This window comes from Strix aluco, chromosome 1, assembly GCF_031877795.1.
Source record: "Strix aluco isolate bStrAlu1 chromosome 1, bStrAlu1.hap1, whole genome shotgun sequence".
Classification (NCBI taxonomy): domain Eukaryota; kingdom Metazoa; phylum Chordata; class Aves; order Strigiformes; family Strigidae; genus Strix; species Strix aluco.
In genome coordinates this window covers 43,406,850-43,533,623 of record NC_133931.1, presented here as the reverse complement: position 1 = coordinate 43,533,623, position 126,774 = coordinate 43,406,850, and the positions used below count along the sequence as shown (strand labels likewise).

Here is a 126,774-nt window from a genome sequence, read left to right as displayed (position 1 = left end):
CTGCGGTTCTGCGCAGTGCCCCGCCAGGGCGAGGGGCTGCCAAGCTGGGGAGGGAGCCCTGGGAGGGGAAAGGGCCAGGGAGATGGCGGACAATGGCCCTGGCGCTGAAATGCCTCCTTGGGCTCTGCAGGTTTTTTCCCAGTACCCAGCATTCTCTTGCTTTGTGCCTCTCAGGCTGCCACGGGGAGAGTTGGCACTTCCCTACAGCTGGAAAGCGGGCAGGCGTTCCTGGGCCCCCCATTTCTGGTAGGGAGCCTTGCCTGCCAGTGCTGTGTTGTGTTGCGCCGGGTCTCATGGCCTGCTGTGTCACAACACCTCTCCCTCGCCTCATGAACTGCACCAGGTTGTGCGGCAGGGGCATGCCATTTTGTTCTTCCCAAATTGTATCTCAGAGGGAGGTATACCCTGATCAACTTCTTCCTTTTTAAAAAAATGGCCTGTGTACGTTGGGCTTTTGTCTCTATAAGCGAAAGGGGCAGGAACCTTTTCAGACTGAGAACCCAAGTGTTTTGGAAGCCACAGGCTTAAATTTCCATGTTTCTGAAAAAAAACTTCTGTCTTTGGGTGCTGAGTGAAGCTTTCCAGTCATACTGTGATGAAGTGCATAGACGTATCACTCCTAGTCAGAAATGATCCTGAAGGGTAATTCTGCTAACATATAAGGAGGAAAGGCAGAGAAAAGAGAAATAGGTCAGAGAGTTTTGTGTTTGAGCAGATCAAGACAGACAACATAGAGCTGGCCTAGAGAAGTCTACAGTTAACTTTGCATTTTGCTAGGGTCTCTTATTTTCTGTTTGGAGGATACACTGTTCTTTAATTATACCTGGCCAGTACCTCTCTTAGTGGTTTTTTTAACTCAAGGAGGGTTTTCATTACTGTACCACTTATTAATTATACTTCCTTCATAAGAATTTTTCCTTTAGAGCAGATCTTTCATCATACCACAATAAAACTGTTGATTTCTTGATAACATGACCATTGAGCTTAAATCCCAGGCACAGTCCAAGTAACAGCATTTGCATTTCTTTATGCTTTAGCAGAAGAAAGCTCTCTAAGCCATGGGCAACTTCTGTCCCCTGGCATTCTGCATTTCCTGCTTCCAGTCTACCTTTTTATGGCATGTCTTGTTTTGAGTCCGGCATCAGACACCTGGAATAAACATAGTCACCTTTTCCAGAGTCATTTCGAACTACATTACCAATGATGATACATGTGACTCTACCCATTTTATAAAGAAACCAAAGCACGAAGGGCTTACAAGATAATCTAAACAAGGGTTGAAGCTTTTTAAACGGGATTTGCAGAATGAAGGCCTCAAAGGCCTGTAACAGGGATTCTACAAGCTACCATTCAGCCCTCATCTAAGCTGGAGGCACGTCAGGCTTTCCTTCCGTGAAACTTCCTCAGTTGTCCACAGTGATACTTCTGCCCAAACCCCAAACTGTCCAGCACTGAAAATACTGACGACTTAGTGCCTTCTCTTACCTAACCCAGGTATGGTATTCTTCCACCTTCACCCTTCCGTGCTCAGTCCAATAGTTGTTCTCAGAGTTTAAGTAAACCCGTGGAAACTGGATCAGCACCTCTGAACATGCAGTCCCAGCTGCCAGTTTTAAGACACAAATAGTGTTGCTCCCCATCACGTGTCCCTATGTCTAGTGGGGTAATGTCCCAAATACTTGCTTAGGCATGCAAAGCCATTTCTTTTGCTGGAGATCACCTATTTCAAGGAAATCATCCAAAACACTGGATTGTAGACTACTTTACACAGCATCATTCTCCCACCCCTTTAGCATACTTCTGGCTTAACCCAAGTACCAGTACCCGAGTACTCAGGCTGAACTCAAGTACTGGTATACACAGGATTGTTTTTCTCTCACTTCTAGTCGCTGCTTCCAGTATTGTTTCAGTACTTTACAGTAAGCAGAGAAAAATACATTCATGGTTTCAATTTGGTGCCCATTTGGGGCATGCATTAAGTCATCAGTGGTCCTTTTTTCTCACAGCAGACTATTTTTCTTGCCTAATTGCAACACCTGCAAGAGTAGCACCATCCATTCAGTCTGGATAAAAGAAGACAGAATGCAATTTGCCATTGAAATTTTGATACTACAGCATCATTTTTCTATAGAAAAGAACTTTGAAAAGCTGTGATTTGGCATGTTGACTTCATCATAGATGGCAGACTCTGGCTTTACTATTCATTTCACAGGCGGTTGAGAGGCTACAGTAAAAACATTTTCCTGTAACTTTTCTGTAACCTTGGAGGGAGGCATAATGGATCAAAGCATGCATCCACTGAATTAGCAGAAAGAGAAAAGCAAAGAGAGGAGAAATAATTGCAATAGTAATTACACTGTTTTTTTAACAGGAGTTCCAGGAGGCATTTAAGCAACTATCAAACAGTAAACATGCCATCTATGCCAGGCAAGTTAATAGAGTCTCTAGGAGAGGAATCAAATTAGTGAACACAATGTACCATATTAGAGAATGCAAACAACATGTTGTTCCTGAGTATACCTGTATAATAAAATACTTAATTTACACGTTCCTCTACACAGTGTAAGGGAATAAATGCAAAACATTAACAAAAAGTCACTACAGCTCTGCAAGGAACAGTCATGTCTCACACCTCTGCAGGAGTTCTTTGTGTGTGTGGACAAGGTGGTCGGGTAGACTCCATCCACTTGGATTTATGTCCAAGAGGCATTTGGTGAGATGCATCTGCCGATGCTCTTAAAACAAACAAACAGCTCTCCTGGGTTAAAAGGAAAGGTCTGTGCATTGATTCATAACTCTTGAATGATAGATATGCAGCAGAGGGTAGGAAGAAATGATCAGCTTTCACAATGCAGAAGGGTCTTCAACGGAGTGCAAAAAGCATCTGGCTGGAGTCTGTGCTGTTCAGCACACTCAGAAATGTTTGAGAAAGGAGGTGAATAGTGTAGGGAAGACTTTGCCAATGATAGTGCTACTGCTTTGACTAGCGCACAGTTAAACTGAACCACCTTGCCAGAGGATGGTGGGTATGCTGCAGATTGACTGCACTCTTATCCCCCATCTGTCAAACACTTGGGCACATCTGAAAATTTTCAGTCAGTGTGAGTCCCATGAGGCACCCTCTGTGCTAAGGAACTTCATTGCATTGAAAGGGTAGGCTTTGAGAAAGAAAAACATTATATAGTCATTGCAGGAAACTGTCTCGTGTCTGTCATCACTATGACAGCAAGAGGCGATCCTCAGCAACCAGTACAAACCCATCCTGTGTCATCAGCTCGCAGGGCAACTCGTGGTGCCTTATTCATACTGGCTGATTCTCTGAACTGAATCTTGCTAGAGGTTATGACTGGAAAAGTGCTATGCTCCTATTTTTTGGTAAGCATCTATCGTTTAGGATTCAGGTGCTGCAAAACAATTCTCATTTAGCTAAGTTTGGTCACGTCAGTGCTTGTCCATTAACTCCTGGCAATGCAGCTTCACTTGAAGTTGCTATATTTAGATGACTTTATCAAAGTGTGAAACAGAGAGAAAAACGAAAAGCATATCAGCATGCAGGATTAAAAGTCATGAATTGCCTGGATCACAAAGAACAAAAATGTTCAATAGTTTAATACTAGGAAAAGTAATGCAGATGAGTCATCCTCACAGTAAGACTGCAGATAGCTGGATTGTGAGACTATTTTACTATTCTCCTTTCCTTCTTCTAATAAGAGCAATGTGTCATTGTCTCTCACATATTCTGCAAATTACAGAAGTGGTTTGCACACCTGCCATTTAACATTTCAACATTCTGTACATCCCCTGGCTGTCTCCTGCACATCTGTACGAGTTTTTAACATGTATAGAAGAAATGGCTTGGAAAGTTTATCCAAGCAAAACATACTCAGAAAATCAGGAAAAGTGAACACACTTCTCTAATTCACAAAATATTAATGGCAAAATTTGTAAAGGAGGAGATTTTCAAAGTGTATACACTAGAAGCTAGCCTCAACTTTAAGAGCTATCATTCCTAAAACAAGTACTTTGTTTTACCCTAAGGTTATTCATCCAAGGATTCAGATCAGATCTTCTGAGCGCTCAAGCTTCTACTTTTCCAAGGCTTAAAACCCATTCTTCCAGGGCAATGTGGAAAGGAGCAGCATGTACACTGCATCACAAGGGATGGATGTGAGCCATAGGCATGGGCTTTTTAGCATGGCTTCTTTCAGCATGAAGTCCCCATGGGTGCATTGCAAGAGCAGGACATGTTTCTTCTATCACAGAACTAAGTGCCAGGTGCACTTGGTCAGCAGACCCTAAACTAAACCTGTCATTTTTTGGCAAAGGGGATTCTATAGCAGGAGAGAGGCAACAGCAGAGAAAAAGAAATAATTACAATTCAGGTCTACTTGTGGGTTGCAAGAGGGAAACATTAGAGGGAATCTGGCTGGTTTTGTAATGTATGAAACTTGAAGTTTTTTGAGCATTGGTGGCTAAGTTCATACAACACTAATGTAAAGTAAGAGGATCTTTGTTTTCTAGATAAACTTAGGCAGAGAAATACAAAGAAACTAGCTCAAGGTTACATGAATCAGGAAAACCAAAGAACATGTTGTTGTAAATCTAAAATACTCCTTTTCCCAAAGCACTGCCTCACAGTATGGAAGAAGACAATAGTGCAAAAAAGAAATGAACCTACACTAATCTATCTCTAATGCAAGGTGAGAAGAAATATGTCAGAATGTTTCCATCTTTGCGTCTTCCAGCACCTTATCTCATACACTATGTCTTAAAGCCTGAAGATGAAGACTGCTAGTTGTCTCCCAGAAGATATGATTTTCTCTTCCACTGGTGAAAATTGTGTGTGTTATCTCTAAATTTCAGAATAAAATAAATAGAGCTAATTATTTAAATACCTTAATATTTTGTATTCTATGTTTATTTATTTATAATTTTAAATGTCTTTCAACTGCAGATAAGAAAAAGACAGTCACTGACTTTCTTAGTCCTTTTGACACATTTTTGCTAAAAAACTTCACATCTGAGGTGCTCTTTTGGGCTTTTTCAAAAATCTCATTGGACATCTAGATATGTCTTTAGGTGCCCAAATGATCTGAAAAAAAATTATTTGATATTGTAAGGAAGTATAAAAATTACTCACATATTAGAGCAAATCCCAGTGATTTCTGATGACCCACTGATGCACAACTAACTTCTTATCCTGGAGAGAAAATGCTGTGACATTTGTAACTTTTAAATTTGTAACTTTTTTATTTTAGAATGCTGGTTTCTCCTTATTTTCATCTCCTGGGTTTCCCATTTAATCCATCTCCCCCAGCAGATTTCATGTTTGCCTCACAGGCATCAGTGAGGACCTGTGGGACAGAGGAATGGGGGACTTGAGATTCTTTTCTCTCCTGTCTTAAGAGTGGAGGGTTGTCACGGAAGAGGCTTCCTTTCACGGAAACAGAAGTGACTTTTCAATGTGAGGAGATACAGAGTGCTTCACTCGACATTTTTCCTGAGTAATTATAGCAAGATTGGCCCACTGTGAAAAGGATTTTTACTGCTTCGGCTGTCTTTGTTTTCTCCTCTTATTTTATCTTCATTTTAGTGTCTGTGTCATGGTAGAAGAACATTATTGTATGAGTATTTTTTTAAACAAGTAAATCCTGCTTCCTGCAACCAGTATAAACTTATCTGACTTCTAGGTCATAGAACTTGGATAATTTTTCTTTTAAATTAATCATAGTCTGGCCCAAAGGATCTGGTAAAGCTAATATACTACAAGTCTGCAAATGTTGTACCAGGCAATCTTCTCATTGCTCCACCACCTCTTTGAAATTAAGTTTTGCTTGCTCAGTTAAGGAACCACACATATCTTATCCTCAATAGGAGCAGTGTTTTTGAAGGAGAAATAAACCAACATTTTATTGTGATAAATACATCTTCAATTTTTTTCCCTGGAATAGAACAATGCTATATTGTCAGAAAATTGGAAGTGAAGTACTGTGCAGAAACAGGAACAGAAAGGTCAGTGCAAAACTTACTATTTATAGCTTTGAGAAATAAATGCAGCTGGGGTTAAAATAGTAGAGTACATTATTTTAGGGAGTAGGGACAAGTGTCTCTGTCTCATGAGCACGCATTTCTGTATTGAAAGCTGGAGGGTCTCAGTGTCTCCAGTCCCTCTTTGCAGCCTACAGCATCTCTCCTCTCACCGTCAGTCTCTGCTGCTTTGTGCCAACAGCTCTTGTCTGGACAAGGGGGTCTGCACCTGAGCATGTGGAAGGAGCACTCTTCTCTGAGAAATTGCTGCAGTACCAGGTGAAATAAAGCCCACCTCTGGGTTAAAATTTAAAAAAAAAAAAAAAAAAAAAAAAGCAATACATCCTCTAACTTCATCCTCTCTCACAAGAAAAAACTAGGTCAGAGCAGTAGCTTCTTGGGGGAAAAAGGAAATGCTGAACTACCCCATGATGCTGACAGTAAGCCTGGCTAGAGGACAGTAAAGAAGGCCATTGCCTAAACCTCAGCAGTAACTCTGCCAAAGTCAGATTTATTACCAGAGCTTATTCGACATCTTTCTTACTATACGATGACTTCTAGTGCAATTCAGCTTGTCAAGCCAAATGCTGGAAAAAATGTTCTCTCATTGTTCCTTGTTTTTATTCTCAGCACTTACTGGTTTTCTCTGAAAAAAGACAGAGATGTGACCAAAGCACCTCTTCTCACAAGAGATGCTATGGGGGCTGGTGGTATTATATCTGCCTTGTATCTACAGTGCTGAATTGTCAAAATTTTTGACTCTTGGCAGAAAAAAATATTGGTTTAGGCATACTTTTCAACTTGGAAAAAGATGTTGTCAACTTTCAAAATAGATAGAATATCCCATCAGACACTTTTAAAATGGAAGCTCTCTTGGCTCCTCATTTATAGTAACTTCTCATTTGGAAGTTTCAGCTAACTAATAAAAATACTAACTTAAAATATAAAAATATTAAAACTGGAAGTATTTTGAAGTGATGAATAAATTAACAGATTGATTCTTTTCAGTGCACACTAACATATGTATGAGTTTGACTTTCTGCTGTCTCCAGGATATGTTTTAAAAGGCTCCCAAATGCTTTCCCACAGAAGGAATATTATTATTCACTTAGCTCTTATTACAACAGCAATGCTAATGACCAGAACTATAAGCAATGTTTACATCATTTGAATGACAATTTCACAATAATTTAATATTCCTCCTAATTTTTCTGTGTCTCTCCCATCTGTATTTCAAAAAGCACAAAAAATAAATGCCAACTGGATGTTGACAAACAGAAGGCAAAAGCCTGGCAGCCCTCTATAAAGCTAAGAGAAATAGTCTATTAATAACCTACCTGGAGCCTTAGTCTTTATATTTAGTTTGTCTCTATCTGCAGACGTGGCTGCTGCTCGTGTGGTGTTTTCATTAGGGCTGGAAGGATTACCAGTAGACCATCTGTTCAGTCACAGAGAAAAAATGTGATTGACAGGTGCCACTGACCTAAGACAGACATCTCCATTTGGTGCAGCCTGCAGAGTATAACTATGTGCTGAGTTGCTTCTTCCTCCAAGGTGTAAATCAAATACATTCACTCTGAGGTGATAAAATGTGTTTCATGATTGTTACAGCGTGTTTCTCTGACATGTATTCAACTGCCATATGCTCGTTTTCCTCCTTTTCAACTTACGAAAACCTACGAAGTCATAAATCTAATCTCTAAGCTGGCACGATGCTGAGGGGATGAGGCACCACAGATATCTGAGGGCAGATAATCCTGTTTGTCTCCAGAACTGTGGAGGCTGCAGGAAGAACTGGCAAGCTGCAAGAGGCCCTGACTTTTGCCCATCGGTGTAAGGATGAGCCATCTCTATGTTGTTGTTATTCAGCCCAATGTCTGGGATTTGGTTTTGTTTCATCGTTAAATAAAAGTGGTGCTTTTCCAAGAAAGGTCATCGTAAAATTGGATTCGGGAATAGCTTTTTTATTTCTCGATGTGGAGGCAAGTTTTGCTCTACTTCAGGACTCACAGATACCATGCAGACAACTGTCAAGCAGAGGAGACCCTCCAAAGTGAAGATGAAGAGGATATTAAAGCAGCAGAGTGGATTTTTGAGGTAAGACAAAATCCAGGGTTATCCAAATGTCCTGAAGGAGTGGGAAAATGGTATCTGGAAAGAAGCAGCAATAAAGTGTTAATGTCATATATGACAGACATAGACTATTTGTCACTAAGACCTCAGTATTCCTGTAGTTTTCCTTTATTCCTCAGCCTCATCCTCTGCCCTCTGTTCCTCGGCATGTTGCAACCACAGTGACAAAGGAGGTGGTGATCCGCCTTCCTGTTAAGTGTCTGCTTTCAAACAGCATACTAAACACATCCATCTAACTCATAAAAATGATTCATACTTTGTGGAGCTAATCTGTGGTTAAAAGGGTGAGGGAAAATATGTTGCTTCATCATGTTTAGACACTGAAGAGGTCTGCATTTTTTACTGGTGCTACCTCAGGCGATTTTTATTGGTAGTTAACAAAAGATATCCCAAAGATGTCAAACACAGCATAATACTAAAATCTGTTAGGGTGTTACAGTAAATGCTCTTTAGTGAACCTGTAGAGCTGAACCATTTTCCTTAATTAAAAACAACAGTCATGTATCCTTTAGATTCTGTCAAAAGCCTGAAGGCTGCCTGAGGGGTGAACCAATGTTATTTATGGTGAGCAGCACACTCCTGTGCAGCTCAACAGAGCAAGACAAACAGGTGCAAGAAACCATATCTTGTTAAAACTTTGGTGCAGAAGTGGTGCACCCTGGTGCATGGTAGGGAAGAGAATGTAATAGCAAAGTCACACACTCTTGGAACCGCAAAATTTGTGTTTTTTTCAGACTTAGCACCAGAGTGGAGAGGGACTAAGGCAGCTAGTTGAGGTTGTTGGCAGGGTTGGTGAAAGGCAAGACATGGGAAGAAGCCATTCCACATCTGTCCTACAGATGTTCAAGTTTTAAAGCAAGACTTGGCTTCTCCAGCCCATCTCCTTAGCCAACACACATCCATTTCCAGGAGGCCATTTCACTTGAATTACAGGAATACACTTTTCAGAAATCCTAAATTACTTTCACTGCTTTTGCTGAGAGGAAATACTCAGCCTGCTTTACTACTATCAGGAAACTCTTTCTGATAATGAACCAAGTACACTCCTTTCAGAATTTCATGTCATTCTGTCTCATTATCTGTCCATTTGGCACAAGAGCCTGGGGACTTCTTGACTCTCTTGAAGGCAGAGGGGGTTTTGTGACAGGCACAGTGGTTCCTGAATTTAATCCTTGATAGTCATAGCTTCTGAAACCCATATACTGAGTTCTTCACAGCTCATGTCCCCAGTCATTTCTCATTTAGCCATCCTTTTATTCATCCCAGGTGAACAGTTGTTTGCAGCTTGGTGATCGCTTTTGTGGCTCTCACCTGAAACTAGTTTGTTGTCAACTCTCTGAGAACATGGTGCACAGGACTGAGTCAGGGACTTCACAGAGGACAGCTGATTATTTCTCTGCTCTGCAAAGGGATTTATCTCCCTACAGAAGGACCTAAATGTCACTGCAAGGTTTGGGACCACTTATTCTTCACAGTTCCTTAACACCGGTGCTGCCAACTTCCCTTCTTCCGCTGGCTATCTGTCCCATTTACTTTGTTCTGTGCTTATGTTTCTAAATGCTGCAGCTCTGCTGGTGTGGCTCTCATATCTGGTAGCAGGGACAGCCTGGGAGATGCTCTGTAACCACTTCATGAGCTCAGCTGAGGTGAAATTGCTGTCATGTAGAAACTCTTGTATGAGGCTACATGCTCTGGGGGAACATGTCTTCAGAACTTCATAAACCATATCAGCAAATGATTCTTTCCATATGTAACGTAAGCAATGTTACTCGTAGTTAATGAGTCTACAAGGACTGTGTTAGTAATAGGAGGTTAGAAAACTTACCCATCTAGAAATGGGTACAGCCCTTAGGCTGAGGCATTAGAATAAACTGCAAGCTTTACTTCACACAGGAAAGAAATAACTTTCTTTTTTACTGATAGGGAACCAAGGCACAGAGGGTTTACATGATTCCCTAGTACTTAGGAGATCAACTTGAAGTTTGTAAGGTTCAAGACCAGCTTGTCACTTACACTCCCAGAATAGACAAGATCACATTAAAACTTTCTTTATTTTTTTTTTTTTTCTGGTGGCATTGAAGCCTGCAGAAAGTTCAGATTCTTTCCAGTAAAATGTTTCTATATGTGACACTGGTCTCTATAGACATACTGTGTTCTTAGACCCATAATTTGTGTAACTGACAGGGTCTTTGATCAGACTGATTCCCCAGTTCTCATTAATTCCCATGTTCCCTTCCACCTTAGGTGAGCTTTTGATGCTTTTCGATGCTTCTGAATGTGAGCAGTGACTGCTTCTGAGAGCAAGCTGACATCTAACTGAACATGACAAATAGTAAAAAAAAATGAAATATTAAATAAATTGGGATTTCAAAAAAAACCACAACCCCAAATCTTTTAACAGAACACTTGAATTAAGTTTATTTATTCTTGAACATGCTTTCAAAGAAACACTGAATTACAAGAGAAATGTTTTCGAAAAGTGGTAGGCAGTTTAAAGGCCTTTTAAATTCTCTTCATGATATTTAAATTAACTTAGTGAGTTGTTTATTTCTAATCTCCATTTGCATTGCTTAAAAAGCCTTTCCCTCTGACATGTTTGCATCTTGATTTATAAAAGTGTTAAAAAGCAAAAGTGAATAAACTGCTTTTTACCAGTCTCAGCACCAAGATGCAAGGGCTTACTTAACCCAGAGTTAACACAGACATTCTTGTGTGCTCCCAATCACCTTTTTGCAAGTTAACAAAATAAACACACCAGAAACATCACACTGCACAGGGAGATAGTGAGAAGTTGCAAATATATCACAGTTTTTTCCTAATGATAAAATTTGGCCAAAGTCCTCTTACGCAGAACTCACTGCCATCACTTCCTCAGTAGAGGATGAGAACATTCTCCTCAGAGCAGCCACATTTCAGTTCATGTCCAGGTTACATCTGCACAGGACCTACTTCACTTCTATAACATAATTATGATTTCTAAGTATATAGGCTCCAGATTTGGTTGGGTTTACATGAATAATATGCCTACAGACAATAGGTGACTGGGCAAGCGCAGATAGGACAGCAGTGTCAGGGCTCTGAGGGCACTAGTAAGTGTTAATGGGCCCTCACCAGCCTCACCTGGGGCCTCCACCCTCACCCATGGATCCAGCAGCAATATTTAAGCTCAGCCCCGAGGGCCTCTTCCCTACCTGCTTGACTTGTGCTGAAGGAGTGCTGGTCTCCATCTGAGTGACAGCCATGCCCCATTTGGTGATGGAGCCACCTGACTGAAACCTTAACCCCCACCCTGGGCTGACTTCCTGGCTTGATCTTGGCTATCCCTTGTTAGTGAGGGGTTGCCTGATGATTGTGGGACCTGATCTGAGGAGTTGACTTCCACCTTGCTGTGATACTGCCTTATGATCTGGACCTTACTTGGGTCATCTTCACCTCTGCTCTCAAGGCATGGAGCACAGAGATGAAGAAAAGCATTGTGCTAAGTGAGGTGTGTGCCAAGGAAAGGCAGAGAGCAAGTATTAAGCCTCCTTAAACGTCAACCTGTAGGCTGAGGCCCAATGATGCCCCGGTTATACCAGTATTGTCTTTCTGCTTGCCAGTCCTACCCATTTGAGTGCTGTGTGGGAGACCAGGCAGAAATTGAAATAGCCACAAGCATGCTGTCCGGAGGAGCAGCCTAGGAGAAGTATGGCATCCTTTATCCTTCATCTACCTAATCCCTGCTCTGCAGAAATCCTTTGGGTTTGGAGATGTCAAATGTTATTCCATGACCTGCATGTAATGTGAAAGTCACTCATGACCATGCATAGCTCATCTAAATTATTTGGTGACTGCTATGAATTATGATTTCTTTGATAAAATAGAGATCCATTCACAAACAACTGCAGAAGGATCAAAAATCATAAAAGATATTATTTGCAAAGGACAACATGACAACTAAATGAATTGCACTGCTTTGCAAAGTATTCTAGTGTCTTTAGGTGATGAATGCTGTCAGTCATTAATTACTGTTAACAGTCCCTCTGAAGTCAGATATTGTCTTTATCTTTTATAAGAGTAGGAAAAGTCTTGATATTAGTAAATATACTCACCCTCTTCAGTCAGTATAATCTCTCCCTAAGTACATTTTCATATCAAGAGTGTTTATTTGGTGAAGTATGTTTTTCATACTTAGTCATGGTAGCATTTGTGTGTCTTAAAGCTTGTGATTGTGTCACAGGGTGTTAGGAACAAACCAAGCAGTAACTTATACCAAGAACACATTCTTTTTCTTCTTTTGAACAGGTGCTGTGCTTAATTAAATAGGCTGAAACCTATTTTAAAAGTCACATTTCATCTAATTCTTATGTTTGAGATGGGCAGGTGATGCAAACTGTATGGCTGTGGGTTGAATCACTTGGCAGCTAACATTCTTCATCTTTGTCAAAATAGTTATTCTTACACAGCAGATGTAAAATTTGAGACACGTTTGATGCTGTTTTTTTCAGGAGCAACGTTTCAAAGGGAGACAGAATTCTGGGAGAGAAATAGGAGTATTACAGAGTATTTAGGATCACCAAATTATAAACATCTAGTCTTATTGACAACTTTGATAATATAGTATACTTTTAGGTAGGGAAAAAAGTGTGTATTTTGCTGAATAAGTATAGATTAAGATAATGAGGTAAAATCATATGTGGTTGGTTTTAAAGATAAGCAAAATCATTTCTAGAACAAGCTGGAGAACATTATCTCTCTGTGGTCTTCTGTGCTGGTTGATTTTGCTTTCTTGACATGTATCCTTTATAACAAGGGTTTATCTTGTCCCTGAAGTGTTTTTACTAGTTAAAAAAGGGCTACTTCTGCATATTTTTACACACTGTATCAATTCTGAAGTATTGATCCTTTTGAGACGTGCAGTGTCCAGCAACATATTGGTGCATGTCTCATCAGCAGACCTATTAGGAGGATTAAGGCCTGTCAACCCCCAGCACTGCAAGAGGGGTCAGGCAGAAACTCAAAGTGGTTTCTCTTGTTTGCAAGAGAATTCCTCCAAGGAAAAACTTGTTTTATTAATTGCTGCTTTCAGAGGTCACAAAGTACTTTTGGGGCACAGGAGGCAGTATTTCAGGGTTACTCCATACCCAGGTCTTTAGCACTTATAAGGGTTGGGTCATCCATGCTGTGAAAAAGACTGTACTAGTCATTTGGGGGGTTAGAGTCCTCCCTTTCATCTGGTCATCTGAACTGGGAGATCTGTTAATTATAGTACTTGTAACTGTGGTAAAGACATTTCATCTTTGAACGATTTATGTTCATCAGGGTATGAATCTGCTGGTCAGGTAAAGCTCCTACAGTTTTCTGTATTGGGTGAGGGAAGTTAAACGAACCAATAAGGTGAAAGTAAAAATTACAGGACTGGAATCCAAAATAAGCATTAATAACCATTAAGTAATTACTCTCATAGCTAAAAACAGCACAATCCACAACAGGTTGTGGTCACTCCAGTGACCAGCATCACTGCGTGCTGCATTTACGTGGGTTGGTGTCCCCTAGAGCCCATGTGTCTGAGCTGGGGACTAGGTATCTGCATATGTATGAGCATATCTGAGTACATAGGGATAGGATTCAACAAGCCACCATTCTGGAGAGGTGGCCATCAGCAGAAACACCAAATGACATTAGAGATAGGCCTCTCTTTTCATTTGGGAATCATGGACCCAGACATGCTCCTGAAGTTAGGCCTCCATGTCCTGACACAGAATAGAGGAGTGCTTTCTCATTTGACAGCCCAGCATTTACTGCTGTTGCCCAGATTATGAGAAGTCCAGGTTCAAAACCTTCCCCTGAGGTGACTTGAAACCACACACACTAGAAGAATAAGCTAACTACTTACTGCAGCACGTCTGTGAGAAGAATAGTAGGGGTCCCTTCCTTCCCTTGTGTTGAAATCATTTTTTGCTGTATAATAATTTAATATTCCTTGTATAGAGGGGATATTTACTGTGTTTAAGGCACTTACCATGCAAGGGGCTGAGATTCAGTGAGAAATACTTCCATTTTCCTTTTTAATGGGTGTTCAGTGAGGCTCCGACAAAAATCCACAGGGAGGTCCCTTGCAGCTAGATTGGAAAGTCATTCTCTTTCCCCTCCATCTGGTTAGCTGAGACCAAGCGAGGGAGGGCACTTCTGAAAGCTGAGGCTGACAGACCGCCTCCAGCGGCTGGGCCACCACTCTGGGAGATCAACCCATGCACATTCAGAGTGGAAGAAGGATCTGAGCCTTTATCTCCAAATATGCTAACAGCAACATTCAGACATGTAGGTCTGGGGGTGGGAGCTGGGTGGTGTCTGGGGCTGTGGCTCCCAAATGAAGGGTGATGCACATACAGTGCCAAATCAGTCCAATAACTTCATTTGAAAGATGCAGTATATATGCTTTTTCCTGGGATTGGGAGTTTTCTCTGTCCTCGTGAGGCAGCTCCCTATGCAGTGTGTTGGCGCTTTTTGGATGGCATGTTTAGATACCAGCTCTGTCCACACAGGATGAGGGAATGGTTCTAGTGCCTAATTCAGCTCTGTGGGTCCTACTGGGAGCGGTGGAGGAGCACAATGTGCTGTGAATGAGGCCCCCCTTAGCAGGCCTAGCCCTGAAAGACATGCAGCAAGCCACTGGCTTAGCTAGAATCAGTGGATAGGACTCATTTTCACCACTTGCTTGTTACCCCTGGGCAGTCTTGCAGAGACCTTTCATGTTTGGTTTGGGGTTTTCTTCTCCCCATGTTTCCTCTGAATGTCCGTAGCATACTAGTCTGCTCCAGGCAGCTCAAACCATTAATTATAACTCCTTTAAAAAATAGTATTTTTTAATCTTTAGCATCATACATGAATATAAGAAAAGATGAATGTGGTTTATGCAGGAATTATTCTATCAGGCAGAAAAAAGTTGTTCTTTTACTGTGGGAGTGGTTGAATAGTGGGACAGGTTGCCCAGAGAGGTTCTGAAGTCTCCATCCTCAGAGATATTCAAACCCTTCTCGGCACAGTCCTAGGAAGCCTGAGAGCAGGAGGTTGGACTAGACGATCTGCGAAGGCCCCTTCCAATCTCAACTATTCTGTGAAACAAAGAGCTCTTCACAGTGTCTTTCCTTTTAAACTGTTCTGTAATTACATGGCATAATAATATTTTTTTAATTCATAAAAGATTTTTCTTTTGCATCTAGAAACACTGTTCTGAGAATAGCTAGCTGTATTGCTCAGCGTTGTCTACAAGCCAATAATAGCTGCGCAGACAGCAATCAGAGGGCATTCTATTGTAAAAGTTGTCAAAATAATAATGTACTACACATTAATAGGTGAATTACTTGCATATTAATGGTGTGCAAATTTTCTAGTGCTCAGAGATAATTTGTACTAATTTGCAATCATGTGTTTTTCCAACTTAGTGATTTACATATTTTACCTTTGAAATAGCCCTAAAACTTACTTTTTAGCATGGCGCTTTGCAATGGAAAAATGCAGAATCCTGGGCTGATGAGGATATTACTGTCAGAAAGTAAAAAATGTGAAAACCAAAAGATAAATTATTTTTACACTACTTCTGGAAATTTTTCAGCAGAACAATCCTAGACTGACCTGAATTACAGAGACTGTTTTCATTAATATAAGATGACCTTCTTTAACTGGAACAAAATGTCATGCTGGTTAATAAATAGCCCACTCAGCCTAAATCTAAATCAACTAATTTGAGGTATGGGTAACTTCAGATTTACAAATATATTAATTTAGGATATCCTTCCATGACCAAGAATCAACAGTTTAGATAAAGGATACTGGGGAAAAGCAACATTTCTCTAGAAGCACACGGAGGCCTTCTGAAAAAGATACCTGGTTTGGGTGTCTATGAGTCAGGAGGAATTGTCCTTTACTCCATATGTCTCTCACACCTAGACCAATGAAAGTAAATGATTTCCAGTAAAATACAAAACTAAAGCGAAGTACTTCTATGCATTACCACCCCCAGAGTGGTAAGATGTAATACAGTTGGTGTTGCTCTCATTTATGGTTTCTCCTGGAGGCCATCATGTGGTAGAGATCACCTGAGCACAGGGTTTCCATCATACCCTGCTTTATTTCCAGTACACCTCATGTCCAATTGAAAAGGAATTGTGATGTCGGTTTTTTCAGCTCAGATTTCTCAGGGATTTCTGAGTGCCAGAGGAGTCCCTAAGTGCCTGAATAAGTCATGCCCAGGTTGCAGGTATCAGCCAATCCACTCTAATTAGCAAATCCTTCCAGAGACCAGGAGAATGACGTTCAGCATCAAAGGCAGTTCTGGGTGGGAGCTTGAAAATGTCATCTGACCTTTGCTGCTAGGATCAACCATCCTCAAGCCCTTCCTGGCACAGGATTACCTCGCCTGCTCTTTAACCTCACTAACATAGACTCCACAGCCTAGGCAGCCTGCTCCAGTGCTTCACCATCCTACCACTAAAAACGCATATTTCACTTAAATATCCCTGCCTGCTGTTTAAATCCATTACTCCTTGCTGTATATGTAGTGAACATGAAGAGTAATTTACTCCTTCCCCTTGCCTGTTTGTATACAATGCATGCTACCCGATATGCATTTCCCATGAGTGGTGCAAAGACACAGAAGTCATGAATCACACGCTTTTTCACAGCAATTTCTTTCCACAAAAATTTTAAAGATTCTAGGGGAAAATAAATGTTTCTTTCAAGCCATTTAGAACTTAGTCCTACATTTTGCTGGCCCCTTCTGTGCAGTAACAGGACAGCTTTTTACTCCCATTTATTTGCACCTCTTTATAAACCAGCTTCATCCAGTCAAAAGAAAGATGCAAAAAGACATCAGAATATCCTGCCACAAATATCTTTGTTTCAAAGCCCAGCTCCCCGCTGCTAGGTGACAGCTAGATGCATCCTTCTGAGAGCAGGTCAAAGCCAAAGCCCCACCAAGCCAGGAAATGCAAGGGAGAGACCATCACTCTTCTCCCAGGGGCCAGACAGGGGATGAAAGCACCTTGGTTATGTACAATATAAGTAACTGTATCTTTCATCACAAGCATTAAAACTTAACACTGAGGCAGGCAGAATGTTATTTTTCATCAGCCACATGCAAAAGGTGTGCTGAAGGGTAACCCTTGGGAAATGGCAAGGATCTGTGAGCAGGTGAACTGGTGAAGCCTGGCTGGCACTGGGTCTGTGCCTACTTACTGACTGATTTTGATGTCTGAGAAGGCTTGGCCTTTCCCACAGCTTGACCTCAGTGCTGGGTGCTGATTCCAATGAAACTTTCAGGAACTTAAATGCTGAGATCTTTAACTTAACAGATCTTCAATCTACTGCCAGATGTGGCTGGAAACAGCTCAGGAGGCTAACTGTCCTCAATATTATACTTCTAGTGTTATTCTCAAAATAAAGCCAGTCTAAAATACTGTATCAACTGTTAAAGGTAAGAACAGACTGCCACAAACCAGGAGCTGCCCAGTGATGCCATCCAAATAACAGCTGATGATCTTACAAAATGCCACATCGGTTTTCCTGGTGCACTATTGCAGGTACTTAATTATGCTCACAAGAAGGGTGAAAATTATTCTCAGGAGTCTAGAGATGTCAGTTGTAGCCTGAGGAATTCATATAGAAAAAGGAGAAGGGCTCAACTTTGTTTTGTTATTTATTCAGTTCCGTTTCTGAACACAGCCCAATTTCAGGAAGTAGCTGTGATTTTTCCTGTGACATCTTGTGTGATTTACTTTAGGACTCAGTAAAGAAGAAAACACTTTTTACTGTTCTGTTGACTTCACCGTTTCCTTTGAGAGTAATCAAGTTAAGAGCAAAAACAGTGGATCAGACTTACACCAAGACAAGATAAAGTAGTTGTTCTTGAACTGCATAATGATTGGCATTTATTATGAGAGGTAGGAGGATTATAAAGTATTAATTTTCTTGCATTGTAGTGATTGATTTTGTAAAATCTGTTGTCTTCTCTTTTTATTACCAAACTGATTTGTTTAAACACAAGCATTCTTCTGGGAGGGATGTTTTTGGGGAAAGGAATCTCCTTTTAGGGATCCCTTGCCAATCCTGGAGTTTAGTATCCCAAATAAGCTTTTGCCTTTTGGTACTTGGAATTTCTGTTCAGATTTGCACAGGTGCTCAAACTGTACCAGAGAAGTGGCTGAGTTGCTCCTTTCTGTCCTTTTGTCCTGTTTTTTCATTTGCAAATTCTTGATCCATTTACTGATCCACATTACCCAGAATTCTGCATGTCAGTAAATGGAACATCTATATTTAATATGGGCTCTAAATAACAGAGTTAAAGGGTGTTTCTCAGTTTACATCCAGATCTTCTGGGTGGTTTGGCATGGAATAGTTGGATAGTTCTCAAATCAGAAGACTGATAAAGTGAGTCACAGCCTTAAATGCCAGGGACATTTCTTCAAACTAGCATTTCTTGATGTTCAGTGAAATTTTTGATTCTGAAAGATGGTTACTATTTTTATGACAGAGTAGCCTTCCTCACTGTACTGTTTATTCTGTTCATACAGACCCTGTGCAGATAAATACATGCGCTTCATTTAAGTACAAGAATAGCATCTGCTTGAGTGATTTACCTGACCAACAGTGGCATGCTCAGACTATAAAATTGTTTCAGACTCATAAAAAAGCTGTGCTCTCTCGAGCATCATACTGGGTTGTAAGCAGGCACAATTTAAACAGAAAGAAAAGCCAAACTCTACTGGTCTCTTACTGGCCTTTCCAAATAATCAAGAGAAATAAGTTAAAGGTGCTAGATCAAAGAAAGTATAGGCAATTGCAGACAGGACACTTTCAGTCCCACTTTGTCTTTTCTCTGTTCGGCCGGGAGGTAGGTTTGAAATGAACTGCAGAAAGGAGATTGGGAGGGAGGTTTCTTCTGCCCAGGAGGAGGACATGATCTTTCAAAACAGTAGTGTAATGGAGGGAAGCCGCCACAAGTGTAGTCTGTTAATGAGTTGTTTTGAACAATGATGCATAAAGATGGGGTATAAAAATAGGTTTGTCCAAATTTCTACCCATCTGGACTGCTGTTCTCCCTCTCTCAGGACACTTCTAGAACCACAGCAAAATGCAGTGTCTTTCAAATTGCAGGGAAACATGACAGACAGCCCTGGAGTGGCCAGAAGAGAAGATCCAGCCTGCAGAAAGTTGTGTCGGTCACTCTGAGCATCAGACAGGAGAAACATGGTTTCACAGGAACCCATCAAGTGCCTTCCCCAAAAGCTCAGTAGCTCTGGGCTTTTTAAAATTTTTTTTCTGCTTTTTTTCTTGAGGTCCTCTGTATCTATAACCTGTAACTCGGTATCTGTGGTGTCAAGGGAGACCTGGGAACTGATACCATTTGTAAGTCTGCTCCTAAGCCTAAAGCAAGCATGACATTTAGCCAGTAATTTGTGCTATCTGCAATCACAGTCTCTCTAATCCAGGCATGCACTCCTATATGGGTATGATCTCATAAGGCATCTCTGAAAGAAAGATTAGTAAGAGATTCTGCAAGGAAGCTCCAGGCCTTTTTGCTCACTTCCATAAGGGTATCTACATAACAAGGATAACCTGACGTCTCTAAATCAGTACTTGTTCAGTTCCATTGATAACTTGGTACACTGGGGTAGATATCACCTGAAGTTTTCCCATTTCCCAAACATGTTCACACCTTCTCCTCACCATCATTCTTATCAGATCAGGTCCTCTTCCTCCCATCATCATTCAAAGGTCTTTTTAAGATGCTAGAGAAATACTCCTGGTCAACACCTCCAACTAGTCTGCAATGAGACAAGTACAGTTTGCTCTTCATACCAGCATCTATCAGCCTAGAATATTCTTGTTTCTGATACTGTTCTTTTTAACCTCATACTTTTTAGCGGTTTCTCATTGTCTGGTCTTTATTCTTTTGATCTTCTTTTTCAAAGGAATTATAATGTAGCTCTGACGTCTTTCTGTGTTCTCCACCATATCCTATAAGTGAGTTATATTTTCTCCCATCAGCCTTTTGATGTGGCTGCCTAATTCCCCCAATTCCTCCAGATTTTCTAAGGTCCAAAATCTGATGAAAAGTCAATGGCAGAAGTCACAGTGGCTTCCTCAGGAATCTTGTCAAGCTCAAATATTACTGTGCAGCCATGTTGTGCAACCAGGCTTTCAGATTCACTGTAAACTACTCTGAAAACTCCAGCTGTTCAGGTACATTGGTTCCAAATTGCCCCATTAATCTTCCTTTCTGAATAAGCTCTGGAATGAAACTACAAACTACTTTCTAGACCTAAAAACTGCAGTCATGTCAGTTTTTGATTCTTCTTTAATTTAACTATATTTATTACTTGCACCTGTGTGGTAAGGATCCTGTGTAATAATTAGGTTATGTGTGACCCAAAATATCAGGAATATTCCTGCAGGTCATGGTTCGATAGGTACCTCTTGAGTGACATTAATACTATGAAGATATTTTTCCTTTGCTAATCATGAAAAGAGGAAAATATTTGTGTCTCCAGTTTCAGTTCATTTAATTTCCATTATGGGCAGAGAAGAGGACCCCTAATAGCACAAGGAGGAGTAGTGCTGTGGCACTAATCCTCAACTGTTGAGGTTCCCCATTCAACTTGTAGGTGCACAGTGACACCTGCTGGAACCTGGTAATGAGAGTTACTGAGCAGCTTCCCTCCATCGTCTGGAAAACTCACAGTTTTTCTAAGCAGATGCTAATCTTTTTCTGGTCAACATTTTGGTACAGGTTCTATGATGTCGTCGGGACATACAGTAACAGAATGCTGTTGTGATGGGATGTCGGGTTTTTTTTCAATCAACCCAAACCTGTAGGGTTTTTTAATGATGCCAAATAATTCCAGAAGAAAAATTCATGAATTAAAAAAAAAAAAAAGAGGATAGAATTAGAGATGTATGTTAACCTCGTGATTTTAAAAAAGGTGCTTGTACATTTTTCACTATTTATTGACATACATAAGGTGAGAAAGTCAGACAGAATATAGTGAGGCTTCAATTGCCAAACATGGCAAATGAATGACATAGTTTCTTAATGCAGTTGTACTTCAGCAAAGAGTTCATTTTTTGTATGTGTCATATTGCAATTTCTAATTAGACCTTCTTTGCCCAAGCTGCCAGCTTCCTGGATAGTCTGTCAATCTGCCAGAAACTCTGAGTCACCAAGGATTTTAAGCACACGAGTTGTGCCACAGAACTCTGTCTGAGGGCTCACGAACCCTGCGGTGCCTGCATGCATCAGCTGGATCAGGGCCAGAATGGCGAGCAGAGTCATCACTGAGCTGACTCTGATCCTCTAAAACCCGGCATTCAGTCCTGTTACTGGAAAACATCTCCTTATTTCTAATATTTAATTTCATCTCAAAGGTTATTTCTCTTTAAGCTTCCTCTTCCTTAGAAGTAACAAAGATGAGATATGTAGGAGTGGAAAAGAAGCAGCGTTGTGAGTGGAGACAGTGGAGGCTAATTTCCAGACTTCCTGAGACTTTGGAGTAGAGTCTGACTAATATAAACACTGGAGGTGAGAGTTTTGGCAGAACATACATCTGGGATTGGCCAACCCTGAGGAAGTACATCACCCTAGAAAATAACGTGATGGTGCTGAAATAATTAGCAAAGTACTAAGCAGAGCCATCAATAGCAAACAATTCTGTCTGCACTGAGATCTAAGCCAAGTCTAACCATTATAACTTTTCAAGCATTAGACCTAACGTAATGCAATCACAGGTTTTAGCATAAGACCTTGAGGAAACTTAATCCTCCAGCAAAAGGCTAAGAGAAACCCTGTGCTCTACATATGTGCTGCTGAACAGTTACATTTTGACTATATGAATGATGTGGCACTGGGAGGAACTTCCCAGTGGGACTTTCACACTTGGGCTTACACAAAAAAAAAATCTACTGGCAAATTAACACATTGCTATTAATGTTGATGAAATGTTGATGAAAAATCAAGTACTAACAGGCATCCCTCCATGTGGGACAATGCTTTGTGGGCCCATGCAGCTCTATGGTTAGTTCTACATGTTCAAAGACTCTGGGTTTATTCTGCCTCTCATCAACCCTGAACCTACATTTTCTATTTGAAATCAATTACTAATAGATCCATTAACAGAAGTTACTTACACCTGTAAGAAACTGCTGTTGAAAGAATACAAATATTTAAAAGTTCATCAAAGCTGTTTCCCTTAATATCACTGACATTATGTTTACTTCAAAAAATGGTTACTTAAAATGCATCTTTTAAAAATATATACTGCTGATATATAAAGAAATTGAAGTTCAACTAAAGTCCCTGGAAACTCATTTTAATTCTGAAAATATCTTCTCTCCCAGAAAAGCCTATCAGTCTTCAAAGTAAGTGATTTATAACAAGTGCACTTTCTTCATGTAAATGAAAATAGTCACAAATGGCTTCTTTCTGTTTGAATTGCTCTCTAATTCACTATGAATCAGCTCCATTCAATGGTCTAGAAATTCTCTATTTAACAATTGAAGTGAGCAGGAAACACTAAAATAGACTAGTACCCGTAAGCCACCATACAAATATGTATGACCTCTCCTTGGGCAAGGAGCAGAAATTTAGGTATGAGGCCCAGCAATCTGTCCTAACACCTTAAAGCAAAACAGGCCCCAAAAGAGCTAATATGTGCATTATGTCACCCACTGAAGTGTGACTGCAAGAATGCTGGAATACAGTGTTATTAAAATACAGATACATGTTCTTTATTACCTTTCTTAGAACCTGTTCTTAACATTTTCAATGAGAACAAATTAAAAAAATACAAGTTTTCAGTAATAATAAAATAAAAATAAAAATAAAAATAAAAATAAAAATAAAAATAAAAATAAAAATAAAAATAAAAATTAAAATTAAAATTAAAAACAGGTTTCTTGATTTCCAAATGGCAAAATTAGGAAAATATATTAACTGAACACGCCTGCAGAAGGAGAGAGGCTGGAGGCTAAAAAACGTGCAAAGGGACAATATTAAATATCAAGGGCACCCTTAGATAAAGCCATTCCTTTCTGATGTAGAATAAAATTACTGCTTGCTGGATAGACTTGCCTCCTAAAATTTTATCAATACCTTATGTAGACAATGTGAAATGTTCAGGAGAGTCTAGTAAAGATTTTTTTTTCCTAATGCCTTATATACTAAGTAGCTAATAACAATATTGAAATTTAGTCCTGATTTAATATTTACCTTGTATGTTACAAACAAAGGTGCCACTATATGGGACAATTTTATTAAATACACTGTTCACATGTAAACACTCCATTTTTCAAAACATCTTTTTTGGAACAGAAACAAGACGCAGGCCCAATATCCCCATGCCTAACTAGATTTTCAAGATGTTCATAATTTGCTTGCTCTCCGTCCTAGTGAAGTTGCATTAACCTGTACAAAGTAGGGCAGCACTGGGGACCAAGAGTAAGGTCACAGACATGCGTGTGCAGAGCAAGCTACTCTGATGACTGAGGGAATTTTCTTTCAGACATGAGAAATGCATGCTCAAATGCCTTTTAGGCAGAAGAGGGGGTTCAATCCATGTCTCTCAGCTCTTAAAGTCCCTCAATTTTAAACTCCGTTTCAACAAAGTCCAAGCACTTGTTCATGCAGTTCTGTCTTATGCAGCTGGCTTTCAGTCTGCCTCCACTATATGGGGAGAAAGGAGAAGAAGATGCCTATTTTACCAATGTTGAGAGGACTTTAGGCCTCCAAGCTGCTCGGCTGTTTCAGGATTCAGGTGGCTGTGTACATACGCAGTGATGAAGGTGTACCTGCCTGCAGAGCTAGGTAGAGTTGTCTACAAACACCAAGCACTGGAAGACCCTCAGTTTAGGTGGCTTTGTTTATCTAACACCATTCACAGAATCACAGAATCACAGAATCGTCTAGGTTGGAAAAGACCTTGAAGATCATCTAGTCCAACCATTAACCTAACATTAATTCATGCTAGGAAGCATGAGTATCATCTTTTTATACAATACTATGCACTATCATTATGCATCATTAATGTTGAAAAAAATAGCCATCTTTAATAAGGTGTTAGTTGATCATGGCCCTCCTGAGAGAAATGCAAAGGAGCAAGACCATACCTTCCAAAGGGGTTACACTATGCCAGCATTTTAAACCTGAGCTTGTTCAAGCATTCCTGCTAAAATTTAGAAAGTCACCTGGGACCATAGTCTAGAGAGGGCTTAGGGGAGTCACATCCACTCATTGCTCTGAGAAATGACTGTCCTTCCTGGCAGAGTGACTAGGATCTGGATTCAAAGGCCAGTGGTGTTAACAGGTGTTTTGATCTTGGTCTCAAGACACATGAAGAACCACCTTGGTACACTTACTGAAACTTTCTTCCCTTTTTTCTGCCAAGGAGTGAGGCAGTTTCATTTAATCCTAATTGTCAAGCCTATTGGTCATGTCTGGGCCTTGACAATTGTAATTCAGCAGGGAAATGGATTTAACATTCCAGTCGTGTGCTTTGTGCCCCGACCAAAAGGGCAGAGATTTGCAGAAGGGCTCCTTGCCACCGAGCAGGAGAAACACTAAGTGGGGGTGGGGGGCAAGAATCAACCTTTCTATTTTTTCTGCTCTCCTGGGAACACTGTCCAGTTTCCACCCTAGTTCACCTCTCCAAACAGACCTAGGGGAACTCTCTGCTGCTAAGCAACGGCAAGCTCTCCTTATGTGCAGGAATGGCAGCTTTCCCCGCAAGTCTCAGCTCTAACGAGCACCTTCCCCTGGCACGAACGGCGCAACAGCTGTCTTCTCCCGTTGCAGCAGCAGTGGCTTTGGCCTTCAAGGGCGGCGCCGTCACTGTGGGAAAGGCTTTCTTCACACTGTGCAGACTTCAGCTCTTCTCTGTCTCTTTGCTGTCGAGAGAATGGCTGTAGGCCAGAAATGGGAAGATGTTTTAGGAAGGGCTGGGCCTTGCTGAAAGAATGGAGCCCTAAACAAGAATGGGCAGAAATCATTGCTAGAGAGACGGGAGGCAGAGCCTCTATTCCCATCCCCGGCTCATGCTCTAGTAGGGTGGCTTCCCCTCTCCAGGACAATGACACTCAGTGAGGAAGGGGATGATGGTGTTGTCCCGCCGCTCGCAGACCGGCGCGGGCTCCCCGCGCTGCCCGGCCACCCTCCGCCGCGGGAGGCGGCTTCAGGACCCTGGACAAGGGTGGGCGCCGGCGCGGCCCGGGCGGGTGGGGGGCAGCGCTCCGCTCGCTCCCTGCCGCTCTCCGCTCCCCCCGCCCGCCCCGCAGCTCCTCCCGCCGATCGTGGTTGGCTTTGGGGGTGGGTTGTTTTGGGTTTGGGTGGGGTTTTTTTGGGGGGGGGGGGGGGGGAGGGTGCGTGCTTTTGGCGTGTAGGTTGTTAAGTGGCCAACCTCGTCCGCATGCCCCTCTGGCACTGTGGCCAGCCCTCACCCCAAGGGGCACTGGCTCGGTCCGGGAAGTCTCCTCCAGTCTTCAGCTCAAGGGCCAGCTTACAAAAGTTAAAAACGCAGAGCGTGCCTGCGGGGGGGCGAGGGGGCAGCCCCGAGCACCCAGGGACAGACCGGTGGGGGTTCAAGTCTGCCACCGCTCGGATTAGCACCGCGGTGGAGGGGCTCCGCTCGGGGTCGGGCTGTGTAGGGCGCCCGCCTGCCCTCCCCTGTAATGCTTATTTTGTGTTTTTCTCTCTCTCTCTCTCTCCCCGCCCCGTCCCCCCGCTCCCACACCTCCCCCGCACGCCGCAGCCTCCGAGGCCTGCCGGGCCCCTCGCCCTGCTGCCAGCTCTGCTCTCCAGCCCTTTCCTGCGGCCGGAGCTCCCCGCCCGCCGGCCCTGCCCGCGCTTCGTCTCGGCGACCCGTCGAGACGCCCCGGGGCCCCGCTTCGGCCCCGCGGGCTTAGCGGTGCTGCTGGCCGGGAGTGGGGCAGCCGCCCGCTGCCCGCTCGCCGCCCTGCTGCGGGGCCGCTGGGCTGAGCCGCCGCCGGCCCCCGCCCCGGCCCCGGCCCCGGCGCCGCCGCCGTCGCCCGGCCACCTCCCCCCGGAGCGCCGGAGATGCCCGGCGTGCCACGGAGCCGCGCCGCCGCAGCCCCCCGCTGCCCCCGAGCCGCCCGGCGCTGTGAGTACCGCTCGTGGGGCCGCGTCCGCCCCTTCCTCCTCCTCTTTCCTCCTCCTCCTCCCCGCACCGGGGAAGGCGCTGTCCGCCCACGTGCCCCAGCCGGCACCGGCGTGGGAGCCCCGGGGGTGCGGGGTGAGCTCCCCCGGCCGAGAGCCCCGGGCTCCACAGGCAGAGCCCGCCGCTCCGCTCCCCGCCTGCCGTCCCCATCGGTCCCTCGGTCCGCCGGCTCCAGCAAGGCAGCTCCTGCGGCCGCCGTGCTCCGCGCCCGGCGCGCGGGCGGGAAGGGAGCGGCTCCGACGGCAGGGCTGCCAGCCAGGTCCCCGGGAACCGGGAGCCCACCTCCGGGAACGCGCAGGACGTTCATGCACCGGGCCGGTCTCGGTTTCACGGGAAGACCGTGCCGCTCAGCCCGGAGCCAGCCGCAGCCGTCCTGTTAACCCTTGTCCCGCCGCCGGGCGCGCTGCGCCCTCCCGGCAGCCGGCGTCGGGGTCCGCCCGGGGGCCCGCGGTGGCGGGACGTTATCCGCGAGATAGTCCCCAAAACGAGAGGGCCGCCCCGGAGGAGTGGGGTGAGCCCCCAGCCCGGGGGCCCCTGCCGCCGTCCTGCGCGGGGACGGGAACTCGCCTTCCCCAGGGCCGCCGCCGCCGCAGCCGGGTGACATCGTGCCCCGCCGAAACGGGAGACCCGGACCAAGAGAGCCCGGCGGCGGTGAGCTGTGCGCCTCGGGCAGACAGGAGGCGGCTGGGGGGAGGGGGGGGAGGAGGGAGGGAGAGAGGGAGGGAGGGAGGGAAGGAAGATGGATCCCTGCAGTTACTTAAAATGCAAGCGTGCTCCAATCCCGGATTTGTAAACCCGGCTCTCATTTAAGGCATCTATGAACACTAAAGCGCCGGCACCGAGCCCCGCGGCGGCACCACCGCCTCTCCAAGCCCTTCCCACCCCCTCCCCTGAGCGCGCACACACACACACACACTCACTCGCACTCACACGCTCTCACGCCGGTTTCTCCAGCGTTTCTCCCCCCGGCGCCGGCCCCATGGCTCCCCCCGCGCCCCCCCCAGCCCGCCGCCGCGGTGCGGGCGATGCGGCCGCTACTCCCGTTGCAAACCGCCCCTGAGCCACCGCGGCCCCCGGTGCTCGCCCCGCCGTGGGGGGGACCCGGCGGCAGCCCGGCCCGTCGAGCCGGGGCCGGGGAGTGCGGGCTGCCGGCCTCGCTCCCCCCGGCTCCGGCCACGGCGGGCGAAGCCCGCCCGCGTCCGCGGCCGGCACCGTGAGACGATCCCACGGGGGCCGGACGCATGCGCGGGGCTGGCGAGCAGCCGTCCCCGGGCACTCAGCCCGCCGCTACCGGAGGGGAAGCGGGCGAGGACTCCCGGCGGGGCCCCGCCGCCGATACCGTAAGTACCGCTCGGTCCCGCCCGGCGGCCGCCGGGCACCGCGGCCCTGTTCCCCGGGCAGGCGCGGGATCGTCGCCGACAGCCGCGACCCCCGCGCCGCGGCCCCCCCGGGCGCAGCGGGACGGGACGGGACGGGCGGCGCCGCTGCCGGTGGCCCCCGCGACCGGAGCAGGGGAGCGGCCACGGCCACCCTCCCCTGGAGGAACCGGAGCGACCGGGCGCAAAAGGCGCTTCGCCCGGTCTCCCGGAGGGTCGGGAGCCGCACGCCGGGAGCGCCCTGTCCTTCCGCCCGGGCTCCCGCCGCCGCTCCCACCGGGTCCCCAGCGCAGGGCCCGGCTGCCCCGGCCCCGGGAGCGAGGGCAAGACCCCTCCCCGCCGGCTCGGCCCCGCCGCCGCTCCCCGGGGCGGGATCGCGCCCCGCTCCGCGCCGCCCCCCTCGCCCCAGCGCAGGGAACGCCTCGGCTCGGCTCCCGCCGTGCGCACACGGGTCCTTCGTCCTCTTTTCACGAGCGAGGATGAAGATAAGGCAGCATCCATCACCCCCCGCCCCTTTGCGAAGGGAGTCCCGCGGCACGGCCGCTCTGGGGGCCCTCGGCTCCCCTGCAAAGTTAACAGAGATGAGTAGCAACAAGCCCGTGTTTCCATATAGACTCTTCCAGTATCAGCCTGCCACATCACGCATCCTCAGGTGAGAGAAGGGGCTCTTCCCGAGCTCCGCCGTTAGCTAATGTCAGTAGGCAAGAAAAAGCAGGTAAAGAAAATCGGACACAACTGCAGAAAGTGAGATAAGATTATCCTTGTACATGTCAGTCAGAATCACGGTAACTTAATACCAATATAATTTACTTGATGCGACCAATCCCTTATTTCATTTTTGCTGTCAAAAATGTAAGATCAAAACTTCTCACACAGTGCCATCAGCATGACGTAAGGGTGAGGAGTCTCCTTGTTCCGCTGTGCCCATCGCACAAGGGGAGCGTTGGCATCAGGTCCAGCGCTCTGCCGCACCGCGGAGCGTGGTGCCGGTTACACCGTTGCTCTACGCCAGGACCAAACACCAGTAGCCACTAGCTCAACTAACCAACGCGCCAAAATCACTATCAGCTAGGAGAGTCCTGCATGTGGTCAGGTTAAAATTAGGAGCAACGTGTTAAAATTAGGAGCATCTTTCTAAGCTAAATGCATGTTCAAGCCAACTGAATGCAAAACTAGTATTACGTTTTATAAAATGCTCTAAGATGAGAGAACAGCTACTTTATTTCCCATTTAATTTCTTACCTGCCGCCCGGGGGGATCAATACTTATTTTGATATCTTTGCTCTGGGTCCCAAATAGTTAATGATGGAAGCACCTCCTTGGCTGTTACGCACCTCTCTAGCCCTTGGAAAGAACAGTGCACATTTGTCAGAGTGAGTAGGATGTTTGAGGGCTCAGCTTAAAGTACCAGGAAGGAGTTTTCAGACTAGAAGGTTTCTGTGTCTCTAGGAGCTCAGGTCACAAGGTGATGAACCTGAAGCACAGGCGACTATACCAAGTTATCCCAAGGAGGCAGCAGGTCTTCGAAATACTGCGGAGGCCCCCTAGCATTCAGAAGCAAGAGTATTTTTAGTGAGAGGTTCATGACCCTTTAACTTTCTGTTTATAGGCATGTTTCAAAATTTGTCATAGCCAGGTGAAGCAAAGAAGTCCAGAAAGTGTCATGACTGAAATGACGGTGTACTAAGTCAAATTCTGACCTTACTGCAGCTTTAGAATTGACTTGAATACTCCTCCTGGCTGACGCTGCTCCCTTTGGCATGACAGGCGAGCTGGCGAGGCAGAGGGCAGCTACCTCGGTGCCTGCCCTGCCAGAGCAGCCAGATGCCGGCGTAGTACAATCCGAAGTGAATCGCAACAATCGGAATCAATAGGAAACGGTACGTGAATCAGTGTTCAACGCGCTCCAGGGTGAGTCATCCCGATTCAAACCAGCTTTCAGACCAGTACAATGTCAGTCAGCTCCTCGCACAGTTCGATATGAGTCAGATCTCAGCACCGAGTACAATATGAAATGAGTCACCGACTAATACGGCGCCATGTGACTCCAGTACCCAGTGCGAGTTGTCAGAGCTTCTGTGTGATATGAGTCACTTCATAGTACAGTAAAATGGGCTTTTTGGAGACCATTCATAATTAAGCACAATGCAACCAAGCGCTCAGTAGATGATGGGAGGGAGCAGTGCAATCTGCTACATGCACCAGTTTCACTGTTTGCATAGTAAAGAGGTTTGTAAAATATTAGGCTGAATGAATTTTTTTTTTTTTTTAAAGCAAGCTGCATAAAAATAACTAGAAGCACATACTTCCTCTGACATTAAAGCCAGCCAAAGCAGGGCTGAAGCAGCAGTAAAGCTCCCAACACCGACAAAGCCTGGGGTTTGGGGGGTTTTTGGCTTGTTTTTGCTTCTGAGAACTGATCAACCAGTGTGAACTGACCAGCCAGTGTGAACTGACATCCATGTGCTAAGGCTGACTCCAGCTGCCACAGACGCCAAGGCAAGGGATGCCAACAGTCTGTGCTGTGCAGAGAAGGACTTGACACTGATTTAACTTAATTGCAGTTTGCAATGACCTGGTTTGTGAAGGGAGTCAGCATGGGACAAAGTTACATCCATACTCGTGTTTATACAGCTCCGCTGTCATAGCAGCCATAAACAGCTGTACTGGAGCAACAGGTTGCTTTTGTTGCTTTTTCTATGCAACAGATAAAAAATTCTCTCACGTCTTTTCCATATTACAAGAGAAGTAATGACAGTGACCCTGCTGATTGCATGTTAGAGTAACATTTTCAGTGAAGTCTTTTGTGATAAAAACGAAAGTAAAGAAATACATTAAAATACTACCAGAGGAGATATAGGGCATCCCTCGGGGGGGGGGGGAAGCCACCCACAAAAATCCCACTGAAACCTTAAGTAACTATGTTTCTTAACAAGAAAGTCAGATTCTATTCAGAAAAATACTTTAGTGCAGGATGTTTTTTGCAGACAGTGGGCTGATCTGGCAGCCAAATGTGCAGCACTGAATACTGAAGAAAAGGAGCAGGTATCTAAGTCCTAAGTAGGAGACCTCAGTAACAGGTGATGTGATCAAGGCACCACTACCTGTTACCACGTGGGGGTGATACACTTTCAGCCCTTCCTTTTGAAGTGCAAAGCAATGCTTCAATTTGGATCGATGAACCCTGCTCCTCTGAGCTGCCACTCCTGGAAAAAATAATTAAATAAAACAGGTAAAAGGCACTCAATTTCTGGACATTTTACATAAAAGCATCCCAATATTGTTATTTAAACTCATAGAAAGATACTACTTTCTCTTGCAATTTTATCCACTTAAGACTTGGGCACAGCAGTGACATAAGAAGCCATTTTATTCTGTGTGGCTGTCAGTCTCTGCTAACCTCTGTCTTGCATTCATAAATGCTCAACCATTTCAGTCACCTCACTACAAGATGCCAAATCTCCAATAATACAGAATAAAAACTGTTGTACAAGCTCTTAACTCACTAGGTGGGCAATTCGATAACTATGCCTGAAGCATGTGCATATGTGTGGGTGAGTTCATTAACATATATTATAATTCTTCTCTATCTAAAATAGTACACTGCTTGATGCAGAAAGCCTGTGTGTCAGATTTGTCAATGAAGAGGAAGAAGCACGAGCATCAAGCTTCCTGTTCATATTTCAGTTGACAATAAACTGCCACAGGCTTCAGTGGGAATATGTTGCAGCCCCAAATATTTCTAAATTAATAAAATATAGATTCAGAGATTTACTTGACCCCAGTTGCAAGCCTCTTACAACATTAGTAGATAAGGACAAAACCTCTTTCTTCCAACTCCCTGGTTATCATCAGGAGGATCCAAAGAGAGAGCAGCAATTGTAGGAGTTACATAACCTCGCCTAAAGCTCGCTGAAACCAATGGGTAGTTTTCATTGCTTTAATGGGGGTTGGATCAGGCCCAAAGTATTTACTGAAAAATAACTGGACTATGATGATCCACATCTGTGCACTCACTCCAACTGGCTGTCAGCTAGCATTATAGCACAGGGCTTCACAGGCTGCATTGTTACTAGGAAAGCTTCATGCCGTGGCCATGCACATCAGCCCTGAGGACAAGTTAAGGATTGCACACCTGCCTGACCATAATGTGTATGAGGAGGAAACATTATGTCTAAGTAATTATGTTTAAGTAATAGAATCTTTGCATTTTGAGCTGAGAAAATGTCATTGTCCTTTAGCATAAAATGAGGATAAAAGTATAAAATCATTGTCTACAATCTTCTGTGTATTCTTGTGTTTGGTTTTTGGTTTTGTATTTGTTTGGTGGTTTTGTTTTGTTTTTAAATTTGACATTTGTGGATTAGACTTTAAATACTGCTCCTTTGAGAAGGCTGTTTTCTTGGTAGCCCACCTTTCTACTGAGAGATTAGTAAACACTATAAATGTTACAACTAAGCCAAGTATTATCTGAGGTGCTTTTAACCAAGGAAGTAATTTTCATTCCTGACCTTTGCATTTATAAGGTTACAGAGATGCCTCATAATCTGAATGTCAGATAGGCATGCCTTGGAGTGGAAAAGGTATGACAGACATATTTATTCCAGTACATCAGCATTACTCTTAAGGCATACACTAGTTTTTCCACTATTGTCAAAAGTAGCTTTTCAGATGTTTGCTTAAATCCCTGGACTTTTTTTTTAAAAAAAAAAATTACTTATTAGCATTCAGTAATATGAGCACGTACTTTTTATATGAATCATACGATGCTATCTAGCTGGATAAGCAGCAAGAACATGTGCCATTATTTTTCCTCTATTTTTGGTTCATTGCTTGTTAGGGACATTTTTATAATGAACTAAATTTGTTGTTATCATTATATAGAGAAGGGCCTCTCTCTCCTTGGGAGATCCAGAAACTCTGCACCTGAGCATCTGCATAGAAGCTACATTAGGTTGACTTGAAACAGTGAACCAACCAGAGAGAAGCTGATCAACTCAACTCCTACTCCCCTTGCTCAATTAAGTATTTGACTAATTGGTGCACTCCATGTGGGATTTGGACAGTTTGGTGGATTCCTCCAGGCAGGACCTGCTGTGCCTAGTCAAGTTTCTTTATGTTTCAATGTGCTGATTAACATCTGGAGTAGAGAATACGGCCCTTCCAGAGACTCCAAGGCTGCAAAATGGATCTAACCCTACATAGATTGCAGGTAGTCAGAGAAGACTTGTAAGTAGTCAGAGGAGAAACTTCTTGAAGATGCAGAAATTATTATGTAGGACAGTCTTTTGTATACTAACTAGTTAGATTTTTTGTATGTAGCTCAAGATAATCACTAGGGATGGATCATGCATGTGCTGGAGTGGTCCCAAGGAGCATGGGCCAGCTGGATGCAAGAACTGCACAGTAAAGCATCATTTAGAGTCTCATCTGGTCCAGCCAAAACCACCACTACAAAGACCTTTGCAACAGAAATTCCTGTTGCCATCTGGACACTGACTGTCCTGCTCAGGGATTTAATTCCCCACAGTGACTTGATATTAGCAAGATCAGATCCCACTGACTACCCAAAAATCAGCAGAGTAGCACCTTTTGGTCCTTCCCTATCCATATGAACCAAAGTCATATTTTTTCTATTAAATTATGGCTACCCAAGCCCTCACCAAGCAGACATAGGTGTCTCTGACAGTGCTGCCATTACTTTAGACAGTCAAACTAATATAATTGGACGTAGAGATACATTTCATATTATATCCAGCAATTGGCTAAAACTGTACCCAGCCTGGAGTTAAACAATGCTGGAGATGGTAGAGGTTGAAGTCCTTTGGTTAAGGGTATCTCACCTCATTTCATCAGTAGTCTAGAAGTACTTCTGGATTCCTTAAACAACATGTACAAGATAGCGATCTATCTCAGTTTTTAAATCCCCTGTGTTTTCTTCTCCAACCCATTTTCAAACAAGGCACATTGTCCCCACCATCTGGAGCAACTGAGACAGCAGACCCCCATTCTCAAAGTGCAGAGAGCATCCAGCACAGAGGGTTCTCACACAATTTGTTCATTCTCATAGCACCCTCTAAGAGGTCTGGAAATCCAAGAAGATAAAGGAGGCACAGGGTGTTCAGAGCAGTGAAACTTCCATTTTGGTTTGAGGGAGATAACCTAGAGAAAGATGAGCAATTTTTGATTTGCTTATTCTTCCTCAGCAAGGCAAATTTTAGGGTATGGATCTCTTGTAGTGCAGCAATCTAGTTTAAGGTAATAGGTAATTAAACAAGAACAAGAGACCAAGGAGCTTCCGAGGTTTTTAAAATCCAGGTGTATTAGGGGATAAACCTGCCACAAACTAGGTTGATGAATCACTCCACTGGGGCTCAGGGACAAGTTTTTCTCTTGGACCTTCCTCTCTTACCTTGAAGAAGCAATATAACTGTGCCTCAGTCTTAGAGGGAAAGCACTAGAGCTCAGTGGGACTACCCAAGTAACTTAAAAACCCTCACCAAAAACAGAGCAGTAATTTGAGTCTGAACCTGTGAGATGTTGGTCCTTCCTGAACTTGCAAGGACCTCAATGAGAATAGGAGGAGAGCACATCTCATAGGTCTGAATCTTTAACTGCTTAAAGAAATATATAAAAAAAATACAGACATACTTAAACTACCTTGGAAAAAATAAAGCCATCCATCTCTAAATTTACTTTATAGTCAAAACAGTAAGAGTTCTCTTGAAGAATAAATACTAAACTATTCAATTAGAGCAGAAATAGAGAACAACAGTTTTTGTGCACCGATACACACTCACCCTCTGCATTCTCTTAGTAAGAGGGAAAAAGTCACTTTCAGTGGTAACAGAAAACTCTCACTGTTTGTGGCCATCTGTGTAAATGGATTCAGGAAGCAGAAGGAGGATTTTTAAACAAAACATTTATACAAATTTTGAAGCGAGGCATTTCAGACAATTCATAACACCTCTGCTTAGCACCACCTGGTACTAAGTCCAACCCAAGATATGAAGTCACTTTTCTCAGCAGCATAAATACAAGTACCAGATCAGATCCTCAGCTGGTATAAATCCCCTTGTTTTCGCTGGCCATAGTGAAGTGATGTAGCTTTTCAGCAGTTGAAAATTTGTCACACACTACATGCAATCAGCATTAATACTTCAAAATTGAATGTGTAAGAACTAGAATGGAATTTTCATCCTCTTTGTTGATGGACACACTTATATTTGATTGTCCAGGGAAATGAAACAGAAAATACTTGACAGTGTCCAGTAAAAAATCCATTTAAAACCAGATAGTAATTGCATGTCATGCAAACTGAAACCTGTAGAAAGAACACCTCCATCTTGTTTTTATTTCAGTGTCAGCTGACTACATAAGTGACTGTCCTGGGAGGCTGGTGTGACAAGCAGCTGCATTTACCAATTGCCATTTTCCAAGTGCATACCTTGTAATAAGGAACAGAATATTTTGGCTGATGGAAGAACATTTGCACTGATGTTTACAGAAGATGCACCTAGCTGATCCATTTTTTTTTCTAACTGCAGGTTCTTTCCCACTTCAATGCCATATTGACTAAACAGTCTCCTGTCAGATTTCAGTGATGTACCTGACACCACCAGGTGTAGGAGGATGGCTGTACGCCTTGTTTTCCTCAGGAACACACCCTTTTGTCCTATAGCCAAGTAATAGCTCTGAACTATCCCTCACCTTTGAATGCTCTTAAAGGGCTCCTTGAGCTCCAAAGTCTTCCAACCAATTGCTACAACTAATGGTTTTCCTGCCCAACTCTACATGCCTTTCTCTGCAGTGTCATACTACTGGTTTAAGAAAACAGAGATCATTATTTAAGCATCACAGTCAGATTTTAGGGACAAGTTTAGGCCACTTCTTATGCTACTTATGAAACACAGCAGCTGTCAGGGGAGCAATACCCATGTGCCCCTTATCCTACTTACCCACTTCACCACTTGTGGATCTGCCAAATGTATTCTCAACTACCACAGGGAAAGAAAAATATTTAGCTAAATGTATCAACAAAGTATCAACATACATCATTCCCTTTAAAAACTTTAAGGTAAGCTATTAGATCAGAATGCTGTGGATGATTCAGATTTTTCGTTATTAAAACCTGATGACCCACAATATCAGTCTAGAAAATAAGGAAAGCCCTTTTGCAAAATTAGCAGTCATAGTTCCACTGGTTTTGATCACAGTTGGTTGAGGCTCTTTGGCCTAATACTATGGGATAATAAACTTGAAGAGGTCACCAATCACTGGTACCATGTACTATAGCAATAGGGGCCACCTGTGAATAATTCTTCAACTAATATATACTGTTGGTCTCATCACTGTTGCAAAGAACACACACTAGAGTTTATAACTGGTTTTACACTCACTGCATGACCCAGTCAGACCATATGATGTCCCAAATTAACTACCATAACATTATATGAACAGACTTTTTTACTGGGAGGTCTAAGAAAATCCTCTCCTTTTCACCCTGAGCACCTAAAATCTACTGAAGGCAAAAAAATAGCCACCTCCATTCCCACAGATCTGCAAGTCAGTCAAGCAGTTGTTTAAATTATTGCTAATGTGAGTTGTACTGTAAAAAAGCAAGGAGTTTTGTAAATTCCTACAAATAATATTCACTAGACTTGTTAAATCTACTGTCCATTCCTGCACACAGCACAACTCAAAACAGTAATTTGAGCAGTTGTCTGGAAAGGTTCATTACACAGCTATGGTGGCTGCAGCAAGAAGCAGCAAAGTGTGATGGAGAACTTTGATGACCCATAGTGGAATTCTGTATATACTAGAAGTCGCAGAAGAACAACTACAGACATAAAACAAGGCTTTTCTGTTTGTGTCCCATTAGTGGCTCTGTCATTAGCTCACTGCATGATCTCAGACAACTTGCTTCATCTCTATAACTTTTTTTCCCATACACTTTTCAAGATCATTATACTTCCCTGCATACAGTCAGATAGGCTTAATACTTTTTAAGGTACTTTTCTTTGAAAACGAATCCTTAGATGACTTGCACAAACTCAGTGTCTATGCCTTTGCCTCTGTTCCAGCCAAGGAGCAGTTTATGGGAAAGCAAAAGCAGCAGATAAGGAGCTCGTGGTAAACTTCTTATATCACCATACACAGCTGCAAGATTGCAGTGTTTCTGTTTCCCTGGTTTACCTTTTTTTTTTTTTAAATTACATCTTTTTTTAAAAAGCAAATAAATCTAGGAAGCCAGTCTATATCCATGAATATACATATGAAATTATGACATATCCTTTAGGCAGAGCCTATGTCTTACTGTGCATTAAGGCCTCATGTCTGGCATTACACAGTCTCAGTACAACCACGACTGTGATATACATTTGCAACAAGTTGTGCTGCAAACATGAACATTTTAAATTTATTTTGCAATTCTGGTTAGAAGATGAACCATAAAAACCTGGATTTTTTAATTTAAGACATCCACTTATGTGAGCAAAGGGAGTTGGTCCAGGTAGAAGATTATATAGAATGACGCACTTGACAACAGTTTGGTCTAGAGACAGAGCTGCTTTAAAAAAAAAAACCAACCAAACAAAAAAAAAACAACCAAAAAAACCAAAACAAAACGGGGAAGAATGAAGTTAGAAAAACAATGCTGGGATGGATCACTTACTCATTAATTGGTCTGTGAATCTGGACCAGCCTGATATGTTTGTCTTATGAGTGTTAATACTATGTGTGCCAAAGAAGTTTGTGACTGCAGAACCACTGCTCAGCTCTCTGCCTTGCCATCCTATAAAATCGAGCCTAGATTTTATTTAGCCCAAGCTAACTCGTTATTTCTCTGAAAGAACAGTAGAACATCATAACCTTTTACTGATCAGAAGTTTGATATGCTTCTGAGTTCCCCTTTCTAGGTTAACAACCCAAACTCCTACAGTTTTTCTGCATAAGTCATGCTTTCTAAACATCTTGTTAGATGCTTTATCTTTCTTGGAATGTGATACCCATAGTACTTGCACAGAGGAGTAAATTACTTCCTGTATCTTACCACACATAATACACCACAAAAAGTCACATTCTAGTTTGTGATCCACTGCAAACCTCTACCGAATGTACAATATAACAGTCACCCACCACAGGAAGTACATGCACGATAATCACTAAACAGCTCTGTAATTCAAAAGCTTGGGCTGTCTTTAAGCCACCAGATCTATTCCAGCCCTCTTTCTCTTATTTCTCATTACTCTAATACAGCTCTGCTATCATGAAAGCATGCTTTATCTGCTAAAAATATCTTTCAGAAAAAAAATCTTCATCACATAAATGACCAAAACCTACTTGCTTATTCAATGAGAAAGTTGGTATACATCTGCCAAGTTAAAATGAAAATGCATCATTTAATCTGAAAAAATGTGATGAATTTGTGTTGCTCAGTCCTTCTTTTTCTTTAAACTGTGTGAGAAGTGATGCAATGATGAACATTTATAAAAACCTATAGTACCAGAAAACTTCTAAGTAAGGTGTATGATTCAGAAGTGAAACAAAGACACAATGCTGCTGGGCAGTTTTTGCCATACAGCTACTTGAACCGTCTTCCCTTTCATTAAAGATGTCAAAGAACAGTTCTGAAGAACCTGAAATGGTAACAGTGGATCCAGAAAGATCTTTTGAATTAAGCTACAGTGGGATGAGGTGGGGAGGAAGAGTTTATTCTTCCTACTTCCACTATCCTTTACCTTTCTTCTGGGAAAAAAATCAAAGAGGAATCAGCTTTTCTACTCAGACCACTATCAGTCCAATTGTGATATGGATTAGAGATATGAATATGTGAACTATCCTCATAAAACATCTCAAAAGTAAGAGTGGATGGATTAGGCTATATAAACCACACATCTGAATCCAACTTACACTTTTTAATCAATAATTGTTTTGTCCAAAGCAGCCTGAAATATTCCTAGATATATTATCATTCCAATAATGTTTTATATGCTATCACTTTCTAATTGATATGAAGATGCTCTATTTTAAAAAGTATAGGTATCTAGAAGGAAATTAATACTTAGGGCTTTGTTCTATTTCTGTGAATCTGAAACTCTGAAGGAAAGAAATCTGAATCTACAAATGTTTCACATTTATTCTTCCACATTTTAAAACAAGAAAGGTTGTGGGGCTTTTGGAAGCTATGCTCTTTTTCTGATTTTCTATTTCTGGACACTTAGGCATTGCTTGTCAGATTACGTCTAGAGAGATACAAAATGGGTTTATCATTTTTATCTGTATTGTTGTTCTTATATTTTATTCCTCCTGCAGAACAGGTGCATCTTCTGCTCAGCATGTCATGCATTTTTCTCTTGGGAGAGTGGGTGGTTCTCAGAAAAACAAAAACTATTAAGCTGTATAAGAAAAACAAATCCAGCATAAAAAAACCTAGCAAAATGTAGTGCTGCACTCTGGTACAACAATCTCCTTTCTTCTCCTGACACTTCTGTCAAGTCGTGACAATGTCTGCGCATTCTCCCTCAAGTTACAACAGTATTTCCTAAACCTGGCTGAACATTTCAGAAAGGAAGGCAGCTTTTAACCCTCCAGTATTCAGCTCAGATTTTGAGTCTGGTATTCAATTATCAATTAAAAGAAAAATCAAAATAGGTAGCAGCTAATTTTAATTCCACTACAATTTTCATGGCCTCAAAAGAAGGTTTAGCAACCTGAAAAAGCCTACACACAAAGGGATCTCATAACACAGGAGGATTAGTTATGTATCCAAAAATCAAATACAAACTAAATGAAGAAAGACGTATTCATATTGTACAAACTGGCATTTCATCTATAAAAGACATCTGTCACTTAGATATGGCACAACCCTCAGCATAATAGGGAGAGCATTATTAAGTGTTGTAGAGCAAGTTGGAAGCTCAGAGAGAGGTCAGAAAAGGACAGGGACTTCAAGGGGACTTGTCATTTCATTAACACCACTCCTCTACAGAATCTGCAGAATTCAGGCTCCAAAAAGGTTTCCTAGAACAGTGCAAAAACCACAACCAGTGCTTCCACCAAAAATTGATTCATGCTGTCTTCAGTTGGGGAAGGTGACCAAAAACCTGCATGTTCAATATTAACATCCAGTCATGTGTTTTCTCCATTAGTAATTCCTCATCTTCACAGAAGCACTTGATTCCTTCTTGAGAAAAACTTTAAAAAGCTGTGGCAGACCTATAATGGACATATCAGCACTGGCCCTTCCCATTTGCTACAGGGCAACCAGCAGGTTTGAGACATCCTTAATACTCACCAAAGGCCAGATTTTCAGCAGAGCTTAGGTATCTCATTCAAGCATCACTAACTCTGTGCACTGGCTAATCAAGAGAAATGGAAAAAGAAAAGAAAGAAGAAGAGAGGCTTTAACTACCTCTATTCTGTACCATTTTATTTAGGACTGGCTTTGAAGTCAAAAACCTTATGAAACCCTTTTCAACTCCCCTGTGCCAAGACCTGCAGCTCAGAGACCTCTCACTTCCACCTTTTGCTCTCTGCATCACTGCTCTCTCCTCTTTGTATTCCCACCCATGTGCAGAATTCATTAGCCCCTTTACCTTCCATCACGGCACTTAAAATGAGTGAGTCTTCCAAAGGATTCAACACCTAAGAGCTTGGGGGGGGGGTGGGGTGTGTGTGGAAATCAAGCATTTAGCTTTTCAGTTCCTTTGGAGCTGTGGCCTTCAGCACTTCTTGGTGAGACTTTTAAAGCAAAGAAGAAAAAAGAGAAATGTTTCTTACTTCCCCCTTCTCTTGCTGTCTTGCAGCCCATGGGATCAGAGCGGATGGAGATGCGCAAACGGCAGATGTCTACGACCCAGGAGAACCCAGGCACTGCGCAGACTCAGCACAGCACAGGAAATCGAGGTTCCAATGCCTGCTGCTTTTGTTGGTGCTGTTGCTGCAGCTGCTCGTGGTAACCCCTCTCATTCAAGTCTCTGGCGAACGGAGTAGCAGGGGAGGGAGGCAGTAACCTGTGTATAGGACAACATAAGCCAAACAGACCACCTGGGTAATTCTGCAAATCTGGGACTGAGATGACAGTGCTCTAGTACAGGACACAACCTTCCACTCCAGTTTACTCTTTTTCCTGCCATTGAAATAATAGACTTTAAAAAAGAAAAAAAATCTCTGTACAGTATCTGTTAAACTTTTGTTGTCAATACTGTGTAATGGAAGGTCTGTGTTGTGCCAGACTTGTTCTCCTCAGCCTTGACCTTCACCAGTGCTTCCACTAAAAACTGAAAGCAATACCAGAATGTCACAGATTTAGATTTAAGGCTGGGACTTAACAAGCAGCACAGACTGTGTTAAATGGAGTTCAGAGAAGGTGGAAGAATTTGTAGGTCAGAAAATGAATGACGGTCCCCAGCAGTGTTCTTTTGTTTTGAAGGCAATTGGATCAGTAGTCATTAGCGTTGCCAGCTCATGGCACCTGCAACTCATATGAAGTTAATCCTTAGGATCAGACTTTAAACGTTGTGGGTAATTTGCTGAAGATGAGGAGTTAAACAGAACATAATTCAGAATAAGTCCCATTACAAGGTGTTAAGGGGGAAAAAGTTATCAGGGGGGCAAAGCAAAACAGGAAAAGGAATCGGTCAATTCCTTAGATTAATGGGTTCACCTTCTCTCTCTTACCAGCTCCTCCAAATCCAAGTGACTTCATTCAAAACTGAAGTAAAGCTTCCCATACCCAAAAGACCTGTATCTGTTTGGGGACAACTGTTACTTAACGGGCAAGACCAGAACTTGCATATTTCAATGAAAAAAAGCCTTAAACAGCCATAGGACTTGAACCAAAACACTGACAGCAAGCTGAGTGCTTCTTATAAATGCACTATGCACCATATAAACACTTCAGAGAAAGCAAACCTGGCACTGAGGTGAAGGGAATAACTCAAATAACCTTACAGCCCAGGCTAGGAATCTATTTCACCATTATTTTTTTGCAACAGCAGCTGATAGCAAATGCTTTGAAGAACACACTGGAAAGCAAGGGAAGAGCAGGCTGATCATTCCTTTGCTTTTGGTACTCAGCTCATCCGAAGCCAGTTCTGCCCTCCCTAAATGCAAATAGTGAATAATTTGACAGGACAAAAGGCCGCCTGGAGATTTCTTGCAAGTTGGCAAGAACTCTGGCTCTGATCTTAGCATGCTTTTCAGCAGGTGCTTAGAGGTAAACTAAGGTAGAGTACTGTGCCTATACAGGGTCAGTTTACCACCTTGCAGAATGGCATCTCTGTTAAAGCATCCCATAGAGCATCCAGTGTCATCTGAACAGTTGTCCAGTGCAATCACAAGTGACTCGGTCTAGAGCTCCATTACATAAACACTTGTCTTTCCATAAAAAGAAAAAATAAGGCATATTTATCTACTAAGTCAGATACATAAAATATCTTTAGAACTGTTGATAAAGTACTTTTTTGTCATTTTACCTGGTATTTTTCAGGGTGCTCATTTTCTGTGCACCTCACTATTCAAACAATTCAAAGAAAGCACTTTACTCAAGGGTGTGTGAAAGTACCCAAATTTCATGATGCTTAAAATTCCTATTTGCACTTCAGAATCATCTGGGAAACCAGTACAGCTCCAAAACAGAGCAGCTTGTTTTAGCTTTAAAATAATTTCGGATTTTTTTTTGAGAACAATTGTTTTCTAGTAGCAAGAAATGCAAAACAAGCCATAATTAAGCTATTTATATTCCCTGTTCATAGAGCCTTTCCTCAAAATAGCTCAAGTACTTTGAAGAGAAAAATTATGAATAGGAATAAAAATAACAGTCTACATGAGTCATGCGGCTGAGTTGTTGAACATCCAATATTCAACATACTCTTAATAGTAGATTTAGAATGAAGACATGGTGAAATGAGGCTCTCAGCTCAATACTCAGAGCTTGTGTTCATTCCTAAAGCCAACACCCAAGCCTCCAGCCTGTTACTCTTTGAGATCCTGAGATGCAGTGTTGCACTAGTGTCTTTTTTCTTTACCTGTACATTTCTAGGGAAAGAGCCTGCACTCAAGTAATTTTCTGAGGCATGACATGTTCTCTTAAAGAAGCTTTTGTTATTTCTTTTGTCTTTTTACCCTTTTGTGCATTTATCTTAGGAAGACTGCAATCCTTCCTGTTAGATCTGTTGGTTCCCTTCAATCCAATAACTCCTCTAACAAGCATATCACTTCTTGTCTGTGTGTAAGGAATAGATAATCTATCACTGTTCATATTTTAAAAAGGCCAGAATCACTGATAAAAAGGATAGTAAAGGATTGAGACCTATACACCCCAAAAGAACAGAGAACTAACATTAACTACTTTTTTTCCCCCCCCCTGAAAAGGGGAATTGAAATAGTTCATGGGTTTAAATGTATGGTTCGGATGTTGCAGAAAAAAAAGTGTTTGTAGTATCTGCTCTCCATCTTAGCAATAGGAAAGCTTTCCTACCTCTTCAATGCACGGACTGCCTTGGCAAAGAGAAAAGCAGGTCTCTGCAGATTATGGACTAACACTAGAGAAAGCAAAAGGAGGAGATAACCAGTAAATAGTAAGGCTGCAAATAAGACAAAGCCATGAGTTTAGAAGGCAAAAAGGAGAGAAAAATCAACGGATTTAACAAAAAGCCTTACTAGAGATAAATGAGATTCTTAACAATTAAGGCAATTAAACTGTTATAACATTAGCATTAAAGAAAGGTAAGATAGAAATGAAGAAATTAAGTTTTATATTTTCTTAGAAGTTATAACTGTATTGCTTTATTTCAGCTGGAGAATCCTTTTCATATAAATTACAGGTTATAATTCACCAGGAGCTTTTCTTCTTGACAAATTTTAAGCAGCCTTACCGATGACATGAACGTGTATTTGTATGCACGTGCATTTCTCACTACGCTACAATAGCCTATGAACTGGAACAGTCCCCACTCCCTAAAAAGAAGTATGTATATTCTCAAATCCAGTCTCAAAGGAAAAAGAATCATCTACAATTACAAAAGGAATTTTTAAAAACTAGTTATTTAAACTAACATTTGATGAAAGCAGCAGGAGTTTACAGCTACCCTTCTGTGGGACATGAAAAATTCTGTGATCACTAGTGATTGCAGCAAACATTCTTCTGTAATGCTACAAACAAACTAATACTCATTTCCAGTCAGACATACTCAAAATGATATTCAGCAATGATATATCTGCTCTTTGTGTGCCAGACCTCACATTCTGAAGCACATACTTTAAGTTGCAATCAATTACCACACAATCTGGCTATATCCACATTTGAAATCTGAAAGATGCTTACACTTCCAACATCACATACAGAAGTGTCTAGCTTGCTTAAAACCTGTGCTCCAGCCTCTGAACTCTGGCTTTCTTGTAACATGGTTTCACCATTCTAAACCAGTCTTGGCCCTCATTGTGCCTTATGGATATAAAAAATAGCCAAGGAGAAAAAAAAAAAAAAACAGAAACCAGAACAACCAACCTTTAAGTCTAACCCACATAAAACCACTGCATCTAGTGAACCTCAGTAAAAACACTGCATCAAGCATACACATTATAATAAGCATCAATGGAGAAAAGATTCAGTATGTGATAAAGGGTACTCATGAATACATATATATACACCATATATATATATACACACACCCTCATGTATACTCTATATAGGGAATTGGACTCGATCTTTATGGGTCCCTTCCAACTCAAGATATTCTATAAATCTACAGTCCCTGTATAGAAAGTCTGTGATACAATACTGAACAGTGTTCATCTACATTAAAGTTTACCAGGTAAAACTGATGTCAGAGTATAACTATGGGTAATGTCACTACTTGTTAGCTTCTGTCCTACCAGTCAATTTTTCTTTTAATATCAGAGGAAAAGCAACTGGTATATGTTCAGCCTTCTCCTCTATGAAGTTGACTAAAATTTTGTTTGCTACCTTGTAGTCTTACAGTTAGAAATCAAGAGGAGGAGAGAGCAAGAAGAACATCTCACGAACTCCAAGCAGAGGGTATTCCAAACTGTGAGGAAAGGTATGGTCTTTACTAAGTGTACTGTCAAGCTAAAATGAAGAAAACCCAAACCATACTAAATAAAGTGCATTACCTGAAATATGTAAATAATCATTATCTATTTGTCATTTATGCTGAATTTGCAGTCCTCTGTCTCTTTACCTCCTAAGGTGCCAAAGGTCTGACCTGTAATCTTTTACCTTATTTATACGCAGCATCTAACCACATCCCCACTTTCATAACATGGCAGACCAAAACCAGCATTGTAAACACAGTCTCTTTTTTCTGAACTACTTTTTAAATACATCCTGTTCCCACCCAGCAACTATGTGATGAAGCTAACTGTCAGTGCTCAGCCCTACAAAAATAATAAAAGAGGAGCTCAGATCCTCCCAAGAGTCAGGCAACTGTCTCTTCAGAATTGCTCAAACACGTAGGAGCACCTGTAAAACTGTAGTAGACAGGAGGGTACCTTTTATAGGGTTTGAATCATTGCTTCTTTCTATGTATTTTCATTCAATTTTTAACACTGATTCAACAAGGACTATTAGATATAGAAAAAATGCTTAGCTGTTGCAGAGGGACTTCTTTGTTGCAATTACTTTGAGCAGTAAACTGCAATTTCTGCATCAAAGTACTGGCAATCATCTGCATCGGAGCTTTTGATAAGCACACTTTTAAAACACATCTTATGTTTATTAGAGTTTGCACTTGGGTAGTTCTGGTGAGAAATTAAGAGCCCCATGAATCTTGCAATTTTGTTTCATCATGATGGCAGATGCCTCCGCCCAGCTGCAAAGAGTAATATTCACTCATTTCTCTCTTCTTGTCCTCTCCTCCTTCCTGAAGCCCTGCTCCTACTCTTGAAGAAGTAAATGCCTGGGCTCAATCATTTGACAAGTTGATGCTTACTCCAGCTGGCAGAAATGCTTTTCGTGAATTTCTACGAACAGAATTCAGTGAGGAAAACATGCTTTTCTGGATAGCCTGTGAGGAACTAAAACAAGAATCCAACAAAAGTGTCATTGAAGAAAAAGCAAGACTGATTTATGAAGATTATATTTCTATCCTTTCTCCAAAAGAGGTATATTACTTTTCCCAGTACATTATTTGATGTTGCTCTGCATAGTTAGTTCTAACATGCATTTAAAGCTACAACAATACCCAGCGAGAACTTTTCCCCCCCACATTCCACTGCCAACAAGTAGAGATTTAGGAGAAAAAGGCAGACCCATCACTGAGGTGAGATGGTCAAAACTAGCTGTAAGAAAGCTCCTCCTATGCTACGCTGGCATGCTCGTGTAAAATCTTTAGTTCAAGGCACAAATATACAGATGATCACTTATCCTGGCTCAACTTAAAATTTACTTATTGGACAAATCTGTTGCTTTTTCCTTTGCACTAGGAAGGTGGTGTGTGCATCTCTCCAAAAGCACAGTAACCACAAATAAAGTGTTACTTATAAGCACAAGTTGCTCAAAGAGCAGCAGAAAAATATGGCATAGAACACACTGATTTCCTGAAAGTTTTCAGAACTACCTATCGCTTTGCTGTTAGCAAACATGTGAAGTTTCAAAGACACCTCAGTTCAGTTTGAGTATAATCTTGCCAAGCAGGCTAGAATTTTAAACCTTCCAATATCCTTGCAAAACTCAATTGTTTGCAGTGCAAGCTATACTTTCATACTTATAAAAATGCTGTTTAAATCTAAGTAGTCTATTCCAGTAATACTGATATCTTTCTACAGAGACTAGAGCCTTGCAGAAAAAAAAAAAAAGACATTACTTGTATGTTGTATGAAATCATTATATAGCCATACCTGTGGTTCACATTAATTCACCCTGCTTTTTAACACAGGAATTTGATTAAGCTACAGCTTCCCAGGTTAAGGCTTTCATCTGTGCCATATTTTTTACTCTAAATTCAGTCTCTTTACAACAGCGCTAACTCCCAAGGAAACAAACTGTCACAAAAAATTACAAATCTTCTACTACAGAGCAGGAAGTTGGTCTGGAAATAGCCTGCCAGTTTCTCAGGTTTCAGCAATAATGGGATTGCAGGCAGTCTTGGTCAAAGTAAGGTCGCCTCAGTGAGAACATTTCTCTATCCATACTCAAGAGATTACTACTTTCAAATTTTACCACAGTAATTTTTTTGCCTAAGTATATTTAGCAGTTTTTACACTCTTGAAGAACACCAGCTGAAATGGTTAAAAAGACTGCCTTTTCAACCAATAAAATCAACCTGAAAATCCCCATATACTATTAACCACTATTATTTATCTGATTTTCTATTTTAATATGCAGGTCAGTCTGGACTCCAGAGTAAGAGAAGTTATTAACCGAAATATGCTGGAACCCTCGCAACACACCTTTGATGACGCACAGCTTCAAATTTATACCTTAATGCACAGAGACTCCTACCCACGGTTTATGAACTCTGCTATTTATAAGGACTTGCTTCGGTCCTTATCTGAAAAATCCACTGAAGCATAGAATTTTTTCTTAAATGTATTTATTTTGAAACAAACTGAACTCCGGGCTACACCAATCCACAGGGCATATAGAATTAATCAGATATTTACCTGAAAATAACTCAGGCAAGTTTTACTACAGACTGAATGACTTAAACCTGCACAAGGCTCTGACACAATCATCTAGCTACAGTTTCTGATCAAATTCAGTGTTACTTTGCAGAAGAGAATGAAGAGAAACTGTTGCTGTTCAAAAAATGCAGTATTTTTTCAAATGATGCAAGTTACAATGTATGTCTGAGGTACAAATATCAACTGAGCATGAAAACTATTATTTTATTTTCAAGTGGAGTGTTAGAACTTTCTTGAAAACCAAACCAGTTGCCCCATCCACGCTGTGACCGAAGTAAAAACAGTACTGTCAATACCTGGGTTACACTAGACAAAGTTTCACATATTGTACCTGGCACAGGTACACTCCACTTGTCTTGGTATATTTAATGCATATATGGTGTGCTAATGGAAATTGGTATGGCAATCTCAAGTTTATGAAACCTAATGGTTGAAATAATGCTGCCTATAAAAATCTTTTGCTGAAGAATTGTTATTTTACTACTGGAGTCTGCTGAAAGCATTTTTAAGTTCATATGGTTCATGTTTATAAAAGTTAAATTATTTAATTAAGAAGAAGAAGAGTCTGGGCATTTAAATTCCAAAATAAAGCACAAGAATTCTCACATATTATTCTCTTCCCTCAGTAGGTAGATGTAAGATTGCTCCTGAGAGGACAGCAGTATCAACCATCTTGGTTTTGTACATATTAAACTCTCCCATTACCTGACAGATCTTGTAAGGTTTCTATTACAGATATGCACACATTTAATTGACAAAAGGAGGAAGCTGGAACTACTGTTCTGACACAGAACTATTTTAGACTGTCCAAAAGAAAAGCAACAGCTCTATCCACTAATAAACCATGTTCATTTACAGTATCCTCAAAGCATTACACTTGATTTCTGGTCATACCTCAAAATCAGTAATCCCAGGAAGCGTAGGAAGAAAGAACATTGAATCCACATAATCTATGTGTAGATCTGTTATTCTAACTTCTTTAAATTATAAGATTCACTACAATTCCACTATATTAAACTTTAGAGTTTATAGTGGACTTCCACTGAATTGTACTTTTTCCTGCACATTTATTGAAATGAACCAAATGACACATATAGGTAGGAGAAGGAGACCTGAGGAACAAGAAAAAATACCTTAGAAGGGAAGAACCAGACAGGCATAGATCAGTGACATCTACTGTAGCCTTTCTAAAACCTACTCTTCACCTAATTCCAGCACTATGAAATGCACAAGATGGGGACTTTCTCTGAAAATAGGAAATGGGAATAACAAGGCAGAATTTAGGAGATCAATTAAATTGTTTCCTCAGTGCACTTGGCAAGACACATGTTCTCCCCTTACTGCGTTCATGTTATTAAACAAACAATGAGATTTTTCATTACACAGCACCACAGGAGATGACCCGATACACAGTAAGTTAACAATAGCTATGGACCAGTTTCATAGAATCATAGGATGGTTTGGGTTGGAAGGGACCTTAAAGATCATCTAGTTCCAACTCCCTGCCATGGGCAGGGACACCTTCCACTAGACCAGGTTGCTCAAAGCCCCATCCAGCCTGGCCTTTATCACTTCCAGAGAGGGGGCAGCCACAACCTCTCTGGGCAACCTGTGCCAGTGTCTCACCACTCTCACAGTAAAGAATGTCTTCTTAATATCTAACCTAAATCTACCCTCTTTCCATTTACAGAATCATAGAATCATTCAGGTTGGAAAAGACCCTTGGGATCATCGAGTCCAACCATCAGCCCTACTCTACAAAGTTCTCCCCTACCCCACATCCCCCAAACACTCATCTAAACGACCCTTAAACACATCCAGGGATGGTGACTCCACCACCTCCCTGGGCAGCCTATTCCACTGTCTGACCACTCTTTCTGTGAAAATTTTTTTTCTAATGTCCATTCTGAATCTCCCCTGTTGCAGTTTAAAGCAATTTCCTCTTGTTCTATCACTAATTACCTGTGAGAAGAGACCAGCACCAACCTCTCTACAATGTCCTTTCAGGTAGCTGTAGAGAGTGATGAGGTCTCCCCTCAGCCTTCTCCTCCTCAAACTAAACAGTCCCAGCTCCTTCAATCGCTTCTCATAAGATTTATTCTCCAGGATCTTCACCAGCTTCGTTGCCCTCCTCTGCACTGCTCCAGCACCTCGATATCCCTCTTGTATTGAGGTGCCCAAAACTGGACACAATACTCAAGGTGTGGCCTCACCAGGTTTAAAACCGTTACCTCTCATCCTGTTGCTACACTCCCTGATGAAAAGTCCCTCCCCATCTTTCCTGTAGGCCCCCTTTAAGTACTGGAAGGACACTATAAGGTCTCCCCAGAACCTTCTCTCCTCCAGGCTGAACAACCCCAACTCTCTCAGCCCGTCCTCATAAGGAAGGTGCTCCAGCCCCCTGATCATCTTTGTGGCCCTCCTCTAGACCCGCCTGTATTTCCATCATCTTCCAAAACCAAAATACTATTCTACATGTCAGCACAAAAAAGTAAACCAAAAAACTTGAGAGACAGCAAATCAAAGTGCTTCTGCCCTCTGTAGCACAACACTGGATGACTAAGTTAAGAAGAAGCCCTTCTATATATGACTACTTAAGACGGTCCAGTTAGTGGTCACCACTGCTTAATGTATCAACATTGGTTATCTCAGCTGATTTTCCAGTAAAAATACCCAAAGCACTATCAATACAGTTTCAGTTTACATAAACTATTACATGATAGGTAGTAACTGCAACAAAACAAACTAGATATATCAGTAAGGCAGTATTCATGGGGAGCTTGCAGTAAGACTGACAATGCTGTACTTGTTTTAATCAGGGTGGGTAAGAGTGTTCCAAAACTCTCATTTGAAAAAAATAAGTTTAAATAGGTCAAATTCAGCTTGCTGGAAAGATCAGACACACATCAAAAACAGATCAAAGTGTGTTATTTCATTAAATGGAGGATTTAATTTCTTTCAAGTTAACTTTCTTCCTTGCAAAGATACCTCATTAAGAGCTGGAAGACAGACCAAACACTCGTATTTTATATCAAACAATATATTCTGGTTTTCTGCAAGAAAAAGATGCAATGAAATTAGAGGGGAGAGAAAGCTGTATTGGTTTAGGTAGTTCTATGGTTAGCATTAGATTATTACAAGAAGAAAATAATAATTTCTAAGCTTATTTTCCACGTACCACAACTTCTAAGCAAGTAAAATCCTCTAGGCAATTTTCATTTTACTTCTGCATTACAATATACCGACATTTGCAATGCGCATCTTTCCTGAAAAACGTTAACAAATTTTAACACTGTGTTTTAAGTTTAAGCTTACACCCAACATCAATGGCAGAATGCTGGTCCCTAAATAACCTGACAATATGTCTTAAAAAACCCAAACAACCAACCCACTCCCCTAAATATCTTGTTACTTTGAGGATGTTTAATACAGGATTTCATTGAAGCGGGGCGGGGGGGAGGGGGAAGGAGGAAAACAAAAACCCACCTGTACAGAAGACAGGTTTTTAAGTACATTTCATTACTGTATATTTACTCATAATGCACAAACTTTTTTCAGGACAAAACTGAGTTGCACTGAAAAGGAGAAGTTACTCTAGACAAGCTATTACGTGAATAGCAGGAGAAAATCATATTGACACAAGACATTATTTATAATTCATCAAATAAGAAATTATGACAAAATCAATTTATCCTAGCTTGAAAATAAGCATGGTTGGTTTGTCTTGGCATTTATCTAACTGCAGGATATCATTAAGCTTTAACAACTTTCCAGTCCACTGGTATTCTCTCTTCAATATCTGCACTTTCACAAACCAGTAACTCCCACAGAACATGCATACTGTTAAAGACTGCTCTTTTCACCAGCCTGCTAAGCAGTATTAAAATTGCATGGGCTCCTTCAGCCAACATATTGTGCTTTACACTGACCTTTAAATTACAAAGTCATTAGCACAATGCAAACAAAGATTAAAAAAATTTCACATATATCCTGAAGGGCTCTACTGTATAAAAATAGATTAAAATTTATCACACAATCGTGTACTTATGCACTTAATGATTACAAAGGCTATCTGAAAAAGTGATGAGAAAGACTATCGCAATGTGAAGTAATCTTTAAACAAGTTTGCTCTAAACAGTACTTAAGAACACATCTGCCATGAAAGGGATCAGTATTATTTCAATGATATTAACGAAAGATTTTCTATATTAACATTGCAACTAAATTAATCCCAAGCCTTTTAAAATGGTAAAACAATTCAAGATTAGTGCTGATGTAGTGAAACAGAGCTGTATGAAATTGTAAAGAGCTGAAACTCCTCAGGTTTATTTATGCAAATGACTACTAATTACCTATTTCAAAAGGCATGAGTTTGAAAAGCAATACAACCACTTTTTGCAGAACAAAGGCTTCATGTTGATGAGTTCAAGTTCTACCTCAGCAGTATGGGTTGTAGGTTTCAATTTAAAGTTCACATACATGACCACAAGCGGAATCCTGAACTCAGGATAAAGAAAAGGCACTTCCTTTGCAATGCTTGGAAAGCGCAATAGGCCTTCAAAGTGGAATTCACAAAAGCCAGGATCACTGAGCACATACTTACCTTCTGCTTAGTGCTAGTCAAAAAGAATCATTCAGTACAAGATTTTTAAAACCCACACTTTCTCCTGAGCAAGTTACCAGAATTATATAAGGATAATGCCTTCTAACAAAGGATCCAGAAGCTGTGTTTTCTGAGCAGCTGAAACCTCTAGCTTGCCTTACAGAAGAAAGGTGGCATCCTTACATTTAAAAGGAGCATGGCCCATTTCTCTACTACATTAATGTAAAAACTACCTTAAGTTGCAGTGCAACTACGGTTAGTCTCTCTTTTGTCAAAGACAATTCAAATATCCACCAAGGTAATAAACAAACCTGCTATTCTTGGAAGGGAGAAATTCATCACCAGTTCTACTGGCATGTTTCACTGCGTATAATACACAAATGTACTGGGTCAGCTGTAGCACAACTGCAGCTCAGCTGCTGAAATGAGATTCAGTTCCAGCCCCACCTCTACATCCTTCACCCATACATCCTTCAGACTTTGCATCCTCTCACAGTGGAGAGCAATTTCAGACAACTGGGAGAGCACCTGTTGAACAGAGGTGCATTCAAAGCTCACTGATGGGCAGTTTTATTTTTGGATTTGGGTAGCCAAAGCATGAATAGTATTCTTTTTTTAGATCTAGTTCTTGGACTTCATCTTTCACTGCAAGAAAGAAACTGGCCTTTTTAACCTCAGGGACAGAAAAGAGAAGGGGTAAAGGCTGTTGCTAGGCCATCAGGTAACAGTAGGTGAAACAATGTTTTATTTGAACTCCTAGTTGGGTACACCTACATCACAAAGTGCTACCGCAGTTATAGTTCTTTACACAAAGTCCACATAAAATTCAGTAAGTATGGAAAGATGACTGCTGTATTTTCTCAAAAGGTAATTCTCCTAAGTGTCACACTGGGCATAAAGATTAAAGGACATATAGCATAAGGAAGGTAATGCAAAGCAACCTGTGCCTGCCCTGTATATATGCTGTGAACAGCATGGGAGACTTAGGTCTACTTGGCATCTGATCTGCAATCATTTTTAACACAATTTTTTGGACTTGTTCCTTTAGAACAAAGCACTGTAATTGATATTAAACGTCTGTCATTGGTTTGTTGCTGTCTTAAACAACTTGGAAAAAAAAAATCTTAAGAAGCAATCCTGCCAAAGGACCTACACACAGGCTAAAAATAAACCTATTCTGTTAGTACAAAAAAATAATGTTTTCTCAATTAGTGCATTAATATCAAATAAATTGAGTTTAAAACATTTTTATATGAAGTTATGCAAGAAACTTTAAATGCCGAACAATCTCCTTCATAAAAAAAAAAATGTTTGCATCTAAACTTCTATTTTAATTATTTTTCCTTTTAGCAGAGGAGCCACTTTTCCTTCCTTGAACAAGCTGACTGGAAACACTTGCTATATAAAGAATTTACCAAACACTTCTCATTTTGCAAAGCTCAAGTGTCATCATACTATTTCCAACTCATTTGTTATGATTGCCACCATCACGCAAAAAATATTTAACATAGAAAATCTTGTTTTTCCTTTACAGCCAAAGAATTCTTTCTCCAAAACCCACATGTACTCTTTCCATTCCCCCCATGAATCCTTTATACACTGCCAGGATAGACCTTCTCGGCCCCAGGCTTCGATAAATTAAATATCAACTTAGGTATAATGAAATAATTTAATCTCTTCTAAAGATGTTAACATATTTTTCCTTGAAAGCACATTTGAAAATACTTCTAAACATGTGCACTGTTAAAAAGCAGGCTCTAACAAAGCAGTATTTATATCATCCCACATATGGAAAAGACCATAACTTTAGTAATTTATTCTCACCTGCAGGTCTATGATTGACATCCGATACTCTACATCTCAAAATTCAGTTCATGAACAAAACTGATGTCATTTATATGAAGTGAATTTAGAATTAACTCCCCAGCCAGTTTATATTGTGATAAATTGGTTGGCTGGTGTTATTAGGACAGCCAGTGCCTTTGCTTATGTACAAAGCCTAAACCAAACCTGGTTGTCAAGCATGTTAAGTGAAACTGAACACTCAAATCAGATTTAACCAACTATTTGAAGACATTCCTAGAAATAATACCTACTGATAGAATGTAAAATACATGCTCTGGGCAATAAAATATATTGCATTGATCAAAGCTGTTTACATAACGAAGCTTAGCCAACCACTGCAAAAGAGGTTATCATATTCGCTAATAAATTTCCAAGCTCTGTGACCACAAATACAGTCCTAATTCAGAAACAGTACATACAAACTAGAGAGTTAACTAAATTGTGCTTTAGTTAACAACTGAGTTTAATGTAATCAGATGAAGTTACATACCTTTTCTCTTTGCAAAACTAGTGAACACAGCAGCAAAAAACAAAATTCCATTCTTACAACTGAACAAATGTGGAGAGGTAAAATACATATCGGAGGAGTGTGTATGTTTCAGACCGCAAAAAATACAGTACATTATTCACATAGTTAGAAAAAAACAAGCCAATTACCAAAATGTTTAATTGGTAAAAGTTTAATGTAACTTACTTATAAAAATGAAAAAATATTTTAACATTCACCATACAATTGAGCAACCTGGCCCTACTGACTATCAGCTATAGGAAGCCATTTAAGGAAATGTTGGTTGTGTCAAAACAAAAGCTAACTTCAGGCATGTATGCTGCTTTAAAACAACAAAAAAAGCCCCAAAAAACAAAACCCAAAAAACCTCTCATTTGCAGAAAGCTAGATGCTTAGCCTAGTTTTTTAAAGCTAATTACAAAATCCTCTTTCATACTGGTCCAGATGTCTTGACAATTTCTTCTTCTAACAGAACTGTCAAAAGAAAAGAATTTTTATGAGATCTTCACACAGCTTATTTCTAAATCTTTGCAAGAAGAAACAGAAATACAACACCATACTCAGGATATGAAAATTACTAGTACAAGCATTTGCTTATATCATAACCATTCCTTCACTCAAGCATCTTTATATGGACACTTTTGCAACTGCCACCTTACAGAAGGTTTCAAGGACAAATAAACTTTTCCCTGTACTGTATCAAACAATTTCTAAGCTTTATAAATTATTTAGGTATCTTGGAGTATAGATTTGAACAATATCCAGTAATAAGGCACATAAAACAAGATGCATAAAATACTTTCATGTAGTAATCAATGTATGCTGTGCACATGGTTCTGCAGAGCAGCATTCTTCATACAGAAAAATAACGGAATAAGGGTATCGTGCTTCATATTGCATGCTATTACATGTTAAACGGTAAATTTTACAGGCCATTTCAGTGTTTCTCCACTTCATCGGACTACTGGTATCCCTCAGAAGCTTTTACAATTCCCATTTCCTGAACTTAAAAAAAAATTTAAATTAAGTGATCACTGCCCTACACTTATCCTGACAAAGGAATATGGCAGCAGTCATTGCTTCATACCCTCTTCTTTTCAGAGTAGCAAAAAAAACAGAAAAAAACAAAAGGTCTAAAAAGGCCTATTCCACTCATCAAACCAGAGATTAAAAGGTTAGAATATCTTTGGGTGAAGAAAGGGAAGACACAGTGACTAACTTGCCACTACTTTGTATGGCAAAGCAGCGTTGTAACTAGATGTCACAAGGACTAAGTCAATATCCTGACTTCTCTCCCCCTTTGCCACTGCTCTACTTCTGTGATCTCATACCTTCAGTCAAAAATGCTTTTCTAACTTAAAGCTATTTTGCAATATCAACACGCAATATTATTTGTCATTTAATGTAAACCAAAATTAAGCACAGAGCCTAGTTGTCTGCTATCAAATATGCAGAGCGGTCTAACAGTCTTACCTTCCATCTGTTTCCACATTCATTACAGACAACAAATGTTGTCATGGGTTCATCAGCACTGCGGGTTTGAACCTTTGGCAAAGGCAAGAGCCAGAGCAGAAGAGGAAAATTAGTATCTTCAACTTTTGTTAGTACATGTTCAATGTAAAGGTTTAAAATCAAAGTTTAACATTAAGGAAACACATTTGGATAAAAATACAAGCTAACTTTCCATATCAGTTGAAACTGGTTTTTTGTCTAGACTGTAAAGTGATCATAAATCTATGTTTTGACAGATTTAGCAGCATTGAAGTATCAATTTCGGCATAGAAACTGTGCACATACTTCTAGGAAAAGATTCTGCAGTAAATCTACACGTTCAGTACAGCTTTACATATATTTACTGATGGAAAGGCTTAAAAGTCTCATGATTGAAAAACAGCTATCTACTTAAAGCATCTAATATACAGTATTAAATTATAAATGCAGCTGATCCTATGATGAAAATGAAATGCCCTGAAGCACTGCTAAACAAATTAAAGCTCTTCTTGCACTTATTTTCTAATTAAAATAGAAAAAGGTTGTAGGAATGATTGTAGATTAGGGTCTAGTGATAGTCAAATGGTAGATTTTATATATATACACGTATATTTATTATATGTATGTATCATTATTTTCTGTTATTTGTTCCCTCTGTAAAGAAAAGTTTATACACATTAAAAACAGTAAATGTCAACATTTACTAAAACCAGTATGTCAAGTTCTCCTTGACATAAAATCATATTAATATAAGATGTAAGAGGAATCAGCAAAAACTCAGCATTGCAAAGAAACTGACATTTCAGGCTATATAGCTACTCAGCTTAGATTTACGTAAAAATCTTTGGTAAATTAATACAACAAACATTCTTTACATAAGCACACCTAAGTAGCTCCAACTATCTTCACATGTTTTGTAATTTGTTAGCATTTTGTTAACAGTTCATTTCGTAACTAAAACTTTCTCTGACAATCTTTATATAGGACTTCAGCTTTGAAAAAGGAAAACGAAGAGTCTGAAAAAACATGTACCTGCGTGTATGTACAGTTCTTCTTTTTGCACTTGCCACATGTAAACAGATCAGTTTGGGTACCTCCTGTTTTAGCCATCTGGTGCTCTCTGATAGCTTCTTTGGTCAGATTTTTGCGCATTTCTTTCAGCTCATCACTTGCCATTTCCTGTTATGGATAACAGCAGAGTTTACTAAGGAGTTTTAGTTTTAAACAAGTCACTACCACTGTGCAAGCCCATACCATTTTTTATTTAGAATCCACGAACAACAACTCTATTGAAGGGCAAAGTAATTCTTTCTACACATTTTCAATTTTATAAGATTTAAGTTGGGATATTTCAACAGCACAGAAGCTACAAAAAGTTTAGAATGTTGGGGTTTTTTATGCAGCTGGAAAAAATAAAATCAGTAAAAGTTACACAATATCAAACACATAGAAACATTTTTATGCAGAGACAAGATAGAGGACTTAAAAGTCTCAAAAGAGATGAGGAAAAAGATCCTCTCCCTAGGTTAGATCCTTGAATAATCATCTCATTGACCTACATAAGATTACTATAGGGAAAATTTACATTATTTTTACTATTGCCATATTTGTACTGAGAAATACAGTATAGCCATTATTTACCATATGTTACCAGAAATCATATACAGTTAGTTGCAAAACACTAACTGAAGAGCTCATATTCACCAATTTTCTTCTCCTTTAAAACAGTTCTAGCGTGCAGGATCTCCACAATGTATAGTAATCAAGTGTGCACAGCAAAAACAAGTTGTTCCATTTTTCTTCAATAAAATTTTACTCCACATACCATGTAGATGTGGAATGCAAATCTTTTATTAATACTGTTTCACTTAGAAGTAACCTTAACACTAAAGGGTTTTTTAGCCATTAAAATTTTAATCCACGACAAAGAACAGGCACTGGACAATATAAAATATATGTTTGTGCATATGTACATACACACATGTGGAACAAAAAACTTCACAATATGTACTGAAGATACAATTGACTATTCTTTACACATTCCTTTATGAGCATTTGCCCTAACCTTTAGATAAAGCTATAGAAAGAAAACAAAAAAACAAAAGACCCTTTCGTTTAGAATAAAGCTAATCATGATTTTCATTATTTGATCATAAATTTAATTTCTTTCTATCTCCAAGACACTCCTTTATACCTGAATTGGGGGGGGGGGGGGGGGCTAGAATCCAACACATACAAGCAGAACTACAAAACTGAAGCCAGATGTTAACTGTGCTTTTGTTTTTCTCTCCCTTAAAAATCTAATTTTTCATTTAACTTCCTAGATTTGTTTTGATTTGTAAAGACAGGGAGCATCTTAACAGGAATTTCTATTTGAGTGTCCAAAATGTTCTTTCAATAACACACATTTGATTCTAAGGGCAATTCTCTTAGCTTCTTTCTCCTACCATTTATGACTTTTTTTATTTATTAAGTTTCCTTCAAAATCACTTGAAGTATTCAAGAGATAGATTCAAGAGATGAGCTTTAAATTAACACTGAAAATGCCAACAGGAGAGGGAATGAGCTTTAAAACCACAGTACTATACCTTGCACAGGAGTATAAACAGCAGAGGTTAGCATTTGAAAAATAAATGGCAAGACAGGCTAACACTTATATATCCAGGAAGGTGAATGGGAAAGCAGCTTGGAGGCACTAGCCAGTCATATTTACACCTTCCTAAACTTAAACTCACTGATATATCATGTGGCCTTTTAAAAACTGCACAAGATACCATGTTTCCGGAAATTTACATGCAACAGCTTACCTGCCTTCTGACTTACAGACAAAATCAGATATTTAGGAACCATTAGCAGACACAACCTTCATTTCCTCTGCCCCAACACAGCCCTGTAATTCAGACTGTGCAAGCCACAGTCTTTCAAAAGTGCAGGCAGCTTACATAATTTTTTATGGCTAATAAATACAGGTCAGGATGTAAGTCCAATAGGGAAATAGTTCAAGACCTATGTTTTACTTACCTCTGCTGTCATTTTGGCAAACTTGTCAGGAGGAATGTTCCCACATAACACATTTTTCCTTAGGTTAGGATTCTTTGCATCCTTGAGATTTGCTATTCTACTTCGTACCCTATTTTTGTATTTCATATCAGTGTTTTTTAATTCTTGAAAAATAGGTGCTTTGGATTTAAGGAACAAAACATTAACAAGTAAAAGAGCACTCTAAAGAATTCATTTTGGGGGCAACTCTTCCAAAACAATGTACTTCACTGTTGATCAAGTCCAACCCCCCAAACCCAACCAACAGTTACTTTCCTGTTCAACACAGCAGACTTCACATCCTTCTGAAGCCTAATCATAGCTCAGCACACGGTCAGTGAAATGCAAATTTTTGGGTAGTAGGATCTCAACTGAAATTGTGAAAAGTCACCCATAAATTTTTGTCCAGTTCCTTAACCTCATCTTGATTAACTGATTTCTAAACCAATATTCAAACACTGGCAGCTCACTGACAGAATTTTAAAACAGACTTGCAAGAGAAACAGGAAATTTCTTAACAGGAACGGTGGCTGAATAATTACTAAAGGACATAACAAGTTAGAATCATGAAGCTTAGACTATTTCTATGTTTAATACTCCCTCCCCCCCCAAAAAAAAACCTAAAATAAAAAGCCCTGACCTCCACTTTGTAACTATGCAAACACTGCTACCAGAACAACCCTTTCAAAAACTACAAATTCATTTAGAAATAAACTTGCAGAAAATAAAGACATTAGAAAAAGATTAAAACCATTAACAAGAAGAGATTTAAAAATAACAGAGAAGAGCCCAGCATTTTATGTCAGAATGCTGCAGTAAGATACAAGATTGCTGCTGCAAGGAAAACATACCGAACAGAACAAACCCACACACACTCACCTACACATTCCTACATGTTTTAAAGCAAATCATTTAGGTTGTGTTGTTTTAAACACTAAATTTCTACGCTGATGTGTTGAACAGTTTGCTAATGTTTTAAATGAAATTAAAAATATTCAATACATAGATCAAGTTAATCAAACATTATCAATGCTTTTAAAAAACACTCTTGTTCTAGAGCACATAGACATACACACATATACAACAAAGGATATCTTCTTCAATCTGAGAACCCAGCTCTTCCTCATCAGCACCAATGGCAATGTAATCATCTGAGAAAAACAAGCATTGAAATATTAGCAACCTGACAATCTTAGTGTTCTACATTCCTGAGAGCCCATTCAACACTGCAAAAACTCAACAAATTATGGAACAACTACAGTGATTTTTCCCTTTTGTATAGGAAAGTTTAATTTACTGTATACTTCTCCTTTCATAACTTTATTACTGGGAAGAACAAAAATAAGTGAAGAGCAACAGAAGTTTAAAAAATAGAACAACCCTAAATCTTTTACAAAACCAGAAATTCTTACACTTAGTTGCAAACAAAAAGTAGTGACAAAAAACTTTGATATAAGGAAGAATTTTGAAGATTCTAACAGGTTTGGCAAACACCCATCTCCACAGCATATCTATGCATAGAATAGACTATTATGAAAACATTTTGTATTGCGTTTCATCTGTTCTCTCAGTCCACACAATACAAGCATAGCAATTAACGTTTTGCATGCATGCAAGAGGATTTCCTTAGAAACATAGTAATTAAGCAACAGAAACAATATTATTAGATGTTTTTAAAAATGCAAATCAGAGATGTATCATAAAACATGTAAATTAGAAGAAATAAACCATAGCAATCTTGAAGACAATGCAACATGACCTAAAACGCTCAAGATAATTGTTTACTGTTTCTGACCAAAACCCTTACTCATAAAGACAGCTGCCTTTCCAAGATAGCTTAGGACAAATTAGATACAGTATGTTTTCCTCCTTCTCATTTTAACATGGATGTACTTCAATGAGTAATCCAAATACCATTTCCCCTTCGATCTCATGCAGAAGGCCATAAAACCAGAAAACAACCTTATTTTTTGAGATTGGCATTCAACCCATGGATGATCAGTTTATATGTGCTGTAGAAAGTAACACAGCAAAAAAAGCCCTTGGAAAACTAGCTATGAACTATGTATCCGATGACCACCAACTCGTGGTCTTTAGTCAGCTTTGACTACTGTCTGTATCTGAATTTACGTGAATTAAAAGAAAGAGTAAAAGAGAGAAGAGGCTAAAAATGGATGATTCAGAAGTCTGCTTACACTGGGTCGGGTTACACTAAGCTAAGAAAAGAGGAACCAGACCTGGGTTATAAGTTCTGGCAGAAGAGAAGGACCCACAAGAAAAAATTCAGGTCATTCTGAGGAGTTTGACTTTTAGTTTGCTCCTTATCTAGCCTATCATTCAATTTATCAGTTTAAAGACACCTAAGTGTACATGAGGGGGGAAAAGAAAAAACCCCAGCCAAAGAACTTACAGATGCCCAAGAGGCATGAAGATAGAGCATACAAGACTCTTACTAGGAGTATGTCAAGATTAAATCAAAACAGAAAGGCAGCCTTCAAAAACCAAAATCTGAAGGCCCAGAGGATCTCTGATGTAAAAAAGGCAGGCATGTATACGCTGGCACTCTCAGAGATAAGACAAAAAAAACAGTTTCCACAAAAATATTTAAATCAGGCATTAAGGAGGCAATAACCTTCCTGAAAAGAAATTCCATTGCAGGCAAGGTATCAGACGAACAGAAGCCACAAAATGTCCCATATCATCAGCAACCAAAATGTATTTCAATACATTCCCATGCTGTCAAGGTTACTCATTACTTGCAATGTGGGTGAACTGGCCTATGGGCATATACACACAAATGGACATAAACAGGGTTTATCCTACCCTATCGGGCAGGAGTGGGAAGGACTGAAATGGAGAAGAAGGAAATAGTTAAACTTGAAAATATAGGCTACAAAGCTCACCTCCCGTCCTGAGAGCTGCAGAGAGCATTTCTCTACATTTCACTCTTACAGAATCCGAAGTGCTTGGAGCCCGGGGAAAAGAAGGGATGAAAGAATTTGAGGGAGCACTACCCTCCTCCTTCCTGCTGCTGGAATTGCTGCTTGAACTGCTAAAAAAAGGCAAAAAGAAAACTAATATTAATGTTTTTTCTCCCTCTTCAAATAACTTTGTTCCAGGGCAAAAAACAGGCTTTTTGCTATATCCCTTTGAAGGTAATCCAAAAAAAGAACACAGGCCACCTTTCTAAGGCTAACTGAATTCACATAAATTTAAAAGTGTTTTTAGAATATTCACCAGGGTATTCCACACAATAGACACACAGCTTGTATTTCATTCCATTACACTGCATATAAGTTTCAGTTCTCAATTCTCTACATTAACATGAAGTCTTTTTTTTTCCCCCCATAGAACTTTACAATAAGAAACAGTGAAGATACATCACACTAATATTCACTCTGCAGTGAATACATTGCATTCGGTCTGTTTACTGTACTGAAGTGGTACCATGGTCACAAACAATCAATGTAACTGTAGACCAAAAAGTCTTCAGCTTGCATCAGGACAAATGGTTACAGGTTAAATTTCAATTTGAAAATGGCTGCTGGAAACAGATTCTAAAACCAGAAATGTATAGAAGAAATGGACTTGCAGTTACTATTTTGTACATGTTCTTTAGCTCCTACAGTGTCATTAATGAGCTCATTTTTTCTGAAAATATGTATTTTATTTACCAAAAAGAGTGCAGAATGAGATTGTTTATTAAATATAAAAGGTAAGAGACAAAAATAGTCTTCTAAACCTCTAACATATGCAATTACCACAAAGCTGTGACAAAGTTGTTTTACAGTTCTCAAAGCTCAGTGCTAGCATTGAGAGAATAAGAAGTATTTGACCAATGAGACAGATGGACTAAACAATAACTAGTCTGGCCATATCTTGCCCTGTGGCTTTTTTTTTTTTTTTTTTTTTATGTCAGCAGCAGCACAATTAACTTCCCTAACAGACCATTTCTTGTACAATGGTTTGTATTTCAGAAAATAATGTGGAAGCTGTCTCCAGTATGACAAATTTGGACCAAAGAGTTTAATGTTAATTTATACTGAGGGAGATTATTTGTATAGTCATGGAGAATTAAGCACCTTTCTTCTCTTGCTTCAGGGCTGTTTTGTGAGGACGACGCAGCCTCCTTTTTCTTTTCTTCAGAATCTTTATCAGTTGAAGGTCCATCTGGAAATACAAAACATGAGAAACTCTTTTACCCAGAAATAGTAACCAATTTAAAGCAGTGGTAAAATATCTTTGATGATTTCTCCTGAACCAGTTGGAAATGCTATCAGCTCCCACTCTCTGCTTTGACCTTCTCTTGCAGTACAGCCTTCCACTCCCCAACACAACACCCTCCACAACCCAGAAAATGGAAAATATGACAACATTTCAGATCCTTCGAGTCAAATCCAGCTTCTGCTTAAACTGGCAATGAAGATATGCTGAAAACATGGACATTTATGACTTGTTTTTGCCAACACTGCTGCATGAGGTAGACAACTTCTTAAACTACTGCATCAAGTCTCTGGAGTTTGTCTTCCATGTTTTAAATGTGAGTTCCTACTAAATACATGCCATTCTTTTTAATTATATTCACAGGCTTTCTACCAAAGGACTAAACCAAACAAAACTGTGGTGTGAAAGCTACAATCGTTGCCAAAAAATATAAAAGATCATTTTCATATGCTTTTGAAGGAGTTTTCCAGACACAAAGTATTTTCTGTGATAGCCCTTAAATAATTTGTCTTAATGTTTAAAAATATTTGAATTTGCCTTCCCCATACAGGCTATGTTTAATGACAATTTTATAAAGAAAAGAGACAAAAGCCTTTATTAAAAAGGGCAATCACAACATTTAACTTTAACCTAGCGAGAACACATACACCCTTCTATTGTAAAGAAGAATTCAGAGTGGCTAAATAAAGCTCCTGCTGATTTGCTCTCTAGAAAGGCTGACTCTCCACTGCCTACAGAAAAAGCCTGGCAAGACTGGCATCACTCACTGACAGTTAAGATTTTGTGAATTCCTCTCTCCAAGCCCTTATAAAGCTGCCATTACACTTCTAAATCCATACACTGTATTATTTGGATAAGCATCTATTACAAACTTTTAAAAGGACTAAAAACAGGTTAAGAAAAGGAGGGAAATCTTAATGTCCTGAACTAGGTATCTAAATCCTTCTTTAAACATCTAAAAGTATCCTCACATTTCCCAAAAAGCCCCATTCCCACATTTCTCAGGGGAACTTGGTGGTATAGAACTCACAAAATCATGTCTCTTACTCAAGCACTGAGCTCTTTTTTCCTTTCCTAGAGAGTAGAAAATTACTGTTCTGGCTTATTTTTAATATGAACAATTTACATTTAAAGCTACACAGGAAAGATATTAAACTGAACAGGATTTTGCTCCATTTCTTAGCTTTAAAGGAATTTATCAAATCAAGTTTCACTTCCTTAAAAAAAGCATCATCACCATAAAAGGAGACCAAAGACAGCCATACTGGACAAGACCAAGCAGCCATCTACTATTCTGTCAGCCTACAAAAGATGCCTACAAAACAGTGTAAGAACCAGACAAGCACACAAAATGCTTCTCCAGAATATTTCCCCAGACTTCAAGAGCTTAAAAGTTTAGTGATCTCCTCACCCATTGTTTGTAACTTTTTATTCAATTCTTGATAAATTGCTCCATTACAGAAAAAAAGGAAAATTAAACACAATAGCTGATGCACTTGGACTGACTGTCTTTAATAAAATAAAGGTGTTATTAAAAAAATCCTAAAATAAATTTATCAATTATTGTTTATAAAAAAGTAATTTCACTAAGAAAACAAACAAGGCTATAAACTGAATGGATCACAGAAGTTCTTTGCTACGACACCTGAAGCACACAATACAAGAGAAAGAAAACAAATCCCATTTTTATCATTCATATTCACATGACTACCCTATGACAACAAATGCTTACATGATATATAATTTCTAAAAAGATTCTAAGTGTGCATGGAATCTCATTTACCCTCATCTTTTTTCAAGTACATGATCATTTTTGTCACAGGCTTTAAGGCAAACTGATAGGTTGAACAGGTATCTTGGGGTACAGTTCAAGTTCTGCAAAGCAGCACAGCTGCCTTAGAGCTGAGCTCTGCTTCAGCCCATTTACCTCCACATTCTTTTCTGGCACACAAGTTGTCAAATTCAGAGTTGACCTAGGTATCTCCTGCTTATTTGGCATCAAATACACCACTATGGTATAGCCAGAACCTAGTTTTAGTTTATCAAACACTTCCCTTTAGTCCAGCACCATTTCATCAGAGAAGACAGGCACCTGAGAACATCTGCCAATACACCAATTGCTTCTTTCAATTACAGAGGGCAGGGTATAAGTGAGGCACGGGGATAAAGCAAGAGGTAAAAGCACAGCTCTTCCTACACCTGTAGACCAGTTTACACAAGTATGCCAAGGTCAAACTCCAGTGGCTGAGACAACTGGATCATCTTCAGCAAATGTCTTCAACATGACAATTTCTTTAATCACTTAGAGTTTACACATACTTTTGTTTAATCCAGTTTCAGAAATCTGAAAATAAGAATATTCTCTGTTTGCTTGAAATATTCTCTAAAGTCATTCACTCTTATGTATTATAAATTGGAAGGCACCGAGAAGTGATCCAATGTCAAGCAGTATGTATTCTTAAAACTCACATATTAATAAGGATTTCTTACTTTATTAAAATACTGTATTGACAAAAGAATAGAATGCAATTAACAGCCTGCTAGACAGCATTTCAACTACCCTCTGGGGAAAGGAAAAAAAAATTATTCTTGAGAAACTAAGAGTCCCTACTAATTAACTTATTTTATATTCAATGGCCAGACTCTAACACAAAGGAAGAATGACAGCTAATGGGAACTACAACCAATCATAGAAATTCTAATGAAGTAAAATGGAAAAAATGGCCCTCTGAAAGATATTTAAAAATTCCAATGAGCAAGTGATTCACATCAGGAAGCCTACAGAACATCATAATATTTGCATAATATAAATTACAACTTGCTTTAAAGAGGTACAATTACTTTCTCAACTTAGTACAGCTATTAAAACTCACCAAAACTTTTTTTCAGAAAGAAATTAAAATTATCATCAATTTCAGGACTGAAAACTGTAACTTCACAGTTTTAGCTACACAGCTTCAAAAGGCCATAAAAAAATCTTTAAGCTTTTTTTTAAACAACATAAGCTAGTTTATGTTAATGTTTCTTTAAAATACAAAGAATAAGCTAGTAACAGGAATTGACTATTAGCCACTGGAATAAGACTATCAAATTCTGACTACTGCATTGCAGTTTCTATCTGGGACTTGCAATTAATTCAAAAGATACCTCTACCTCTTCCAGTAAAATAATCTCTCCAGGATAAAACATGACATGACAGTGTCCTCTGTTACCAGAACAAAGTTTTTAATATAGTAATATATGGCCAGTGATAACATAACTAATGTGAATGTTAGAAACCATTAATAGCTTCATTGTAGATTATTTTAATTATATTACAAGTGAGCTCAAGACATTTGCAAGTATCAAGAAAAAATAGAAAATAAAAACATTTAATGTTATTAATTTATAAACCTAAATAAGTTTCAAAATTTTTAAAGTAAGAGTTTTTCAGGAATGTTAATGAGAGGTGGCTAGTTATTCCCTGGAAGCACATGAGAATTTACTTTAGTGGGTTATCATATGTTACCAATTCAGATATCACCACCAAAACTTGGAAAGTGTCCCGAGTATTCAGTTTAAATAAAGAAAAGAGATATGAGAACAGGTAACAGATGGCATAGTCATTAATTTAACAATGACCTTCATATTTAATAATTCTTTAGGCCCCATTTTCCAAACCCTGGTTCAAATAATCTTGAGATGCACAAGCAGCTACACTTGTCAGCAATTCCTCTGCAAGACATAGTAAAACATGAAGGTAAAATCCAAAAAGCTTCTTCCCAGTAGCAGCATAGGGAGGAATAACATCTAAAATCTATAAATAAACAACAAAATCATGAACTATGGCATTTATTTAAAAGATTTTATCACAAGTGACGGAAAAGCATAACACTAACTTCTTTGTTATATGTGCTTTTTCTCCTATACAGTATGATACAATTTGCATCATGTGTTATTATCTCTCTATTGATAATCCCAACAATTATAGATATACCAATTGTACATGGAACAGTCCCAAATATACATTTGACCAGAGGTGATTTCCACAGCTCATACTTGATATGGAAATGAAACTACTGAAATTATTTTTGCACTTGATTCTACTTGATATCTTAAAGACACATACTCTTCTTATCAATTGTAAACAATACTCTTAAACACGATTAGACTGTAATTTAGGTACTTTGGTCAATAACAGGTTTTTTTGAGCAAGACCAGTAGGTTACTAGATGGATCTCCTTGAACAATTTTACCCAATGACAGCGTTACCATACCTGTAAGATAGTGCTAGACTGTACCAGCTTGCTCCAATAGAATCAAACCCAGGTTCAAAATAATGAAGGACTGTATGAACAAAGTGATCAGAGTAGAACACTTCTGTTAAGTTTTGCTGGTGTTACCGTCTCTTGACAACAGTAAGCACTTAAATATTGTTTTAAAATAAAATTACTCAGACAAGCACTTTTTTGAAATAGGCATTTCAAATGTTCACGGACCTGTTCTTAGTTTTTAATACAGGCAACAGATTATCACACTTGCACTTAATGTTAATGTTATCGTCTAGTCATTCTGCACTTCCAGTTCAGTACATAAACTTACTAGAGCTAAGTTTAGAGGTCTGGACATTCTTTTTCACTGTATACTCTTAGAGTTCAATAAGTATTGTGATGGAAAATGTTAAAATTCCTTAAAGAATTTGTTGGTGTTTAATATAAAGGAACCCTCCTCATAACCTAAATGGGTATGCATAGATTCATTATCTGCATAGCATACTCTGTATACTCAGCTACTTGGCAAAACAATCATTATTTGCAAATCCCATGTTACAACTGAAGAGTATTTTATTCCGAGGCCCAAATTTGCTTCCATATGTAAATTGTGACCAACTCAGCTGTGTGGTTTAACGTTCTTTCAGCAACAGCTGAAAGCAGTCTTACACTGTAGCTCACTCAGCAAGTCACTTCAGACAAAAGCTCACAAGTCCTTTGCCAGGCAGCTTCCAACCCCCCCTGAAAAGCCACTGGTAACCTGGCATGGCTCTACTCAAGCCATAAACATCTAGGGGATTCACAACCTTACTTTGATTTCTTCTCATGTTTCCCATACATTCTTAAAACATAAGTTCCAATAGCACTGAACTTAAATAGTACATGCAGCCTGAACAGTCAACAAAACTTGCCTAAATTCAAAATGTCATTTATAAAAATAACTCACAAAGACTTCAGCTCTCTGAGTACAATGCTTGGTACGATTAACAGCTGTCCGCTTCTGTTGCCATCTTTGATCCATACCATTTTACATGCACTATAAACAGCATAATCGAAACTGATTTCTCAAGCAGCTCAACATATGGTATTTCGTATTCTTCTGAGAAAGTCAAAACTAATGACAAAACAGAATAAGAGTACTTTGTAAGATTCCCACCCATATTTCACACAGCCCAGATACCCTATCTTCCACAGTTACAAGATTTTAAGTTCTAATGAATTATTAAGCAGTGAAATGAGAAGTGAAACATTTGGCCTACTACGCTTTATTACAAGGTTTACATGACAATCAAGGAGAATTTAACCACCCAGAAGTTTTGAATACAAACAGTGCTGCATTTTCAGGAATAATTTGATTTTATGTAAGTGCACAACCACAACTATACTAGACCTGGGACAGTAATATGCATGCAATGTCTGCCCTGTAACAAAATTACTGCATGAACAAAGGTCACATACCACTGCCTCAAGAAGGAACTCTTCAATTACGCTAATGTCAAATACTTGCTATCTGCTTTCCAGTTCCTCACATGTTTGACTTCACCCGATGCAAGCAGCCTCAGGTAGATTCTCTGAACTGTCTGAAAACAATCTGAAGGTAGCAAGCCATCAAAAGGGGAAGATCCACCATGCTCCAGCTGTACATTACTGCATCAATTCCTGTGCAGGGAACAGTAACTGCAAATAGGCTGGACCAAAGAACTGATACAGCTGAAATTTAAGCCAGAAGAAATGAACAAAACAAATACTTCCCAGCTCTGGTTGCCTGGATAACCACTTGAGCACTAGCTGTAGCACAGGAGGGAGGAAGGAGGCGCCTGTGCAGAAGAGAAGCCAGGACCACCCCTTTCAGCAGCAGCCTACACTCAGATCAACCTGCTGTGACCATCAAGCACCACAGACTTATTCCAGACTTCTACAGCATGAACACTGTCTGGTCCTCAGGTAGAAATAATACTCCCCATGTTTCACAATGTTTGAACACTTAAAGATCAGTCAGCTATAAGTAACAATATAGTAAGACAAGAGCTCTAAGTAACAATATAGTAAGACAAGTTTGACTGACTTAAGATACTGTGTTAAAAAAGAAGACAGAAAACTATTTTTACTGTCTCAACAAATAAATAACAATTCCTTTGCTCAAAGAACAGCAATACATAGAAAGGTCAGGCTCCTCCACAGAAAAAAGCAGCATCTGAGGGCACTTGTAAAATTTGAGAATTCTGTGGGAGAAAAAAGAGTATTTCTTCTACTTTGTTGCCTGGACTAAGCTGCAGTATCAAAAATTTGAACTTCAGAGAAAAAAAATCTGATAGTGCTTTTAAAAAAAAAAAATTAGATAATAACTTGAGAGATAAATCACTCAATCCAGCTGCTGCTTTTAGAAGTCTTCAGAGTAACTCAAGTTAATAAGCAAGTCCATTTCTCCACTTATATATCTTACCACTTTTATGCATTGGATGCAATACAGCTGGACTTAAAGTTCTAAGTGGAAATTTAAAGATAAAGAGTACATGATTTTCACTATTTACCAGCGAAGTCTGATCAGATCTTTTACAAAGTATGCATTTAATTTATAATAAGTCAATATCATGATTTTAAAAGTATTTTATCGGCATATCTACTATTACCTAAATTTAATCACTAAAACTAACCTAATTAGTATTATCTATTTTTTTTTATAGGTAGGTTAAAGAAATATGTCTGCTGTAAAGGTTGTTGCTTCTTACTAGAAGTTGAAAGCTGTGACAAATTGTCAATGTCCACATAAATGTACTGTCAGATGGATACGAAGTAATTTCTACACTATTTACAAGAAAGTAAAGTATCTGATAAAATACTTCATAAATCGATAAAAATGAGGCTGACTTCAAATGCCAGAGGACTTGAACACCTCCTGGTATTCAGCATATTTTTCTAGACAGAATGGCAAATACTTAAATCAGTAGAAAATAAACTGTTTTCCATTTCAAAACTTTTAGGCTTCCTAAATTTTTAGGTTACCTAAAGTTAGATACAGAGAAACAAAACAGAGTACAATACAGCATATGAACAAAAATACCTGAACACAGTTTGAGATTTTAGTGTTTTCAAATACATTAAAGTTAGGTATTACAAAATACCCTTGAATAAAACCCTGCTAACAGAAAGGTTTCATTAACTGTATTCATTGCTTTAAGGGAAATTAAAAAGTATTAAGTCAATAATTAGCAAGTTGTTTAAAACTATGAAGATTTTAGAAAGCACAGATCTATTTCTCACTACTTGTAAGTTATAACAGATTTTTAATGTCAATTTTTTACTGTTTTTTCTATTCACAAATCACTTTATAACCAGACTTCAAAGCCTCCACACTATATGAGATTTTGCACAAATTCTTCAGAGTGCCTGTTACATCTGACAAAGGAAATAGTCAAGAACAGGTTCGTTACTGCTTAGTACTGCAGTACAGTCACTCTAGCTCAACAGCAGGCAATGAGACTTCAGAAATGAGTCATGTCACAGAAGCTGGCTTCCGACTGCTTGCTAGACCCAGTAAAAATAAAACTTTTTCTCTGAATACTCTTCCACAGCAATGCGCTGGTGATCGTCAAAAACAACTACTTCAGTGCAGAAAGTTTCAATACTTACAGAGGAGCACAAATACATCAAAAGGAAGGCGGTGTCAAGGATTTGCATCAAGACTGTGTACAGTTTAAACATGCAAGAGCAGGGAAAGAAACTTTATGTCTCCATACCTAACAGTTTCTTCCAAGACTTGATAAGAGATTTTGCTAAAGATGTAACTTCTTCATCTGTGCTTTGCTTGCGTATCGCATTCACTGACATTCCAATTCTGGTAGACTGCAACAAAAATAAAAATATACACTACAGAAGGTGACATGAAGACAATTTAACAAGTAAACATATATAAAATTGTACTTTGACATCGTTTTTTAAGAAGTATTTTTTTTTTTCTTCAGGTTTTGGGGGGGGGGGGGAAGTTAGGAATATCAGGATGTAATGCTGCAAGCCTTTGCAAAACTTATTTTGACATGGACATTTTAGAAAGAACTACAACAGTATTACCATTTGTCTCCATCACAGAAGCAGGGGTGGGGGGAAGCACACAGGCAGGAAGGAGTGTTAAGAGGAGTCAATCAGAAGACTTTTGCTCCCAAAACATTTCAAAAAGCTCTGCAGAATTACTTACCTAAACTAAGTACAACACTCAAAACATGTCACATTGTGAAAATTATATAATCTTAATTTTATATAAAAATTTTTAAAAAGGTTCTAGCCTCAAAACCTTATTTTTCTGTGAAGTAATGACAGCACTTATATTTTGGCATGATCAGAATCTTGCCAACTGCTTCAGTGACTTCATACTCTTAGAAATCCCATTTAGTGGCTATGGAAGAAGCTGTAATATCAGTTGGGAGCGATCATGTTTTAGGTTCCTAATAATTCTGGCAATACTGAGATTCTTTAAAATCTTAAGCACATAGTGTTCTGCTTTTAGATAGAAACAGTGAAACTAGGCTACCTCTCTGAAAAGGCCAAGATAGTGACAGGGTTTAAACCTTTGGCATTACTGCCACCTATAGAGTGAAAAGGAGATTAACTTAAAATTCACTCCTTAAAGACTCAGGAGATGAGTACATACGTTTAGCTCAACAGAAACAGAAGTTTCATTTTAGAAGACTACTAACATGTTAATCTAACAAGTAGAACATTTCCACACTTTTAGTTTCACAAGAGGCAAAAAGGTTTAACAATACAAATTAGTATTTTATTATCATTTCATATTTTGATTGATGACTACATTTTTTAAATTGTTCTTAAAATGCCCAGTTTTGTTGCATTTACCATTTATGGGACTCAGTAACAAATTATTCTACTTACTTCTGCAGTAGTTCATCGTAAATTTCCTTCTCCTTTAAAGGAAAATTTAAATCTCTGTAGCTCACTAAAAATGGAAATGATTTGTTCCTGTAAATTACTCGCTCACAACCCACACAACACTTTTTGGGGCACCACATATGTGCTAAATGACTGGAAATGTACTGAAATATTCAGTAGCTATTTCAGCAAAGGAAACACATCAAATAACTTCAGGTCTGAGCATCAGCTCTAAAGACATATTTTGGATTAAAGAAAACAGATGGCTACTCCCCTGTAACTAAAGTGTTTTGAGATGGACTCTGCTCACTCAGACTGGCCACATCTCTTGACATTTTTAACACTCAACATTATGTTCAGACAAGAAAGAACAGCACATGCTTGGAACTCCATAAAATACTCACCATACCTGAATGAGAAAAAGGGATCTACAAAAAACCCAACCCTCCATTGATAACTGGGCACAACCACGGCCTACTCTCATCACCAAAAAGAAAAGACACCACTTTACAGACTTACTTGGGTAAGTAAAATTTAAAAAATCAAGTAAAACTCGAAATTAATTGGATAAATTAATTTCTTCTTCTGATCACACAAGAGAAACAGATTATGGTAGCTGTCTAAACTGCCAGCTTTCTTTAGGCAGTACATAAACATAGTTCATTTGTTTGCTTTACAAAGCACTTGATCTGGCCTCACCTAAAGATAGGGAAAGGAATGATCTACCAGTTTATTTGCCTACAAATTGACACAGGTAATCACAAAAGATCAGAGTTATAGTCTCAAAATGACTGTGCTTTAATCACAAGCCAGCTGTCAGCATTTGAAATTTCCTCAGTCTTTCAGCCTACAGAGCTGTTCTCATGAGAGCCATTTTAAGTGGAAAACTCCAGTATTTTTGCCTAGCCCAGTGTAACCCGTGGAAGTGCTTTATCTCTGTGCCACTTTGTAAGTGTGCAGGTATACGAAAACCTTCCTCATACTGTCCAAAATGCATTTTTAATGGTTCCTTCTTCCTGACTTCAAATTCTAGAGCACTTTTAATCTGCTTTCTGAGAGTAAGGAGGCTCAGAGACAGCGTAAAATGGTTGTTTCCACCCGAGGCATTCAAGCTGTAGGCCAAGCAGCCTTCAGTTGGTATGAGCATCAGTTAGCATAAGTAACCTATGACTGAACCCAAAACAAAGAACATGGTGGCATATGGTGATCTCTAAACCAGACCAAATGAGAAAATGTAAGGAACATAGGGAAGAAAAGCAACCACTAAAGCAAGCAGAGGTGTTACCAACTTCAAACTGTAAGAGAATATGAGGACAGCAAATTGGTGAGCACCTGGACCAAAGCAGAGCCAAACCAAACCCCTGAAGAACTACCTCCAGGTTCCCAGGTCTCCCTGGCTCGCCAATGAACTGGCAAGAAGTCATTAACGAGGACTGTACACCACAGCCTAGTTCCACATCAGTGTGTGCAATTCCCAGTAAAACCTGTTCATTAAAATAAACACTGTCTCTCTCGCTGTTTAGCTGCGCACTACCCACAATTAGCACCAGAGACATGATGCCTTTAATACCGTGTGGCTGCTAAACAGATTTGCGATTCTGACCGCTGGATAAATCACATGTGAGGAAGGCTACTGGCTCCCTGCCTAGCTGAGCAAGGATCAGCTTGCTTACATAAAACTCGTTAGATATGACAGTTGTACTATTGTCTGTAACCACTTCAGCTTTCTGTGACAAAAAAGAGGCGAAAAACACACAAGCACAAGTCCAGACTACTGACATTCTCTCCTTCCTATTCTACATACCTGTAAATTTTTCAGAGGACCTCGCCAGCTCAGACTGAAGCAACAGTCGTGTTACAGGAAAAATTGTCATTTCTCTTATTACAGAGGAATAATGAAACTACCATATCAGCTAGCAGTGCTTTTGTCAACGTAGCCAGCTTTCAAAACTGCTTAAATGTGGGTGTAGACATACGCTTTTCGCTTGTGTCCTGCGTTTCATCAGTTGAAACACATCAATAGATACCTCAATCTACATAGAGGGAGTTAGTGCTCCCACTTTCTCCTGATCATCACCCTTCTTGACATTAGCACACTAATGATCTACTGCCAGAGCAATGCATATGATTACTTTGCATTTCAACTGTTCTCTGAGTCCTCCATCGCTTAAGCAAATTTGGGAGACTAACATAGAAAATTTACGGCAGACTTTACCCATTTATAAAACTCTCAACGAAAATAATGTAAATTTGAGTCTAAACATGGTGCTAAATGCAACCTTATGCAATGGAACTGTTTTGAGTACATCAGTGGATATTTAAGAAAAACTTCTTAACTAAGCTACAGTCAATCTGCTATGCAAGAGTACACCAAAACACCAGATCCCTTTAGACCTACTGTAACACAGAGAAATCTTCTTTACAAACTCATACGGTGCCCGCCCCAACACAGCTTCTTTCAAGTAGGATAGAAAACTGGACAGAATTAATATGCAACCCTATTATAAATTAAGTCAGAATCACACAAGCACCCAAAAGCCAGAGAGCTGAGTTTGTTTGTACTTAGCAAGATTAAGAGTCCTTCTCTGTTGACAACTTTACTAAGGTTTTTGTTGCTACTAGAAAAAGAATGTTATCTACTTGTACGTTCTCCAAATCCTCACAGTTCAAGGGTAAAATTGTTTTGCTCTTCTCTGTAAAACTTCTCCTTCTAATCTCATTCTTCACACTAAGCAGAACAGGTTTGCATAGCAGCATTTACAGAATTTCTGGAGCACACGCAGATATATTTTTCATTCCAAAGGCAAAAAACATTATGGCACAAATATTCTGTATTAAGATCTGCACAAAGAAACTCAAAAGAATCAGGTTAACAGAGGGGTTTTTTGGATTTTGTTTTTGTTTTGTGTGGGGCTTGAAGAGGGGTTTTGGTTTGGGCTTTTTTTAAGGAAGGAGGTTGGACATAGGAGAGAAGGTTGCAGCGTCAAATCAGCCATGCTCATTCATGCATTAAGGTAACACTTTCAAATTCCTGTTTTCTGTCACAAACAGTATTAGCAATAATGCACCACATACATTCTGCAAACATGTAGGATGCATACATGAAGAATGACATTTCTACTGACACTTAAGATTTGAACTTTATAGCTAATTCTGTATCTATGACCATTAATTGTCACTTTGAAAAAAGTTACTTTTCAGTCTCTTCCAATTTAAGTGGCTACCACAGCAAATCAGGTCTTACATTTACTTCTGCCATTTGAAAATTTTCAGAGATAGGAAATAACTAGTTATTTTGGAACGACAGTTGTTCACTGAGGAATTACATGACAAACTCTATGTTAGAGATGTAGCGACAAGCAAAATTAGAGAAAGTATGCATGCAAGTGAGAAAGATTGTACCACACCATCACTCCTGGCCAGCAGAGTAAAAGGGGAGGAACAGTAAGTAGGAATACAATTACCTTATGAAATTCACTACTCAGAGTTACAGGGGGTGGGGGGGGAAGGAAATTGTCAAATACAACTCACCTGAAGATATGAACTATGCTTCTCCTCATTTAACAATCCCAAACCAGAACTAACTACATAAGAAAGTATTAGCTGCAATTGGGTGCATTCTCCTTTAGAAGGAAGGAAACACATCACATTTGTGTTAGTAAGAACCTAAGATTATATGTAAGGTAAGTTTATAAGCAGCTCTTCCCCTTTGTCCATGACAAAATTCACTATTTTCAACTTAGAAAGATAAGCTTTAAGAGCTTGCTACTGGAAGAAAACACTTACGATAAGTGACCTAAATCAGGGTGAAATAAGATTAGTTACCTTATAATAACACTGATTCTTCCAAGGAGTTTCTACATAGGGATCTACTTTAATAGTGCAACCGTCTTCCAAATTTGCTGGCTTCACTTTCATCATTATGAAGTTAATATTTGCAATATAACAACAATAAGAAAATCATACCTGTAACAATTCAAGGGTCATGGGAATATTCTTAAGCTCCTTCAATAAATCAAGAGCTCCAGCCTGCAAAAAAGAAAAAAAGGAAAAGTAAATTTAGTGGCAATTGGATACTTTAAATATAATATCAACAATACACGCCTTCAAGGTCCCAGACTGGATTCAAACCATCAGTTCCCAATTTATCTACAGAACTCTAGCACAGGGAATGTTCTGCTTCACAAACTAAGCATTAACAGGCCTTAACTCAGAAATCCAAGTATTTGCTCAGACTAAAGAAGTTTTACCCCATATAATTCAAATGCCAGTTAAAGCATTCTGTCAATTACTACTTCACCAACACACATCCTCATGAAAACAGCCTCAAAGGTACTTCACTTAACAGCACCAGAAACAAGCCAGACAACAGCAGTAATTTTCAGTTCAGAACAACTTCACCTGTTTTATCACAAGAACCTGGAGTCAAGAAGCTCTGCATAGTCCATGCAGCACATATAACTACATATATAAAACATAAATAGCCAACATTCTTAACTGTATTTGAAGTGGTGTGGTAAAACAAGTTTACTGGTTTAAAAACTGTGATCAGATTACACTATTTTACTAGACGCAGCTACAGTTTCCCCAACAGAAAAGACAACTTTGTGAGTATGTCTACCAACAAACACCCAAATAGAAAAAGTTGAGCAAGACCTGCTTTCAAGTCTTATTTTCAACTATTAAGTTTAAATATTAATTCAATGAAATACATAGATCAGGCTGCATAGATTAGTGTCGACACTCTTCAGCCTATACCAGGCCGGCCAAGCATCAACACGTTCCAAACTAGAAGCCAGAGCCCATCCTAATGTGCTACGACATCTGGGATAATGCACCTGTTCCATTCAGCTGTCACAGGTTTTCTTTTTTCCTTTTCCCCTGCTAAGACCATAAGGAGGTACAAATGAATACCGTGCAAACAGCAACTCTCTAGACAGATGAGTTAATTTCAGAGATTGTACCACTAATAAACTCTATACACAGCTACCCTAACTAACAATTCATTCCTTGGCAATGTTGCCCTTAAAGTTTTCATAAATGTGAGCTCCATAATTTACTGTAACCTCTACATTCTTGAATGATTTACCACCTCTACTTCAGCAAAGCTCTGCACATGGCTTGTCAGACTACAGCAACCTCCTAAGGGCTGAGATGATTTTGCTGTCTTTCAAATGCATATGGTTCTGAATCTGTGACCTATGAACAGCAAGGCACCAACTGCCTTCACATATAAGAGGCCACTCTACCCAGGCTAAGACCATTACCTTCCCACTTTTTTAATTCATAAAGTTTGGAAATAAACCCCACACAATTTCCATCTTGCAAATCTTGGAATTTGACTCCTTTCTCTTTCCTTACCTCTTTCTCAACTCATTCAATTTTGTTTAATATGTGTTTTGCTTGTCCTTAGTTTTAAATTCTCCCTAATCAACTTCTAATATGACACCTGTTGCAAGGAAACTCTTGTAATCTCCTACTGCATCTGGAGGTCTTACAATTTAACCACTAAAGATAGCACATAAAATAACCACCAAGAGACTAAGATGAAAGTGGAACTTCTGTGTCACATCCAAACAGACACAGCTTTGGACACTTGCAAATGTCTGCTACAACCTCTGTTTTTTAAACAGATCTGACAGCAAAGAAGCCTCTAAAAAGAAACATTTCACTATGTCCCACCTTACACAAACACAATTCACTTATAAAACTAAAGTTTTATTATTTTGTCATCATAGCAAAAAGCCTTATTTAACTTTTATTCATGATACACAAAACTTCTCCAGTTTTAATTTTAGCAGCAATGATGCAAGACTGGGAAATGTCATGCTGTTTTCAGGTGCTAAATTGAGTTAGCACACTAAACCATTTATTTCTCTAAACAGTCATAAGCATGGTTTCTTCTGTGCAAACATAGATCCAAGTAAAGCAAGTTAACTATCTTCACTGCTACAAAATCAAATTCAATAAAATTTTCTTAGCCAAAACAAGTGACAAAATTACAATCCAGTAACGCTTACTTATCCAAACCAGTTATTACCAACTGCACACAGTATGTGATTTCAAAATAAACAGATTACTGTAGTCTGCAATTTCAGCATACCAATGATACTGTAACGCAAAGTACCGCTCTCTTCACCTCATCTTAGAAATACAGTCTAGTCAAAACTTCTTTGCCTCTCTAAAATGCCTTTCCAATTGCACATGTCAAAACAACTATTATTCCCAGTCCTCACATTTCCCAAAACTAGTAACTTGATATATAGGAGGTTAACAAACCATGCAACAAGTAAAAAAACCCAGGTACTCACTACACAGATGTTACCTACATTTCACAGTTTTCTGTACCAAATTACCAACATTTCTAATGCACTAATGCTTTCTAAGCCTTCACTCTAATCAATTATATTAAGTGTACCAAGAAGCAGATGCCTTAAATTTAAATTGAGTTTGAACTCACAGTAACTAAACAGTTTTTCATAACCACTTTTCCTAGTGTAAAATCAAATGCCCTCTTTTCCTCAAAACCAGAGTGGAAGTTGCACAGTAAAACTTGTAATTCCTATTTTTCTAATGTAAGACTTCTCTGTTTAAAAAAACCCAACCATTAAGAACATTATTTTAAATCTTCTTTTAAAGGCATTTCTATAATTTTATAGAAAATGAATGGCAACGCCCCATTCCACTAGGCTTGTTGGCATTCAGTTTACCATGTTACTTGAATTAGCAGAAGTCAGCTTCATACAGATTTAGTAGACTACTCCTCTCAGCTTCTCTCAGTTGATCAGATTATAACACCAGAATGACGTTCTATATTCATATTTTAAAGCTATGCTTCAGGCAATAGAAAAAGGAGTACGTTTCTGAAGACCACAGAGCTAACCAGTTACAATTCTGTTCTACTTAAGGGAACAAACGTTTAATGACATGGACAGTTTTACAGTTTCTTCTCTAAACTTACTCAACTGGTCTTGATTCTTTTAAATCCATGAATGCAACCTCATTTTTCATACCTTAATGAAAAAAAGTGTATTTACACACAACAAAAGCTATAAGGAAGGCACTACATGTGTTCTAATCCAACCAGTTATTCTGAAGGAGGAGTAGCATCTATTTCAAACATGCAACCAATATTAGAAGTAAAAGAAGAAATATGTATCTCACAGTATATTAAATACAATATTGCATTATTATTTCATCCTTCAAAACAAAAGAACTGCATATATCACTCCACTAAAATAGTTATGAAACCTGCACAGCTACAATTAAATCCTTAGTCAGGGCAAATCACCAAGAGTCTGACTCAGGAAGGGTGTCTGCACAGCCTGCCTTTTCAACTCCTCAAAAGAAACGCCAAAGAGCACTTTGCCACAAGCCACAGAGTCACCTTTTATATGAGGGATGAAGCATCTCTTGCCATCTGAGTCTTGACAACTTCAGAGTGAAAAGGTATCAAAGCTTTTTTTTTTTCCCCCCTCTTATTGATGGGTTTCATCAAATCATTCTCATTCAAAGACATACATCAAATACCTGTTCTTGTTGAGTACGAATGAAAAAATGAATATAAGAGGTTGTCAGGAACATCATTATCCAGCAGGTACTTATGTAAGAATGCATTTCTCAATTCAGTTTCATCTTTTGAGAGACAATGAAGTACCTCTTCATAGAGATTATCTTAATTTTGCTAAAGTTAGCATTTTAACTGCAGGGCAGGATTAAGGAGGAAATCACATTGTGCAATTAAAGAAGAAATACCTTATAAATGACAAAGGCTAGCAAGAAAAACACAGAGACATCTCCTGGGTTAAATAGTGATGTGCTTCCTCTCCTATCATACAACTAAGGGTTTTTATCATGGTACGCACATGCACTTTGGATAAACTGTCAGATCTCCACTATCGGCCCTCAGCCTTAGGTTTTTGAGACTGCGTCCGACTAACAACAGAGCCACTTGCGTGCAGTAATGAGCTGGAACGAACGAGCTCCTCTCTGACAAAGTACAAAAGCACAACTGATGCTGCCCACGCTCTAGCTCCTGGGACAGGGGTGAAGACGAAGAGCCAGCTGCTGGCCCCAACCAGGCACAGTCCAGCCCGGCCGTGTACACTGCCTTTGGCCACATCAGACCTACGCTGACCCCAGCAAAGACACTGTGCTGCTCCCTAAAGCTTTGAAAGTTAATGAGGTTACACATGCTAGAGCGTGAATACACGTGCCCAGCTGCTGCAAGGAGCTACATCCAAATTCCTAAGCCTCCCAGATCACAGAGAAATATATTGTGGTCACCAGGATCATCTCTGGCATAGCTGCAGCACAGCTCCCCAGCACCAACAGTAGTTCCCATATCACCTGGGAGTTGCTACTTTCTTTCTACTGCCAGAAGTCTTCCAAATAAAAAGTAATTGACTGCACTTGATCATTCTCATTACCACAATATTTAAACATTTCACACTATGTTTTCACTCTTTCAACATCTCAAAGGAAAGAGCCACTACTTCAACTTTAAAGTCAGGAAAGTGAAACTGAACTTTTTTGTGCTGAAAAGCATGGGGAATAAAAATAAAAAGAGAGGGGACAAAGAGGAAAAAAATAATCAAAAGAATAAACGCTATTGTAAAAAATTCTTTCCACTAGACAAGGCTCCTGCCTCCACACTGTATCATTACAGGGTTCAAATATATCAGAGCTAAACCGTACAATATTATGGAACATCAAGGACTTTGAAACACAACAAAGCATGGTCTGTGTGTACTGGCGATGAATTTGTTTGGATTCCCAATGAAACAAATTTCATTTGTTTAATGCAATTGGTATTTCTATAAATATGCAAATCTTATTAAAATATTATTTATCATTTCCATTGTCTTAAACAGCAATAGACTTCTATAAACTGAAATTCCACACCACTCAGTTCTGAACTATCACTAATATCGAGTGTTCAATGCACTACCATAACATACAGAAAAAACCCTTAAATTTACTAAAATAGTAGCTTGCAAGAAAACCAGCAATCACACTACACAAGTTACAAGAGAATAACAATGTGCCCACCTGAAAAAGAAGCAGTAAACCGAGTTTACAATTTACCTGCATGCTTTCTATGTGTAACCACAATCAGGTATTTGGCTACTGCTGCGCAGTCGGATTTTACTTTTTTTAATGGCTTCAGAGCAATAGTACAAATGTTATACATTATCTCAGTAAGTTCTACATCATGGGCATACGTGAGAGTAACACTTGCACTAACCTAACTGAATTCTACCTATTTTATCTCCATTGTGAGGTTAAAGTTACTCCCTGAATTAATAAACACATTTAAAGTGATATTCACACTTTGTTCCCCGTTAAAAAAAAAAAATAGCGGCTCACATCCCCCACTTGCTTCCGAAGTTTGCCCACACAACTCAGGCCGCCCTGCCGAAGCAGAATTAGGGTTCTTCATTCATATTTTAAACAACTCCACCTTTTTTTTATGCTGAAGGCGAAAACAATCCATCTGGAGACCACCTCCGCAGGCATTCTCCTCCAGCCAACCGGGCTTCCCACATCACCTCCTACTCTCGAGCGAGGCCAATATTGAGATTTTAATGAATGGGAAGCGGAGGGAAACGCCGTTTAGAGCCGCGGCCGGTGCCCGGGCAGGAACCTCCTCCGGGCCAAAGGCGCCGAGCTCGACGCCGCGCTGGGGCGGGGGGAGGCGCCGCTCCCTGCCCGCCGCCGGGGCGGGGAGCCGGCTGACAGGGCGAGGGCCCCCCCGCAGCGGACATCGGCGGCTCCACGTCCTCCCTCGGCGAGGCGGTGCCGGGGGAGCCGCCGCGACCCCTCCAGCCGCGCGGGGCGGCGAGGAAGCCGCCAGGCAGCGGGGGAACAAACGGAGGCGGGTGAAGGGCCCCCGGCGCCGCGCGGCGAGAAGGGGAAAGGCCCCGGGCCCGCTGGGAGGAGGGAGAGCGGGGTCGGCCGGGGCTGCGCCGGGGCCCGCGGAGGCTCCGCGCATCCCAGCCGCCTCCCGTCCCACCCCCGCTCACCGCGTTCTTCTTCTGCACCATCCTGTCCATCTTCTTGGCGATGCGGATGATCTCGTCCTCCGTGGTCATGGCTGCGGCGGCCCGAGCGGGGCCCGCGCAACGGGAGCCGAAGCCTGGCGGAGCGGCACGGAGCAGAACCGCCTCCCCTCCGCTCGGGGCGCGGGAAGCGGCCGGGGCCGCCGCCGAGCTCTGCGGGCACGAGCGGAGCCAGGCCGCGGCGCAGCGCCCCGACCCAGCAGGCAGAGCGGCGGCGCCAGGCAGCGCGCGGCGATGGCCGGCGGCAGGAGCCAGGCAGAGCTGCCGAGCGCCGACGCGGCGGGGCGGGGCCGCGGGGGGGGGCGGCCCCGGCAGCGGGGAGAGCAGGCGGCGGCCCGCTGGGGGGGATCGGCGAGTCCCGCACCCACTGATACCGTGAAATGATCACTTGGAATCACCGCCCCGTCCCCCAAACCCAGCGGGAGGACAGTTAAACGCGCTGAGCTCTTACAATGGCTCGCCCTCTCCAGCTGGCGGCGTGGCTGCTCCCGCTGGCCTGCGGGCTTCGGCTGCCGGCCTGTGGGCACGACGCGGCACACGCCGTAAAACACGGCACCGGGAATTCGCTTCCCATGGTCAGGCTTTTCTTCAGCTGTCAGAAGGCTCGGAATGACGGCACACACGTGATTCTGTCAGCTTCAAACGGATGGAAAATACCCTCTTCCCTGTAATGGGAAAGGTGCTTCTTAAAGTCTATCCCTGAAGAGTTGCTTTGTATAAAACAGAGCAAGGATTTCAAATTGCAGGCTCAGACGAAGTTCAGGATTTACCAGTTCAGTCAGTACAAGGTTGGAGATAAACTTTTGCATTGGCCGGGTATCACACTGTAGTGTGCCACAGTGCTTCTAAATCTTAATCCGAATCTTGGGTATGTTCCAGTGGGACATACCACACTTATAAAGCCTGACAAATTTGTATTATATACCATCGATGAAATTATGTTCATCAGTTGAGATATATGCCTTGTTACTGTGATTTGTTGTTGAAAAGAGCAGCATCACTAGACCATTTTTGCTGCAAAATAGAACTGTTTACTTCAAGAAAATGGTAAGCATATCTGAAGGTTATGGAAAGATTATCCCCTACTAAGATCCAGGAGGGTGCTTACACATGCTGCTCAAATCTATTATTAGTAAGCAGCTGAATGCTGTCAATGTCCATGTTGTAAACCGAGGACTGTAAAATATGTACATTCCAGAGAAGAGGTGAGAAAGACCTTTTCCTTGCAGCGACACTCAAAGAAGCGATTACAGCAGGAACTCCCACTGCACTTATGTGTCATGTACTTTGTGGCAAGACTGTCTTATGTTTTGATGCCATACAGAGACAGGTGGTTTTCAGGCACTTCTACATAGTGCTCAATACACACAATGGTCGCAGCATCTGCCAGCTGAAAGGCCTGCACATACAGAGACATATTAGAAGCAATAAAATTTGGGACCTGGATAGGATCTTCCCACAGGTTAGATCTGGGCCATGAACTGGACAAGCATACAGAAACTTTGCAGTTTTTTTGTTTGTTCTGCCCAAGGGGGGGAAAAAACCAACAAAGGAATGATTTCTTAAGGAAAAGAATACCTTTTCTTTCAGGAACATATTTTGGGGAGGAAAAAAAAAATAGCAGTGCTGGCCACACCATTTAAGGGATCCTACCAGTTCAGGTTTGATTCCATTTTGTCTAGATGCAGTAATCTAGTACCTGTAACAATCAACTCAGGTTAAATAAGATGCTAACCTCAAATGAAGTTTATCATCATTTTTCCCACAACCACATCACTGATAAAAGCAGTATATGGTGTGTTAGCAGCTGAGAGCTATTGCTACACTATATGGTAAACAAGCTTGTACGTGTCCTACGGTAGGTGCAAGTTAGATCAGGGATAATGCTATCAGAAAACTCGAAATTTCAAATCAGTCAGTATGGTTAGTTTGAACATATTTAAGTTCTGGAATGAAGTCTGCCAGTATTAATTTCTTTAAAAAATACAATTCAACAACTTCTTCACTGGAAATGCATGAAAAGAGTTAAAAAACGCAGATGAAATCTATTAACATCCAAAATGTATCACGTAAGAAAATTATAATTGTAAATTAAATACTACATAGCACTTATGAAAGGCCTGCAGCAGGACTGTAAGGGGAAAGCACATCACACTTGTTTAACATCTAAACTAACAAAAGTAGCATCATATTTCAGCAGGGAAATCAAAGACTAAAGAGATGGTAATGCACATCCTTTTTTGCAAACGGATGCCTTAAAGACAACAAAATACAGCTCACATTATTTGTACTGTATGCTATGATATCAGAGTGATACTCAATTAACTGAACCAATACTAACCTTTATATTAGCTGCTCTATCATCCTCAGGACAGCAATTCTTTATTGCAAAGAAATAACACAGCACCCTCCATGGTTGTTTGCTTTCAGCTGGTTCTAAACCAAGCAGCTTTGTACCACATCAATCTCTGCTATAACACACCGCTGTAAGTCCCAAGAACAGTAGGAGAGGCAAAAGAGATCAAACAAAAGTTACACTATGCAACCTTTTACTTTCTGTTTAGTTTCCTTCTCATAAATAAACCCATCAGAAAGAAGAAATAACACACTATTTGTTGCGCTGCATTTTCCTGTTACAGCATATTCTCGCCATTCTTTTGCAACATTTTCTAAAAGGTATCATATACCTGCTGCTGCAAAGATCCTGTCTAACTTGCTAGAGCCTGTCATTTGCTGACCAGAGGACCTGCCACAATACTGAGTTAATAGGCAGAGACAGCTCTCCTAAGAGGGTGCACATACAAAATGTAGATTTTTACAAACTAGTCTCATTTGATATGAGACAGCATCTTGAGAAATCAGGGGGGCGAGGGGGGCAAACAGTAGCACATACAAAATTTGTAGTGAAGGATCTATAAACTCCTGTCAAGGCACTTAAAATCCTCCATTTTCAGGACTCACATTCTGTATGGAAAAAGCTCCTCTAATCAAGTGTTAACACAGCTATGCAAAATATAACATTCACAGCGTTCCGAAAGGTTTTATGTAACCATGTGTTATACCCATAATGCCTCTCCTCCTTATTTGAGCCATCAGTGTAACAATGACTTAGGTCTACCAAAACAGAATTTCAGTTGGTCTGAATCAGCCAACTGATCCCCAACATTTGCAGGGGAAGAAGCGATGAGTCCAACCACAGATACATGAGGGGAACTGTAGCAAATGGAAGTTCTGATTCCTCGTAATGGCAAGATTTTCCTCAAAAATTTCTGAAACAGTAACATGCATCTTGATTAGCTGTTTCTATGGTTATTCAACAGATGGGTTGGGTGGTTTTTTTATTTCTTTCCTCACATTAGCTCTAGATTATAATGGTACAGCCTGAAGTTAGACCAAGCATCATTTTCAAATTCCAGTGTTTGTAGTACATTATTAAATTTATTTTCAAGATGTCTTCACTTTTTTCAACTTAGAAGCAGTAACTGGAGGCATTAAAATATAAAAAATATTAAAGAAAATGTTTGAGGTTTTTTTTATTTTTAAGGTCACATTATTAGATGTCTCTATCCTGGGGAAACCTCCACTTATTTTTTGTACATAGACTGAAAATACTGAAGCCTTTTAAAGATCCCCCCAAATAATTTTAAATACTGCAACATAACTAGCAAATTATTTAAAGCAGAAGCCACTTTAAGAGTTTGCTTGTATTCACAGCCAGGGAACATTCAGAGACCAACTTTTAGACTCCATCTGCTCCATCCATTAATGCAGACAAGTAGCCTTTTAAAAAAAGAACTTTGAATGAGCCCTTAGGAAAGCCTATCTTCTCCACAGGGAGAAGCTAAACCTCCCACTTCAATGCCTGAAGCAAGGTTCACTACACCTCAGCAAACTGGCTAGAAGTTTTAAGTTTTGTAAAGTTTTGCAAAGAAAAAGGAGGCAATGGGTTGCTCTCTTCCAGTAATTGAAATTAAGAGAAAACCATTATCTACTGATTCACTTTGTGGATGTCCATTAAATTATACAAGTACTTCATTTAAATCAGCTTTAATCAGCTACATCAAAGGCACATGTTTCACTCAAAGAGAATTAATAAAACCTGTTATCCCAAAGGCAAATGGTGGTAACATGAGAGTGGTAAGCAATGAAAAGAAAAAAAAGGAAAAAAAAAAAAAAGAGTGTTCTACAGCTATTCTTCTTCAAAGAATCCCATTTTCAAGTTAACCAGAAGACATTCTGAGAACTTCTTGAGAGTCACTTTCTTCCCTTACACCAGTGGTCTCATACTATATTTGATAAAGTTTAATACAATAGTACATTGTATCTTTTTTACTATGCTAATTCTAGGCAATGTTTCTCCTCGCAATTATCTCCTCAGGGATGCCAGGTGTGTTGGGTCTGTGGGTGTGTGGTGGGGGTTTTGGTAGTGGTAAAGGGGGCTACAGCAGTGACCCCCCTTGAGAAGTTTCTTGAAGCTCCCCTGGTTCTAAACTGGATCTGCCTCTAGCCAAGGCTGAGCCAATTAGCCATGGTGACTGCGCCTCTGTGATAATGTATTTAAGGGCAACCTGGGAGGAGGAGTGGGAGTTGTGAGGAGAAGTTGGGAGGGAGATACTTCTGCAAACTAGTGAAGTCAGAGAAGGAAAGAAAGGTTTGCTAGAGCAGACACTCCCCTGCAGCCTGGGGTGAGAGGGCAGGCTGTTCCCCTGCAGCCTCTGGAGGTCCACGGTGGAGCAGATACCCACCTGCAGCCTGGGAGGACCCCATACTGGAGCAGGTGGCTGCACCTGAAGAAGGCTGGGACTCTGTGGGAAGCCCACGCTGGAGCAGTTCATTGCTGGGAGAACTGTGACCTGCAGGAGGGACACACGCTGGAGCAGTCTGTGAAGAGCTGCAGCCTGTGGGAAGGACTCATGTCAGAGAAAGTTCATGGAGGACTGTCTCCTGTGAGAGGGGAACCATGCTGGAGCAAAGGAAGAGTGTGAGAGTGTGAGGAGTCCTCCCCCTGAGGAGGAAGGAGCAGCAGAGACAACGGGTTACGAACTGTCCACAACCCCCATCCCCTGTGCCACTGGAGGGAAGGAGGAAGAGAAATTGGAAGCAAAGTCGAGCTGGGAAGAAGGGAGGGGGTTAGAAATGTGTTTTTAAGATGTGGTTATACTCTCCACTGTCCTACTCCGTTTGATTGGAAAATTAAGTGGTGGTGGTGTTTGAATTGAATCGATTTTTTTTTTTTCCTTCCTTTAAGGAGTTTGTCTTTTGCCCATGACCATAACGGGTAAATCATCCCTCCTTGTCCTTATCTCAATTCCTGAGCTTTTTGTTGTATCTTCTCCTTCCCATCCCTGAGGGGGGGGGAGTGAGCGAGTGGCTGTGTGGTGGCCAGTTGCCCTCTGGGCTGAAACAATGACACCAGGGCTGAAAGTAAATAGAAACTGAACATCATGCAAAGTTTTTCAAAAAATATAAACTGACAAATTACTCTGTATAGCATTGCATCTTTCTTGTTACTAGCTATTCTTATACCCTTAAGTTGCCACAACATATTCACATACAGCACTGCATCTGATGTGCATTTCCACACATTCATGAACTTCCTAACTGTACTCCACAATGACTTCTAGACATCAGAGTCTATAGAGAGAAGCGGCCTTTTAGTTGCTTTAAACTGCTTGAGTGGGAAAGTCTCTCTTCACTGTGTTCAACTGATTACCTTTCAAGTTTCTTCAGCATCTCTTCCCAAATAACCTCAAGTTTTCTCTAGAGTGCCCTACACTATGTATACAATGCATCAGCCTCAAATATTACACTTAACCTAAAGAGCACATGTAACTCCTGACGTGAAAACTGCTTCTGTAACAAATATGTTAAGTGCTATGTATGCCAAACCTAACATAACTTCAAAGGCTTCCTGACACCGCAGAACCCCCAGAGAAAGGTGTAGCAATACACAGTGAGAAGACTTTGGTTCTTTAGTGTGCCAGAATAAGGCTACTAGAAAATACTTTAATTTCTTCTACCTTTCAAAATTACTGCTAATTCCAAGAAAACAAGTTAAAATAAAATTAACCCAGAATATGAAAAAAAATCCAGTCATACTTAACATAGCCAAGTGTAAGGTCCAAGTCCAAAGTATTACAGAGAAATTGTCCAGGTAGCCAGGGATCAGGTTAAGAAGGTCAAAGCCCTGAAAGAATTAAATCTGGCCAGGAGGTCAAGGGCAACAAAAAAAGTTTTTACAGGTATGTTGGTGATAAAAGGAAGACTAGGGAAAATGTGGACCCCCTCCAGAAGGAAACGGGAGACTTGGTCACCCAGGATATGGAGAAGGCTGAGATACTCAATGACCTTTTTGCCTCAGTCTTAACCAGCAAGTGCTCCAGCAACACCGCCCAAGACACAGAAGGTAACAGCAAGGACTGGGAGAATGAAGAACTCACCACTGTAGGAGATCAGGTTCAAGATCATCTAAGGAACATGAAGGAGCAGAAGTCCATGGGACCAGATGAAATGCATCCACAGGTCCTGAGAGAAGCCACTATCCATCATATCTGAGAAGTTGGGGTGGTCCAGTGAAGTTCCCATTGACTGGAGAAGGGGAAACATAACCCCCATTTTTAAAAAGGGTAAAAAAGAAGATCCAGGGAACTACAGGCCAGTCAGTCTCACCGCTGCGCCCAGCAAAATCATGGAGTGGATCCTCCTGGAAACTATGCTAGGGCACATGGAAAATAAGGAGGTGATTGGTGACAGCCAACATGGCTTCACTAAGGGCAAATCGTGCCTGACAAATCTGCTGGCCTTCTACGATGGGGTTACAGCATTAGCAGATAAGGGAAGAGCAACTGATGTCATCTACCTGGACTTGTGCAGAGCTTTTGACACTGTCCTGCACAACATCCTTGTCTCTAAATTGGAGGCACAGATTTGACCAATGGACCACCCAGTGGATAAGGAATTGGCTGGATGGTCACACTCAGTTGCAGTCAATGACTCCATGTCTGAGTGGAGAGCAGTGACAGTGGTGTTCCTCAGGGGTCAGTGTTAGGACCGGCGCTGTTTAACATCTTTGTTGGTGACATGGACAGTGGGATTGAGTGCACCCTCAGCAAGTTCACCAGTGACACCAAGCTGTGTGGTGGAGTTGACACTCTAGAGGGAAGAGATGCCATCCAGAGGGACCTGGACAGGCTTGAGAGGTGGGCCAGTGCAAACCTCATGAAGTTCAGTAAGGCCAAGGGCAAGGTACTGCACATGGGTCAAGACAATCCCAAGCACAAATACAGGCTGGGCAATGAGCGGATTGAGAGCAGCCCTGCAGAAAAGTACTTGGGGTTATTAATGGAAGGGAAACTGAGTCATCAGTGTGCACTCACAGCCCAGAAAGCCAACTGTATCCTGGGCTGCATCAAGAGAAGTGTGGCCAGCAGGAGGAGGTTCTCCCCCTCCACTCTGCTCTTGCAAGACCCCACCTGCAGTACTGCGTCCAGCCCTGAGGCTCCCAGTATAAGAAGGACATGGACCTGCTCAAGCAGGCCCAGAGGAGGCCACGAAGATGATCAGGGGGCTGGAGCACCTCCTTTATGAGGACAGGCTGAGAGAGTTGGGGTTGTCCAGCCTGGAGAAGAGAAGGCTCCTGGGGAGATCTTATAGTGGCCTTCCAGTACTTAAAAGAGGCCTACAGGAAAGATGGGGAGGGACTTTTTACAAGGGATAGAGTGATAAAACAAACTGAAATAGGGCAGATTTAGATATTAGGAAGAAATTCTTTACTATGAGGGTGGTGAGACACTGGCACAGGTTGCCCAGAGAAGCTGTGGCTGCCCCCTCCCTGGAAGTGTTCAAGGCCAGGCTGGATGGGGCTTTGAGCAACCTGATCTAGTGGAAGGTGTCCCTGCCCATGGCAGGGGGGTTGGAACTAGATGATCTTTAAGGTCCCTTCCAACCCAAACCATTCTATGATTCTCTCAAGAAGGTAGCAAAACATAACTTGGTCATTTTTTTTTTCTTTTCAGTAACTACAAATCATTGTTATTTTGTATTATATCGTAATGCATATATTACCATGCAATGTATTTGCAAGAAGCCTCTAAAGTGCCTGTTTCACAGCACATGAAAGCTCAACTTTCAGGTAAGTATGGAAAAAGTCTTTAGTACTTGCCCAAATGCTAATTGAAATTTATTTGACAATGATAAAAATGGAAAGATTTTACATTTTCCCTACTACAGAAATAATTTCCAAAATTATGATTTCTTATCATAAATAAAATGAGTAAACTACTTAAATTACATCTTAGGTGTTTATATTAAATATAAATGGCTTATACTTCATAACAAAGAGGAAGTGTTCGATATTTATAAAATTTCAAATACACAGGCCTTATACATATGGCTTCATTAACATCTTACAGTTTGTTCTCAGTCATACCCATCAACATAAATAGCACCTCTACAGAAAAGATGCATCCTAATGATTTCAATGAAGTGCAGTATAGTCCATTAGAGAGAACATGTTTTAATTAACAGTTCTAATACCAGTTACAGTGTACAGTACTTTTACCAACCTACTGTGTTGTAATTATACAAGATAGGAGGAAGAGACCAAATCATACAGCCCTCACCACAGTACAGACTCCAGTACAGGTTTACCTTAGGAATAGCTGGAAAATTCAGCTTATGATACATAATTCAACATGTTTGTTAAGAAGTGGGCAACATATTCCAACAAGAAGTCAGAATTCTGACTGCACAAAACTGCAGTCAAACTTAAGTGCCATTTTGAAATTAAAAACACATTAGGGAGTTAAATACCCATTGAAACAAACTGATCTGCAAGCAAGGTATTTTCATATCAATGCTTTCGCAGGTTTCACAGACATCATCCCCCTTTTGGAGAAAGTCTAACAGTACAAAAGATAAACTTAATTACTGAATAGTTTCAAACTGCAGTTTATGAGGATAGGACATTCACTTTCAGAACACTGACAGCCCAACTTCTCCATTGTAATAGAGTATTATGAAAATCCCCACACCAGACTGAACTATCATTCAGTCTAAAAATACATGCAATTATGGCAACAATCCCAGCATCACATCACTGCAGGTAGTGGGGAATTTCAGCTAAAAGATCATACAGACAGCCCTCCAATCAGCTTGGGAACTTACAAAAGACAGGAGCTCAAGATACACGCTGTAGTATAGGAGGAGACAGGATACAGCCTTGAAGTTTTGTCTAGCTTCTGGGCTCTTTAACAACCCCCAGCTACAACATACACATACACTCCTGCAAAAAAAGACCTGAGGGGAATTCTTCCAACAATACAGAAGTTCAGAGTAAGTCACAACATTTGCTAACATTTACTTTGGTAACACAGCTCTTTGCAGGTAAAGCAAGCAGCAAAACACCAGTATGAAAAAAATCCTGTTATGATAGCTGAATATTTGAACAAAGTTAGCACATAAAGCATTTCTAGAAAAACATATGAAAGCACCAGGACAACAGTTGAAGCTGACTTCGATTAAAATGTGTAAGTACTAGAAACTGACCACAAGCTGTGAACACAGTTCACCATACTGAAGAAAGTGTTACGAAGCTAACAGAATAAAGCTAGGGCTGATCTCATTTTAAAATCTTAAGAAATATTTTTAAACTCATTCTAACAGAAGAAAGAAAATGTGAAATGAGCACACAGTCAATTAGAAATTGAACATGACAGCTGAACAGCATTATCAAACAATTTACAAACAGAACAAGAAAATAATAAAGGAAAAATTACAAGCTTGTGCAAGAACTTTGGAAACATGCCAATATTCAGGGAATTATTCAGACAACAGGGGAATGAGGATAAATCTAAAAACTAGGAGAAATAACATGTAGTTTGCTTACCAAGTTTGCAATTCAGCAGCACTGCAAAATTAGCTAATGCAATTTGGGAATGACTCCAAGATAGGACACATTGTTTTCTCAATAGAACTTTGGCACAAGTACAATAAGAATATTATGGTTTCTTCTGTGAACTAAATTAACTGGAAGACAAATTGGCAGATCTATAGAACAGAGTGACTGAGGGAAAAGACTAATTAAACTTCAAAGTTAATAGACATGCCCTCTCAACCACACAGATGGAATATCTAAAAGTGTTTCAACACCATTTAGGAAAAAAACCTCCTTTTCAATTTTACATATTAAGAGATGTTTAATAATCCAGATAAACTGGATTAGAAAAGAAAAACAGCTTCCTAAAAATGAAGTGCAATACATATGAAAAAAAGCACTGAAAACTGAGAACTCACACTAGGTTAACAAGCCAGACTCTGGCATCAGCTGTGTTAAAGAAGGGATATAAAGGCATAATTCCCCAGTTATACATTTGTACTGGCAGATGCCTCAGTTAAGATGACCACTTGATTAAGATGGGATAGGAGAAAATACCTTAAACACAGGTATAAAGCACAGTGCTGACACAACAGATGCATCCAAAATAGGAATATTCATTGCTTGCAAACATATTACAGCGTAGAACATTGTTTGCAGCATATTACGTAGTAAAAACTGTAGTGTATATTTTAAACATTCCTAGTGTGATGACAGCCTCTGGACTCTACAGAAGAACAGCTGTTTGCAGAAATAAATTATGGCTCTTAACTGCAAAAAGTTCTTGAGTGTGCATCAATTTCTGTAACCCAGTGCATTATAGAATTTTAAGTTTCTGAAAGAAGAGACATTCTGTATCTTGTAGATTTTTTTTTCCCATAGTAGGTCTTCATATTCCTAGGCTACACTGATCTAGGGAAATGTAGATTGATACATTTGAAAATGAAATTCTTTCTTCTTTTTCAGAAAAAACTCAAGTCTCAACATACAGTAAAAGTAGTATTAGAAGGTATCCATTTAAAGTTAGATCCCAATTGCACTTAAAGTTCTATTAAAAAAGAATTCAAATTAGTCAATGTCTGTGTTACAGATAAGATTTCAACAATACACAGAACTACACAGCTGCATTGTTTTCAGTTAATTACTCCAAAGCAGACAGAAAAGTCAAAGCTATATGCTGGAATTGCTCATGTGAAATTTATCAACATTTCTACACAAATGAAAGCTACAAAGACTAAAACACAAGGTGGACATTCAGTACAAAAGCAGGAATTTTTAAATGAAGCTCAAATTAATCCTACACACTTCTTCAGAGTTCTATTCCAAGTCAGCATTTGATGTGATTTTACACTAAAAAAAAAGACAATAAGTGACAAATGACTGTCTAACAAGGAATGAGTCCCTTTATAATTTCAACAATATCTACCTATATGAAAAGTTAAACATTGAGGTGGTTTAAATATAAGAAATACCTTCGCTGACTTCTAGCCATTATAGGAAAACAACCCTCCTCATCGGGAGCAACAATTAACATTTAATATTTAAAGCTTCATCCTTGGTAGCATTTATTCTACCATCATATGCCCACTATGTTACGTGTTGTGTACTTTATGTATCCATTACATAAAGGAAACGTTTTAATATCCTTTCAATGCGCATTAAGAACAAATCATGTCTTAAGTATAACTAGTCACATTTATGTTGCCCACTTAAATTTAGTTTTTAATTACTTGTACAAATAGTTTGAAATTCTGCAATCAAAAAAAAAATATCAGACATCTTAAAACAGTATGCTTCGGTTACATTCTGTCATTGTCACCTAGCTGCCACATTCATATAGCCCCACCAGTGGATGATTAATACTAACAAGATTATAATTTCTTGTACATGTGTATTATTTAATCCTCATCCTAAATATAAATTTGCAACACAGTAGTACACCGCAGGTATAGAAGTAATGCTTCCTATCAGGCATGTGAAAAGATTAACACTCTACCACAGTTGATGCTGGTGTATTTATATAGAAGGCTTCTCACATATCATTTCAGTCTACGGGAGGTAGATGTTTGTCTATGAACTGTTTTACATCCATCATCTCCTGTTTAAAGATAAAGGTATGTATTAGTTGAAATTCCCTACTAATACATATTCAGCTACACTAAACCATTTGTTATAATGAGCAGCTGGGCTACAAATATTGAGTAGTTACTTGATAAAATCACACCACTTTGCACACAACAAATCAATGCTGATAACTCTTCAAGGCACTATGTACTCAGAAAAGACTAAAATACAAGAAAAAGAGCACAGAGTATTTTTTTTTCCCTCTTTCTCTCTCTGAAGTGCAGCAGGAAAACTACCTATTAATCATCAAGAGATCTGAATAGCACCAGGCTGAGCACAGATAGGATTTGAATGTAGCTAAGACCACAGATTCCTGCAAACTTCTGCAAGTTAGTAGCAGTGTGAAAAGCCAGCAGCTCCTCCTCCTAACCATTCAGTTTCACTTTCATGATGCTTCCTTCCTTTAAAAAAAAAAAAAAAGCAATACAGCAAACTTGACTGGGGAACCAATCCATGTAAAAAATTATTTATTCTTTTTTTTATTAAGTCAATGTTGTAAGAAAGAGCACATTGTTAGTATTTGTGTGACAACTCAATGCTATTACTGCCTAAACACAATACAACTGTATAAATGTCCCAAAGAGGTTGTCCAAAGGTACAGGTCCCACAAGATGCAGCAATCCAAATTAACAAAGTTACTGCTGCTGACCAGTGGCAGATCTGTTCCTTGCCTCCTCTTCTGTTTCTTGCTCCTACCATTTACTTTGTGTGAGTTCTGATACTTCAAGTCATTACAGCTGCAAAAAATGAAGCTAGCAGCTTTTGCCATTTAGCAAGTTCAAATGGTTCAAAGAAGTTCCTGATCAGTTCCAGAGCTGGTGCAAGAAGGAAAAAGAGGGCCACAAGGTCATGAGCAGAGGGAACTAGTCCACCCCTTTCTGGCAGCAGCAAGCCATTGCATCAGCTCAGCTGCCTGCTGAGCCAGATTCATAAATAGAGGTTCTGAGGCTGCCTCTTCCATAGTGTCAGTCCTGCCTCCTTATTCCTTTGATGTCTCCATCCATAGAACTAACAGGATTCTTCTCTCCAAAATCCCATGTTGTATTTATGCTGTGGCTGTAAGAATCTGCCTTCCAATTCAGTGATTTTTTTTTTTTTCCCCAGTAAGCAAACAATAAAGATTGCGGGAAAAAAAAGAAAGTATTTTATAGACCAACTAGCCTAGTCCCAAAAATAGACTTATGAGGAAGTTCCCACTAGTCATATAAACTTTTGCCTTGGATGCTTTTTCAGCAGGCATTCAGTTAAAGTCAGTAGCATCAAGCACTTGCTATTAAAAAAACAAAACCAAAAACCCCACTCAATACATATTTGTTTTGAAGGAAAAAAATTAACCGTACCCAGCTAAAACATTGTATATTAAGAAAATTACCTCAATGCATGAGCTATGCATCATGCCAGAGTAAGTCCTGAAGGTTACATTGGCTGGATTTAGCATACTCTTTAGCTTCTCAACAGTCAGAGAACCAAACATTAAAGGAACCAATGGGTCACAATCCCCATGGCACTGAAGAACAGCAATCTCCTTGTTAACACCACTGATAGGGCCCTGTTAGGGGTGGAATTAGAGCGGAGAAGAGAAGAAAGAGACAGTAAGTGGAGGTAGGGCTAACATCCTCAAGATAAAATAACCCCATGCACTATGCCCTGTGGCATGATAAATAGGTTGAATTCTGAAGGAAAAAAACACAGCGTATAGTCTGCAAGTTCCTTATGAAGTAAACTCTGTGCCTGACAACACATTAAGTTCAAAAACCTGCAAATAAAATTTTGGCACTAATTTCAGGAGAACATGACTTCTGGCCGAGTAAAAAACATGATGCTTTGTTTAAATACCTAGTCTCTAATAAGATAGTGCCTTGCAGATTGGAACAAATAGCAAAACGAAAATTCATCTTCACGGAAAATTTGTTGTATCCTTTAAGTTTCCTGGGAATGTAATTTTAAGCAGAGACAGCTACTGACTATTTCCTCATTTTCCCTACTTGCCAAACTCTCAAACTCCAGGGCCCTATTTTTAAAACTTCTGAGTTATCAAACAACTGTCAATATTTGGTAATAACGATGGCCACTAATACCTGCACAATCATAGAATCATGGAATGATTTGGGTTGGAAAGGACCTTGAAGATCTTAGGGATCTGGGGGTCCTGGTGGAAAACAAGCTTAATATGAGCAAGCAGGCTGCAGCAGCAAAGCAAGCCAAAAGGACGCTGCGTTGCATCAACAAGGGCATCACCAGCAGAGATAAAGAAGTCATCATCCCACTCAGAGCTTGTCAGGCCACACCTGGAATACTGTGTTCGGTTTTGGTCCCCACCATACAAAAAAAACATGGACAGGCTGAAGAGGGTCCAGAGAAGGGACTGGGAAGCCTGCCATATGAGGAAAAGCTGAGAGAACTGGGTTTGTTCAGCCTCGAAAAAAGAAGGCTTATGGGAAACCTTATCACCATGTTCCAGTATTTAAAGGGTGGCTACAAAGAACATGCAGACTCCCTTTTTACAAGGAGTCACATGGAAAAGATGAGGGGTAATGGGCACAAGTTACTCCTGGGAAGATTCCAACTGGACACAGGAGGAAAATTTTTCTCAGTGAGAACAATCAGCCACTGGGATAATCTCCCCAGGGAAGTGGTTGATTCCCCAACATTGGACGGTTTTAGGATTCAGCTGGACAGGGTGCTGGGCCATCTTGTCTAGACCATGCTTTTGCCAAGAAAGGTTGGACCAGGCGATCCTTGAGATCCCTCCCAACTTGATATTCTATGATTACCTAGTTCCACCCTTCCCGCCATGGGCAGGGACACCTTCCACTAGATCAGGTTCCTCAAAGCCCCATCCAGCCTGGCCTTCAACACTTCCAGGGAGGGGGCATCCCAACCTCTCCGGGCAACCTGTGCCAGTGTCTCACCATCCTCACAGTGAAGAATTTTTCCTTATATCTCATCTAAATCTACCTTCTTTCAGTTTAAAGCCATCACCCCTTGTTGTATCACTACATGATCTTGTAAAAAGTCCCTCTCCAGCTTTCTTGGAGGCGCCCTTTAGGTACTGGAAGGCTGCAATCTTCAGATACACTCATTCCCCAAGTACAAGTTAGCTTAGGAAAGAAACATAAATACCTGAGGAAAAGAAGCCCGTAGAGGAAGCCAACAGCTGAGGGCTACTACACCTGCTAATTTTTGTTGCGTTGTAAGAGCTGTATACAATGATAAAGCACCTCCCTAAGATAAAGAAATAAAAAGTATTAGAATGCTGATGGCAATGTTCCTTTTAACACTTGTTTCAAGATCTCTAGTTTCTCCTTTAAAGGTATTTTTTCTGTTCCAGTGTATTCTTCCTTAGAAGCAACACTAAAACCAATATTCCTGTACATTTAGTTTGCTTTTTTCCCCCCTCCAAGTCCATGTGATCAGTTCAGAAGTAAAACAGCAAATTTACCATAACTAACAGCTGGGGGGTGGGGGGGGTGGGGGAAGAAAGCAAGCTCTATCACTCATGACAGTATTATCACTACTTTAATATTTTAATTTATTTGCATGCAGACTGGGGAGTTAGTGTATGGAACAATTAATCTGTTAACCTACCTACCACAGATGTCTTACAAGTACAAAGGGAAGAATTTCCCAAATAAATCCAGAACATCAAATATCTACCAAATTCAATTAAAAATACTAGCAAGATTTTCAAGCAAAGCTATGTATGTTATGTGCATAAAGACTTTAAACTGACTACTAATTTTAGTACCTTTTCACACGCATGTTCATTTTTCAACGAACAGTAATTATTTGCATAGAGCTAAAAAACTTTGTTAAGGCAAAGGAAAATTGACACCTTAAAATTTTAGAAGAACTTAACATCAGCTCTTTTCAATTCAAGTGTCACGATTTCCCATGTTAGGAAAGCTAGGTTACTTCCCTAGAAAAAGTCACAGTTCTTTCCAACCATACCTTACCTGAGAAAAGCCTCCCAGAATAATTCGATTGGAAGGAATTCCATTTTTTACTTCTTGATCTATCAGTGCTTTAACTGCAACATACATAAAGGCCAGTAGTTAAACACCACTCCATTCTATAGAAGGTCTAGAAAAGGAAAGAGACTTTTCCCCTGATGTCAACGGAACGCTAGTGAAAGGAAAATCTAGTCTGCTGTATATTAAAAAGTATCAAAAGATCTAGAGCATGATCAGAAGTTCCAGTGCCACTGTACCATTTCCAGAGAGAAAAACATGCAAGCAAGTCTCACAAAAGCCCCACTGCCAGGAAGATGGTATCCTCTTCTAACTATCCAGCATCACAAGTGGATGCTTGTACAGCTCTAACCTGCTGTGCTACCTAGAAGCTCTTAAGAAATACACTGGTTCCCATGTACACTTTGTATTTGAGAGTATGAAGTGTTTATGCTGGTGAGTTACTCTATTTACTCAAGAAGTTTTAAAAAAAATAAAAAAACAAAAAAACCAAAACAACGCACTTAGCTAAACTTTGATCGGCAATAATACAATACATATATATTACTTTCCCTAGTAATTTTGTCTTTGGAAAATCTGTTTCAGACTGATAATTCATTTTTAAGAATATACGGAAGTACTTTTAAGACATAAAAAGTATTTCTAAGCATACCGTTCTCTGCTGCCTGCTTGATCCCAACTTCATCTTCCTGTGAATCTGGAGAAAGTCCAATGATATCAAACCTTACAAAAATATCAACAACAGCATTACTCATTAGAGCACCCATTCCACTTCCTTAAAACACAAATAATAAAACTGGGATATTTTTCAAATAAAAATGTAGGCTGACTTATTATTTAGTACCAACCACCCATAGATTACAAGAAATAGCGGACAATTTGTGAACGTGGCTAAAAGGCTAGATATAGTCAACAAAGCTTTTCCGAGTTTTAGTATCTTCTGTAATTTAGTGCAGATTAAGCAGCTCAGTTTTGATATTTGCTCCAAAAATATCAGCAGGAATTTCAATTTATCAGTTGCATGTACAAAATTAAAATACTGTTTGAAGAAATATAGGAAAACCAAACACAGTTACTTGAGAAAAAAAAAAAACCAACCTGAAGAGGACTGGTTTAAGACCACTGAAATCTACTGTTATTTTTCTTGTTCTCCATTCTGAACGGATGTTCTAAAGAACAGTTTCTAGATATCCTACTGACCCACCAAATATTAGTCAATAGCAGGAATAATACTTCCACTCCAAGTCTCTCCTACTACTATGAATTTATACACAATACAGACTATAAAGTGGGTTTTGTGTTTTAAAACATACAGATTAGTCCTGAGGAATACCCATTACTACAGATACACAAGGAGAATTATAGCGTACTCATGAGAGCCTTTTTGTAAGAACAAAACTAAAGCAAAAACCTTTTTATACTTACACGTGATTAAAAAAACAGCCATTCAGGTTGTTCATGATTTCTAATGAAGAACAATGAGTTCAAACCCCCAGATCTTTTGATTAGAATTATTTGCAGTTGAACAAATACTTACCATGATGGCATTGCCATGTTCATGTTCAAAGAAACTGGCATAACTGGCCTAGAAATGAGAATAAACAATACTGACATAAGAAATATACCGAAATTTAATAACGCAGATGCAGTTAGGTCATGAAATTACATATCCCTAATCCTGTTTTACTTTTAAACCATAATTAACTTAGCTACTTTGTAGTGTCTCTTCAAGAAGTCTCTCTTGAAACCTGCCAGCCCAAACACATTTAATATTCAGGGATGAATTACCACTCTCATTGGAGAGCAAGCAAAACATTAATGGGTTACTTTATATATACACCTCTCTGTGTGTGAATGCAAATGTATCATATACATATTTTTTCTATCTCTCTCTCTGTGATTTAATTATTTTGAAGTAACAGTTATTTATCCCAGTTCCACACACATGCTCAGTGGATGAAGGCACCTTACACAGCAACATCAGCAAACCTAAGGACACAGCCAAACACAGCACAGAGGTGGATACGAGTCTGGCCACACATGCTTCTCTCAGCAGCTGAATCTGCTTAAGCAGTGCCGGCCTTCACCGCAGGACTCACTCCCACCCTTATGCTGGTGTACAGCCTCTTTTCAGATATACCAAGACAACTTCAATGGACCATACCATGGATTAAACCTGGCTATAGTTTTAATCTACTGAAACTGAGGAATGTAAGTTCTGTGGGGAAAGACTGAAAGAAGACAAAGGGCAAGCAAAGAGAACAGCATATATTGCTGTACTCTTTTTGAACGGCTCAGCAAAGCATGGCCATGTTGTAAAATAAATCAATCAATCACAGCCTAGTAATATGTCAAAACATTGCTTACTTATCTCCCTATCATCCCTGCTCCACGTCTCCTAAGACTGCTGGAGCAAAAGACTACCTGAATTTTGTGTTAAAATAAATTAAGATTATACTTAATTAGTTTTTCTATCATTAAGTAAATACTAGATAGATCTCAATGCTTTATTTACTGACTCCTGACCCTGCTCATAAGTACTTCACTTCTCAAATTTCACGAAGACAGCTCAAATCGCATTATTTGCTGAAAATATGAATATTCTGTGAACCTTTGGAACTTGTTGTAAGTAACAGAGAAATTTCATTTACTACACATGCATCTGAGTTTAAGAAGTACATGTACCTAATACAAAGTATATTTAATGGTCAGTAAAATACAAAAAAATAATTCCTTGTTAAGACTGGCTTTAACAAATGACTGTTGGGGGGAAAAAAACAACAAACAACTCAATCCAGTGAAAACACAAAGTCAAAACAATCTAACTTTGCACATAAAACTTTCCAAATATGTTTGCAGTCTGAATTAGTAACAAAATAAAAATACAAATAAAAACACAGTTTTGCCATAAAGTAAATCACACAGCAGTTCCTAAAAATAATGAATTATGTAATAGCATCAACATTATTTTAGAGTTGGTTTTCATATACAAACAAAATGCAGAGACATCTAAATCCCATTTGACTTCATCATCTGTGCAAGTGTCTTAATAAGTAATTCTATAGAAAAATGTAAAACAAGAAAAGTTACAAACTTACGCATGTGGGCAAATGTATTTTACATGGGGGCTTTTTATACCAGCAAGTGCTTCTGACCATCCATGCCTGTTAACAGAAAATACATTAAAAGGCATTTATGTTTTGGCTTAGCTCCTATTTCTGTGTTGGTGCAACAGCACAGAGCAAGTATGAAATATGATGAGCTAGATCAGTATAAACACATTCCTAGAAAATTTTTACATCAATTGCAGTATGCTGTGAATACAGTACTAAACTTAAAAGGTTTGTTCTGCCTCTGAATATTTATTGCATATATACAGCCAGGGACACTTTATCTGATTTGACTATCATAGCTGCAGCACAGCTGCAGAAATACCACTTTGGCTCTAGGCAAAGCCTGCTCTGTATCTGGATGGGTTTATTAACTTGGGTGCTACAACATATGAACACAGGTATCCTGCTTCCAGGCAGCTCTAGCCCAGAGGCTGCTTTGCTGCTCCTGTAAAGGCAGCTTCTTTCCCAGACAGCTTTGCTTTTTCTGAACCAAACTTCTTGATGGGGGAGAGTAGCAAACTGACATCTAATTCCACATGGAGCCAACCTAATCAATCAGACCTATTAACTCAGCTGACCTGTAAGAGCTCAGCTCAAATACTCTCAAATTCAGGCAGTCCTGAACAACACTCCAGATTGCCAGTAGCTTTTTAAATCTCAAGCACATGCTGTATGAATGCACAGAACAACGTGAGATCTGCACAGCAGATAAGTTATCAAGCGTCTTACAAACCAGAAAACTGGAAAGCATAATTTAAATAAACAGCTCTGAAAGACTCACTCCAGGGCTAGATGATCCTGTCTAGATGATCTAGACGTGAACTGAGCTGGACTCAAATCTGAACCTGTCCGGAACCACTGCCTGTGCCTGCACTTGGCTTTCCAGAACACTCAATGTACCTGTATTTCCTGATTTTTCTCATTAGTCAGTATTTCTAACTCACCCACTAAACTAGATACTGGATTCTAAGCAGAAAACACCTGTAACAAATTCACATTTGTGAAACATGCTTTTATGGCTTGCCTGCTGTTGGCCTGATTACTTCAGCATGTTTGCTTTAGTTTTAATTTCAATATCATCCTGAAAAGTTCATGTATGCTACCTAAAGACATTTCAAACACACAGACAGTACAGATATTTGAAATGCTGGCTTTGTATCTCAGCCTGCTTCCTACCAATACTTTTATAAATACCATTAACAAACTGTGGGTGACATTACTTGCATAATATTTGCAGTATCATGGAAGGCCAAATAAGAATCTACAGGAGAAATATGACTGAGAAAAACTAGTTAGGTAAGAATTTGGGGACTTTTTTTAGCCAACTATAAAGATTAATTTGACTAATTTGAAAAGCAACATTGTATACATATTTATGCAGACTCTTTAGAACAATCCTCTATGCTGTACCTTTTGTTCAGATTTTGACAAGTATGTACCAATCGCTACGTGCCATTTATATAGGAGCTAAGAGAGAAAAAGAACATAACCTCTGTTAGACACTTCTCAGAGTAAGAAAATTACTGTTGGTAAACTGAAGTGAGCAAAATACTTCACGTGAAGTATAACAGGTTGGGTTAAACTGTGGGCAATTAAAAAACTGTTTATTAGTTCTCTTCAGACAATTCTTTTTTGGGTCACTACTATTGCTTTTTGGGAAAAAAAATGGCAGTATGTCAAAAGCAGTTTTAGCTAATCTGAGCTGCAGAGGACTAGAGAAACAAATACAGCTAAATTGCTGTATTTCCACAGAGATGTTAGGACTTGTTAATGCACACATTGCAGTACGCCCAGTGCAATTGCAAGATTGAGACTGCGTGTTAGTTTTGTCACCAAAATGGAAATACCACATTTGTATAAGGAACACAATTTATGTTAGAGAGCAAATCTCTGTGGTTTTCTCCCCTTGCCAAAACCAACATCAACCCGATTTGCAAGGACTCAAATCCCAAAGACTCAAAAGATTCTGCAATCACTTGCTGAACATTTGGTGCCAAGATGCAGGCAGTAATGCTGCCTCAGCTGCATCCTACCAGCAGAAAGGAAGAGGGATTTGTGTGTCAGCACAACAAATGAGAGCAAACATCTCCACTTGTAGAATACTGCCAAGTGCATGGACTTGACTCTTTTTTTACTAATTAACTGTCCAGGTTACGCAAGTCTCAGTTCCAACAGCTGCCTTTTTTTTAGTTCTTCAGAAAAAGTTTGTCTTAAACATTGCAAGTTTCAACCTAGGGGCAATATTCAAGTTCCAGGTAACAAAACCAGAGTTCTTAAAAAATATGTCATTCTGCCCATAAGCAAGCACAATAGATAAAGCATTCATGCTGCTTATTTTCGGTACACCTAAGTGCCAATTCCTTTAAAGTCTTCCACCAAAAAAGTTTCAACACACTCCTAACTTGTTAATTCAATATTTTTAATGAATGTATGCGTATATCTCCACACACACAAGCTTCAAATGGAAATATTATACCACACCTAGGTGCCTCCCAGAAATTCCCTACTCCTACCATTTCTACTTAAACATGGAAATAACAGGAACAAGACAAACAGGGTATTTCATAGCCTGTTTGGGGTTATTTTTGGAGTCTGAAGACAATATTTCAGATAGAGAAATCTGTAGACATTAGGCGACTACTTAGCAGCTTGATTAGATAAATCAAGTACGTCTGGATTTTAATGTAAGTACGATAAAATGAAGAAACCACGGGCCAACTGCACCTACCAGCAAGTCAGCAAACCCCAAGTCCAGAAAAAAAAAAAAAAAACAACAACCACCTCTAAATTTAGTCAAGCACAGGAATAACCAGGAACACACTCTCAGGAAAGCGAAAGATCAGAAACCCATAGACTTCTTTTTCCACCAGTTTGACTCAAGAACAAGCTAGGGATCACATTCCGACTAAATTAGGTAAGTGATTGAAAAGAAAGAAGAAAAAAGCTTTTGAAGACTTATGCTGGGAAATTTTAAATAGAGTTGTCACCATCATTCCAGCATACACGAAGTTTTGTGTGCTGTCAGCCGCTGCATTCAATTAAGGGCAAAACAAGCTTAAGTAACTACTAACTGCTCACATCTTTAAAACATGCAGCTTCACGCTAGAAACGATAACTATGAAGTATGCAATAAATCAGAATACACACCCGGTATCTCCCAATCCATGAAGAAAAATGACCTAAAGGGAAAAAAAAAATCCACAACGTAGTGGTGTAAGATCATTAAACAATTAACGCACCTACCCCCCGTGCTACAGTCGGCCACACAGCTGGGCGCACGACAGGACTTTCTCCACAGAAAACTCTGTTCCCTTCACTTCCCACCCCAGCCCTCCCCTCCGCGGCCTCCCCGCCGCCATCAGCGGGCTCACCCCGTTCTCGGCCGGCACACGGCGCCGCGGGGCCCCGCCGAGCGCGGAGGGCGGCGCGGCCCCCGCTGACACCGATGACCTTCCCCTGCCCGGCGCGGGCTCCAGCCGCGAAGGGAGCGGGACCTCGGTCCCCAGCCCGGCCCAGCAAGAAAGTAACGGGAGAGACCTGTCAACCGTCCCGGCGCGGCCCGGGCCCCCCCCGCCATGCTCCCTCGCACAGCCGCCCGCCCTCAGCCGGCCTGGCCCAGGCCTGACCGCGGCCTCGCCCCCAGGCCGCGGAGCCGCTGCGGACACCCCCCGCCCAGGGCTGAGGCCGCAGCGGAGAACAAAGCGGGGCGGGGGCCGCCGCCCGCCAGGGCGGACCCCTGACAGCCGGCGCCTCCCCGCGGCTCACTCTCCCGCCCGCACTCACGGCAGCCGTCGCCTTCCTGGCGGCTGGGACGATGGCGGGGAGCGGCGCCGACATGTTGTTGCCGCACATACACCGGGCTGCGAGGCGGCCAGCGGGACACCGGCCAGGAACGGGGAGGCGGGACGGGCGCTGGGCCAGGAAGGCGGGGGAAGGCGGGCGGCGGGGTGGGAGGGGCGCGGGCGGGCGGGCGGCAGCCGGGGGCGCTGCGACGGCCGGGGGCGGGGGCGCGGGCCTGGCGCCCACAGCCTCCCGCGCACCGGGGCGCGCCGCCGCCGCCGCCCTGCGCCCGGGCAGCCGCCCCCGCCCGCCCCGAGGCCTCTTCCCCCGCAGCCGATTGGCTGCCGCCGCGGCGGCGGGACAGGTGGCCCCCGGGGCGCGAGGTGGGGGCGGGCCCGCCGGCGGCCGCGCGGCTGAGGGGAGCCGCCGCCGCCCGGCGGCGAGCCTGCCCCTGGGCGGGCACCTGAGGGAAAAACGATCAACGTGGCCGCCGCAGCCACCCTTGGTTCCCCCGTCGGTCTCGTACGTGCCTTCCCGGGCTGTGCCCGCGGCCTGTGAGAGGCGCCGGCGGCGTGAACCGCGGCCTGGGCAGGCGTGTCGGCGCCGCAGAGCTCTGGGGTGTACCGGCGGCTGCTAACACCTGCTAGGGAAACCCCTCAGGGGAAGTCTGGCTGAAGCCGGGTGTCTGGAGAAGTGACATGGCTGCGTACGCTGGTTAAAAGGCGCAAAGCTCCTTCCGGCTTTGGGCTTCCAAGGGTTTCAAAGAGTTTGAGCCGTCTTTCACCTTTAAAACTACCTTTCAAATAGGCAGATGTATCTGCCAGATTATATCGCACTTTTATAGTGTAATTTGTATATGTCTGTGGTTTTGAGTGTTTCCTGTGAAAGTCATTTTTATGCTGTGTTACAAGGCTTAGGGGAAAAGGGGAAATTACAGTATTATTAAATAGGTAAATATAAAATAGTAAGTCACGGGAAACAGGAAAAACAGCATAAATACAACAAACAGCATTGTTAGGCAGAACTCATTTGTCCTCATCAGATCAGATGCCTTCATCACCAAATTAAATCTCTTGGTTTACGGCCAAAGAGTTAATGATTCGTATTCATCTTGAGATGTATTGGGCTATTCAGGCACTCTGTATTGAAATTACTGGATCATTCCAGTCCATTCCAAATACTTAGACCAACTCTGAGGAAGTATGGCAAACACATTTCTATCAAACTGAAATACTTTGTTCTTTGTCTTCTATTCCATACATCTTTGTCAGTTATTTCCTCCCAGAAAGTCAATCTATTCATTGTAGTTGCCGGGTGGTGTCTGCCTAACATGGATGCTTTCTTGGCAGCTCAAACAGCAGCTGAACGCACACTATACTTCTTTCACATCCCTCCCACTGGCATGTTCCATACCAAGCAGGGATTTTTTTTTTTCACAAAGCTTTTGCTCAACAACGCTAACATTTTTATCAGCATGGCTGCATAAAATACATTGGAGAAGCCTCTGTGCCAACTGTGTAACATTAAACATGCAGCCTCTTTTGCCGTGATTGTTAGCCCGCTTTGATACATAGCATTTATGCCAGGGGATCCCTGTTACTGATAAAATTGGGTTATTTTCACAGGTAGCTTTTTGTGGTTTGATTTATCTCTACTTCAGTGTGTGTTCTTGCCTCATGTACTGTACCCGATTCAAACCTTTTAAGAAAATATAGTTTACGCGTAGATGATTCCTAAAGATTAGGAGCATCACATTATGTCAGGTGCTTATCAAGTATGCTGAGCCTGACTTCTGCTGTAGAGCATCCTTTTGGCTCATGAACAAAGTTCTGTCTTCCCTCTCTACCGTGCTATTTACTACATAAATATCACTTCCATGAGGTGGCCTGATGATGAAGCTCCAGCCTCGGAAATCAATAGTCTGCTCATAATTAGACCAAGCTTTTAATCTTTTCGTCAGTATAGCTGGCATGTTCTTCCCTAAATTCCCGGCTGCTGCTAGCATAGCTCAGGATCACTGGGGAAACGCGAGCTCCGCGTGGATTGGGCACAGGCAAGTCACACAGTGGCGCGATGGCCTGTGCGGGCATGGGGCAGACTGCCAGTTACAGAAATATGTTCAAGGAACTGAGCTGCTGAAATCCTGAAGGGATTGCTGAAAACATCTGAATTATGAGCCTTGCAAAGACTTGCAAGTTGGCTGTACAGACAGTGAGATATCTATCATATGAGTGATAATTTTCTACCCAATCTCAAGGTTCTGCTCAGAGCAGTGAGAGCTTTACAAGGCAAAGCATGCTCTGAACTATGTGTTTTTCTCTCTCCTAATGGCTGAAACGGACTTGGGTAAGATGATTGTCCATACCACCATTTCATGTGTGTTGTTACACTGTAATTTTTAATTTTTTTGAAGGGGGTAAGAAGCTATACAGATTTCATACTGAAACTCACAAATTTCTGCAACATGATTTCCATTTCCCCCCTATTTACTCTCAGAACTGGCAGAGCTGTTGCGTGACCTTTTCTCCAAGATGTAAGCTGAAGCAGGCATTCAACATGGAAGAAGGTTTTGGTCAAACAGAAGTTTCAGGACTGAAAGCAGGGTATTACACTGAGGAGTACCAGGTGACTTTCACAACAGGAACCAGCCCTTCTGCTCTGGGACTTCTTAGCAGCAGCTTCTGTAATTCAGTTCTTCACGCTGGTAAGCCTACACCCCGCACGCCCTGCGCAACTAACTTCGCACCAGACCAATATACCGATTGCAACTCTCCAGTAGGTTCACTTTTTAGATTAAAAGAATAAAAGTGATCAAGTTCTGCAGCAGTACAAGCGAAGGCTCTATGCACGTTTCCAGTAAGTATCCACCTTTAAACTTTTTGGATCGACGCAGGGTGCTGCACTTTGGATGTTCTGTGCACTACCAGCCAGTCGTTTTTAGATGCAGCCTGATGGTTTTAAAGGCTTGGCTTTAAAATACTTGGCTGAGACCTGTGTGAATAATAGAAAAGTAGATGCTGGAAAACGAAATGTAGTTTGGGACTTATGGCTAATCCACTGGTGTTCTGAGCTAAAACACGTTAAAAGAACGGATCGATGTGAACGTTTAAGTCCCCGCAGCTTCCCCGTTCTCCCAGCACGGCGCGTACACAGCAGCCAGCAACCGACACGCCGGGAGACACCCCGGCTCTATCCTGCTTAGCCCCGGCCCCGGCCCCGGCCCCGGTGCCCGAAGCCGCAGGGCCAACCCCCTCCTCCGCTCCCGCCCCGCCCCGCCCCGCCCCGCCGGCGGGGCAGGCTGCGCGACACTGTTGGGAAGGTGCGGAGGTGCGGTTTACGGTTCTGTCGTAAAGCAGCTCGCCTCGACGAGTGTTGCTGCCGTCCTTGGGGGGGTGAGCGCGGACATGAGCGGGAATGGCGGGAACAAGGCTCTGGAGCTGCTGCGGTCGCTGCCCAGGGTCAGTCTGGCCAACCTAAGGCCCAGTCCAGGCTCCAAAAAGCGGGTGAGTGCCTGCAGCTTGTCGGGTGGGTCGCGGGCGTGCTTTCCTCTGCGGTGGCAGCAGTCTGCCTCGGCAGCGGGCACACCCGGCCCCGCTGGTGGTTGTCTCGAGGGCTGTCAGAAGGCCTCTGGGGAGGTTGCGGCCTGGTCAGAACAGGCGTGGGAAGTCTGAGGAGTGGGTGGCAATTGTTGCGTGTGTTTGCCCTGTTCTTGTCCTTTGTACGTCTCGTAGCCGGTGTGTGTGGCCATCCCCGCAGAGTACTGATGAGTGGCTCTAGCTAAACCTCAGGACCATCGTTGGGGGTGGAGAGAAACAGTAAAGTGCGGAATACCGAATGTTCATGGGGTGAGGTAATTCATTTGAAAAGGAAAGGTTAAAAGGCTTTAAAAGAAAAGAAATTTGATGCCAGCCCACACTTGTTACTATTGTTTTCTTAAAAACAGAACTAAATGTTCTCTTCCCTGTCCCCTTCGAAAGTGATAGAGGAGTAAAGAAAAGAAACCATGAAGAAACCCACCTGGTTTGGGGGAAATATTAGTGAACAGGGAGATGAGGTTCAAGGGCTAAAGTCATAGGAATAGGGAACTGACAGGGAGCACCAAGCAGCATTTCCCTGTCAGTGGTCAAGGCTCCCTGGAGACGCCTATAGAGCTGCTGAGTGCTGCGTGCTTGTAACCCCATAAACCTGTGACAAGACAAGAGAATGGAGATTCTTCCCCCCTGCAGCTGTTGGGGTTCCCCTGTCAAGTTACTTCACTTGGAGCTATGAACACCCAGCTTGGCCAGGATCAAGCGGAGCTGGAAGAAGCAGCCCAGTACAGTGCTGGAGTGGTGATTCTTAAGGTTTTTCGAACTAATCCAGGCTTCAAAATGGTATTTTCAGGCTTAGCACCCAGAAGCTGTGAGATAGTCTGAACTTGAGGATTACTAGAACTGATACTTTCCTGCCAGTGTTTGATCTCAGGACTTTTTGTTTTACAAGGTCACATAGCAGTTGGGTTTAGGAAAACACCTTTTTTAAAAAAATCTTGAAATAAGACATTTTTATATGCTCACTGGGTTTTTAGCAAGTAACTTGCAACTCCATGTAGGAAATGAACATGTTTTCCCCACTGTTTGCCTCTAGTTAGAGTTTGTACAAGTGACCTCAGCTCTGTTTCTCTGGTATCTTTCTTTTGGTGTGTGACAACTTTATCCTGGGATTAATGAAGTCTCAAATAAGTAGATTTAAGAGCATTTGACTTCACAAACAGAAGTTGCAGCAAAAACCAGTTTTGATTGGCTACTTTGACAATTTAAAATCTGGTTAATGTACTGATTACATTCTATTTGTGACCAGATATTGTCAGTGATCTTGCATTAACTGAAGTCACCATGGAATCTGCTGTGTGTATGGGCAGTGCCAGAAAGGGTGGGCCAGCTGTGCCCTCCCTCTGCCTCCAGGTGCTTGCACCCGCTGTGTGTTTTGTACTGCTGCTAGAGGTTGTGTGGTGAGCCAGAGCAGGGAACTAAAACAGCTGAAAACTAGACAGACAAAATTAGTTTTCATCTAGTTTAATTTCCTGACCTGTCCAGCTCAGAGCCGCACAACTGTTTGTGTCAGCACAAGAGGTGCTGTGAGTAAAGAAGCATAGCGTGTGCGCTGGGGACAAGTCGGCTGCCTTTGGTGGCCCGAATGGTCTAGCCTGGCATAAAAGCACACTTGAACTTTATGCTGTTTGGTATTCATACAGGTAAGCGCTGCATCTTAGGTCAGATGATGTTTCAAATATATTAATGCATTTTTTTCTGATGTATGTCTGTACTTACTTTTCTACTAATATTTTAGCATTAAGTGCTCCATGGCTTTGGAAAACTTACAGACACAATAGAGAGCATAAAATACCAGATTTTATGTCTTTGTGGTGTTAGGCTAATAATCGAGTACTATGATGTAATGAGCAGTTTTCAGACCTGAGTTTTACTCAATATTCTGTGCTGAAGTCTTAACTGCATAGAGTGATTTGTAGGGTTAGGGGTGCTTGAAGTCTGGCTGAGTGCTGAATACAGAAAATGAAAAATTGAAGAGGCTTGCTGTAGTCTCTTTAATAATGAATTATTTACATGATTATTGATCCAACAGTGACTATGCTGTGACTTAACCAAAGTTAACTTATGAGCAGTACAAGTACTGTTTCGAATGTGTTACTTCACGTATTTCCCAGCCTGACTGATTCATATTGAGGAACACAATGTAAAAGAGCAAATGTGTGAATTGTGTTGTGCAGATATGAGACTGGTTAGCAACGTGACATCGCTCCTTCCACAGGCCTTCATGCTGCAGTGAATGTTAGCTTAAATGGGGAGAACTTTGTAAGATCAATAGATTCATCAAAGTGATGCACAAGATGTGGTTGTGCCCCTTGGAGCTGAACAGTGAACTCTATGACGTGCAACACAGCAGCAAGGAAGCTTGTAGCTCTGTCTTATCCCTGACAAAGCGTGAAGAAATCAAAGTGAGCCTTAGTGCTCCAGATTCTTCAGCATATGAATTAAAGTCACCTTACAGAGAAAACTTTATTAGTTAGGTCAGAGTGGGCTGCTACCACTTCATTTAATGGCGGTCACTTCCAGCTCTGTGTCCACCCTTGCTTACTGCCTGTTTTGCAAATCCAACAGATATTTGCATACCCATGAAGTGCATTGAATGTGCAATTGACCTGGATTTTAAATTTAAAAAAAAAAAAGTTTTACCTTTGCTTATCTCTTTGATCGCATTCATCATTTAGCCGCGTAAGTGCTTCTGCCGGCACAAATAGGAGGTGAGTGCAGGAAGATTGCTGAACTGCTGCTTACAGCTGCAATGCTGCTTTAAAGTGCTTGGGAAACTAATAGCTTAGTATCACAGTCCTAATTTAAAAAATAATAAAGGTTTAAAATGCAGTCTTCTCTTTTGATTTGTGGTCAGTAGAAATTGCAACAGTTGCAGACTCTTTAGAAAGTCTGAGTCCATGAAAAGAATTATATGTATGCATAGCATATATAGTCTGTTTCTTTTTAATTCCTTTTTTTATTGTCAGTGTTCGGAAACTTCTAAACACTGAGCAACTTTCATGAACTAGGAGGAAACAGCAATAGTTAATGCAGGAAAATTCTCTAACTTGGAGAGTGCAGTGTGTAAGAGGTAGGATTAAATACTAGTATTGCTTTTATTGCAGTATGTGTTCATGTAAACTTTCAGACTATTTGTGGTGCCTGCCTAGAGCTGTGCTTTTCAAAAATCACATTAACTGCTTTTCTATTTTTCCTCAAGAATCAGCATTTTTCTCGGTTGTTAATATCTCTGAAATCTCACACTTTATAGATACTTGTCTCCAAAGTAGTTGGCTAAATGTATCATTGATTGTTTTCAAGGAAAGAAGACGTGGCCGTGGAAGATATGGAGGTAGGAAGTGTGGTCGAGGTCACAAAGGAGAAAGACAAAGAGGAAATCGCCCCCGATTAGGCTTTGAGGGTGGTCAGACTCCATTTTACTTGGTCATACCAAAATATGGGTTTAACGATGGACATAGGTAAGTTTCTTCACATTTACTCAGAAATTAATCATTGCCTGCTGTTCTTGATCTTTCTTCTGAAGCCAGAATCTAATATGCCAAAACAGACCTAACTGAAAATGAGATATTCCTCTTGGATGGTGAGCTTCCTTACCAGCAGAATCTCCCATTTCTTGTGAGGTTATTTTTTTAATGAATTCACTTATTTTCTGTTGTTTTACAGCTCTGCTTATTTACCCTTTTTTTGCATAATCCCTCATTTGTAGCAGGCTATCCTTCCTCCTACAACTGAGTGCATTTCTCCCCTGAGACCACTCCTCCACTTGTTTCTCTTTGCCCGTCTGCACAGCAGATAACCTATTGAACTGACTGGGAACAGTCCCGTTGACTCTTAGGCATGGAAGTGTAATCCAAAGCCTTGCTTTGTTACTTCTCTTCGCTTTATTCAACTGAAGTTCTGACTGCTGCTAGCCAAACAATTCTGATTCTCTTCATGACTCTTCTTTTTCAGCCCTGCAACACTGCAGGCTTTGTCTGTACTCCATCTGTTCCACCTAGGATTTTAACAAGCTCTTTAATATCAAATCTGCTGGATGAGGCCATTAAGTCATCTTTCACCATTGTTCTTCTCGGGCATTCTGCCTTGTTTGGCACTTCTCTCCTCTTTTCACATTGTGCTTGTTTGTGCCATGTCCATTTTCCAGCTTTTTAATGTTTTAAGATTGTTCTTCTAACATGTCTTTTCTCCAGCCACTCTTCTTACCTGGAGAGCTGTATGCCAGTGTTTTATTCATTTCCTTCACTTATGCTGACAATTACAAAATACTGTTTTTTAAAGGTTTTTTGTTTAAAGCTGGTTTTGTTTCCTAAGATAGTATGTATGTTACCTGGGTCACTAACCATTTTATTGCTTTTAGGCATGAACATGAGAACTTCTGTACCCATGCAATGCTGTTACAGGCAGTAGTAACAAAAACATGCCACACCTAGCAGACAGTTCAAGAATGAGAAGACTAATGTGTATTTGTTTGTGAATTGTTAAACTTGCAGTTTGATTTCATGTTTCATTTGCTGATATAACTTCATCAAAAAGCTGTGCATTTTTATGTTTCCATTCTTCATGCATGCAATATAACTTACAGACCTGTCCTGGTTATTAAAGGTTTTCTCTGTGAGTCTTAATAGTTTTGAAACTCTGTTTCCAAGTACTGTCATTTCCTCCTGTTCACTTATTATAAATGAGAAGCACTTGATAGCTGAAGACAGAGTGTAGATCCCCAGTCCTGCAAAGGAAATGCTGCAGAGTGCAGACACTGAGCTTCTTATGTTAACAGTAGTCACCAGTTCATAAAAAACCAACAGCAAAAAAAAGGTTCTGCAATGACAAGAAATTAATAGGCTCTCACTGGTTTTAGCCACATCTGACAACATCTGGAAACAAAAAAAGTACTTTGTAGTTTCTTATTGGTGGTGTTTGCAAAATTTCAATGTCTGTGGTAAATGTTTTTCTATATAACATTGTAATTGCACCTGAGAAGCGCTGTCATAGCAGGATGGGAGCATGCTGAACAATTTCTCTGCATGTTTATCTTCACCTTCCTCTTCTTTCTGTCTGCAGTGCTGTTCCTCTGCTTCTTGAACTTTTGCTCTGTTAGGAGCTGTCTGACAAAGCAAATTCTGTTGCTTGTCTTTCTTACTTAGCTTGCCAATAACAGAGATAAGCTGCTTAGTTTTTCTGCTACCACTCACTAGTTTCCAATAGCAGTGGTCAAACTGATTGTACGAGACATATATGCTGGTGCTCAAAGCTGGTGTGCAGAGGGCATAGACACTGGGAGTGGGAAAACTGTTCTGAGGATTGGTTTGTGTAGTAAAGTTAAAACTTCAAAAAACGCAAAAGTAGCTTTTACTGAAGCTGATGGCTATTGACAAAATATTCCAACTTCCTCTGGGGATATGGGTTAATGCATATTTTCTCAATATTTCTCTTGGTGATATTTTGAAGAGGATTCCATTCAGTACTTCCGAGATGTCAGGTACAGTGGTAATGGACTAAAAAAATCTTGCTGGATATAGGCAGCCTGTGCAGAAGCACGTACAGAGTTTGGCTGATAGTTTTTCATTAAATTTGTATGGGGGGAGAAGGTATATTGACTGTGTATTTTTATTTTTTTTGGTCAGATTTTTCTGAATGTATCAGTGAAGCTATCAAGCTGGTAGCTTTGAAGCTTACTAAGAAATGCTGACACTTTAATTTCTTCATCTTTTTTGCCTTAAACCAGTCAGCAGGTAGAGAGGTATTCTGGAGTAAATTGAACTCAGCAACAGCAAAATGATTAATATCACATTGGAGATGGGTGGGTGTGAGCAAACCTGAAGGCATAATGGAGTTTTGGGCTATAACTAGGGCTTGTATTTGCATTAAATTAAATTTAACGTTTTGGCTTTTGGATGGGTGTGTTTTAAACATTTACTTGATAGTTTTAGGAGTAGGTAGAAAATGGAATACAGTGTGCTGTATCTCAGTTGGCCAGTTCCTGTTAAAGCTTCAGTTTTGTAAATTTCTCATTGGTGCTTTTGTTTTGTTTTATTTTTCCTCTCCCTAGCCGCAGACGTCAGTATCAGCCGCTCAGTCTTCAGAGGCTGCAGTACCTGATTGACTTGGGTAGAGTTGACCCCACGCAACCAATTGACTTAACACAGCTCACAAACGCCAGAGGTGTAACAGTGCAACCTCTCAAAAGGGATTATGGTGTGCAGCTGGTGGAGGAGGTATGCAGACAGGACACTTACTGCTTCCAGCAGTACAAAGCCCTGGGTTTTCAGTTTTTCCATACCAGCGTATCGGATTGTCTTTCCCATGTTTTGGAAGCATCTTTGGTTTTCTAAATGAGCTTGCTGTGGAATTTTTGTTGTAATAAATCCACTAGAGGGCACTGTGTGTTTGCAAAAAAAACCACGGGGTGATGTTTTACCGCCCGAGAGACTACAAAAATGATAGTTGAGGATCACATAACAAGAGGTTGAAGAAGTATTTTACAACAGAAGTCTGGAATGTACTAAAAGAAATGCATGAATATTTTGAAAAGGCAAAGGTTTTTCATTAAACCCAGGTGACTGGGTGAGAGCAATTTGGTTACCCATCTTGGTGCAGGGAGCAGACAAATCATAATATTTTGCAGGATTTAATGTTTCTTACAACTTTGCAGAGCAGAATAAATGTATGTTCTAAAATACTCATTTTAATGTTACTCTATGTGTTGAAATTTACAGGGTGCTGATATTTTCTCAGCAAAAGTAAATATTGAAGTGCAGAGGGCATCTGAATTAGCAATTGCAACCATAGAAAAAAATGGAGGTGTTGTAACAACATCGTTCTATGATCCAAGGAGTTTGGGTAAGAACTTATTTTCATTTCTGCTCTTTTTTTTTTTTTTCTAAATGTGCGAAGATTAAGTGATCCAATCAAAGTTTCAAACATAGTTCTTACTGGGAAATCATCCTCTTTTTCCATTCTAGAGTATTCAACAACACATTGTTATACAAATGTTGAACTGTAATGCATCTTCAGTTTTGCTTTTTTTAACCATTCACCTGTTGAGCCCTACCAGCATTAATAGTCATTTGCCAATCAGCCAGTTAAAGAAATCCAAGTAGCTTTGTAAGTAGAGGAACTAATAAAAAATTGTTTCTTTGAATTTTTGTCTTCTAACTTTCTCATGTTTAATAACACTAAGAAAATTCAGGGAAAAAATAGATTTACAAAACACTGTGGATGTTTATATTTTTAATTTAAAATGCTTTTCCAGTTAAAGTGAGGAAATAGCTAAGTTACAGAAGTTCAGAATCGTTCCAGTCAAAATGGCTATTGTTTTCAGAACACTTTCACTGAAGAATGAGGCTTTGCTTTGCTTGAGGCTGCATCCTGCCTAATGTTCATTCACGCAGTTTTTATTGACAATAATGGAGCTTTCATATGTGAATGAGGCTGAGAACAAGAGGAATAGACATTTTTAGTGTGCAAAATACATTACCCTGGAGTGATACAAGTTCTTTTTTTCCAATCCAGAAAATAATCAAAATACTAAGGTTAAAAGGATCTGGAATGTAATTTTCCAAATTCAGTAAAACTTGAGGAGGAGAGGATAGTCTCACAAATGACTGAATAGGTGCCTGTGCCTTTGACTCTTTATTTAAAATACTTAAAGAAACACTAAATTTGACATTTGTTGGCACACTGTGAAAATAGCCATGCAAATGCATTGCTTCTAACCTGGAAGTCAGCCCTTTAAATAAATGCCAGTATCTAGCTTAGTTATTGTATCTTTCTAAAGTAGGCATTCTAAATATATTAGAAGTAATGAGTCATCCAGATTGTCACTATAAATATCAGAGTAAACCAGAGTTGTTTGGTTAAGCGATACTTGTAAACCACTATCTCATTCTGAACAAGAATATCCTTAAGATTTGAGTTTTTGCTGGATACTTTATAATAATTAATTTAGCACAAAATACTAAATAAGGTGTCATTTAATGTCTTTAAATATGTATTATAAAGCATAGTATCTAATTTTCTCTCATGTTTGTCCACAGAAATTTTATGTAAGCCAGTAGTATTTTTCCTGCGTGGCCAGCCTATTCCAAAGCGAATGCTTCCACCCGAAGATCTTGTCCGTTACTATACAGATGCCAGGAATCGTGGGTACTTGGCAGATCCATCTAAGGTTGCAGAAGCCAGGCTTGAACTTGCCAAGAAATATGGCTATGTCTTACCAGACATAACTAAGGATGAGCTCTTCAAAATGTTAAGCACGCGCAAGGATCCTAGACAGATATTTTTTGGTCTCGCTCCAGGATGGATTGTAAACATGGTAGACAAGAAAGTTCTAAAACCAACTGATGAGAGGCTGTTAAAATACTATAGCTCATGAGTTCAGGACTGGAGACAACAGCAGGTGTACAGGAAACATCTGGGTATGAAATAATAGATATGAAGTGGTGTTTGTTTTTTTTTTTTTTAAGACTCCTGTTATACTAGACAAAACATAAATTTTTGTTTATGTAATCTTCTGCTGTAGTTCTCAACTCTTTTATTGTCATAATATGAAAAGTCTTAACACTTGGAAATGGTCTAGAGTCTGACATGAAGTGTGTGTTGGAGCCCTTTCTCTTGTGATGATTTGCCAGATACTTTTTCAGACAAAATGTTTCAATGTTGCATTTATTTCAGAGGATGATTCCAAGGCTTAACTTGATTGAATAGTTAGTTTATATTTTTTTTGCCCTCAATTTGAAATCAGAAGCATCGCTGTACAAAACTAATATTAGTTTTACAATTGTGTTATATAACACTATAATTTATGTTTTAGAAAATGGTATCTTGAGTACCTCTAAGAGGTGGACCACCTATATTTGAATGGGGAAAATTTAAAAACAGCCAGAAGTAACAAAATACAGAAGAATTCATTAAGCTCTTCAATTCCATAGCAATGTTTTGAATTTTGCCACTGCTATCAGTAGCTCTAGAGCTTAAGAGGTCTTGATTTTTGACTTATTCCTTCAGATAGGATTGAGAAAGACAGGGTGTGCAGTTTAAAAGAACTTTCTGTCTAAATTTAGGAGAAAAAAAAGCTATCTTAAATCAGTGGCTTTAATTATTCAAACAATTTAAAATTTGTCCAGACACAAATGTAATGTCATTAATAAAAATGCATAGCAGAATCCAGAGTCAATGAGTATTAGACAGTGACAGTAGATTGTGAAGAATGGGCATGTGATGGACAAAGTACACAGTTAGGATTCAGTTTTCAGCTTGATTGTGGATTGCATATGTGACAGTGGACAAAGGAGTTTAGATGTGAAAAATTATGAACAAACTGTTTTTACGGGAAACGGTATTTTATTCACACCAACTTGATACAATCTTAACAATATTTTACAATAAATGGTTGTTTCATCAATCTCTCCAGAATACTGTATTATTGTATGTATGTAAGAGTGTTCTAGGTTTTATACAGAAATTTAGGATTGGGCATTTGGGATGATGAACCAAGTAGTAAATTGAAAGATGAGAGAGGAGACGTAAGTTAATCTATCAGAACTTGCTCTGACTCCTCAGAAGTTAATGAGATGCTTCATAATTACGTTAATGGAAGTTGAATTTGGCTTTAAAGTAGGGATAATTTGGTTATTAGGATGCAGGAAACGGTCTGGAAGAGCAAAACATGAGAAGTCTTGCTTTCCAATTTTCAGGTGCCTTTGGAAATGCTACTTACAGTTTCCTGTAGCTGCCGAACCATCCCATCTCCTAGGGAAAGCCATCTGAGTGCCAGAATCTCCTGTTTCTCCTGTATAACACCTGTATTGTGCTGGTGTGCCTCAAGGAGGGGGAAGAAAAAATTTTTTTAAATCTTTTCCTTTTAGAGAATAACAAGAAGCAGGTGAAGTTTTTCATTGGTGTTTGTCAACCAGCCCAGATTTTTGCTTTACTCAACAAACTACCTTGTCAGTTAATATGAGCATCTGTAATCACAAACCAAAATAAAGTTTTCTATTCTCATGCTGATTAAATAATCTGAAATCCAGAAATTAACAATGGAAAGTCACTAATTTTTGACAACTTACTCTTCAGCTTCTATTGTTTGTTGTTAATGTGTGTTAGATGCTATCAGGAATGGTTGTTCTCCTGATTTGTGGTTTAAGTATAGGTGAAACATAGCAAAACAACGCCAATATAAAATTGGATTGTGAATAGCAGGAATTTGGTCTTAGTGGCGTTAACATTCATATTTTATAAGGTGCACAACGCTTTTTTGGCACATTAAGAATAATACTGTGTGCCAAAAAAAGTATAGCTAGTGTTAACTTGAATGTGAAGTAAATAACTTTCTCACTTTAGATGTATCCTGTTCTGCATCCTGATGATTGTTGGTTTGGAACCTTAAATGACAAGCAATACTTCTTTTTTTTTTTTTTTTCTTTTTGTTATTACAATGCTACTGCCTCCATTTGGGAAGGAGTTGGGGGGGTGAAGAGTATTTATTGCCTTCCCTTATTTGTGCCATAATGTTTCTGTTTTTATGAATCAATTCACAATTGTATTTTGTGGAGGTGGTGGTACTCAACAGGAAAGCTACTTAACTGGAAGCGAAGAAGGAAGTTAGTCATATTAGTGAAGACCAGAAGACAAAAGTGTTTATGTATCATTGTGTATTTTTGGGAGGAGGAGGGGGTGGGGGGGAAGGCAACTTTGTTTCCACTCCTGCTCTTTGTATTAAAATGAACAAATTGCTCTCAGCAATTTTTTTTCTAAATCGACTTCTTTGATATACACACGCGTGCACACGCTGGTTTCTTTAGATTTCTAAATGGTTTTCAGGTGAAAGGGTAACTCGGATAAAATGATAACAGTGAAAGAAAGAATGAAAACAGGAAACAGATGTCTGGTGACGTTGAGGGATTGGATAGCACTTATTCAGTGAACGACGTCTTAGTCACAAGGCAGCTGTATCCTGGCTCTGATACTATAACGCTACAAATACCTTGGAGCCAAAACAGCCACGTTCCACAAAATCCGGTCATTCTACTTTATAAAGGTGATCTTTTATCATCTTATAATTGGAGAGGGCAAAAAGGGCTGTATGTTGCTTTATTTAAAACATGCAATGCTCGCCTTTTTTCTCTCTTCTGTTTACAGTAGCTGGTATTTTATAATGGTTGTTCTGATTTTTATTTACTAGTGAAAAAAGTGACAAGGCTATAGAGGATTTCCTGTTCACTTTATCTCGTCAGGAACAAGTCTCCTGGCAACCAAATACAGAATTATCAAAAGTACAAGTAAGTTATTGACAAGGTTTCTAATAAATCCATAATAAACAGCCTCCCAGTGGACTGTTGTTTATATGAGGGTCAGGCTCACTGATGCAAGACTCTAAGCCAGCACTGGCATCTAAGGCCATTCTCTTTATTTAGGAATATGTGCCATGTTTTCATGTTCATAAGATGAATGATTGCCTTGGATATCCTGTTTTGATAGGGGTTTTTCATATGCAACAATGTATTACATGGCAAGAAGCACCCAATCTGGTGTAACCGGAAAAGCATTATCAAGTAGCTAAGGAAAAGAAACATTATTTGTGCCATAAAATACTGAAAGCCGTGTCAATTTTTGTCAACAACATCATACTTTTGAATGGTTCCTTGATAAAACTGATAACATATGTGAGACTGAAATCAAAATAAGGGCCTCTGAATGAGTACGTATCTTCTTGTATCGTACCTCGATAATTAGAAATCACCTATTTCTTATGAGATTGACTAACAGCAGCCAGTCAATGCTACACTTACAGGTGGCTGACTGCAGACTCAAAATGAAGCAAGTTAAAATAGATGCATTTTCTTTTTTACTTATATGTACAACAAAGACAGGCTGGCTTTTATTTCATTATACTTCATATTATAGTATTCGTGTTTAACAACCAAAAGTTGACTGTACCATTCACTCATTTCCAAAAAGGGATAAATGAATAAATAGTGGCCCTGATCTGAGTCTTCACTGGCAGTGTGCCAACATTGTTTTGACATGCAAGCACAATTGATGTTAGTGCTCCAGGAAGTCATATAAAAGTGATCAATTATGAAGATAGCTTCCCATTGCTATTTTATTATTTTCTATTTTATTGCTAAAATTTAAAATGCTAATGCAAAGCTAATTTTGCACTGTTGAGCACTCACAAGTTCTGTAAAAATTTGTCTCTTAATTTGAAATTGTTGCACAAGTTTTGTATTTTAAATACTTAAGTGTTTTATTTACATATATCTAAAATAAGAAAGAAACCAGCCACTTTAGACAGACACAGCGTAATGTTCCATATGCAGATTTATTTCTTAAAATTTCCTGATTGGTGATCGGATGGGAATAGTTTTCAGTCTGTGCTTCAGTTTATTGTTATGGTTTAGACTATCAAAAGATGTAGTTAGAAGTGCAGGTGTGACAGAACTCTTACCCATTAAGAGGAAAATTATGAACTTTTTAAGCTCCTTCATCTCCTAGCCCAGATGACCCATCTTGGTGTTTTGTAGCAGAAATATATAGAATTATCTAAAGAATTACTGGTTTCTCAGTGGAAGTAGACTATCCTCAGATTTATTGTGTCTCCTTTGGTTAATATTCCCTCGGTTGCATCTGCATCTTCCCGAGGCCTCTTCTGCTTCTCCTGTTGTGGTGGGAACTACAGGGCTCAATCATTCTCACAGTGTCATCCTGTCTGGCCCACTCTGCGTTTGAAAATCTGGTTGTTTTATGTGCCTCTGGAGCAGGAAAAGTGTTGATCATTCTTGCATCTGTTTATACGAGGGGGTTTTTCGTGGCTTGAGTTTCCTGGACTGGTGTTGCTTTTGTTGTTAAAAATGTCAACAGCAATGTTGTTTACTTGTTAACCTTGTAGATTCCAAGACACATGCCAACTGGGTTGGAGAGCCCTTTGAGCAATGAATTCAGAGTTTATTCAGAGCCAAGGAGCACTCCCAGAAGGGTGTCTGTGCACTTAACTCAGAATTACACCCACAAGATAGAAGTCTGAATGGATAAGCAATTTTGTGTTCAATGCATCAACGCCCAAATCAGTCTTTCCTTGCATTATTGGAAACCTACCCTTTGTAAGATTCATTCTGTCTCCTCATAGGATTGTCCTGTCTGGTCTGTAATCTATAAATACGGGCGCGTTAGCCTGAAAGTCTGTCACTTCTTGATGTTAATATTTTTATTATTATTCTTTGGGCAGGTAATGACAGCTAGAGGTTTGTGTACATAGAGGAGTCTATGAAAAATAAGTTGATATGTAAATTTACAGTAAACTAGCTCTCTGGATTTTTATTTTTTTTTTATCTTTCTGGTGTAGTTTGCCTTGTTCCCAGTGTGGAATACCTTCAGTTAAGAAAATAAATTCACTCTTAATATCTGACAAGGGAGGTGCTTTCTTTACTTTGAATGTATCTGGGGTTCAAAGCTTCAAATGTTGGAACCCAAGTTCCCTATAAACTTAGTATAGTGAGGTATTGTCTTCATTTCAAAATTAATGCAAGTCTAAATTTACATTGCTCACATATAGACAATTGTTTAAGCTCATTTCTTAGTTAGTAATAATGTGATTGATTGCTACAGTCAGTGGTGCCTGCAGAATCACTGTGTTTAGCCTGAAGCAGGTATTTGGGCAACTAAATTGCACTCTAGGCTCCACTGACTGTGACAGTAGTTTTAACATATAGCACGCTTGTATACACCCGAAACTTAAGTATCTGGAGCTGAATCCCACTCCGTATTTTCAGTGCCCTGAGATGCATGAAGTTAAGGGTTGGGAGTTCTCCTTAGGGATCCACATATCACCAGTGTGGACTGCCTAGCTCACCATCGGGAGCTTCTGAGGCTTGATGTACTAGGTTGTATTTGTCTTTGAAAATAAGCATTCTGATGTGATAAAAAACAAGTCAGAGGACATCTTGGTGTCACAAGAGATGAAGTGCTGGCAATCAGACAATCAGTGTTATTTTACAGCTATTGGAGACAGCAGCTTTTTCAGGATATAGAAATCAGTGGCATCCCCACCAGGAAGCCTCTGACTCAAGGTGAATGACTCCCAGTTCCCAGCCCTGCACTGGTATTGCCATTCAAAATTTGCCTGCCTACCTTCTTTGGCCCTTGTGCAATACATTGCTGATGTTCGTGCTGACTCTAATGTATGTGTTTCCTCTGTAAGCAAAGCATGGAAATTAAAGTCACCTGAATTTGCAAAAGAAGAACTGGGAGAGGACAATAGTGCCCCTCTGAGGTGTCTGCATCGGCAAGCGGTGCTTGGTTAGAGAAGGTGATTGAGATATTTAAACATAGATGTTATCTCACTGCTTTCTGAAAACATGCAGTTCAGTGTGTCTCTTAGGGTGCCTCCTACAACTACTGTGATGAATTGTGTTGTCTGTATAAAAGACAGATTTGGGACTGATCCCTACAGATTTGGACTTGCTATTTCTCCTGTTTTCAATGATTTCTGCGTCCCCAAAACCTCATAGATGTGTTTGGTTTTTAGTGAACAGTCAGTCAGTCAGCCTTTTTTTTTTTTTTTTTTTGGCAAGGCAATTGCACTAATCACCACAGCAGGCAGTCTGAGTACGGGCCATGTACTAAGCTTGAAACTGTTCCCGTCAAAATATTATTCTACTGATTTTATGTTGGACTTGGCTGGTGTGACATTGGTGCTGCCCTGACTTCTAGGACTTGTGCAATGTCTGGGCTAATTGTGACTCTGTTGTTGAGTTTTGTTGTTATTGTTGGTATTGGAAGGCTCCAGCCCTTCCAGGTTCATCGTTAAAGACAGATGTTTGCTGTGGAGTGACCATGAAATGAATTACCCTAGGGAGGATGTGAACATGTTGCAAAATTCTACCTGGGTCAGTTTCTCTGCACTTGTTATCTGAGGGAATCGAAGCACTGGGATGGTATGATTTTTGTCTTTGTTTATTGTGGAAAAGCTTATCTGTCCATTAAGAGGACCTAAAAGAAAATGGAGAGTAAAAAGCTGTCAAGTAATTTTTGCTGTATCTTGTGGAAAGTGCCTGTTTTTTCCCAGTTCAGACTGTTGCTCTCAGCTGAGCTGAATGACTTTGCTTGCAGCATATTAGGAAACTGCAATGACAACAGACCACTGTGAGCACTGACATGCTGCTGTGGTACTGTAGTTGGCCCTAGTGAAAGAAAAGATAATCTGCGCAGACTTGGGAACATGAGCATCAAGGTATGAAAGTCTCCATCTGGAGGGATTCCAAAATCAGAAACGTACCAGTATTCTGCAAACACCACTGAAACTGCTACATGTTTAATTACTCTTTGTTTTTGCTGACTGTACTGTTCTGAACTGTAAGCATTCAATAAATTATTTAAAGAATACATTTTAGGTTTTCTTTGTTGTCCTTAGAGTTTTCAGCCCTGCAGGGATCTTGTTTCCAAGCATTGTTCCTGTATCCAGCAAGGCTAGAAGCAGATTTAAGAAGTGGGAGCCAGCATTTTCATGTGATGGCATTATTCCAGGAACTGGTGCTTTAGGATAAACAGTAAATATTGTGAGGCTTGCAAAACAGTTACTGATTCATTGCTTATACCCTGCTGATTTATTCATTGTTTCGGAGTGTATCTCCTCTGCTGTCTCTGCACTTGACCTCCAGTCACATCTCCTCGGCGTGGAAGAAACATGTTGTTGTTTCCAGTATCCAAACCTGAGGGTAGCAAATATGATATTACCAGGTACATAAGCATCCCACACAAACAACATCCTCTGCTGCGCCTGTCCCCAAATTACAAGACTGTTGTGATCATTTGTAGCGCTGAGAGTTGCATCTGCCCACCGGGATGGGGAGAAGGGCCAGTGTTCTTCTGGCGCGGGCAAGGCTGACACCTAGTGACCAGATGCATTTATTCCTGTGGGAATTCACTGAATTCTGGTTTAGTCACTGTTCACTCTTTTTTGTTTTTCTCAGTCTGGAAGGTTTAAACTTCGAAGTGAATAGTTAATTTATTTCATCACCACTTTTGGCCCTTGTTTTCAGTGTTTCTAGTGTACTCTTCTAAAGGTGAAGTTAAGGTAGCTTGAAAGCTTGTTCAAGCTTAATACTGGAGCCATAAAGGTTTTGCATGTGGTCTCCTGGGAGCTGCACGTTGCAGCTGCTTTGAGCAAACTGTGAGATGGCTGATGGCAATCAGCGGTAAGTTCAGAATATGGCCCTTTTGTGGTTTCTCCTTCATAAAATCATGGCTGACCTTGGTGGTTGCATTCTCTTTGCTCACCCGTTTTAAAGAATCCAAAATCAAACGTAATGGGATGTTCTCTGAGTTGCAGGATTTTCTATCTACTGGTGTCTGCTGACCAGGGGTGACATCTTACGATGACACTGTCACCTGTTCCATCATCATTGCCGATCCTGCTGGAAATGCTTTGAATACTGTGCCTTTGTGAACTCTGTATTAAAGAGGAAAAGTAAAACCTAGCTAAAACACTTCCAGAATGCTTCTGGTTTTAATTTGGCTATCTAGATTAACATTTCAGGAGTATAACATACTTCTGAGAATTGTGTGTGACCTTTATCAAAAGGAGTAGTCATATAAATTTGGGGAAGCAGCCCCAACAATGTGAACCAAAGCAGTCTTCTTGTAAGAATAATCATTGACTCCAAAAGTAGACTGGAGAGGTTCTCAGTGGTTCCCCATGTTAATGGCTTTCACGTGAAACCCTATACTGAAGCCCTAGTGGAGCCTTCTCAGAGCAGTCCTTGGGACTGGAGGAATTTTTTATCTTTTAAAAGTCTTTTTGTCATTTAAATGTTTCTTGAAATATTAGAAATAAACATTTTGGTTGATTCAGCATGACTCTTTGCTGTTAGCACTGTGTTTGGCTGCACAGAGTCAGAGATCAATGTTTTTCTGTGGCTGAAAGGAAACTTTGATTCTTCCTGAATGAAATAACTGGGAACTTGCACAAGCCCCGTGTTGTTGAACGGAAAAGGCAGGCTTTTTTTTCCTTCAGATAATCTTTTATATCTGACTCAGAACTTTACGTATGGCTCTGGTTCTGTATCTGTGGCATGTTTCTAATTAGCCCATGTAAAAGTAAAGGTTCTGTATTTCAAAATCCACTGATTTTTTTCATCTGCTAACCCTCTCTGATAGGATGTGCCTCTGGAGAGAGGGCTAACAAATTCCCAAGGCAAAAATCTCCGTCAAAAGCAGCAGATTCCAGTCTCTGAGCAATACGAGCCTCCGTAATAGCCATCATCTTTCTGAAAGTCTGGGACTCAGGTGCTCTGACACTACACAAACCTAACTTTTTTTCTGTGGAGTAGCCCACATCATTGTGGCCTTTTTTTTCTTTTTTCTGTCATCACAGCTTTCACAGTTTTGTTGCAGGGCTGCAAGGCCACCACCAAGCCTGACCATCCCTGCCTGACCCACCAGCCAGTGCCCTGAGGGAGGTGCCCAATGCCCCGGAGCTGGGGCAGCCCTGGTGCCCCCGGCTGCTCCGTTCCTGGCTGGGGCGGTGGGACAGGATGGGCAGCCAGCCCCTGCCCTGCTGCTCTCTCATGGTGCCATGACACTAGGAATGAGGATAGCAAAGCTGTCCCAACGCGCACATACAACACAGTTCTTCCCTGTTTGAAAAACTGATGGTGCAATTTGGTGAGTGTCTCGAAACTGTCACCCAGTAACATTTGCCTGAAGGGAAAGCTGCGTTTTCTCACTTGTGTTTGCAGCTGTCCTTGGTGTATCTCCAGAAGAAGCTCACAAACAAGGTTAAAGGTAGTTCATTTGCATAGTCAACTTGAATAATTATTTTTAAAATTCACAAAAATTGACTTCTACATTAATTTCATTTACAGTGAAAAGCTAATGATTAGCTATGAACAAGAGTCACAGAACAGGTAAAGGTGACTTTGACCAGGTACAAGTGATAAAGAGACTTTAAATTTTTCATTTTGAAAACTAAGTAATGGGGACCCTGAAGGACTTGAATGTGGTCTTTGAGTTTATAAGGAAGGCAGTGTATAATGAT

The 126,774-nt window shown here is 40.3% G+C and overlaps 3 protein-coding genes across 7 annotated transcripts; 2 read left to right on the top strand and 1 right to left on the bottom strand.

The window, feature by feature from the left end:
* The first annotated feature begins 7,824 nt into the window (after positions 1 to 7,824).
* On the top strand, positions 7,825 to 49,187 carry RGS20 (regulator of G protein signaling 20). Of its 2 annotated transcripts, none has more exons than XM_074819196.1 (5): positions 7,825 to 8,124; positions 40,546 to 40,694; positions 44,716 to 44,802; positions 45,631 to 45,865; positions 47,088 to 49,187. In XM_074819196.1, the coding sequence occupies exons 1-5, from the start codon at positions 8,002 to 8,004 to the stop codon at positions 47,274 to 47,276; spliced, it is 783 nt and encodes a 260-aa protein (XP_074675297.1). In that variant the 5' UTR covers positions 7,825 to 8,001; the 3' UTR covers positions 47,277 to 49,187. The 2 variants fall into 2 exon arrangements, with proteins under 2 accessions (XP_074675297.1, XP_074675306.1); XM_074819205.1 differs by lacking the exon at positions 7,825 to 8,124 and adding an exon at positions 27,401 to 27,703.
* A 5,311-nt stretch (positions 49,188 to 54,498) lies between these two features.
* Positions 54,499 to 105,389, bottom strand: LOC141921130 (acyl-protein thioesterase 1). Of its 3 annotated transcripts, XM_074819237.1 has the most exons (17): positions 105,154 to 105,389; positions 104,518 to 104,549; positions 101,356 to 101,421; positions 99,795 to 99,842; positions 98,910 to 98,980; positions 98,243 to 98,316; positions 97,410 to 97,511; positions 95,659 to 95,835; positions 76,194 to 76,256; positions 71,084 to 71,189; positions 62,955 to 63,042; positions 61,776 to 61,924; positions 59,967 to 60,023; positions 58,855 to 59,009; positions 56,866 to 57,012; positions 55,816 to 55,887; positions 54,499 to 54,816 (listed from the first exon to the last, which is right to left on the bottom strand). In XM_074819237.1, the coding sequence occupies exons 1-17, from the start codon at positions 105,220 to 105,222 to the stop codon at positions 54,808 to 54,810; spliced, it is 1,485 nt and encodes a 494-aa protein (XP_074675338.1). In that variant the 5' UTR covers positions 105,223 to 105,389; the 3' UTR covers positions 54,499 to 54,807. The 3 variants fall into 3 exon arrangements, with proteins under 3 accessions (XP_074675338.1, XP_074675329.1, XP_074675318.1); XM_074819228.1 differs by lacking the exons at positions 54,499 to 54,816; positions 55,816 to 55,887; positions 56,866 to 57,012; ... (4 more) ...; positions 71,084 to 71,189; positions 76,194 to 76,256 and adding exons at positions 90,438 to 94,260; positions 102,781 to 102,837 and having other exon boundaries at positions 105,154 to 105,377; XM_074819217.1 differs by lacking the exons at positions 54,499 to 54,816; positions 55,816 to 55,887; positions 56,866 to 57,012; ... (4 more) ...; positions 71,084 to 71,189; positions 76,194 to 76,256 and adding an exon at positions 90,438 to 94,260 and having other exon boundaries at positions 105,154 to 105,383.
* Positions 105,390 to 108,478: 3,089 nt separating this feature from the next.
* Positions 108,479 to 124,121, top strand: MRPL15 (mitochondrial ribosomal protein L15). 2 transcript variants are annotated; one of them, XM_074819149.1, is made up of 6 exons: positions 108,479 to 108,653; positions 112,044 to 112,201; positions 114,790 to 114,955; positions 115,457 to 115,580; positions 116,777 to 117,157; positions 118,436 to 124,121. In XM_074819149.1, the coding sequence occupies exons 1-5, from the start codon at positions 108,555 to 108,557 to the stop codon at positions 117,112 to 117,114; spliced, it is 885 nt and encodes a 294-aa protein (XP_074675250.1). In that variant the 5' UTR covers positions 108,479 to 108,554; the 3' UTR covers positions 117,115 to 117,157; positions 118,436 to 124,121. The 2 variants fall into 2 exon arrangements, with proteins under 2 accessions (XP_074675250.1, XP_074675240.1); XM_074819139.1 differs by lacking the exon at positions 118,436 to 124,121 and having other exon boundaries at positions 108,481 to 108,653; positions 116,777 to 118,143.
* The last annotated feature ends 2,653 nt before the right edge of the window (positions 124,122 to 126,774 follow it).

What these genes read in the sequence shown, in the direction of transcription:
- MRPL15 (XM_074819149.1), top strand. Translation starts at nt 108,555, where the DNA reads ATGAGCGGGAATGGCGGGAACAAGGCTCTGGAGCTGCTGCGGTCGCTG. An exon ending in GGGTTTAACGATGGACATAG is followed by an intron (nt 112,202 to 114,789) that starts GTAAGTTTCTTC and finishes TCCTCTCCCTAG; the next exon opens with CCGCAGACGTCAGTATCAGC. An exon ending in GTGTGCAGCTGGTGGAGGAG is followed by an intron (nt 114,956 to 115,456) that starts GTATGCAGACAG and finishes TGAAATTTACAG; the next exon opens with GGTGCTGATATTTTCTCAGC.
- LOC141921130 (XM_074819237.1), bottom strand. Translation starts at nt 105,222, where the DNA reads ATGTGCGGCAACAACATGTCGGCGCCGCTCCCCGCCATCGTCCCAGCC. An exon ending in CCAGGAAGGCGACGGCTGCC is followed by an intron (nt 104,550 to 105,153) that starts GTGAGTGCGGGC and finishes TTTTCCCTTTAG; the next exon opens with GTCATTTTTCTTCATGGATT. An exon ending in CAAGCAGGCAGCAGAGAACG is followed by an intron (nt 98,317 to 98,909) that starts GTATGCTTAGAA and finishes TGTATGTTGCAG; the next exon opens with TTAAAGCACTGATAGATCAA.
- RGS20 (XM_074819196.1), top strand. Translation starts at nt 8,002, where the DNA reads ATGTGGAGGCAAGTTTTGCTCTACTTCAGGACTCACAGATACCATGCA. An exon ending in CAGCAGAGTGGATTTTTGAG is followed by an intron (nt 8,125 to 40,545) that starts GTAAGACAAAAT and finishes GCTGTCTTGCAG; the next exon opens with CCCATGGGATCAGAGCGGAT. An exon ending in TGTTGCTGCAGCTGCTCGTG is followed by an intron (nt 40,695 to 44,715) that starts GTAACCCCTCTC and finishes GCTACCTTGTAG; the next exon opens with TCTTACAGTTAGAAATCAAG.